The 144,179-nt window shown below is 38.6% G+C and overlaps 4 protein-coding genes across 5 annotated transcripts in view; 3 read left to right on the top strand and 1 right to left on the bottom strand.

The window, feature by feature from the left end:
* s100b (S100 calcium binding protein, beta (neural)) overlaps window positions 1–723 on the bottom strand; it is a 2,040-nt gene extending 1,317 nt beyond the window's left edge. The window contains exons 1-2 of one of the 2 annotated variants that reach the window (XM_052124184.1): window positions 576–723; window positions 162–351 (exon numbers count right to left, since the gene is read on the bottom strand). In XM_052124184.1, coding sequence (XP_051980144.1) covers window positions 162–299 — 138 coding nt within the window. In that variant the 5' untranslated portion in view covers window positions 300–351; window positions 576–723. The remainder of the gene's footprint in view (window positions 1–161; window positions 352–575) is intronic. The other variant, XM_052124185.1, reaches the window with a different exon arrangement.
* A 29,477-nt stretch (window positions 724–30,200) lies between these two features.
* sh3bp4a (SH3-domain binding protein 4a) lies at window positions 30,201–85,713 on the top strand. The gene is made up of 5 exons (XM_052123808.1): window positions 30,201–30,315; window positions 62,904–63,094; window positions 63,238–65,621; window positions 80,853–81,041; window positions 81,843–85,713. The coding sequence occupies exons 2-5, from the start codon at window positions 62,974–62,976 to the stop codon at window positions 82,065–82,067; spliced, it is 2,919 nt and encodes a 972-aa protein (XP_051979768.1). The 5' UTR covers window positions 30,201–30,315; window positions 62,904–62,973; the 3' UTR covers window positions 82,068–85,713.
* Window positions 85,714–107,792: 22,079 nt separating this feature from the next.
* Window positions 107,793–111,841, top strand: arl4ca (ADP-ribosylation factor-like 4Ca). The gene is made up of 2 exons (XM_052123821.1): window positions 107,793–108,037; window positions 108,137–111,841. The coding sequence occupies exon 2, from the start codon at window positions 108,417–108,419 to the stop codon at window positions 108,993–108,995; it is 579 nt and encodes a 192-aa protein (XP_051979781.1). The 5' UTR covers window positions 107,793–108,037; window positions 108,137–108,416; the 3' UTR covers window positions 108,996–111,841.
* A 29,734-nt stretch (window positions 111,842–141,575) lies between these two features.
* Window positions 141,576–144,179, top strand: part of aox6 (aldehyde oxidase 6) — a 17,849-nt gene continuing 15,245 nt past the window's right edge. The window contains exons 1-6 of the mRNA XM_052123807.1: window positions 141,576–141,734; window positions 141,999–142,056; window positions 142,628–142,724; window positions 142,866–142,974; window positions 143,903–144,029; window positions 144,130–144,179. The exon at window positions 144,130–144,179 is cut by the window's right edge and continues 12 nt beyond it. Coding sequence (XP_051979767.1) covers window positions 141,681–141,734; window positions 141,999–142,056; window positions 142,628–142,724; window positions 142,866–142,974; window positions 143,903–144,029; window positions 144,130–144,179 — 495 coding nt within the window. The 5' untranslated portion in view covers window positions 141,576–141,680. The remainder of the gene's footprint in view (window positions 141,735–141,998; window positions 142,057–142,627; window positions 142,725–142,865; window positions 142,975–143,902; window positions 144,030–144,129) is intronic.

The following is a 144,179-nucleotide window of genomic DNA, read 5'->3' as shown; positions in this document are numbered from 1 at the left end:
AGCTTAAAAATCTTAATCAAGTACGTTTCTCATTGACAAATTCAAGTCTATCATAAAAATTCATTCCGACATAAAGCTTTGATTGTAAATCCAAGATTTTCGAACTTTCAAGGGATAGTTTAGTGTGAAAAAGTGTGCATACAGTACTACAGTAATCTTACCTCCATAAGAGTTGGAAATTCATTAGTGAGCAGATCCTTGAGTTCGCTCTTTTTTAATTTGTACTTGTCGCCTTCTTTCGAAGAGTATTTATGGAAGACCTCAATAAAAGTTCCCAGGCAGTCCTCCAAATTTGACATCTTTATGTGGCGTTTGGCGTTTTCTGGAATGATTACAGTTGATATTACAGACCTGTGTAGACGTTGAGGCAATAAATATATATGAAAATGTCTGAAACCAGTTTCAGGGAAAGTCTGAATGCTTATCAAAGGTTTTAGATTTGGACTAACTTTATGGACTGTTAATTACCTAGTTTTTATCCTTGTAATTTTCGACTCATTACTCTGCAATAGTTCAGAAAGCTCAGAGCAAAGGTAGCTGCAAAAACATTGTAATGATAATGATAATAGACTTACCAGCAGAGAGAGTGTTGGAATGGGGCGATTCAGAGCAAAGGGAGATGGATGTCTATTTATAGGTCTGTAACAGAGGGGCTTGTAGCTTTGAGAATCTGACCTGTCAATCACCACAACTGTCCAATGAGCTTCTGTGCCTGTTCTCACTCCACTACAAACACACATAAATGCATTCAGAGTGAGATACAAAGAGATTAATATTGGCACACACACAATTTTCCATCAACTTGTATTGTTTATAGCTAATGACATTTTCTAAATTTCTATTTACCAAACACTTTTATTTAACCATTATTTAGGATGTTTATTTAGCTATTCACTTTTATTGCAAGTGCGTCACTGTAACCTAAATTTTTGCTTTTTTTAAAGAAAAGTCGATGAGGTAATCAACATAAAGAGACAAATACTGTCGATTGAGCAAGTTTGTCTGACCTTTTTGATCTTTCCTTGGACATGTACAATCATGTCAGTCTTTTACGAATAAATCAGACATGCCAGATCGTCTTCTTTTCCATACGTTTACCCTTTTTTATCTTTACTGGACGTTCTGCTGTCCATAAGCTCACACAAGTGTTTTGTTGTCAGGAATCTCGGTGGAGGACAATGGTGTGTTTGAGAGGAAGCGAGTGGTGTGGCATGTTAATTAGCCGATCCTTTTCTGTTATAGAATTGGCCAGACGTGTGGCCAAAACACTAGTGGACTATAAAACAGATATGACACCCAGACACACACACTGATTTCTGGCAGTCTGAACATTACATTTTCAGGGACTGTGACCTGATAAGGGGAAAAAAAAAGCATTTTACAGAATAATAATTTGTGTGTTTTACCTTAGGCAAGATCAATTTATGAATACATATGAGCTTTAATACGAAACATTTAATATATTGCATCTAAAGGATGAATAGACAGTCTAGGTTATAATCCATATAAACTTTTCATTGTGTGTGAAATTTGAGAAGAAATGTAGTAACACCTTACTTGAAACCTGTACTATATAATATAATATAATATAATATTAAATATAATAATTGTTGGAACGGGGGGATATGTCCCACTAATGCTGTGAAGGGGGTGATTTCCATCTCCCCCACCAATCATGCATCTGACCTTGTTTTTAGATTTTTTATTATCAACGCTGAAAATAATTTAGGATAGTACCTTGCCGTTGCATGACTGTGAGTCTGTCATAATCAGATAAATAACTGAAGTGAAGTCCCCCTCTCAATTGTACGAGTTGGCATCGCCCAACTATTGCTACATGATGACTGTATCGTGTAGTACCTGTCACTTTCTCAGCGCTGGCCAGGATGGGCCAATCACAATCATTAATTATTACTGGATGAGACCAGATTTTTTTTAAATGCTTTTAGAAGATTCGATTATCAGAGCGTCAAGCGCCCCCTGCAGGAATAAAATGCTGTGTCTCACAAGACACTGTCAGTGGCTGACAACATGTGCAGTTTCATTCTGTAGGTCTGTTACCCACACAAAACTTTCAAATTAATTTAGAAAATATTCAATATATCACATGGCCCATATGTAGAGTCAGTGAAGATGTTGAAGGCTTCCATAAAATTATCAGTTGTTTTTCAGGGTGAGTGAAGCTGACAATTGTAATTTTCTGAAATTTCTAATGTTTTTTCTGAATGTTTGTGTATAAATGCACAGTGTATAAATATTTAATGTATGCAACGTAAATCATTTTCTATTTATCTGCATATTAATTTGAACTGTTATTAGGTGAACCCCCCCCCCGCGCACAATTTTCAAACAAAATCTACGCTATTGTATCATAACATATTATATTATAAACAAAGTTAAAATACATTATAATACATGTGGTGGTTTCCATTGACCACTGATCAGGGTCACGGGGGCAGCAGTCTGAGCAGGGATACACAGACCTCTTTCCAGCCAATTCAGCCAGCTCTCCCAGGAGGATACCAAGGCGTTCCCAGGCCAGACTAGAGATACAATCTCTCCAGATTGTCCTGGGTCAGCTCCGGGGTCACCTCCCGGATGGACATGCCTGGAATACCTCTACAGGGAGGCGTCTGGGGGGCATCCTTGAAAGATGTCCAAACCACCTCAAATGGCTCCTTTCGATGTGGAGGAGCAGCAGCTCTACTTTGAACCCTTCCCGAATGTCTGAGCTCCTTACCCTATCTCTAAGGCTGAGGACAGACACCCTACGAAGGAAACTAATTTCTGCCGCTTGTATCCACGATCTCATCCTTTCCGTCACTACCCAGTGACCATAGGTGAGGGTAGGAATGTAGATTGACTGGTAAATCGATATCCTTGCCTTCAGGCTCAGCTCTTTCTTCACCACGACTGACCGGTACATAGCCCATATAACTGCTGACGCTGCACCGATCCGTCTGTTGATCTCACGCTCCATTCTCCCATCACTCGTGAATAAGACCCTGAGATACTTAAACTGCTCCACCTGGGGCAGCCACTCAACTCCAACCTGAAGACACATTTAAATAAAATACATGATAAAAACACATGAAATTTGGTGTTAAAATGTGTTTTAATGCAACATACTTTCAACTATTTATTGTTAGCTTTAAACTCTCATGACTATATACAAATATGAATGAGTTGGCTATTATGTATATCTTTTTTATTAATTGTTATCATTCATAGAACTAACAATGAGGTTTATTTTAAGGTATTATAATGCATTAAATACACATGTATAATGCATTTCATATTGAGGATCCAAGTTAAGTCATACACTGTATAAAAAGGTTGAGGTGCAGAAGAATGTAGTCAGGTGCTATGTTCCTACAATTTCTTTATTCTACTGTTCTCTAGCTTTGACCAGCAGGCCAGATGGTTCACGACTGTCGGACGTGATTTTCTTCTGCCTTGATAAATGTGTCTTTGTGGCCTCAAATACGCATCACAAGCAAACTGTTGTTGACAGCAAACACTGTATCTTGTGTGCGGCTCGCTGTCCTGACGGCCTTTCTCTGGGGTCAGTGGGATGTAACACCCAGCGAACAAATCAATAATCCATCTCTTTCCCTATTATCACATGTTGATCATATTGCGATCTGAGAGTGTTTTTTGCAGCGGACTGCCTCAGATGACCGTTCAATCATGAGCGCCATTATTATGCCATGATGAATCAATGATCTTCTTGATTCAATCTGTGACTGTGTTTTTGAGGGGACCAAATGTCCCTACAAGGCAGTAAAACCTGAAAACCTTATATTATGGAGATCCGTAGAAGACATAAGGAGACCATTTTGAAAAAGCATCATAAAAGTGGTCAAAATAACTGTTTTTCCAAGTCTTCTGAAGGCATGCGATTATACTCAGGCCTAAATTTAAGCAAAGTTATCGCTGTTTCTATTACTGAACAAACTTAAATAATTTAATACATGAACAATTCACTATTTCGAATTAATCTTTAAAGTGAACTATTCGTTCTAATTCACGTCCACGACTGTAAATGAATCAGTTGATTCAATGATTCACTGAAAGTGCATAAAAGATGCTACTTTGTCGTCACCTTCTGGCGCAACTATGTAATCTCCAGAAATGGTGTCTGAATGAATCTTTTTGGTGTACGGATTCAAAAGACTCAATTTACAAGGATGAACCAAAATCCCAACAACTAAAACAAACATCTACTATACCTAAGTAGGCTAATGGTATGAATGATTCCTCAAATCATTGTTGAGGAAAGTTGCGCTATTAGTTTTCTTGGCAATCAGACTTGCGATTTCCATCTGGCAGCTGATATACTGGGTGAAAAAAAATCCCACTTGCATTGACGGAGGGAGCTGACTCATATATTGGCACCAGAATATCACTGAAACTTGACGGTAGACAGTTTGACGTGGGCCAGTAAGCAACCACCCAGAACCCCCTAGAAACTCTAAGCAACACACTGAACACCACTCAAAATGCACTTAACACATTTTTCAATGCCAAAGGGGTTAGGGTCTGTCAACAGAAATCAATGGCACATTGCCACAATTATAAAAAAACTAAAAAAAGTCTGCCTGCAAAGTGTTGCCTTTGTACAAAAAACTGAATAAATGGTCTATTGTTGCCCACTGGCTTAAAGAACCTGTTTTCTCTCTGCTATTGTATCAGCCATATGATTGGCTGCACAGTGCAATCTGGGATACTGGTAGTGCCCTGACAGAAGACCTATTTTGAGGTCCAGCCACACTGTAGATCACATGCTCTCATTGACTACTTTTTCCTTACTACTGTGTGCCAGGGTATATATTTTCATTTTTGTTATGTAATACATGTTTGCATATGTAAAAATGTGATTAAAAAAAAAATGATTTTTTTTTTTTTTATTGCTGCCAATTATAGAGGAAATAGAGGTTAGGTAACTCTCTTTAAATTCAGTGTAAATGTTTTTCTTAGCCCCATAGCACAAAATTGGTCTTGAATAGGCATATTATTGATCCAAAAGTATCTGTGATTAAAATGTTTTATCTTTGAATTGAAATCAGTCAAAAAGAATACCTAAAAACAGCCTGATTTTAGCATTGTGAACTTCATGGAAGGTCATGTAAGGTCACCATCTTTCCTTGCCTGCTTTTAACTGAAATTATTTCTTGGGCTTTTAAATATAGTAAACAGTACATATAAAGTATATTTTTATGAAATAAAGTATACTTCATTGACCTTGAAGGGAAAATGGTTTTGGACTAAATTATAATACTACACTGAAATATATATATTTTTTGAGGTAAATTAAACATTAATGGGGACTTATTATGCAAAATTCACTTTTACATGGTGTTTGTACATAAATGTGAGCTGGCAGTGTGTGTGTGTGTGTACACAACCTCCCCACAATGTTAAAAGTCCACCCACTCCTCTTTCTTATATTTCTATTAATCGAAATCAGTGTGTCAAAATGAATGGTTTTCGTTTCTGCTCTAAAGTGACATCACGTTAGAGCAGGTCTCGCCCATGACTGGTGATGGACTCCAACCAATTATCATAGATCCTCCCCTGAGTGATCTACACACAGGCCACCATTTTTTCCCACGCTGGAGCAGATACAGTGAGAAGAATAATGTCTCAGCTTCGTAAGCATCATATGTGTTCTGTTCTTGGCTGTAAAATTTAGCATAAGAGTCTTCATGTTCTCCCGGCATCAGAGCCACTGAAGACGCAGTGGACAAGATGGACTGGTAATTTGGCATAACGGGCATTTCCAGGTGGGCCGACACACTTTGGGGCTGATCAGGGGCGGGCTGGCCATCAGGAGAACCAAGCAGGCTGGTGGGTCGGCCGCGATAAGCTAAAATGAGCCTCCACGTTATGCAGAACGGACCAAAAAACAGCGCCTCGATATGCAGAAAAGGACAGCGAACAATAAAAATCATCATAATCCAATGAAAATACCATGTAAAATTTCATAAAACAATATTATAAAGTAAAAATAAAATAGTAAAAAAAAAAAATCATACATTATTTAAATTGTAACAATTTCTAACATTGGTTATTGAGAAATACAAAGCAACATTCAGCTGTGCTCAAATAGATTACTGTGAAGTAGTAGAAGTTAATACAGCAAATTCTTGGTGCACATATATGAAGATACAGAGATTAATAAAGCAATTTGCAGGAATGCTTTCAGAGTTGGCTAGTATTTTGGCAAGTTTTGTCAGGTAAGCTAAAAATTCTGCAGGTTTCAGTCACAAAATATAGCTATATCAACATTAATTGCTTTTAATCAAGTCAAAGTATTATTTAATATGACTAAATTAATCTGAATATATAAGGTTACACCAACAAAGTAAATTTTTAGGGTTGTATCAAGTACAAGCACGTAAAAAAGCAAATGAAAAGCACCTTAAGAAAACAATTGTGTTCAAAACGAAAAAAGGATTTACAAAGACAATTACAACATAATCTTTCATCACATGACCTTTTGAGCATTCAAGAAGTGAAATATGTGTGTGTTCTGTTTGTGGGTGATAGATCAGAGAGAAAATTTAGTATGCTTGGCCACTTTCACTTCTGTCCGAGTATGTGTGTACCACTGAAAGAACGTTGGGAGTTTGTCTCAGGTAAACTTTTCTTTGCATACAAATCACCCAGCTAGATTCAGTGGCCTTCCTGTTGCTTTTGGCTGTTGCCATGGGGATGACCTGCAACCATGCTGCTGTGGCGGTTTATTCCCAGTGCTCGCTGTGCCAGAAAGGTTTGCCAAAACGCTGAGTCATCGCCTGGCAACTGGCCATGGCAACCAACGGACGAGGGCAGCACTCCAAGTGCTAAGAGTCCCAAATCACTTATGGTACTTTGAAATGGTCTCCACAAGAGAGGATTCCCAAAAATATCACAACTTGTCAGCACAAAATGGCAGAAATAGATATGCTTAATGACACATGCCACGACAGAGATATATCCATTCATTTTTAACCACCTTATGAGCAAATTTGACTGAAAAATGACATTTCATTCATAGGTAGGAAGCTAAATCTAAGCTAAGTGTTTTAAGGGCTCATACTGAACCTCATAAATATTTACTTTTTGAGATTAGAAGCTTTGATATTCAGAAAGTTCTCCAAAAATTGCCTTGCACTTGCTAGAGCCACAACCATATTTGCTAGTTGTAAAGTTAGATGCTAGTCAGTTATCAAGACTAGCCTAAATGTCATGCAGCTAGCCATGACGGTGGCCATGAAGTTGACAGTATTTTAAAAACCAGTTGTGGTGGGAATATGCTGCTATAAAAATAAAATGAGAAAACTATTTCAGCACGTTATGTGCTAATTTTACAGACAAATTACATTTCACAGAGAGGAAGCTAAGTCTAAGCGGTTCAGGCCTAACAGTTCTTAATTGTACATAAATGTCCTTTTTGAGAATAAAAGCTTTGATTTTGATAGAATCTCACTTAATATCATGAGAAAAGGTTCTGGGGTTCTCAAAAAAAAAAAAAAAAAAAAAACTTTTATATAGATCCAAAAATCTTAATTACATACTCAGTTTTGCTTAGCTGCAAAATTGGGTGCTAGTCAGTTAGCAAGACAAGCCTAAATGTCATGTAGCTAGCTGTGGCATTGGCAATGGTGTTGACAATACAAAAAAAAATATTACAAAAATAAAAACAAACAGGTAAAAAAAAGACATTTGACGAAGCTAATCTTTTAGTTAAAAATGTCGTTTTAAATGTGACCACACGGGGCACTGACACTAAATCAATAGTGCTATGAAAACATGTAGGCATATCCCCAAATCCTCCCTGAAGACATTTGCGGGCGTTGTACACACATATAAAGAGCCTTACAATGTAAGTATCTGTGGCATTAATGATCCATTAATTGATGTACATTTATTTACTGTACATTTATGTAATTGCAGTACATTTAGTATCAAGACGTAGGCCTACATTCCCTGGAAATATTTGTGATAGCGGTATGTCAATGAAATAGCAACTGTTTTGTACCTGTGTAGTTCATTCAAGCAAATCTTTGTTTACCTCTATATGCATTTGTCTCAACTGCAAAGTTGTTCTTAACCACTAGATGGGAGGCTTGTGTTTGTTTTGTGGTTTGCCCAGTCAGAGTGATAAGCTCAGTTGAATGGTTTTGTTGGGTTATCAAAAGACGGTAATTCTCCACTTCTTCTAATCTTCTAATCTAGTCACGTAATTGCAATCTTCAGTGTTCTAGCTGGTCTGTTTCCACAGATAAGTGATCCGGCGGCAAGCAACTTAAAGCCACTTATAACCTAGTAAACCCGTAAGGCAGTCGTATCCATTACACTTCTGAGGTAATATAGCTGACCTAATAAGGAACAACAACAGTACGGGCAATTTAACGTTTTTCTACACCATTCCCCAATGTAGGACATATAACATAAGTAAGGACCACCTACATTGGCTCCAAGATAAATATATGTTAACTTAAAGTTCTTATAGTACCAAAGTGAGTAGGCTATGTGGAAGACATGTTGGGAAAAAAAAAATTCACATACACTAATGTTATGTATTGTATTGTAATCACAATCAAATACGTTAAAATGAATAGCACTAATGCAATAGTCGCTTTCAAAATGGGCTTTTCTCTTTTCAGTTGACTGATAATAGTATGCCTCGATTCTGATTCACTGTCTCTGCCGTTTTTAATCACATTGCTGCTTAATTTAAACATTTCTTAATGGCACATCACAGCAAATCATATAATTCATATCACTTATATTTAACAACGTTATGAGCCAATTTTACTGAAAAATGAAATGTAATTCACAGATAGGAAGCTAAATCTAAGCTAAGTGTTTTAAGGGTTCATATTTTAACTAATATTTACCCTTACGAAAATCGAGAGTTCATGGAAAATTTATGATTTTCACATGCAAATTAGCTTTACGGCAAATTGTCAATTGTTGCCAAAGGTTTGCCGGAGGTTCAGTACTGCTGGCGAAGAGCTCCAAACTTCTGGCAAACATTTGCACTGAATCAAAAGCTCATTTGCATGTGAAAATAAAGAGTGGCAAATTTGTAACGTACTTTGAGACTAAAGATAAAAATATTGATAAAATATTACTCAATGCCATGACAAGTAATTTCAAGTTATCCTAAAAATTCAGACTTTAGGGTAAATGCAATGCAGCAAAAGAACCCAAACTGATAAACAACAGGACACAAAAAGGTAGTCAAGACACACTTATCATCAACCTACTAAGCACACGGTTGAGGGTGATTTTATTGGCTTAGATCTGGTTCAAGATGTCTGTTGCATTTGGCAACATTAAATAGGCCCACATCTGTGTGAACAAGTTCAGAATTCCCCTCCTTTTATATGATGAATGCACATTCCTTCTCTAATTGCAAATGTGGAGACTGTTCAAGAATGTTGGCTTTAATAAGTCATTACTAAATTTAAACTAAAGGCCCTATATTTATAATAATCAAAACAAAACCATAATTTATTATTAAACAGCGGAAAATGTTGAGACAGCTTTTTTTTTTTTTCTATTAGCAGTAAAGATTGCTCCCGAAGGGAGGCTGTAATGAAATTTTAAAAATAAAACCCCAGCTTTAAATGTTTTAAAATTAGTTTTTAAAGAAATCACCCTATTTTAATACTTTTGTGGAGAGCATTTGTGGTAACAAACTTTAGTGGTTAATGAAATGGTGTTTGAAACACTTTTGAACATTCCTTATGAAATATACTGTATAGTATTAAAGCTATTGTCCCTTACAAAAATCGAGATTTCATGGCAAATTTGCCGCAAACTTGCCACAAATTCGGCACTGATCATTTTCACATGCAAATGAGCTTTGCGGTAAACTTGCGGTAAATTGTCCATTGCTGCCAAAGGTTTGCTGGAGGTTCACCACTAGTGGTGAAAAGCTGCAAACCTCTGGCAAACGTTTGCTGCGAATCACAAGCTCATTTGCATGTGAAAAGATGGCGGCAAACTCGTTTTTTGTAAGGGGTGTGCCATTTATCTGCCTCTACTGTGACCAAATGAAATTGCAATTGCAAAGAAAGCTTTGCAAATAATTAGCAAATGGTTGCACTGTGTTTTAAAACACATGCCTTGGTAATTCATTTGTTTGTAAGAGAATGTTTCTTAAAACCATTTCTCTCATCACAAAAGACTAAAAGATATAGATTTCCTAGAAAATAGAAGAAAGCTTCCTAATCTTCCTGTCTTGGCCATATGTGCTCCTGATGCCTCTTATATTCGTGCTCTGGGTGAATAATAGTAAAATTGTACAGATGTGTGTGTGTGAGTGTGTGTTTGTGTGTGTGTGTGTGTTTGTGTGTTAATATAGGTCTTTCTATCACAGTTTAAATGCAATTTTGTAAAGCTGCTTGTTGAAGTTTTATCGTCTGTCCTGTAATAGCACTAAGACTGGAATAATAGTCAGTTGCCATTTTACGATTCCATTTTATAGAATGATTATGGTGGACAGAGGGTAATGTCAATAGAGCCAAACCGACAGGGTAATTATACTTTAAAGTTGCTCTATTTTTTAACAAAATTAGCTGTCCATTTATCTTATAAATTGTATACAGCACATTTCACCATTAAACATAACCTCGATCACCTTTCATATTTCAAGGACTAACCATTTCTGTTTTTCTCAACCAATCAAAGCAGTTTGATAAAAAGCCAAATAGACTTCCTGTTCATGAGTCTTGATAATGCAAGGTAAATTGGGTGTTTAGCCAAGATGTGAGCCAAGGATTTATCCTTATCACCTGCTCGTTCTCATTTGGCTTCCCTTAGCTTAATTCCACAAGTGCTGTGGTAATTTGGCCGTTACATTTGTTTAATGGTCCGTCGTAAAGATGAAGAGTGCTATGCATTCACATTTACGGTAACAGTATGAAGGAAATTTGCCTTACGAGACAAAATGAGAAGACGTAAGCACATAGCTGACTTCATCATTATATTTATAATGTATATACTGTATATTACTGTACACATTTTTTTATTGAAAGTGACTTGAAAACATTGAAAGTTAGTTTGTGATTTAAAATGATGTCCAAAGTATTGATTGGCCATGTTATGTTCCCCCACAATACCTTTTTAGTTCCCTCACAATACATTTTCTCGTTCCCTCACAATACATTTTCTCGTTCCCTCACAATTCGTTTTTTATTTCTTCAATGCAATCGTTTTGCATTCCCTTGCTATTATTTTGGGTTCCCTTGCAATAGCTTTATCCATACCGTATGCAAATTAATAACTGTTGTACTACAGTAACCGTATTTAAACCATGATATCCACAGTAAAGCCATAGTAATAATACAGTAAAAAGCAAATCTATGTAATAAAAATTACAATCATTCCATAAAAAATAAGGGAGCTAGGGTACACAAAATAACCATGAGGGAACACAAAACTTATTACGAGGGGTTTGTGGGAATTATTTCAGAAAATAAAATTATGGCGCTGAGTAATGTTTATATTTATTTTTTATGTTCTAAGGATGTTTAAATATTTTCACAGGAAAACAAGACAAAAATACTGATTTCTTTTTTTCACAGTGTACAAAAATATCTAAACAAAAATGTCCGTGGTAAATTACAGTTTGGGTTTTCACTGCCAAATTTTTAAAGGGATTTTTGTGATTGTTAAAGGAACATAACTTTTTATCTCTCAGGCTCCACAGTGTTTGAATCAAATAATGTGAAATGATCACATAGTAAACACACCAGCTATCATAAATAAAAGCAGTGTTACAGGGGTGATTCAAACATAACCCTTCTGTACTGTGAGTCATGTCAGCGTGTCACTTCCTGTCTGTGTTTCAAACCAGTGGAAAAATAATGCACTACAACATCAGATGATTAGCCTTTAATCCAGCCCCGGACACACACACACACACACACACACACACACACACACACACATATACACACACATATACACACACATATACACACACATATACACACATACTTCTATTTTTTTTTAGAATGAGTGTGATGTAACAGTTCCAGATGGCTGGATTCTCATTGTATGATAGGAAACTGCTCCGCTTGCAGTTGCAGACAGAGGCCGAAATAAACCAAAGAAAAGACTGCAAGGAATAGTTGCCATTTTTTTTTCATTCTGGATGCGTATGTTAGTAAATAATGACTGAATTGTAATTTCTGGATGAACTATTCCTTGAAGTCCAGTTCTCTTAGAGATACAGTAATATTATCTTACACTCTGTCTCCCATACAGACCTGTCAGAAAGACCTGTTTGTAATGATTATAGATGTTGCTGTGGCAACCTGACAGGATAGGACACTTTGCCTCTATGTCACTATCTCTCTCTCTCTCTCTCTCTCTCTCTCTCTCTCTCTCTCTCTCTCTCTCTCTCTTCCTGCATACAAGGAATGAGCAGTAATTTTTTTTGAAGGGTCCTTCTAAGCACTTGGCCGTGCTTTCATGCCGCTTTACTCCATCAAACAGCTGATAAAATGGTCCAGAGAGAGAGAGAGCGCGAGAGAGAGCATTGACTTATTTTGGCATGAAATGGACCAGACAAACTCAGTAAGTGTAAGTTTATCTTGCTGCAAATAAATGCTATTCTTTTACCATTAAAAGACCAATTTAAATACGCTACTAAATGCTTAAACGATTCTTTGATGAGTGGATCGAGTTTATTGTCTCCTCTGCATGTTGCAATTGATATAATGGAACAGACGATTAATAAATAATGTCTAAAATGCATTCCATAAACAAAATTGTCAGCTTTATTAAATGGCTCACTGTTTTCCAATACCAAAAATTGCACACCAGGGGCATTTTAACATTAATCTCAACATGGAATTGCATTTAAAACCATTTCATTTTCGTAATGTGACCTTTAGTTTATATACCGCGAATTGGTTGAATCTTAAAAATAATCTTTCTATAACAGGTGCAAAGCATGTTATGACACTTTCATAAAAGGTTACAAAGACATTTTCTTCCTTTAAAAATGGATGAATTGTTCATGGCAAGACTAGGAAGGTGTGTCACGAAAGTAAATAGGGCCCATTTTGATTTCATGTTGCAATAGGTTCCAAAAATAGGATCCAGACTTGACTTCTGCTCGTCACCGTTTGAACTCTTACCAGTGACTCATGCCACTTGTGACAAAACTGTGATGGCAACTTTGCAATTTTTGCACTTTGCATCTCAATTTGATGGTGATTTTTCATGTTTAAATCTCTTCTTTGGAATGTAATTTACATTTCCTTCTTGGCCTGAAGTAATATTTCATTTTCTGATATATTTGACTATTTATTTATTGTTTGAAGTGATGAACTCTAGCTACTTCACTCTCTAACGACCAGCAGATGGACTCATGTGGAGAGCGTCTGGGCCACACACACAATGCACTGATTGAAAGAGCTTTTGTTGTTCATTAATTGTTGCCATCTTTACCCATTCGAGTCTCTAATCGGGATTATTCGGCCGACTGACCTGAGAGCAGTTTTACTGTCTTGTTTAAAGGTTGTTGTAAGAACTAAATAAAAAGAGATTGTCCTTGATTATTTTGTGTTAATGTGAGAGGAGGTGAGAATTAGGCAACCTGGTCTTATATAATCACATTACTGTACATACATCTTTGCAAAATTATTTTTAACTGACTCTTTGTATCACAGCAGTTTCCAGGTGAAATGAGCACTAGAAGTGCTACTACAACGACTTTTATTCCCTTACACACAAATCACAGGTAAACAGTAGAATATCAGTTTTAAACTCTTACTTTTCACCCTGTTCCTCACACAATGCTTTCTTATGACATCTAAACACTTAGCGCATGACTGGTAAGGTTATACATTTTAACATTTGCATTACATAACCAACTACATTTAGAAGCTGGTTCTAGCATGATCAAATTGTGCTGTAAATGCGGAAAACATGGACTGAATCGCAGAATCCTGTCATGAAAACAGAATCAACTACACAAAGTATAATGTCACGGAGTTGGACTTATTTAGGATGAAATAAGGGACAATTAATCAAATTATAATTGTGGTATGTCCTAGTGTGATGATTAAAGCACACAAAGCTGAGATTTCATTAAATAAATCTAAAGTCTACATGTTCTGTTCACTCAAAAAAAAAAAACGTTTGAAGTCGACTAAAAACACCTCATCATAGCATCACACTCACTGTGTGTGTAAATGACAGATCAGAACACTCATTTACTTTGAAGTGTGCAGTACATGCAAACTAAAAATATATTTAATTACATCACAATTTTAACCAGATTAACAAGCACTTTAGGCCAATTAGTGAACTGCTTATCCGGTTCACTAATTGTTCAGCAGTCGTCAAAAACATACATAATGAATGCACTTCACTGGGATTTCTGCCAAAATAAAAGCTCAATTTAACTAGATGCGGGAAATGAAATCAATTGTGACAGGAATATATTCCTACTGTATAGTAAAATGTAATACTCAATTTAATAATGTAATAATAATATTAAAAATAGTAATAAAAATTGTCCATTGTTGCCAAAGGTTTGCTGCATTACTGGCGAAGAGCTGCAAAATTCTGGCAAAAATTTGAATCAAAAGCTCATTTGCATGTGACAATAACGAGTTGCAAAGTTGTTGAAAATTTGCACTAGTTTAGATTTTTTGTAAGGGATGTGAAACTAGAGGAAACAGCGTGAGATTACTGTGGTCTTTCTGCTTATCACCCGTACGAAAATCGAGAGTTCGTGGCAAATGTGCCGCAAATTGTCCATTGTTTCCAAAGGTTTGCCAAATTTGTACGGTAGAGGTTTACCACTACCGGCAAAGAGCTGCTAACTTCTGGCAGACATTTGCGGCAAATCAAAGGCTCATTTGCATATGAAAATAACAAATTTGTGGCAAGTTTGTGAATAGTTTAGTTTTTTGTAAGGGCATAATCCTCACAAATAAATGAAGATTTATGGATTATGCACAACAACTGGAACAGTGTTCATAGCATGCAATTTGAAGTCCGACAGTAATTGTCTTGAAATTAATTGTTAAAGGTGGTGCATTTATTACAGAAGAGCTGCTCTGATTGCTGTAGTAGTGGTGCTTCAAAGAGGATGTATTTAGTGTGGCAACTTCTCATCAGAGAGGGTTTAAGCATGCCACCAGTCTTGCATTATAATAAACAATGCTGCCCTTTAATATACTGTAGCTACACTTGCAGTTTAGACAGCATTGTTGATTATAATGGGAGCAATCTAATTTTGTTGCCTCGCAATGCTCCCTTCAAGTGTAGAAACGGTGTCATTGTTAAACTGCCAGCATGCTAAAACACTATTTGCAAAGTTCCACCTTTAAATGTCCCCCGTTCAAGCATCGCTGCTTTAAAATATTAAAAGTAAAGTTTGTCAAGAGAAACTTTGATGTTGTTTTGACAAAGCCTTGTCAGGTAGGTCGATAGATACTGTAGATAGATAGACAGACAGACAAAAGAAATAGATAGATAGATAGAGAGAGAGAGAGAGAAAGAGTAACAAAGCAGATTAAAGGCCTCCCTTATGGAAATCGAGAGTGCATGGCAAACTTGCCTCAAATTCACCACAGAAAATGTTCACATGCAAATCAGCTTTGCAGCATATTGTCCATTGTTGCCAAAGGTTTGCCAGAGGTTAGCCACTACTGTCGAAAAGCTGCAAACCTTTGGCAAACATTTGCGGTAAATCAAAAGATAATTTGCATGTGAAAATAACGAGCAGCAAATTTACTGCAAATTGAAATTTATTTTGTAAGGGCTTGTTTATATTTGAAATTTTTGACAGTTGGAATTTGAATAGTCTTGGCCCGTTTGAACATGTTCCGTCTGTGTGGTTTATGATTGTCTGCTACGGGAAAAAACGTTTTTAGTATGATCAATAAGAAAAGACAAAGCAATCTGAGTAAGAACAAACTGAAGGTCTGTACCGAGTTTGGTGGAAGTAGCTTGAAAACTTGAAGAGTTACATTCAGACATTTCGGTCTTGGATTAGGGATTTAAAAGAAAATCCAAAACCATGTACTGTTACAGTATGTACTGTATTTAATGAAAAGCGCACATCTCGACTGGTAAAACAGTATGTTATTTTTTTGGTATTCATACGAGCAAGGCTGTAGCAGCTGTGGGGGACGTGGAGCACTGTTTATTCATTGACTAATTAATACACTCATTTGTCACCACCTTCTGGCATCACCAGAAATAGTCACTGAATTATTCAATTTATCTGAACTAATTTTGGTGAACGTATTCAAAACACTCGAGCCACAAGACATTTAAATCCCACAAACAAGCGCAGAGCTTGTGCGAAGTCTTTCATGTGTGAAACAGAAGCAAGTGCTCCACAAGGTGCCCTTTATTTTTGCAGCTAATTTAGCTAAATTATGCAATTATTTTGCAATACACGAATCTTTAAAATACTACAAATATTAAAAGTAAATTTTATGTATATATTAATATAATACTTATATCATAATTATATATTAGTATATACTGTAATATATGAATACTGCACTGTAAGTGTTGGTCAGTGTGAGCCACCTACTGACACATATGTTTTGAACATGACGTCTCATCAGCTCCTGAGGGATTATGGGAACATTAAGTGTCTAGTCGATCCACACATCAAAATCTCGCCGGAAATAGCAGCAATTGCCATGCGGGTCTAGGCTGATTTGTGCCCATAGTTATAGCCATGTTGTTCACCTACAAAACATGGTCAACCAATGTTTTTTTCTGGTAATTCTAGTTAACCAAGGATGTATTGATGGTTAGTTAGCCTAAAAGCCTTGTTGGAACACCAGCACACTAGCATCTCATGGTGAAGACCAGCATAAAAAAACACAACATATGCTGTTAACCAGCAATGCCGAGTAGTAGAGTAGAGTAGCAGAGTAGTCAACTGTACTGACTAGTTGGTTGTTGCACTTCTGACTAATCTAGCATCCTCCAGACGGATCCCACTGTGAATTCTGCAAAAGTTGGTAGAAAGTTTTGCTGCTAAAAATCACTTTGTGCTTATCGAAATTGGAAACACTGCCCCTAGTGGCCGAAGCTGGAAGTATTGCTGAACGTTTGGACAATTGTAAGCTTTAAGTTTCAACAGAAATGTCCACAGAGTGGCACCAAAAGCGAGTTGTATTTTTGGTTGTAAACTTTAGTTTTAAAACAGGAATGCATATTTTATTAGCTCAACCCCATAACACTAAGCCTAACCGTCAGTGTAGTAAAAAATTTAATTTTAGAGCAAAAATGCAATTTATGAATCATGCTCACCATCGTTCGTATGAACTCTAATACTTCCTCTCTGAGAAATGTGTTCAAGTGCGAATTGATCAAAATATGTCTGATGATGGCGCTGTTAGTACTTCAGATAAATGGGGTTGGTTTCAGGGTACATGAACTTTCGGAAGCAACATGTCGAGTTCCTGTGTGATCATGTCGCATCCTCAACCATCCCTATCCCTGGCTTAGCAAAAGATTGCAAAAGTACATTTGATTTGTTCTTGCAGGATTTCTTGCATTATCTTTGACCTCCAAGGACATAAGTTTGCATTCTGCCCTGATGGTCCATCTATAACAATACAATGACAGGGTTATTTGTATGTTTGTGTATGCCTTGAAAGAGAATGAGTATTGCAGGAAGGCAATTCATTTCGCTTCACTGTAACCTTGCTCATGCTGTGAGTTCCCAGTTCCCAGGAAGCTTTCAAAATGCCACCACATATCACTGAAGCAAAAGGATGACACTAAGCCATCAATATTTTCACACAGCTTCCAAGATTGGGACCCATGGAGGCAAGATAAAAAATCTTATAACATTGCTGAGTCTTTTGTCAAGTCTAGCGATAGATCTCATGGAAATCAAAGCATGATATTCGGGTGCAACTCAAAATGCATGACTGATTTTTAAACATATCAGAAATGTCTTGAATCAGATTTTATTGCAGGGATAGTTAATTCAGAAATGACCATTTCAATGACAAATGACAACATATACTCACCTGAATGTCTTTCCAAATCCCACATGGCTGAAACGTAAATTACATTTTGAAGAAACACTACGAAAACAAATATTTTTTCTTTGGAATTATGTGCACCAATAAGTAGTTCAGAACACGACCAGGAACGTGTAAGAAGAAAGCCAATTTTGATTTCTTGTTTAATTTAAAATGCTGTCTTGGAACTAAGCTATTTTATTCTTTTTGTAATATAAATCTCCTCTTTTCTCTTTTTAATAAAGGCAGGAAACAACACTTTATTCTCCAAGCATATGTGCTATGCAACACATGTCTCACTTTAAACACACACCCTTACAAAGCAGCACTGGTTCTGATTAAACTGTTAATTACAATGTTTTGCATCAATGTGTGTGCGCGCACAAGTCCATTTTCTTCTTTCACATTCACTGGGTTTTAATGTTAACAGAACTTTGGAAACAGCCCAAACCCTGACTGACAAAAGCTTCCTGCAGTAACATGTTTTACAGATTATACTGGCTGTGGAAAAATATTTCCAGCTCGACACTCATGCATAAAAATCCTCAAAGAGTTGTTAGCTAGCACTCGTTTAGCCTCGCGTTAACAGCTCTTTCTTAGTCAACAAACACCACCGCATGGCTCGCATTTAAAAAATAAAAAAAACAATGAAATAAAATGTTTTGTTTTATGGCTTGTATGTTAACACGTTGGCCATCTTTATGCTGAGCCTTGACTGTGGCGACATTTTTGCAAAATTATATTACTTGGCTATTTAAAGGTATCGCGACACCCTTACAGAAAATCTAAACTAGCCACAAATTTGCAGCTCGTTATTTTCACATGCAAATTAGCTGCAAATGTTTGCCAGAAGTTTGCAGCTCTTCTCCGGTAGTGGCTAACCTCCGGCAAACCTTTGGCAACAATGGACAATTTGCCGCAAATTTGCCATGAACTCTCGATTTTTGTAAGGGTGTGTCTGTAGATAGTTATAGTATTTTAGGAGAACTTGAAATTACTTCGATTTTCATAAGGGCAGTTTTGAGGTAAAATGTCCAATGTCTGGCGCTAAAAGCTAGTTACATTTTCTCCCAAAAATAATTTTAATGTTCTTAAGAGTAATGTTAATAAAAGTTGTAAATCAACTAAACTTAACTCCCTATCCTATACCCTAAACCTAACTGATAGTATCATAAAAAAACAATGTGACATGAAAAACACAATTTCTGAAGAAACCACATGATTTTGTGTTGTTTCTATGACATTTATGACATTAACCTATATTCAGTTACATATTTAAAAGTCTTGTAAGTGATTACAGTTACTGACTTTTAATGAAAGTAATAACTTTTAAGTGGATTACTTGCGCTAAAGCAAAAGTAGTGTTCAAAACAATATATGAGAGGTGAACAAAACAGACAGACTTACCCTAAACCAACACCTAAACCTATCGATAGTATCCAAAAAACAAAATGAGAAATGAAAACGTCTAGGTTACGTATGTAACCTCCGTTCCCCGATGGAGGGAACGAGACGTTTTGTCAGAGAAGCGACACTAGGGGTCTCTCTTGAGCGCCGATATCCACCTCTGATCTATGAAAAAAGGCCAATGAGAGTTGGCAACCAGTATTTGCATGTCCCGCCCCCGGACATACGGGTATTTAAGCGGTGCAAATATGGGAGTTCATTCAGGATTTTTCTGAGGAGCCGGAAATGGTCCGGCCACAACAGGGGCTCGGCTCAGCAACGTGGCAGGGGAGACACAACGTCTCGTTCCCTCCATCGGGGAACGGAGGTTACATGCGTAACCTAGATGTTCCCCTTCTGTCGCTCTCTCCACGTTGTGTCAGAGAAGCGACACTAGGGGTCCACTTAAAAAGAGCCATGCGCTGAGCCGTGTACGTGATCTGCTGATACAGGAGCAAGCAGGTATTCCTACGTGCAGAACGACCAACTGTATCAGGCTGCACGCACTCTTCCCCAATGCCCCATTTAAGCCATCAGGATTCCTTATCGCTACCCTGGAGGGGGAACAAGGTGACGGCCGCCAACATGGGAACGGGCCAGCCTGGCTGGGCCTCTTTTCTCTCTATGTTTCTCGCGATAGAGCAACCACGGCCGGGGCCCTTACACGCATTGAAGGAAGGGGGTCTTAGCCCTTAGTAGGGCGGAGAAGACCCTGCGGAGGCCACACCTACCCGGGAGGGAGGCAAATTTTGAGTGGCAAATACATCGCATGGCCTATACTTAGGTCTTATGTGGAACAGTAGTGCGGTGGTAGATCCAGCCTCGCAGAGGGGGGAAGCATACAGCACGGCACCCGAGGCAGCTGTAACTGCCTAAGGAAAACACGGAGTCAACTCTCGTGAGGGGACAGAACCGTGGTTTTACACACAGGGGGAGTCCGAACAGGAGGCCTTACCTGTGGGGCACCTATACCAGTACAGGGTAGCTAGTGGTACCGCGAGTGGTTTGGGTCGGCGAAGTTCCTCCACGAGAACTGCGACCCACGAGGGCTAGGGAGGAGACAACCAGTGTCCCAAACCTGGGATCTCCTGGGAAAGGAGGCACACTGTTTCCCCTGGCTAGGGGGAAGGGCGCTGGGTGCAAGCGATTCACCCGGTCAGATCGTGGACGTGCCACCGAGTTCTATTGGCTCGGTACCTGAGAGAACACGGGACGATACTGACTCAACTCGGAGATTGTAGAATCTCGCAAAAGTGTTAGGTGTTGCCCAGCCCGCTGCTCTACAAATGTCTGCTAGGGCAGTGCCCCTAGCCAGTGCCCACGAGGACGCAACACTCCTGGTGGAGTGGGCTCGGACCCGCAAAGGGGGGGGCACGGCCTGGGTGTGATAAGCCAGGGAAATGGCGTCGACAACCCAGTGGGCGAGTCTCTGCTTGGAGACAGCATTTCCTTTCTGCTGTCCCCCAAAGCAGACGAAGAGCTGCTCAGAGCGCCTGGTGCTCTGTGTGCGGTCCAGGTAAATACGTAAGGCACGTACTGGACACAGCAGTGAAAGGGCTGGGTCTGCCTCCTCCCGGGCAGCGCTTGCAGGTTCACCACCTGATCCCTGAAGGGTGTGGTAGGAACCTTGGGCACGTAGTCCGGTCAGCGGTCTTAGGATCACGAAGTGTCTGCCGGACCGAACTCCAGGCAAGCGTCGCTAACAGAGAACGCATGCAGGTCCCCGACCCTCTTGATGGAAGCGAGCGCGATCAGCAGGGCGGTCTTGAGAGAGAGGGCCCTGAGTCCAACTGAGTCAAGCGGCTCGAAGGGGGGTCTCCGGAGTCCCATAAGGACGACCGAGAGATCCCAGGAGGGAAACAGGTTAGGCCGGGAAGGAGTCATCCTCCGGGCACCTTCAATCGTAGGAACCTGACGATTAAGTCGTGCTTACAAGAGACTTCCCGTCTACCGTGTCGTGGTGGGCCGCGATAGCGGCAACATACACCTTGAGGGTGGAGGGGGACAGCCTCCTCTCCAGCCTCTCCTGTAGAAACACGAGCACTGACCTAACTGCGCACTTCTGCGGGTCTTCGGCTCGGGAAGAACACCAGTCCGCGAACAGACGCCACTTCAGGGCGTAAAGATGCCTGGTCAAAGGGGCTCTGGCTTGGTTAATAGTGTCTACGACGGCCGAAGGTAGGCCGGCTAGATCCTCCGCGTCCCGTCCAGGGACCAGACGTGGAGATTCCAGAGGTCTGGATGCGGATGCCAGAGTGTGCCCCGTCCCTGAGAAAGAAGGTCCTTCCTCAGGGAATTCAGCCAGGGAGGGGCTGTCATGAGGAGCGTGAGATCCGAAAACCACGTCCGGTTGGGCCAGTAGGGGGCCACCAGAGTGACTTGCTCCTTGTCCTCCCTGACCTTGCATAGCACCTGTGCAAGAAGGCTCACTGGGGAAAAGCGTGCTCAGCAGCAGCCCCGCGGGCCAGCTGTGCCCCAGAGCATCTGTCCCAAGGGGAGCCTCTGTGAGGGCATACCAGAGCGGACAGTGGGAGGTTTCCTGGGAGGCAGACAGGTCTACCTGGGCCTTGCCGAACTTGTCCCAAATCAGCTGGACCGATTGGGGGTGGAGCCTCCACTCTCCGCTGGGCAAGGTTTGTCTTGACAACGCGTCCGCTATCACATTGAGGTTGCCGGGGATGTGAGTGGCGCGCAGTGACTCCAGTCGCTGCTGACTCCAAAGGAGGAGACGACGGGCGAGCTGTGACATGTGGAGGGAGTGTACTCCGCCTTGGCGGTTTATGTAGGCCACCACTGTGGTGCTGTCTGTCCTGACTAGGACATGCTTGCCACGAATCAACGGAAGAAATTTCTTCAGGGCAAGAAAAACGGCCAGCAGCTCTAGGCAGTTGATGTGCCAGCGCAGCGGGCCTCGGTTCCACCAGCCTGCGGCTGCGCGCCCATTGCACACGGCGCCCCAACCCAACTTGGAGGCGTCAGTTGTAACCAGAACGCGACGGGACACCTGCTGCAAGGGTACTCCTGCCCGTAGAAAGCAGAGGTCTGTCCAGGGTTTGAAGGTTTGGAGGCAGGCAGTGGTAACTTCCACGCCGTGCGTGCCGTGGCGCCATGCTCGTCCCGGACTCGAAGTCTGGAGCCAATGCTGAAGTGGTCTCATATGCATCAACCCCAGTGGCGCCGCCGCGGAGGATGCCATATGCCCCAGGAGCCGTTGGAAACATTTCAGAGGGACCACGGTGCCTGGTTGGAAGAAGCGAGGCATTCCAGCACTGACTGAGCACGCTCGTTGGAGAGACGTGCTGTCATTGAGACTGAGTCTAACTCCAAACCGAGAAAAGAGATGCTCTGGACCGGGTGAGCTTGCTCTTTCCCAGTTGACCTGAAACCCTAAACGGCCGAGGTGCTCGAGCACCTGGTCTCTGTGTGCGCGTAGTAATTCCTGCGAGGAGGCCAGAATGAGCCAATCGTCGAGGTAATTGAGTATGCGTATGCCCACTCCTCATGGCGGGGCAAGAGCCGCCTCTGCGACCTTCGTAAAGACGCCGAGGGACAGAGACAGGCGAAGGGGAGGACCTTGTACTGATATGCCTGGCCGTCGAACGCGAACCGTAGAAAGGGTCGATGTCGAGGGCGAATTGAGACGTGGAAGTACGCGTTCTTCAGGTCTACCGCTGCGAACCAATCTAGATGCCGGACGCCAGACAGAATTTGTTTCTGGGTAAGCATTTTGAACGGGAGTTTGGACAAGGTCCGATTGAAAACTCGCAGGTCCAAGATCGGTCGTATGCCGCCGCCTTTCTTGGGTACAACGAAGTAAGGGCTGTAGAAACCCTTCTTCGTTTCGGTCGGAGGGACAGGCTCTATCGCGTCCTTGATTAGAAGGGAGGTGATTTCCTTGCGCAGGGAGTGGGCATGTTCGCCGTGCACTGCGGAGGAACGAACGCCCACAAAGGGGGGCAGAGACCTGGCAAACTGAATTGCGTAACCGAGTCGGATGGTCCGGTGCAGCCACCGTGACGAGCTGGGCAGTGAAAGCCATGCCTCTAAGCTCCGTGCTAGGGGCACCAAGGGGACGAGTATTTTGGACGTACTCGGCGGGCTTCGCAGCGGTGCGGAACAGGTAACGCAGGCGTCGGAGGCGCTGTGGCGTCCCGAGGCTCTGGTGCTGAGAATAAACTCAAAGCACTTGTTCAGCGCGACCCGGCAGGGGCGGGTTCGTGACTGAGGAGGAGGTCTGATGCTGGCGTCCTCTGGACTCGTCTGAACCGGCCGGCCGGGAACAGTCGTGGGGCTGAGGGTGGAAGCACCGCATCCTGGGCGCCGAGACTGTTGAGGCCTGAAAGCAAGGTGCCGTGAGAACGGCATTTGCGGGCCATGTGACCCAGAGGTAAAGGAAATAGCTCTTTTATTGAGAATTTGGGTACCGCAGCCCCGTCAGGGGTGCGGCAAATGAAAAACAAAAGATTCTCCTCCCGGCCCTCCACCGGGGGACGGAGCGGTCTTACCATCTCCGGAGCTAACTTCTCGTCCTCTGGGTCCGCTGTCTCAGGGACGCCTGGGAGCCTTCCGGGTCCTCGACGGGGTCCGTGAGGCAGGGGGCTTACGCTTCCTGCGGTTTGCTCGACACCGGGGCTGAGAGCTGGGCCCAGGTTGGGGCGGAGCAGAAGGTCGTCTGGCCACGGGAGGATGCCCTCGGCGAGCAGGTGGGGCCTGGGCCGCGGCGGCAAGCTTGCGGCGCGGCATGATGTGCGAAATGGCCTCCGTCTGCTTCTTCACCAGGGAGAACTGCTGGGCAAAGTCCTCAACGGTGTCGCCGAAGAGGCCGAACTGGGAGACAGGGGCGTTGAGGAAGCGAGTCTTGTCGGCTTCACGCATCTCAACCAAGTTCAGCCATTGCTGACGTTCCTGGACCACCAGGGTGGCCATCGCCTGCCCGAGAGCCTGCGCTGTGACCTTCGTCGCTCTCAGGGCGAGGTCGGTCGCTGAGCGCAGTTCCTGCAGCGTGTCGGGATCAGGGCCACCCCCATGCATGTTGCGAAGTGCCTTGGCTTGGTGGACCTGCAGGAGAGCCATGGCATGCAGGGCGGAAGCGGCGCGTCCGGTAGCGCTGTAGGCCTTCGCGGTGAGCGAGGATGTTGCTCTACAGGACCGGGAAGGGAGTACAGGGTGGCCCCGCCAGGTGGTAGTGCTTCCGGGACATAAGTGGAGCGCAACAGCTCTATCCACCTGGTGGATCTCCGTGTACCCGTGGCACGCTCCGCTGTCGGGGGTGGCGAGGGCAGATGAGCAGGTGGCGGTGCGACGAGTGGAGAGGGGTGCTCTCCACGAAGACGTCAGCTCATCATGCACCTCCGGGAAGAAAGGAACCGGGGGGGGCGAGGCTGTGAGCGGCACCCCACGCCCAAGAACCAATCGTCCAACCGTGATGGCTGTGGGGAGGATGGAGGGCTCCAATCCAGGCCCACGCTGTTGGCTGCCCGGGAAAGCATATCGGACATCTGCGCGTCGGTCTCCTCCTGGGCGTGCAAGCCCGGGCGGCAGCCCAGAGGAGCCCTCAGCGTCAGAGCCCACGCCCTCCGATGTCCCGCGAACTCATCTGCTTCCATCGCAAGAGGGTAGGCAGACTGGCTGTGAGGCGAGTCGCCGCCACCTCGACGGGGACGGAGTCAACGAGCGTGCCGGGCGCTGGTGGTCCGAGGGGCGTACCGGCGAGCTGCACCCGCTGCCATCCCCGAATCGTCTCCATTGCCAGCCGCATCATCCTCAATCCCGTGGGAAGAAGGAGCGACGCAGGGGGCGGCTGGAGTGGCTTGCTTACGGTCGTAAGCAAGCCGCGACCGCAACGTTGTCATGGTCATGTTCTCGCAATGAGAACATGAACCATCCACAAACGCAGCCTCGGTGTGATCGCTGCCCAGACACACGAGACAACGCCTGTGGCCGTCGGAAACGGAGAGTACTCTACCACATCCAGAAACAACACAGGGGCGGAAAGGCATCTTTAAAAAGACGCGTCCTTAAAAGGACGTTCAACGCCGCTGTGTTTTTGCTCTTTTAGAGGAAATTACTCTTTTAAATAAAATCACTCTTTTGAATGAAAGACCTGTGAGAGATCTTTCTTATCTGCAACTGTCGATGCACTCAGGGGCAGGAAGTGCACAGCCGTGCAAACAGGAGAAAGCTGCTGTTGTGCGCCGTAGAATCCAACAGCATGCAGCAGAGGATAGCAGGAACTCGGTGTGTAATACGCAGCAGTCTGCAAACACGACCATCGGCTCCGAAGAAATTTTCTGAATGAACTCCCGTATTTGCGCTGCTTAAATACCCGTATGTCCGGGGGCGGGACATGCAAATACTGGTTGCCAACTCTCATTGGCCTTTTTTCATAGATCAGAGGTGGATATCGGCGCTCAAGAGAGACCCCTAGTGTCGCTTCTCTGACACAACGTGGAGAGAGCGACAGAAGGGGAAGCACATTTTCTGAAGCAACCACATCATCTCCTGTCACTTCTATGACACTGGTGCTTGACTGGTCTCGAGCAGTGATCTTCCGAGTTCAAAATCCAACACTAAATCAGGTTTGCAACCATGGAAGCTAATCACATTGGAATAAGTGTAAATGTAAGTGAGTCTGTAATACAAGTGTTAAAATGTATTGTTTTTCAAATGATGGGTTAGAGTAAAAGTGTTTTGATATCATATCATAACATGTGAGTAATAGTGCGAAAATAATTTGTTATTAATTAATGCGCAGAATAATTCAGAGCACATTTTTCCAGTCCTCATGTCTTTACACTGGCTTCCATTTACATTTAGACTTGATTTTAAAGTACTATTACTTGTTATAAATCACCCAATGCCATAGGACCTAAATACACTGTAGATGAGGTTGTTGAAAATAAACCGACCTCTCAGATCAATAGGATCACATCAGTTAGAAATACTAAGGGTTCACTCAAAACAAGGTGAGACTGCGTTTACCATTATGCCATCCGCAGCTGGAACCAGATTCCAGAAAAGGTCATATGTGCTCCAACAGTAGCCACATTCAAATCCAGACTGATAACACACATCTGTTTAGCTGTGCATTTACTCACTGTGCACTGTGCTGCACTTACCGGTACTTATTTGGATTCTTTTTCTTTTTTATTCATTTTAATACTTGTAAATCTTTTTTACAATTCATTTGATTCTTTCTTCATGTCCTTAATTTGTTTAAAAATAAAATTTATATCTTCATCATATTTATGTAAAGCACTATGCATAAAACTCCATTGTGTATGAAAAGTGCTATGTAAATAAACTTGCCTTTAAAAAGAAAAAAGGATGAGCCCTTCAGTATGTTCTACCCAAACTTCCTGTTAAAGTAAAATTATGTCAACACACATGTCTAGCCTTTTCACTGGGTCTTAAAATCAGATTATATTCGAATACTCCCAAAAATATCTTCCTTTCAAAATTGTCCCGAATTTGTATTTATTTTTCAGCAAGGTTCGGGAACGTGCTATCCCACATCACTGCATGACCTCAGAGCTCATACAGAACTCCAGATAAGAATGTGACTGCTTGAATACCCCTGTGTGTTTCCCATAGATCAGTTCCCAGACAGAAAAACCTCTGAGTCAAAGCCGGAGAATGCAGCCTAGGCACTGAAAACTACTGCAGTCTGCACAAATGCCCTCTGTATGAGGACACAGCCAGATGAAAGAACAGAAACAATTCGGACTGTTCTTGCTGGTTTACAGAGATACTGTTCTTATGGGAAGGCATGTTCAGTATAACTTGTGACATGCTGTCGATCACCACAGAAAATGATTTCAGCTTGTTCCTCAGTTTGGGAAAACAAACAAAAATCAAACAAAAAAGTTTACAGTAATTCACTTAGAATGAAATCAATGGGGCATATGTACCAGAGGGTTTAAAAGCCAACATGTATAGCTTGTATATTCGTTAAAGCACTTATATCAGTTCTTCTATATGAAGTGTGGGTTATTTGAGCTTCAAAGTTGTTTAAAACATCCTTTTAGCGGTGGGACTACTTTTCTAGGCAGATGAACTTGAACATTCTCCATGTAAACAGTCCCTTTATGGAATCCCAACACAGTCTCAATTCATAATAGTCGTACACGATGGCGAAATCGTAAGATTTATTATGACACTGTGTTGGACTAAAAGGTTGCACTAAATATTTATTAATCGTCTGCTATATGGATTCAACACAAGCCTTATGTGGAATTAAAGTCATTATACAAACATATTTGACATGCCACATTTTTCATTTCATCAATAAAAATTTAGTTGAATAAGTGTAAACATGGCCTGTGCTGACAGCTCAACAAAAGGACACACAACACAAAACTTCTCAAATAATGAGATGTTTGCTAGCACGGCTGTATGCTAATTTAGTGTAACCTTTAGAGGCCGTTTAACACTAACGTGTTTTTGCGTTAAAAATAAGTCGATGCAACGCATAGAAGAGAATGCAGGTGTCTGAAAAAATCTAGATGCATTTTTTTAAAGTCAACGTTCTCTTTTACTTGAAACACATCTAAAAACATGATGCTTCTGCAGGAGACCAAAAGCAAAAATGGCGATACACAACAACGTGGCGCAACGGTCAAAAAACGTCCGTCTAGTGCATGTTAACATTTGAAAAACAATTGGAAAGACACTAGAGACGGATCCAAAAAATGCATTAATTGTGAACAGCCCCTTAGACCAGAAATATCGAGACTTGTGTCGCTGCAGAACAAAAATGACAGTTTCCCAGTCAGTGAGCTTTTTCAAACCGGGATGAACATTTTTCAACTGCTTTACAAGATTTGCCTACTACAGTACATGAGAAGGATATGGCTGCAGCGCTCCAAAAAATGGGTGGGAGCTACAAACCGCATACAAAGATACAGGGAGCCCCTAACCAAAACCTTTCCCTAACCCTAACCATTAGTGGAAGTGACACCCCCCTTTGAAGTTGGTGCAACCCCCTTTTGGAGGAACCACGCCCCATTCTATAGTAACCCCGCCCTCTTTTGGAGATTCCGCATCCATCATGCAGGTATACCTACTTGGACTACATTGAGATTCCCTAATTTCATTGATTAGTTGAGAAACACCTATCCTGGTTTGAAAAAGCCCACAGATTGGGAAATGCCCATTCTTGTTCCTCAGAGACCATACTTCAAATTATTTATAGTGTGCTTTTTTGTGTGCCTTTGGTTTTATACTTTGAGAAAAAAATCCCTCTCGTCTAAATTTGTCACCATGTCACAGGGCTTTAATGAACTGTGTAGTTTCTGTTCTCGAGAACGATGGCTGTCTTTCAAGACAACGTGCATATCAATTGTTTCATCTTCCCTTTTCCCTCTTGTAAACAAACTAAATTTCTCCAGAAAAAGCATCATGCCTTGCTGGATGCTGTCACAGCTTGTCGTCTAATGATTTTATTTTGTTTATCTGCTGCTTGGTGATTCTTTGCGAGATAAAGACCTGTGCTTTTTAGGACGGTACTCTGTGGAAGCACATGAGGCTTTTCATGCTTTTCTCATCTCTCTCTTTCTCATTCTGCCGGTCAATACATTTTTCTCATCTCTCATACAAAACAGACAACAACCCTGACCACCCCCAGAGAACGCAGGCCATGGTGCTCCTGGTGAAGTGGAGTGTCTTTGTTGCAGTCTGAAAGATAGCAGCGGTTCTCGCTTCCTCCCCGAGACTGTTATCAAATTATTCCACTGGCCCCTCGAGCATCTCTCCTCAAGCCCACATTTTTTGTGGATATACATAATAGCACTCTGGAACTTCAAACGGTTTCTCTGTTCCTCTATGCAGGGTTTTAACTCTCTTGCTCACTCCACATAAAGACACACACATATATAAACACAGCATTATACAGTTAAAGAAATGTTCAAGGTTCAATTCAATTTAAGCTCAAACGACAGCATTTGTGGCATAATGTTGATTTCCACAAAAAATAAATTTGACTTGCCCTCCTTTTCTTGCAAAATTTGAGGATACAGTGATAATGGAAGTGAATGGGGCCAATTTTTGGAGGGTTTAAAGGCATAAATGTGAAGTTTATAATTTTATTAAAGCACTTGCATTAATTCTTCTGTTAAAACTCATATTATTTGAGCTGTAAAGTTGTTTAAATCATCGTTTTACAGATGTTTTAGGGTTTTTGACTACATCGTCATGGTCACAAAGTTGTAAAATTGTTTATAACTTTACACAGAAAATGTTAGTAAGCAATTTTATCACACTTAAATCATGTTAAAGTATTGTAGCTATACTTTTGAAAAGTATTTTAATGTTTACGGATTGGCCCCATTCACTTCCATTGTAAGTGCCTCTCTGTAACACAGATTTTTGCTTTTTTGAAGAAAATAAGGTGCAAGTAAAAAAATATTTTTTCTGGTTATCAATATTATGTCACAAATGCTGTCGATTAAGCTTAACTTTTACTGAACCTGGTAGATAGACAGACAGATAGATACATAATTATTTAAGTACTACAATACATCTGAGAAACTGACAGGAAAGAAGTATGGAAGCTTGCGATGCAGAGGCGGATGGATGAATATCAGCCGCATCATCACTCAGCGAAATTAATAATTGATTAGGCAAACTGTAGACGCCAGTAGTATAGTGGATTTTCTTCCGGACCACCGGATTCCAGTCTCCGCCCACCAGCCGCCTAACCCCCGCCCCTTGTGTGACATCACATGCGCTCCGGCCCCGCCCCGATGCGATGCGAGAGAGCCAAAGAGGCATAAAGGAGCACAAAGTGAAGTCGCCAACTCAACACTTCAACTGCGCGCTGCTTGGGATAAATATATGGAATGCAAAGGTAAGTTTATAATAACGACGGTACGCTTTTGTTTCTTTTAATCCTCTTTGATGCATTTGAAAGGATTTTGGCAGATATTTTTAAACCTCAGAAATGTTCTTGGAACGTTACGGTACCATCGCTGACGCTCAATGTGAATTAACACACGTTTCGTACGTTACACGCGTATGCATGTAATTAAGAGCCTTTAACTTTAAGATACGCACATTCTGTCTGTTCACAGTCTGTATTGGTAAACACACATTAGATGTGTTTAAATAAAACGGCATAAACTTGTATGGTAAAAAATAGAGTGAGTTTTCATATTTGGGTAAACCATCCCTTTATACATGATGATGCCCTTCTACGGTGAGTTTGTGTCTGTCTTACTACACTGACACTACAGAAAATATCAATATTTACATTTCTCTTAAAATACTTATTTTAATGTGGTGAAAAATGGCCAGTAACATTAAAAAACAATTTTAAACCAGTGTACCAAAGTTTTAGCCAAAATACCACTGTGATTATTAGTTCTGTAACGTTGTTATAAACGGGGGCGGGGCCATAAGGGTGGCATGGGGTGGAATCTGCCAGGGGCGTAGCTAGGATTTTTGCCAGGGGTGGCAAAGGGTTGGCAATAGTCGAGTAAGGGGTGGTATCCAGTAAGTTCGGGTGGAGGATGGGGGTAGTTTTGTGTGGCGTTGTCTTGCGGGGTATTCCTTCTGACCGGGGGTGGGGGGTTGTCTGCTGAGGCGGAACGCTGTGTCCAGCCAGACATGGGCGGAATGTTGTTGAACGTTGGACCATGCACGACACAGACGTGTTAAGTCATTGCGCACCATCTCCAGGACACGAGCAGGACCCCCAGAGTTTGGGTGGCAAAGCTAATTTTTAGGGTGGCAGCTGCCACTCCATGCCTCTTCTAGCCCCCCCACAACTGCCACCCTAAAAATTGGCTTTATCACCCCACTTGCCACTCCAACTCGGACCCCGCTCGCATCCTGGAGATGGTGTACAACAGCTTAATGCACGTGTGTAATGGAGTGGTGGTGGCGTAGTGGGCTAAAGCACATAACTGTTAATCAGAAAGTCGCTGGTTCGATCCCCACAGCCACCACCATTGTGTCCTTGAGCAAGGCACTTAACTCCAGGTTGCTCCGGGGGGATTGTCCCTGTAATAAGTGCACTGTAAATCGCTTTGGATAAAAGTGTCTGCCAAATGCATAAATGTAAATGTAACTGTGTGTCACGCATGTTCCATAACAACGTTCCACCCATGTCTGGCAGGACACAGCATTCCGCATCAGCCGCCCCTTACTCGACACTTGCCACCCCTGTTAATGAAATCCTGGACATGCCCCTGGTTATAAATGAATATGGGATTGCCTTCAAACAAATTAAGCATTTTTAAATCTTTTAAAAACTCAATTTATTTTTAAGTTACCACAGTTTTACTGTAGCAAATAAAACTGTAGTAGTAGGCTGCCAGTGGTATTGTGGTGTATCCTATGGTTACCATGGTAAATTTTCATTTGGGAATAACCGTTCTCACTTGGTAGTTTTGTTATTTGTTGCCGCGGTTATCAGGAATTGATAGTCAGGACCACCCTGTTGGTGAGGACATCCTATACATTTCCCCCCTCCCTATCTGCTCCCATTCCCAGGCATCTACCCTCTCTCTCCTCATTCTCCCTCCCCTAACCACATTCCTTTCGGACTTGAATGGAATAGGATTGACCTGTGGCATAACTCAGTCTTGTTTGTCTATGAGACCTCAGCTTTCCCTGGTTGTATTAACAATTTATTTTCAATGGGATGTTAAAAATTAATGACTTTGTGAACAAATGGCCGCTGTTACTTTAGATGGGTAAGGCTGTGTGTGTAAGTGTGTCTTATAGAGGCATCTTTTGTATAACCCAGCTTTGTTAGATCCCTTTTACAAGTTGGCCATCGTAAAATGTACTAGTAAATACTGTTATAAGCTTGTTTACACAGCCTAAAATCGTTTGTTGCATCAAAAAACATAAAAGCTACTCATTCAATTTCAGCTAGTCCCTTGGTTTGTAAAAACAAACCAAAAGAATGTGCACAGTAATGCACTTTGACTGGAAGTCAAAATGCATTGCATCGGAATAAACATTAAAATGCACATTGTTTCGAAAGTACAGCCACAAGACCTAAATGTATAGTTCACCCAAAAATGAGAATTAATACAAGCATTTAAAAAAAATATGAGCTGTACATTTCAGCCCATTAGTCTTCCATTGGAGGAGCTTTACTGTAAACTCAACATGATTGTTTTTACAAACTGAGACAGGAGTTTAAATGCTTTCCAGTGGTAATCGTCATCATGTCCGAGATGCTTACTATAGAGCTTAACTTGTATAGAACCCAGAACATTCTCCCATCAGCAAGTAATCACGCTTTATATTATTTGTGTCTTGTCCAGTTTATAGAAACCCATGTTAGTTCAGCTCTGAACAGCAGTGTCAAAATTCCCTCGAGTAAGATGGCAGTAGACTGTGAAAAAAAGAATCAGAACATAAAATTCCAGATCGTTTTACGAGAATTTAATGTTTCAGAGATGTGGCCATCAGCGAAGATTACATTGTAAATAAAGGGAGGCTGTTTGTCCTAAAGCCTTAAATGCCTTAAAGTGGTAGTTCACTCAAAAAAGAAATTGTCATCTTTTACACACCCTCATTTTCGGTCGCTAAAGTAACAATAGTGTCTGGTGAAATGTATCAGAGTAAAATATATATGTTTCTTCAAAATGTAGAGAAGTGAAAGTGAAATTCAACAGAAATATTTAGGGATGCCCCCTAATAGTCGACCAAACGTTAGTGGATGAGAAGAGTCTTGGTCGTCCAAGTTTTGATTGGCCGGTTGGTCACACAAAAAGAAAAAACTCCACAGGAATCTATGGTACTATGAGGTAATTGTCATTAAGCAGGGTTGGGTTAAGCCTACACAGTAAAGCAAGACACCTTGATTTAAAACATTGATCTTAATTTTTTATTTATTTAAAATAAAAATTCAAATTAAAGTGGAAAAGTATTACGGTTTAGTATTTCTTTGTAATGTAGAACAGTGTTAGCAATGTTACTTATAACATTCTTTCTCAACCCTGGAACTCAAACCATTTTCTGATGCCCCCGAACATATAGCCTATATATTTAAGTAATTAAATTAATATCATAAACATCGGCAACTAATGGCTTAAACTAATGCCTAGTAGTCGACTAGGAAAATCTTTGGTCGGGGGCATCCCTAGAAATATTTATACTTGAGAAAATTCGAAATATTCAAAAACCGTACTTGGGTACAGTAATAAAGTATTTGTACTTTGTTACTGTAGACCTCTGGATATGACCCTAGAAAGATCATGAATCAAAGCCAAGGCAGTTATTTTTTATGTCAGACTATACACTCACTCACGTTTATTAGGAACACCTGTACACCTACTTATTCATGTGAATATATAATCAGCCAATCGTGTGGCAGCTGTGCAATACATAAAATCATTCAGATATGGGTCAGGAGCTTCAGTTAATGTTCACATCAACCATCAGAATGGGGGAAAACATTTGATCTCAGTAATTTTGAACGTAACATGATTGTTGGTGCTAAACGAGCTGGCCTGGATCTCCTGGGAATTTCATGTACAACATCTCTAGAGTTTACTATGGTAACAAAAAACATCCAGTGAGTGGCAGTTCTGCAGATGGAAACATCTTGTTGATGAGACAGGTCAACAGAAAGGCTACATTAACTCTGTACAGATAACCACTCTGTACAATTGTAGTGAGCAGAATAGCATTTCAGAATGCACAACACGTCCAACCTTGAAGCAGATGGGTTACAACAGCAGAAGTTGCCGGCTATTTTATGCCGGCTATTTTATTAGGACCGTAGTGTGCCTAATAATGTGCTTACTGAGTGTATATCTTAGGACTTTGGGCGATCATTCTTGTTACGTTCTGTCATTGTCATATGAAATTGCAACAGTACCCTACACGCCCAAGCAAGTTGAAGTTCTAGATTTGATCTCTGCTTTTTTTTATAGTACAAACATAACATGAAGGAAATGCTATATAACGATATATTTATGTTGCATATCATATAGATAAGCTAGTATCACTTAACAGAACATCTCTCTCATCTTGTTAGTCAGACATCGTAGGAACTGTCACTCTAACGGACTGCATCCCAGAGTTTTGAACATTGTCATAACTAAGACTAAGTATACTTTGGTTTTCCACATGCAGATACATGTCGCGCACAGTCTGCGTGGACTGTCCTCGTGCAGCCCAGCTTTTCTAGACACGTTGACGGTCTTCATCTGTGGATGACGTCGGCATGTTGACTGTACAAGAGAGTATCGTAAAGCAGTCATGGTGCGCAAAGCAGTCATAGAACGTATCCGTATATAAGATCTTGCGCGAGAGAGCGGCTTGCAGAAAAACGAAGTTTAACTGAGCACTTTAAGGCCAAATATACTTACGTTTTCCATATTCCACTACGTCTCGCCTATAGTACCCGTGACGCGAATTTCGTCATTAGCATAGATTGAGAGTACCTTCTGAGTGTAGCCCAGTTTTTCTTGACACGCGGACAGTTCGCATCTTTGCGCATGGTCTTCAAATGTTCTTGACGTTGACTGTAGTTGAATAGTACACATGCATTGAGCGATTAAGGTTATACTTTGAAAAAGCAGAGTGCTTTACACTGTGCAAAACAGAACAGCACATGAAAAAAAAACTTAAGTATACCCTAGCCTAGATTCTTTGCAAATGAAATCAGTCGTGTCACACTAAGCAATCAAAGACTATGAATTTTGGTGTAGTACACCCGTAGTGCACTGGGCTTTATATTCAATCTCTGCAAACATCACCAAATTCTCCAAGTCTTCCCATTGGCTACTCTTCCGTAAAAAGAAAACACACGGTTGTGTGTTTGGAAGGCAATATGAATGCTCCAGTATGACTATTATAGACAGCCTGTGTTATGATATTCTGTATTAAACCATCGAGCTTCAGCTCATGGTAAGTATTACTGAGAATTACCTAGAATTATATACTCTTTAGCTTTGCCTGTGTGTCAGATACAGGGAGTGTATTGTTGATGGTATCTGTGGGTGTTTTTAGCTGGGATCAGGGCCAAGACATAGGCGGTTTGTTTTTAGGACTCAAACATGAGACGTACGTCAGTCTAGGGCTCAAATTTATGCCTATTGTCTCATATTTTAATTCATCAGCCACAGATGTGTTTATATATATAAACTACCCATTAAGATTTTTTTGGTAAAAACAAATCTCCCATTTACATGTACACTTTGAGAATTGTTTTACTTAGCATATATAAATCTTCACTAAAGATTCACTTATTGATTCTGCTGACATGACATGAGCATACCATGTGTAGTTTGCATTCTTTATTGTCTGTTTCCTGTATCTTCCCTAAAGTTTTGAGTGGATTCTTGTGTACCATCTACTATAGATATACTATTCTTGTGTAAAGTCCAGTGTGTGGCATCTGATTTACAGCTGGAGAGTTTAGATGCACATAACAACAGCAGAAGGAGAAGGGAAGGCGCAGAAGGAGAAGGGAAGGCGCAGGAGCTACTCATCAGCCAAGCATTTCCTCTCTTTCTTTCCTCTTTTTTTCTTCTCTCACCGTCTCTCTATTTCGTCGTTGGCTCTCTTAGTCTCTCCAGTGCACTTCCTTTCATGGTGTTGTTACATCCTGTCTCTGACTCTTCCCAAATGGCAGCCAAATATTTTTCTTTTTCAAACTTACTTACTTTCAAACTTTCTTTTGAACTTTTAAACCTTTTCAAACTTTATTTTAGTGCTGAAACTATTCGAAGAAAATGTCATTGTCGAATAGTCGTCTGACTACTACATACTACATACTCCTTTAACACAACATGAGATCTTTTGAAATGCTAATGATGATGCGGAAGAGCAGCACTTCAGCTCGCATTTGATTGAGGAGTGGAAGAAAGAACAGTTCACAGTCCAGACGCACTCCAAACTTTCCAAACAGATTAAGTTGATGTAGATCGCAGAGTATTATAATACAAAAATGCTAAATAAGTAAATACAGAAGCAGTGTCGTTGTGAAATTAAGCGGAGCCATTCCTGGTGTTCCGCTTGAGCAAAACTGGCCTTTCAGAGTGTCTAAAAAAGAAACACTGAGCCGTTATATACTGTATTTAATGCATCCTTTATTAAAGTCCAAATAATAATGAAGCGGGCTTTATAAATAAGCACAAACTCCAAAAATGTCATTTGTAGCTGCTTATATGAGTCACGTGAAAAACAGCACGAGAGTGTTTGAAACTTCTCCTGGCTGATACACTGTCTTGCGTGGAGACGCTCATCACTGGCGCACGCTTGCTGCTGCTAGATTTTGTTTATAGCGATTGCTCGCGACATTGTGAATGATAATATGAATGTCACGTGTGTATCTTATGGTGAAGAAAATTGGCAATACGCAGCTTTATAAAGAAGAAAGAGTTTGTTTTTTGTGAGTTACAGATGGATCGAAATCAAGTGAACAAAACGATGAGAGGGTGTAGACTTTAGCCCATTATACAATGCAAATTTTTATTTTTATTTTATTTGTATTTTTTGGTTTGTTTTCTAATATAAATATCTAAAACTCCTTATTTACATTAGCAGCTATACTGCAGAATAACAAAATTGTTATCAGAGAATTTTGAATATAATGTTTAATTAATTTTAATATTTAAATATTTTTAAATATATAAAAAAAAATCCTTAAAACATGATACATTTACCTGAGAAGCAACATATAAGATATTTAGACTTGCTTTTAGAGCATTTATGTTGAATAGGAGTATATTTTTTTTTCTTCACTGCACTGGCATAAGTATGAACAAGTGAAAAAATATGTTGCTTCTCAAGTAAATGTATCTTGTTTTAAGGATGTTTAGATAATGTTAAATGGAAAACAAAAACACTTGATAACAATAGGATTTGTTGTGAAAAGTTTTAGTTAATTAAACAATAAAAATCCAAGTTCTTCCCCTTTAATTCTGTGAATGTCATTTAGAGGCATTTTTAAAAGATGATTTTGTCCTCTTTATTGTTAGTAAGCACATTTAATACATCCTTTTAAGTCAGGGCACAAGCTCAATATTCAGTTAAGAGCTAATGATTAATCGTTGCAATAATCGTCCGAATAGTCGAATAATCGTTCTAATAATCGTTAGATTGGTCGATTTATAAAAATAATCGTTAGTTGCAGCCCTACTTTATTTTGAACTTTCTATTATACTTTTTCTAACTTTCTTCCTATCAAGCTAACTTTCTAACTTCTGAACATTATTTCTTACTATCAAATTAACTTTTTAATTTTTCTTTCAAACGTTCTTATGAACTTTATTTAGAACTTTCTATCAAATTAACTTTCAAATGAAAAATATTTACTTTCAGACTTTCTATGAAACTAACTAACTAGCTGATAACCGATTAATCGGGCGATAGTTGTAAAAATTGATACTGAATGAAAAAACGACATTTAAATTAGGGATGCACTGATACCACTTTTTCTCTTCCGATACCGGAAATCTCAGTATCGGCAAATATTGATCCTGAGCCGATACCAGTGTTGTTTTTTGCGTAATCAGTTTAGAATATCGTTACATTATTGTGTGGAACTAATTGGGAGTACTCTTTAATATGTTAAGAAACAAAAACCTCTAACTACACATTATTTTAATATAAATGTATAGCTTATTAAGAAACACTTTATTATTAACTAGTTTATTCAACATTTATTTTTTTTATAATGTTTCAACTTGCATCTGGACCTTAAAGAATTCAGATCTCTTTTTTTTGTTCAGTTTAGTTGTAAGACATCAGTCCAATTTTCATTCACAGATATTTTTTGCAACCCATTAAACTTAAATATTGTTATAAATTGTAAACAAATAATAATGATGACAATAATAATAATAAATAGTTATTAATATTATTATTATTATAATAGACTTTTTATTTACAACAGTAATATATTTAAATCGTGCAATTTTCAAACCCTCTCGCTTATTTTGACATTCTGAACTCTCCAGGACGTCCTGTATGTGTCTGTTTGTTGGCAAGTTCACAGTAGTTTAATTCACTTCTTATTCAAATTCTGGTCAAATGCACCTCCAGTGCGTTCTAAACACATATTATAAGTAAAACTAACTATTGAGCATCTACATCTGAGATGTTATTCATTCAAAAGATATACAAATCTATATTTTTGTCTGTGACTTTTGAACCTTATGTCCTAAAATCATGGGTTTGGTGTCTGGATTCCCTAGGTCATGCGGATTTCAACTATATCATATGTTTATCATGTCAGTCATACTGTTCCTCTGCCACATTTAATTAAAAAAAAAATTATATCTTTTAAAAGCATTTTTCAGATTTAAAAGATAATTTTTATGCCTCATAAATATTATGTCCTTAGGATATCTGAGCAGTTTTGAGACCGTGTCACCTAAAGTTCAAAAGATAATCCACACTTGTGTGCTGACTCTAACCTTGTGATGTCTCTTAGCCATCAGCCTGACCCTGACATGTCAACTGAGTGGCTCAGTGTTATAGCACTGGTTTATAGTTTCAACACTCGTGGTTTTGAATTTCCACCTCGAAAAATCAGTTGCAGTGCTTTTCTCGAATCAAATGTTCATTTTGTTTTATAGTTGCATGAATACAAAGTTGATTATGGTGACTACGATGATTGGCTGTGATTGCTCTATGTTTGGTATGTCCCTTTGGTGACTGTCAATGTGGTGCAGTGGACTGTGCAGTGATCTGTTCAATGGAAAGTCATAGTTTCAAATCCATCCATACTTCAATTAAGATTTTGGTGTCCATTGATTATGAAAACAAGATAATTGAGATAAAAAGTCTATTGTGCCACATTGCGTTTCACAATGAAACACCCCAGCATTAAATCTTTTAAGCATCTTTTATTATTATAATCCGGCAATTCTCTATGCAATCAATGCCACATCTATGAGTTGCATGAAGATACTGGGGAAGAAATTGAATCTTCTCCCAGCTGATGCTCACTATGGCACGGTATGCTTGTCGCTGCAGCTAGATTATAGCATGATGGCTTGGGACGTAGTGAATCATAATATATGTGTCATATCTTATCATGAAGAAAATCGGTGATACTTAAGTGGAGAAAGTTCGTTTTTTGTGAGTTAAAGATGGATCAAAGTGAACATGAAGGTGAGAGAGTGTAGTCTTAGCCCATTATACACTGGAACAAAACTTTGGCTTGTTTTCCAAAATAATACCTAAAACTCTATGTACTACGTACATTTACTTTAGGAGCTATACTGCAGAAGAAAAAAAATCAGAGAATGTTGAATACAATATTTAATCAGGGTGTGACATTAACACTTGTCCAGGACAAATGGATTTTTGAAATGGCAAGTGAAAGAGAATTTTATTTAATCGAGCAGACAAGCAGATTGATTAAAACGTCATTAACGAAAAAATAACTGCCTACAGTATATTTGTGAATGTCCAGAGCATGTAATTGTATAATTCACAAGCGATCTAGTAACAGCTGTGCCCTGTTTGATTGACAGGCGATGTATATGTGTGTGCTGTAAATGCTCGTGCTAATGAGCACTTGTACGGTCAAATAAATTTAAATATTCTGGCAAAATGCCTCTATTCATGTAATCACAGAGTGATGTCTAAAGTAAATGTAAAAAAAAAAAAAAAACAGATTTGTAATTAAAATGTCGGACTTGTAAGTATAAATTTAAGGTAATAGACCTGCTGCCGTCTAGTGCAGTGTGTCATTATAATAATCAAACAACCATAACAAGAAAATGAGAATGCACTCACTGCTCATAGCCTATTGCTGTTAAAAACTTAATTTGTATTTTTTGTTCTACTATTTTTATGTTTCATATAATGTTTTTATCTATTTCTATTCATTCTATTCTGTTTTTTATTGTTATTTTATTACTGACTGTTTACTAGTCTTGAATAATTACTTAAGAACTTGAAATTATTCTTCCATAATAAACATATTAGTTATTATTTGTTGTGGTTTTGAAGCTGGTATTAAGAATCATACAATTTTACTACGACTACTGGAATTTTGGTATTGTGATAATGTATAGCCTTTATTGTACATGGTAGATCTTGCTGTAGTAACATGATGAAAAAGTAGATCTCATTCCATAGAAGTGTGAGCTCCCCTGCAGTTAATGTTGGCGATGGAGGCTTTCCTTTATTTGAATACCATACTAAACATACAATAATTATCATATGACAATAGCCTCCTCCTGTACTCAGTACAGTTTACATTTCAAGTTCAAGGAACTTTTTTTTTTTTTTAAAGTTCAATAAATGCATGATGATTATAATCAAGATGATAATTGAGCAGCCCTTATGTCATAAGTGATCTTTGGGTTGTGGTTTAATGCTGTGAAATGCTTGCCATTTTTGTGCTTGGCACTGTAATTGCTGCTTGCAGCTGTAATTTGAGTTTTGCTTATTTTTATATATTTAAATCAGCATAAATTCCGGGTACGGCTCGGGACCCAAAGGACGACTCTTTTGCCGTGAGTTGTGACCCGTGTCGGTGGAGGAAGAAATCCTGGTCTCTGAGAAATGTGGTTTACACATTTCCCTTACTTTTGGGCTCAAAGATGGGTGGGCAGCAGAGATGATGAAACTAAAAACCCAAAACATGACTACAAAACACACCTAAAAAAAACAATTTCTTGGACCTGGATACCGACAATACCTCAGAAAATAGACGTGCTCTTTTGCTGAGTAATGATGACTGGCCAAAATTCATCATCATTGAAGCTGCAGATCCAGATTCTCCTATCAAGCTTTCCCTGTTCACTATACAAAAAGGTATTGCAGGAATAGCAGGAACAGTAAAGGAAGTGAAAAAAACTACGATCTGGACAGATTCTCGTGGAATGCGTTAAAAAGGCCAATGCTGAAAATGTACTACATGCCAGCATGTTAGCTGGAGTTCAAATAAAGACATCTCCTCATCCAACTTTGAACTACAGTAAAGGAGTAATCCAAACTAGAGAGTTGGATGATGTGGATGAAGAAGAAATAACGCATGAGCTCAATACCGAAGGAGTAATGAATGTCAAAATAATAATAATCAACAGAGAACAGCGAATTATTAAAACTGGTACTTATTTCCTCACCTTTAAAGGGGTCATGACATGGTTTTTTTTATTGTATTATTATGTTCCCTTAGGTGCAATTATAGTATTAATATATTTTTTTTTAAGAAAAACTTCTAAAATCTAGTGATTTATGACCTTTTCCCACCCTGTTTCTCATCCTCTGATTCAAACAGTCTGTTTTGGGGGCGTTTTCCATTTAAGACTTAAGTGTTAACGCCCACTGTTATGATTGGCTAACGTCAGTGCCTATGTATCAATTATTGACGCCCCCAGCCAGAACAATATGCAAGTAAACTAAGTAAAAACACTGTGATTATTCATAATGAATGAAATTGCGCTTTAAAAAGTAGTTTAAAGTTTAAAATAGATTACTTACAGTTTGCGTCGTCGTTGTTCCCAGAATAGTCGGCACGGACTTATCTTTGAGCAACAGTTTTCTGGCAAAGCCAGCATCATATTGAGATTTGTTCTCAAAACAGTCATCCTTAAAATGTTCAGAACAAATGCTTAAGTTAACACTGCCGTGACTGGAACGTCCGCAAAAAATAAACTGCATCCATTTTTCCCTGACGTCTGGATCTTTCGGCAGCTTATTCAGAGGTTTTGTTTGACCACAGCCAGGAACAGCACATCTGTGTGGCATCGTAATTTTCCTGTGCACAAGTAGTCTCTGTCAGAGCTCGCTGTCCATCGACTGAACACTTGTGAGGCGACGGCGATACTGAAATGAGCGTAGTTGTCTTGCGCTTAAATCGTAGTTATCTTGTGCTGGAGGCGGTCATATGCAAACGCTGTTACGTCACTTCTAACCGACACGTCACTTCTAACCATGAATCCAGAACGAGCTGTATTTTGAGCTTGATTAAATAAATGATTCGTTTAGAATGGGGAGGACGTCTTAAAATATTAAACTTGCAGGACGTTGTAATGATACAAAGACCTCTTATATACCAAAAGATCAAGGCAAATTTGGTTTCTCATGTCATGACCCCTTTAATAAACCACTAATCCCAGATAAAATTCTAATTGGATACATAAGTGTTCCTGTGGACATATTTTTACCCAACCCTCTGCAGTGTTACAACTGTCAAAAGTACGACCATGGATCTACTAACTTCAACAACAAACATGCCTGTTATAACTGTGGGGAGGTAGGCCATGACAAAGGGAGCTGTGAAAAACCATCAAAATGTTGTAGTTGCTCAGGTGACCATTCAGCTACATCAAAACAGTGTCCCATGTGGATCAAAGAAAAGGAAATACTGAAGATCAGGTGTACTAAGAGAATCAGTTACCTTAAAGCAAAGAAAACATTGGATGTCATCCCTGTTTTTACACTGAATAAAAAATTCACCTCCGTTGCAAAAAAAGCTGTGAGAACAATAGATATCACCTGGATGCATAAAGACAAACCACAAACCATTAACCATAATAAAATCCCCCCAAAGATAAAGAACCCAGAGCGAAACTCATCTAAATTACATTCACTCCAGTCAGAGCTCAATAACAGGAAACCAAAAGGCAAATAAAAACAACGGTAAGGCGAGTTATTCACAATCAAAAGTATCCCAAGATGAAGCATCAAAGACCAAACAAACAAAAGATGTGGAAATGAAAGAGAATGAACACTAGAAGTTCATCCCCTAAAGGCAGAACCAAGAAAACTGTCCCCATTCTCCCTAATAGGTAATGGAAAATTCTATCATCCAAAGGAACTGTCGTGGTGTCAGGGCAAATTTTACGAAGCTGCAGCATCTAACTGCAATTATTAACCCTCTAGCCATATGTCTTCAAGAAACACAATTACCACCAGACGGTACTCTCTCTTTTAAAAATGTTACAAGTTTTAACAATTTCGGTCCCAGTGACAAGCAGGCTTCCGGTTGTAGAACCATTTTAATAAGAAACAGATAGCAACCTACAGGCAATAGCAGTATGCCTGACTTTGCAGAAAATCATTACAGTCATCTATCTAGATTCCTCCAAATTTAAACTTGACACACATGGGCCTAGATCACCTTATCGTTCCCATCTCCTTTTATAATAATCTTTTTAATAGTCATTATACATTGTGGGGCAGTAATCACTGTAACACGAAAGAAAAGAAGATTTGAAGATTTTCTAGATAACCACACCTTATGTCTTTTAAATAATTGATTGAATACCTATTTACATCCAGGGCATGGGACGTACTCTGCAATCAACCTAACAATTTGTCAGCCTGAATTATTTTTAAACCCATCATGGAAAGTTTGGCATGACCTCTGTGGAAGTGAGCATTTCCTAATCATTGTAACCATCAAAGGCAGAGAGGAAGAAAAAAATTTACAAAAATGGCAAATTAAAAAATCAATTTCAAACCCTCTTTTATGAGAAACTGACATGGTTTCCAGAAGACAGCCTATGCAGAATTTCACTGAAACGCTCATATCTACATCAATTTGGACTTGACTCATCAGAAGAAAGGGGTGACCCATCCAAATGTATATAGACAGCAATATTTGGAAATAAGAAACCAATTCCCCTCCCATGTACCTATATTCACAGATGGCTCGAAGATGAAAAACAGTGTAACGGCAGCAATGGTGACTGGAAATCAATCAATGCTATGGAATTCGTATTCCAAAACAGTGCTCAATTTTCTCTGCTGAGGCTCGTGCTTTACTTTTAGCTTTGGAGCACATTGAAAATTTTCTGCAAAAATTTTTTATAATTTTTACTGACTCTAAATCCTGCCTTCAAGCAATGGACACTTTAAAAATTGACCATCCTTTAGTGGACTGCATCTTAACCAAAGTGGATTATCTACTAAATCAGTTCTTCAGCATTACTTTTGCTGGGTTCCAGGATATGTTGGTCTTGCAGGAAATGAACAAGCTGATGCAGCTGCTAAGGAAGCTCTTAATCAGGAAGTTAATGAATGTCAAATCCCTCCCTCAGATATCAGACCGATTATTAACCGATATATTTTAAATAAGTGGCAAGAAGAGTGGAATATGTGCAAGAACAACAAGTTGTATGTAATTCATCCGGAAATTTCAAACAGACTTTTTATCAATTTTAAAACAAGATTTGATCAAGTGGTCTACACCAGATGCCGTATAGGTCACGCAAATCTGACCCATGCCTTTTGCTTAAAGGTGAAGACCCAACCCTATGTGTGTTCTGTAATATTCCCTTATCTGTCAAACATATTTTACTAGATTGTCCTGGTCTTAACACAAGTAGAATGCTCTTTTATGAAGTTACCTCGTTAAAGGACTTATTTAATGAGATTGTGCCTGAAAAGGTTTTGGATTTCTTATCATATATTAATCTTAAAAAAAAATATTGTATAATATGACTTGCTATTTATATTTGTTTTGTTTTTATTGTATTTATATGATATTTGTTTTTTGTAATTGAATTCTTGCCATGAAAATAGCTTTGATCGCTGACATGGCATTAAATAAAACATACTACTACTCATATCTACAGCTAATGAGACAGTCCCAAGAACATCTTTAAATATAAAACATAGACGATTTCCATGGTTTGATGATATATGTAAGGAAGCTATAAAAGAGAGGAAAAAACTGAAAGACTGTTCTTTAGATATCCATCCATCAACTGAACATCTTATCAAACTCGAGATGAGTAGAGCACGAGCAAGAAGAATTATAAATGAAGTAAAAAAGGAAAGCTGGAGAAGATTCATTTCCAGCATGACAAGTACTCATCATACAAAATATGGAACCTGATACGGAAAATGAAGGGGGCAAACAGCTGTCCTCAAATATAACACATCAAAAAGCACGGCACACTCTTGACTTCAAAACATGAAATTGCAAACATTCTAACAAAAACTTTAAAAAACAATTCATCTATTGAGAACTGCCTTCCTGCTTTTCAAACTTTTCTTGCTCAACAAGAAAAATAAAAGATTCACTTCGGCTCCAGTAACACAGAGCCATACAACCAACCTTTTTCTATGGAAGAACTACAGCGAGCCATTAAAATAATCCCATGATGTTGGACAGGATCAAATCCACTGTCAATCTTTAAAGAATCTACCCCACCTTTCCCTGAAAATGGGAAAAATCCCATCTGCCTGGCATGAAGCTGGAATAATACCTATTCCAAAGCCAGTAGAAAATCATAACGACCTCATAAACTACCACCCTATAGCTTTAACCAGTTGTTTATGCAAAACAATGGAGAGGATGGTCAATGATCGCCTGGTCTGGATACTGGAATCTAAGCACCAAATAAGTTATGTCCAATGTGATTTCAGGAAAGGTCAAAGCACTACAGATCACCTGATTTGTCTTGAAAGCTATATTCGTGATGCCTGTACCAGAAAAGAACACCTTGTAGCTGTCTTCTTTGATTTGGAGAAAGCCTATGACACAACATAGAAACATGGCATTTTAAACGATCTGTACCAAATGAATTTTAGAGGTCAACTGCCAGTCTTCATTGAACGTTTTTTATTGAACAGACTTTTTAGAGTCTGGATAATTACCTTATCTAACCTTCATAAACAAGAACCTGGAGTACCTCAAGGAAGTATCCTATCAGCAACCCTCTTCTGTATTAAATTTATAATAATATCGTTGCAAAAGTCACTGGTTCTGATGTCCTCTGTAGTTTATAAGTGGATGAAATCTGCATTTAGTATCGAGCGAAAAATCCAATTAAAGATAAACAAAATGCACTCCTGGTCAACGCAACGGTTTCAGGTTCTCACAAACCAAAAACATCTGTATGCATTTCTGTCGGATTCGTTCACTACACAACGAACCAGAGCTGTTTATGGATAGAGTCCCCATTAAAGTTGTTAAGAGAACCGGTTTCTTGGTATCACTTTTGTCAACAAACTTTGTTTTATTCCTCACATTAAATCACAAAAAATATATTTTAAAGCTATGAATGTTTTAAAGGTTTTATCCAAAACCAAATGAGGAGCAGACAGCTCAACTCTCATGAACTTGTACAGAACCATGGTATGCTCAAATCTGGACTATGGAAGTATCATTTATGGATCAGCTAGGAAGTCATACATACGACATTGTTCACCACCAAGGTATACGACTAGCTTTGGGAGCCTACAGAACATCAGCAATCCAAAGTCTCTACGCGGAAGCCAATGAACCTTCCTTGAAAATCAGACACCTAAAGTTGGCCATACAATATGCAACCAAACTTAAAACAAACAAATAAAGAAAACCCAGCCTATTCAGCAGTTTTCCCACTTCAGCATTCAACAATATATGAAGAAAAACATATTTTTTTTAATTTGTCCATTTGGCCTATGTATAAAAACCCATCTGGAGAATCTGAAAGTGGATCTAAACAGTTTGGAACAGACACATTTCTGCAAAAGTCCTCCATGGGATGTCAGTAAGCTTAAAATCCATCTGGATTTGACAAGGAACCAAAAATCCAAAATGCATCCAATTGATTTCCATCAACAATTTCTGGAAATAAGAGCAGTATACCCACAACACATCCCAAAATACACAGATGGATCTAAATCTAGAAATAAAGTGGCAGCAGCTTTTGCAACAAACGAACTGTGTCAGGGTATCCGCATCCCTTACCAAAGTTCAGTTTTTACTGCAGAGGCAAATGCTCTACTACTGGCACTGAAGTATATTGAGACATATATCATGTCTTGAAGCATTGGAAGCTACTAAAACAGATCACCCAACAATCGTGAAGATTTTGATCAAACTCATCTCTTGAAGCAAAGAGTTTTAATATTGTTTTCTGCTGGGTACCTGGACACTCCGTAATCTCCGGTAATGAACAACCAGCTGCCAGAGAAGCACTATCTTTCTACTGAACCAGTAAAATGCCCTTTTACCTTCCACAGATCTGAAACCAACTCTGACTGTATATATCAAAAACAAATGGCAGTCGGAGTGGAATCAATGTTTAAACAACAAATTACGGGAAATAAATCTTGTTGTTGGAACAAGATATGTGTTCCCTTTTAATAATCACTGGGATCAAGTCATTTATACACCATGCCGGAAAGGACATACAAGACTCACACACAAATATTTACTATCAGGAGAAAATTCACCGAAGTGCTCATATTGATAGAACCCACTATCCATTAAACATATTTTAGCCATAGAAAAAATGAAAGAAACAAATCAAATAAGCATACATTAAAGGCACTACAACAAGATGGTGCCAGATGGGATGGTTTGAATATTTCTGTAACTGCTAGGGATGGGCGGATGGATACTAAAGTATCAATACTTCTAATACTGATGTGGTATCAAGAATATCAATCCTCACATAAAAATATCGATTCTGAATGTTTCGTTTTTACTAGTGATCTTAATTTAGATTACATGAATATTAATGCATCTCATAATCTTTGAAGTGGAAAAAAGAATTATATTAGCGAATTGTTGCATGGCGCTGGAACGATTTTTTTTCTTCCACTCATCTTGATGTGCAGAAATGCTGAAATACACTAGCAGTCACACAGCGCTCACCCTTTCAGTCATAGTGCTCGTTCAAATAGGGAGCAGTGTTTTCCTGAGGTAATGACAGAAAAACAGCATCTGGAGTTATTCACACTAAGTAATGACAAATCTAGATAATGTTTGACCATTTTTACAGGCTTGTTTAAATTCAGAGTTGTTAAAACTTTGATAATCTGTAATCCTCATTAATAAATGATACCCTTATGAAAACTACGTATGGATTTACTGTAGTAATATTGTATTAACCATGACTAGTAACCATTACTGTAGTACTCTTGTTTTTTTTTTTTGCTTTTTGGCAGTAACCAAGGTTTTGATACAATTATCTATGGTTTTACTACAGCATTACTGTAGTATCCATATTGTAACTGGGTTTTAGTTATAGTACCCATATAACAGTATCTATGGTTATTTTTGTGGCTTATACTTACACATTTTTAATGGGTAAACAAAGCAGCCTAATCATTTTGTAATTTCTGCTTAGGCCTATAAATATATAAAATTATAAAAAGTAATTATCTAAGTTACTAATTTTATGCAAAGAATTCTTAAAAATTCTATTCATTAGAGGTTTCGTTATCTGTGATACTGGCCTAAAAGTACTTGGTATCAGATCGAAAAAAAAATAAGTGGTATCACCCATCCCTAGTTACTGCTGATTTCCTGGGATTTTCATGCACAATAGTCACTAGAATTTACTCTGAATGGTGCCAAAAACAAAAAACATCCAGTGAGCAGCAGTTCTGTGGACTGAAATGCCTTGTTGATGAGAGAGGTCACCAGAGAATGGCCAGACTGGTTCGAACTGACAAATTAAAGTAGAAAGCGTGTGAATGCGGCTGCATGACTGAAATTCAGAATCTTCGTAAAACACATGCATTTGAGATAGCAGGTTGTGTGATATCTTAAATGAGATGGGGAGAAATCTGATTGGTCCTTGCTGAACTGGAAGTTTGCCAATCAGGTGGAAGATTCCTTTCAATTGACGGGGATAAATGTGTCAAAGCTACTTTGGCTTCATTAAAGCTAGACTGCAAGGACAAACAATGTGTTTTTGACTTTGCTTGCTTAAACACTACGGACCCTAGTACCAGAAATGTTTGGATATTCCAATAATGCTCAATCTCTCTTCTTTAATTGTTCTTGACTAGAGATGGCAATAGTACAAAATTAAATATTCTGGTTTTGATTCAGATTCCACTTTAGTTCCTTAAAAGTTAAATATCACATATTCAATATATCTTATTCTGGTTGCACAATTAAGTGGCATGAAATGTATCTCAATGTTTGCATGTTGCGAGACGTGCGACTGGGAGACGACACCACCCAGTAACTAAATAGATACATACACACTGACACACAAATAGACCCACACATCCCGCCCTTCAGGTTTTATTCAATTTCAGGCCACATTTGGTGTGTAATGTAATATATGACTCTAAGGCAGCCTGAACATGTTAAATGATAAATTGGAAGAGATGCTGGCTTCCTGTCAGCACTGGTCTCCAGGGAAGTGTATGTGTGTGTTCTCTATAATAATTAGGCTTGACTCTATGGTTTTTGACTGGTTAGTCTCTGCAGGATTTCTCCTCGTACCAAGGACTTAACTCATAAAACACACACACACCACATATATATACACTAGAGAAAAATAGAAAATAAATGATGAACTTGCTGGAGCATAGGAACTTGCATCTGTAGGGGGCCATAATATCTACTTATACATATCAAAAGTTTAAATAACTTTAACTGACTTGTTTTGTTAGAGTATCTTCAAACTGCTGATCATCACAGTAGTTAACCTGAAAGAGAAGAGTAGCTGTAGATAAAGACAGTTTATGCTACGCCTGCTATAGCACCCCTTGTGGCTAGGCTGAGTATGCAATGCAAGTGTTGCATTGTGAATCGCAGTCAAACACATTTCAGAATGCAACAATGCATTAAATTGAGTTTACATAGCTTAAAGCATTGGGACTCACATAATTGCGTAGATTGCAAAGATTATGTTCCTAACATGCATAATGCAATTAACATGATATATGCAAATGTTTTAACAGACTATTGTAGACATTTATACAGTCCCACTTTATATCAGGTGTCTTTTACTACTGTGTACTAACTTTAAAATACATACAATGGAATGTACCTACTTTGAAAACTACATGTTTTTCTGCAGAATTATCCCAAGATTCACATTTGATGCTACTGAGGATGAGATAGATGTAGGATTAGGGTTTAGGGTATGGGTTGGAGTATGGTTAGGTTTAGGATTAGTGATGCGTTTAATGTGTAACTACAGATGTAATTAAATACAGTTACTTTAAATGTAAGTACAATGCAACAACATGTATGTAGATAATAAGTACATAATATCAAATGCTTAAGTACAGTTGAAGTCAGAAGTTTACATACACTTAGGTTGAAGTCATTAAAACTCATTTTATTAACCCCTCCACAGATTTCATATTAGCAAGCTATAGTTTTGGCAAGTCGTTTAGGACATCTACTTTGTGCATGACATGAGTAAGTTTTCCAACAATTGTTTACAGACAGAAGGTTTTACTTTTAATTGACTTCCAGTGGCTCAGAAGTTTACATACACTAAGTTAACTGTGCCTTTAAGCAGCTTGGAAAATTCCAGAAAAGGATGTCAAGCCTTTAGACAATTAGCAAATTAGCTTCTGATAGGACGTGTACTGAATTTGAGGTTTACCTGTGGATGTATTTTAAGGCCTACCTTCATACTCATTGTCTCTTTGCTTGAAAAGTCTGGTTCATCCTTGGCAGCGATTTCCAAGTGCCTGAAGGTACCACGTTCATCTGTATAAACAATAGTACACATGTATAAGCACCATGGGACCACGCAGGCATCATACCACTCAGGAAGGTGATGATTCTGTCTCCTAGAGATGAATGTAGTTTGATATGAAAAGTGCAAATCAATCCCAGAACAAGAGCAAAGGACCTTGTGTATATGCTGGAGGAAACACTTAGACAAGTATCTATATCTACATTAAAACGAGTCCTATATCAACATAACCTGAAAGGCTGCTCAGCAGGGAAGGAAGCCACTGCTCCAAAACCACCATGAAAATGCAAGAATGCAGTTTGCAAGTGCACATGGGGACAAAGATCTTGCTTTTTAGAGAAATGCCCTCTGGTCTAATGAAACAAAAATTTTATTGTTTGGCCATAATGACCATTGTTATGTTTGGAGGAAAATGGGTGAGGCTTGCAAGCTGAAGAACACCATCCCAACCGTGAAGCATGGGGGTGGCAGCACCATGTTGTGGGGGAGCTTTGCTGCAAGAAGGCCTGGTGCACTTCACAAAATAGATGGCATCATGAGGAAGGAAAATTTGAAACATCAGCCAGGAAGTTAAAGCTGGTTGCAATGGGTGTTCCAAATGGACAATGACCCCAAGCATACCCCCAAAGTTGTGGCAAAATGGCTTAAGGACATCAAGGTAAAGTCATGGTATTTGAGTGGCCATCACAAAGCCCTGACCTCAATCTGATAGAAAATCTTTGGGCAGAACTAAAAACTAAAATAAAAGCTGAAATAATTAATTCTGTCTACTGTTATTCTGACATTTCACATTCATAAAAAAAGTTGTGATCCTATCTGACCCAAGTCAGGGAATGTTTTCTATGATAAAATTGAATGAATTGTGAAAAACTGAGTTTAAATTTATTTGGCTAAGGTTTATGTAAACTTCTGACTTCAAATGTACATAGTAGTTAAAGACTTTGTATACTGACACCTATGCAATAATACTTAGCAAAACCTCCTGAATCTGAATTTTAGTAGAAAAAGACATGACTTCAGCAGCGTTGCGCTTTGTATATCTTGCAACTTTAGCTGAAAAATACTTTTTGTACTCCTTTCTCCCTAAGGAACAAAGCAAACCTTAAAAACACAATCGTAATCAGTTTCCAAAAGCACAACAGTGTTTCATTCTTCACAATTAATGGGGACTCAGCACAAATTCAGTCCTCATAATCCCCCCTAATGCCACTGAATCCCTTGTTGTTGGTGGACTTGCCTCCTGAGGAAAATCTTCTAAAGCTCTTGTTTAACAGTCTTCAGTTTAAATATCTTTCAAAGCGTTTGGTAGTGTTTTTGAAGATGGACTGGGGTTAGCCACGTTAGGAAACGTCTTAATTGTTATGTACAGCATTTCTTGAGAGCAGTCCCAACTCGACTTAAAAACACCTCTGTTCATTTACCAAGGACTTTGTTTAATGCCTTTGCTAATCCAGACCTCCCAACAGGACTGAAATTTGGCATCACTTACATTTGCCTTTTGTACATCAGGGGTTTTAAGAACACAATTCACTGGCCTCAAACTCATTCTATTTGTGTATGCATGTATGCAAACTAAATTCAGTGCATAATTGAAACAACATGATGTCTTCTTCAACTCACTGTAGACCAGAAATAAACTTTAAAAAACAATCGCTGTTTAAAACACATAGCCCTGTTGGGGCCGTGGCCTGAAGGTTAGTGCACATATTCCAGCACATTGAGCTTTGGTGCTCTTATGACTGATTCAAGGTTCTTTCTGGCCCATAACATTACCATATAAGTGTCTGCCAAATGACAAATGTAAATTGAAATAAATCATAAAATAAAGCACAAGAAAGACAAAATGTGTTACCCAAAACTAGCTTGAGAAAGAGTCTAAGAAACCAGCCTTGTCTGAGAAATACATTTGATAAAGGGGCTTGTTGATTCAGACTCATTTGCATTAGCTCTACCTTGTAAGGTAAAATGACCAATTTACATCAAGATGATAAATGAAGCCAGACATTTAATGGACTTCTATGAAATTAGCCTCTTATTGCCACTTTGAAATATTAGCTTCAGCCCAGAGGTCCATGCATTTCACCTCTATAAACCTTTTGTTTTAGAGACAATACTTGAGTACTAACAGGGGCAGTGGAGGGAGAAATTACTTTGGCTTCTGTAGAAAGAGGATATAAAAGGTGGTCATTTTTACTAGGGATGCACCGATCCGATACCTGGATTGGTTTCGGCTCCGATACTGAAGCTTTTAGATGGATTTGGTATTGGTCCAATGATCCCGATCCAAATCTGATACAGTGTGTTAGTCATGTTCGTTACTGTCAAGCTCCAAAAATGACATAAAAGAATCATAAAAACACCATTAAAGCAGTTATTATGACTCGAGCATTTTATTCAAAGCCACGCGATACCTCTGTGAATCACAAAAGGCTGTGTTTAATAAGTAAATATATAGTATGCTCAGCTCCAGCACGTAAGTCAATGGTGCTGCTCTGTTGACGCAAAATCACGCACAGGCTGGTGATACACTCGCGGCTATTTTTAGCGTTCACAGTGGTGCGCAATATTTGAGCGCTACTCAAGAGCAGCATCTCAGATTTAGATGTTCAATAGTTTGGTTCACTTTAATATGAATTTAGAATGGCACCAGAGGTGCATTTGACCAGAATTTGAATAAGAAGTGAATTAAAATACTGTGAACTTGCCTACAAACAAACACATACAGGACGTCCTGGAGAGTTCAGAATGTCAAAATAAAAGCGAGAGGGTTTAAAGAGTGCACAGTTTAAATATATTACTGTTGTAAATAAAAAGTCTATAATAATAATATTAATAACTATTTATTATTGTCATCATTATTATTTGTTTACACTTTATAACAATATTTAAGTTTAATGGGTTCCAAAAAATAACCGTGTGAATGAAAATTGGACTGATGTCTTACAACTAAATTGAAGAGATCTGAATTCTTTAAAATCCAGGTGCACTTTGAAACATTTTTGGAGAAAAAAAAAAAGAAAAAATAAGGCAAGAATAAAACACTGGTTTATTTTCTACTGAAGACTTGAGGACTGAAATTACTGTTCATTTTGCTGCTACATTATCCAGTATACTTGTAAATAATAAAGTGTTTCTTAATAAGCTATACATTTATATTGAAATAATGTGTAGTTAGAGGTTTGTGTTTCTTTACATATTAAAGAGTACTCCCAATTAGTTCCACACAATAATGTAAAGATATTCTAAACTGTTTATGTAAAAAACAACACTGTATCGGCTTGGGATCGTTATCGGCTGATACTGAGATTTCCGATATCGGAATCTGATCGGAAGAGAAAAAGTGGTAACGGTGCATCCCTAATATTTACCAAGTAATGGGATGCTACCACAAATCAGACTAGCCTTATTCAACCAATTAGCATGTCAAAGTAATATAAAACTCCTCAAAAAACAGCTTAAACCAGCCAAAGCTGGTATGCTGATCTCCCAGCCTAGTAAGACTTAACTGTTGTCTGGTTTTTGAGGAGTCTAGTGCATTTGTTACCTTAGCCAGACTGGAACACCAGCTAAGACTACCTCAAACTAGTTAAGTTTAAACCAACTTAGGCTGCTTTAAGCAGTTTTTGTTTTCACTTATAATGAACTAATAATAATATTTTATTTCCAAAGGCCATAATATGCTACATTATCTAAATGATTGCCCCAATGACCACATTTTGAAACTGTAATTATAATTCAGTTGAGATGACAGGTGTTTTAATGGAGGGTGTAAGGATCGTTTTGATCTGGATGTGCATGGAGCGTAGCAGTACTGCTCTTTTTGTATTAATGAATTCAGCCAAACAGTGTTTTCTGTTTGAAGCTGTCTGAAGGACGATGATTAAGAAATAGTGCTCGCATGTGAAGCTAACAATGTATCTAAGATAATCTAAATTCCCTGGCTTCTGGCTTGAAGTACCTTCAACTCATCTTCTATGAGCTGCGTGGCACAAACGAGATAAGAGATTTAATGTCTTATGGGACAACTGAGAGTCGTGGATTACCAGTGTTTCATGTCGTAGAGGTGAAGGTTTAAGCTTTTCTGTGAAAGTTGTATTCTTGAATACACATTACGCAAGTATGTGCACTCAACGCAAACTCGTTATGATGCGTTTTTGCATTCCAAAAGACCACTATTCAAAATGCTACACAAGTACGTGTTGCATTCTCAAGGTTGTCACAAGGGGCACTACTGTGATCAAGTATGGTAACGTAAACGTTTCTAGCTATGAAAGATCAATTTCACGTGTTTCAAAATGTGTTCAGACCGCAATTCATAATGCAGTGAAAGAGTGTTTTGCATTCTCATCATTGCCACAAGTGGAGCTATAGTGTGCATTATTGAAAACGGTCTTCTTTACGAACAGTTTTCTCTTTCAGGTCAACTACTGTCATGGAGTAGCAACAGTTTGAGGAAAAATTTGCCACAATTGACATGTTTATAGCTAGCTATCTGAATAATAAGAATCAGAGGTAGGTAGTAACGAGGGATGTCATAAAATATAAATATATCCATTATTGATCGTCATGATATTTTATCTATATGTTTTTGAGGCATCGATATTTGCTGACATTTAAGTTAGAAGCCCAATTGGTGTGCTTTCCAATTTACTCTGTTGGCCTTTGTTAACAGTCTGGTGTAATAGTGTTGGGAGACCACTAGAGGGCGATATACCATTTATTGAAGCTGTTCAAACACACACACACACTGGACGAGCTGAAGCGGCACAGATGGTAGTCCAAAGTTTCAAAGGTTGATCTGAGTGGTGGTGGCGTAGTGGCTAAAGCACAGGGCTGTTAATCAGAAGGTCACAGGTTCTAACCCCACGGCCACCACCATTGTGTCCTTGAGCAAGGCACTTAACTCCAGGTTGTTCTGGGGGGATTGTCCCTGTTATAATTGCACTGTAAGTCGCTTTGGATAAAAGCGTCTGCCAAATGCATAAATGTAAATGTAAATGATCTGGTTTGCAGGTTAGTGAAACTGGTGTAACTGGGTGACGTTTTTTATGCAATTTCTCTGTATATAACCACAAATAGGTCTTTCATTCAAGCTGTCAAACCACGAAAAGACATACTTGTTACTGAAAATACATTGTGTAGGCTCTATAAAAGATACTTATACACAATATGCCATCCTGTTATAATCTTTGTCCTTTGATAATGATTTTGGGTTGAAATTAATTAAATGCATTGGTGGTGTGTCTGTGTGTGTGTGTGTGTGTGTGTATACGTACCTTTTAGTAGAAAATATATATTGGTTAATTTTAGAACGTGCCATATCACCCTCTTTCGACCCCCTTTCATTAAACCTGCCACTCAGAGTTTACCAAAGTAGTGTTATGAAATATGTCTCAAGAGACAGACTCAGTGAGCAGCCCTTTTTTTTCCCGATTTGAAAAAATCTTTTGATTATCGATGCATGATAAAGGCATCGATCCCAAGCCTAGAAGTAGCGTGTTACAATTACTCCGTTACATTTACTTAAGTAACTTTTTAAAAAAATGGTAACCCTTACTTTTAAGAGTAGTTTTCTTTTTCATTCTTACATTTAATAAGGAAAAAGCATTGTCACAGATGTGAGTTTTGATTAAGATTAAAAATCACAGTATGGTATTGCGTGATTTCAGAAGCTCGGAAGGCTGCATTTGAAAAGGTATTTTCCATTTTCTAGTACACCACGATAGGGTGTGTTTCTTTGGTAACTTTTTATTTTACCATGATGTTTTTGACATTTCTGTGGAATTGCCCAACATATGCATAATATGAATTTGTGATCTATTATATACATTACAAACATGTCAAATGTGAGTGGTACTTCGTTTTTTTAATTATCTGTTTATTTTCTATTTATCTTTCACTGTGGCTCTCTTTAAATGTTTGGCCTGTCATGTGTTCAACAGATCTAATCCATTTTCTATGGAAATTATTTATTGTTAGAACAAATGATTTTGTACATTTTTAAAACCAAATTCCTGAGCAAAACAGTGAACTGATTTCAAAATAAGTTAAGTGGAAAAATGATACTGATGGAAACTTATAAAAATCCAAATGGTATTGCTGACCTACTTCACACCATCTATTAGTAGATAAAAAGAAATGGACATTCAAAGGGGGTTTAGATGGGAATGAATCTTATGGCAAGTCTTTTGTGTGAAAGGTTCTTAAAAATACATGCCAAAGATGCTTACCTCCTTTGAAGGTTTCATTAAGCCCTTTAATAACACAGATGAAAAGACTTCCCTCCAAGACTCTTATCCCTTCATGGATATTTTATTTGTAATATCTTTCAACCTCCACAGAGCCAAAGAACTACGGTAGTCAATGTTTAATGTAATAGTCAAGAGTTTGTTCTAAAGTGACCGAGTACTTTTCAGTGTGAACTAAATTTAAACCACAAAGCTTTTTCCATTTCATTCACATGACTAGAAGTTACTTTTGTATAAAACAACAATATACGTTTAAAAAGAGAGTTCGCCCAAAAATGGAAATTCTGTCATGATTTACTTGCATGTTCCAAACCTGTTTTACTTTATTCTGTTCTGTGGAACACAAATTTCATTCATAATTTCAATTTCTGAGGTAATTTGTGCCACAGGAATACAATTATTATTAGCTAACCTACTCAGAGTAACGTTGCCCCTTTTGGCCTTGTTTTATATTAATTTCATACTTGCTTGATTATTTAGTTAATTATAGCTTGTTTTTCATCTCTGTGTTGTAATGCATGTCTGTTATGTCAAGTGCAGGCTATTAGCTCTCATCGTCTCAGACAGAAGTTGAAGCTATCATGCGTGGAAAGTTCAGTTTCCTCCCCCTCAAGGCAAACTGTTGGTCACCTTAAGATTCCATAAATCATCAGAAAAAAATAAATATCACCTCTAATCCACAACAAGGTGCAAACATTTATAATTGTGCATATAGCACAGCAGGAATTCCCGAATGAGAAATGTTTTTGTTCATTGATGTTGTTAAACTGGAACCATGCTGTCACAAAAAATAAAATGTTCACTTAAGGATGGTATTTATTAATTTTCTTCACTCAGCAGGTGTTTTTAGTTTGTTTAATTGATGGAACCCCTGCTGCAGCATATATGCATGTGATTTCTAGTTCAAGGTGTCCTTTTTTGTTTTTCAGAACCTAGGAAATCAAATGCACTAGCAGTAATTTAAGACATTTTTCACTCTGAAATCAGCTTTATAAATTCACTGTGTATTACCCAGTGGAGTGTAATTCCCAGTATAGCTACCATTTATATTCTTTGTTGTATTTGACTTTTGCATAAGAATCTTTTTATCCATTTCTTTCCAGTAATGGAACTCGCCATAAAAATGGAATGTGCATACTATGTTATTTTGCTACATACAGTATGTCTTCATTATGAGTATTTAAACCTACGTGACTTTTTATGCTGAATTAAATTATTGTAGTTTCTCCTGAAAAGTTACTGACCATGTAATCCTACTTTCACCATATAAAATTATTAAATTAAGATTAAGTATTAAAGGTGTTTAAATTGACTAAGCAGTTTGATCACTATGTGGCACTGTCTCAAAACCTCTTACGTACCCTCAGGACATGATGTTGAAGACCCCTTCCAATTTTCATTTAAATCAGACAAATTGTTTTAACCCTCCTATGGTATACATTTTTAAGATGTAATAAAAATGGTTCACTTACGACTCAGTACACTCGACATGTAAAGTAACACATATGGGAGTGCCTTTTTACATGACCTAGTTGAAACCTCTCTACAATAACTGCAATATTCTAATGTTGGCTATGGTGTTTCAGCCCCGCCTGTTTTGGCGTGAAACTGTCCGCTAGAAAAACGGGTGCACTAACACCATTTACTCAGAACTTCTTACTTTAAGACCGAGATCATCTCTTGTCTAGAAGCTCTCTACCTTCGACGTCAATATACACGAGTCAGTTGGTGGAATCTTCACAGGAAGACTTTCTGCTCCCCCGCAGTGCTCCGGCGAATATCACACCGCCTCGCCATGTGACGCTTTTCTAGTGAAGGCGCCTCGGCATCCTGATTCCCCCATAGGACTTCGGCAGGGTTTGTGTATCCTTACAAAGCAATTGTATATTGTGTGATGTATTAATTTATAGATCAAAAGAGTCATTTACGTGTTCGCATCTTTTTAAAGATGTCGTTCCGTAAGTGTTCTTTGTGCGAGAGGCACATCCCACGTCAGATCAGCATGAGAGCTGCATTTACTGTCTGACCCGCACCCATGCAGAGTCAGCTCTCATGGAGACAGACTGTCCTCACTGTGAGGACATGAGTCTCAAGATGCTTTGCTCACATAATCAGGAAGCACAGCGGGGCCGTGAGGTCCTCATAGCAGCACGTGCCCGTGAGCCTCTCGATCTCTACGAAGCGCATGTTTTCTGAAACACTATGTGCAAGACTGGCACAAACTCTCTGAAAGAGCAGGCAGCCTTGTCTTGTACAGCAATTCTGAGGCTGGAGATGATAATGATGAAGTCATGTTTCTCGCTGCATCAGGAGAGTGGTCAGTGGATGATGCTGCTGCCTCTCCCCCCAGCGAGGGAGAGGAACATGCACTCGCCACTGACAGGGAGATGCTCGGCGTCCTTACAAGAGTGGTCGAAGAGCTTCACTTTAAGTGGTCTCCCTCAGAGGAACCTGAACAGTCTCACCTAGATGAATGGTTCCTGCAGTCCGGATGCAGTGAAATGGCAGCATCCCACAAATCTGCCCCATTCTTCCCAGAAGTTCATAACGAACTATCGAAGTCCTGATTCGTGCCCTTTTCACCATCCTCTTTAATGTGGATCACGGGGGGGATGTATGCCCAATTAGTAGGCGGTAGCGGCACTCCTCTGGCCAGTGAGTAACAGGCCATGGAAATCACGCCCCATACATACTTCCAAACCGTGCTGACCAACGTCCACACTGGTAGGAAAAGCTTACTCGGCAGCAGGAGAAGCTGAATCAGTACTCCAGGCAATGGCGGTGCTCCAGGTATTTCAAGCCAAGCTCTTCAAGCAAATGGACGAGCATGGCTTCAATCCAGAGACATTCAAAGAGCTCCGCACCACTAAAGATTTATCGCTCACCGTGCTGGCTATTGGCAAGTCCGTGGCCAACCTGACAGTTCTGGATTGTCATATATGGCTGACCCTCACAGAAATGAGTGATAAGGAAAAAGCCGCTCCAGTGTCTTCAGCCGGCCTCTTTGGCAGCTCTGTGAATAAGTTTGTTGAGTTACATCGCAACTCAGCAGCAGTCACAGGCTATGAGACACTTTATGCCCAAAAGGAGTATATCACAGCCTTTTGGCCCTCGCTCTGATTTGAGACAGCACTCGACTAAAAGCCCCATACTTGCTGCCTCACTGGCACCTGCATGTCAGCACATGCAGCAAAAGTGCTCCTGATGGGCACAACCCTTCGAAGCGGAAAGCAGAGCCCTGCGGTTCCCTCTAGGTCAGCTCCAAAAAAATAAATAAATAAATGGCTCAATTGGAGACCACAAAACACTGTTCCTCATCTCCCCACTACTGTTGGGAAGGGAATGTTGTTTTTCACAATATTGTTCATAATGCTGTTTCTGTTTCTTGCACTCAAATAAATTCAATAAAAAATGTAATAAGTGCAAAAAAGAATACAGCGCTCATTGCAAATGCACGAAAATTTGACACACATTCTGAAAAAAAGAGCCCCTTTCCTCTTCAAAGCACACACACGTTATGCGAAACCACTTCCTTATATTGAGCGTTGCAACATATCATACAGTGAGCAAACCAAATTGCCCTCTGTACCATTACGCAGACGCGTGGTGAGCCCTAATAGGTATTTGAGAATGGGTGAATAAAACGATTGAACATGGTTATACGATCCAAACCATGTATAATCATTATATATTGATATAAATATGTATAATCATTATATATTGAGTTATTGTTATATAAGGGGCTTTCTCAGCAAATATTTGTATATGCGATTTAAATGCGAATCATGATTAATTAATCGGGACACCATGTAATTCATTCGATTGAAAATTGTAATCGAGTGACAGCCCTAATTTTTAACACATTGCTTTTGTTTTATATTTGTAAAATAAAACCATAAATCAGTCACAATGCTAAACACACACTCTCATAAATGAAGGGTTGAGACGATAACACACTCACAATGCAGAACTCAAACAGACAAACAGAATATGTGGAGCTATACAGCTATCTTTTGGTCATTGTTTGCATTACAAGTAATTTGTTGTTTTCCAGCTCATGACAGCAATTTGACACACTCACACACATACACACGTGTTTGTAAAATACATTTTTACTACAGGAAGTTTGAAATTGCTAAATGTTTACTCTTATGCATTTACTTTGAGTTAATACATTTTAATGTTTTACATATATTTGTAGTAAAACATAAAATAATATATCATTTATATAATGGTATATTATTGGTAGAAAAATGCTTATTCTGTGTCTTTGATGACAAGCATAATCACATAAACTACACTTCAAATCCATTTTAAATAATCCAAATAATTGTTTGATATTGTCTAAATATATATATACAAATGCATATCTTGTGATAAAATATAAACCATAGGTGGCTACAGCAATCTACTGGCATGACATGATTTTCAAGTCATGTTATTTATATTTTGTTAGCCTGATGGCAGAAATCTGCCTTTTAATTTATGTCAGATTCTCATATTTCAAATAAGTTTCAATTTACAGCATGTAGGTACTGAATTTGTAATTTGATAAAAAAATCGAATTGCTTAATAGTATATGCAAATTAATGGTAACATTTAGAAATGTACATGTAATTAAGATAAAAATAGCATGAAATCCCAAAAGAAATGCATACTATTATTTATTTTTTACTTCAGGTGAAAATTGTTATTATTATCATCATCAAAAAAGGGTTATGCATCTAAACCTTCCAGTCAAAATGACAGAGAATATCAAAGGAGGTGCCAAATTTGAATACCATAGGAGGGTTAAGTCAAAGTCAAAGATAAGCACAGATGACCATTTTAGGAGATGGCATTACATTCTTATGGGTGTTTATATAATATTGATTTCCTATCTGAAGTAACTTCCTTTACTGTCCTCTTCTTAGTTATATATGTTCCCTTAGTGAAACCTTGCAAAATGACAGTATTTATTGATATTTACAAAGAGCAACATTGATACCAAGGCATAAAATATGTTTCAAACAGAATTCACCAATATTTAATAATAGCATTTGTTTGACTCCTAAACTAGCAGTTTCTAACTCCTACAAGCAAACACCAGTGCATATGTGCCTTCAAGTGTATTCGGAAATATCGTAATTAGGGGTTTCCGAGCACATGAATGACCAAGCAAAGTCATATTAACAAGTGGGAAAGACAGAATTCTAGATGATACACGTAGTTTCGATTGGACGTTGGAAGGGACAACATGAAAGATGATGGGAAGCAATCATTTTGCTAAATTATTTAAACTTCTGTACTTTCATTTAATAATAATAGTAATTTGTTGTATTTGACAGTTAACTAATAACTCACCCTTCAAGGTTTTTTTTAAAGAAAATTCTTACATTTTTTTCTTAGATACCATGCATATTGTGTATCAGTGATGCAGGATTATTCACTCATGTTTTTTCACTGTTACAACAGAAAAATAGTTTTTGATACCATTCATTGACTATTTGTGTAAGTTTGGCTTCTTCCATAGTTTGATCCAAACTTGAATATGTGACATGTAGGAACTTATGCCTAAATCTGAGGATTGAGCTTCCCAGGTGCACTTGAAGGCAGCAATAAACATCTGCCAAGATTAAATGTAATCAACTCAAGCTCTTTTTAATCACCTGCAATACATTTGGAATTACATCTTGCCCCAGTTTTTCACTTAGATATACCCCTCTAATCTCTTGCTGCTATCTCTCTGAAGAGTTTTGTCTTAGTGATCCAATTTATCTAATTGCAGCTTGTCTCATACTCAATGCATCAGGCTTTTGTTGATAATCGCAATGCTAATCAAGATTGTGCCTGTTCTTTTTTGTTTCCTCCACAAGAAAACAATGGAAAAATGTCTAATACTTCTTGGAGCCATGGTTAAATAGGGTAACCAGTGCAAGGGACAAGATGGCCGCCCACAGGATAAGAGTAACAAACAACAACAATGTGCTCCCGAGATGTAAATCAGAGGGCACCCTCATCGACATTGATGAGGGCGTGACCGAGGCGAGTCTTGTAGATGTCAAAGGTCAGTTTATTGCACTGCTTTCTTCTTGTTCGGAAGGCAGAATTTTTATTTTTGGGTGAACTATCCCTATAAGAGAACATTTTATTTGGCATGTATATGACGAATCAGTAATTCTTAACTTCCGTTATGGTCTTTCCTTGCAGTGCCTTCTCCCAGTGCCTTGCGTTTGGCTCCCTCGAATACTTTCGGGACTGCACGGGAAGTAGTTGCCATAAAGGATTACTGTCCATCCAGTTTTACCACTCTAAAGTTCTGCAAAGGTGATCATCTGTATGTGCTGGACACGTCTGGTGGGGAATGGTGGTACGCCCACGACAACAGAGAGATGGGATACATTCCCTCCACATACGTTCAGCCAATCAACTACAGAAACTCTTCTCTTAGTGACAGTGGAATGATTGACAATCTTGGGGACTGCTCCGAGGAGGGAGCAAAAGAGTTGGAGCTTCTGGGAGAGTGGACTGGTTTGTCCCTCAAGCCGTCCCTGCCTTATGACAAAAACAACCCCTTCTCCATGCTGTCTTCAACCAACCCATTCCTAAATGGATCCATGGTTGACATTCTTGATCAGAACAGCAACGAGAAGGCAAACCAATGCAACAGTTTGGATTTACTTTTCTTTGACTCATTTGCGCCTTCTTCCCCCATCTCCAACAACACAACAAGCAGCTACAGCATCTCAAAAGGGTACAGCAAAAGTGCCTTTGATGGCACATCCACCAGCCCTGATCTTGAAGCCTTGCAGATGTTTCACAAGGACAATGCCTTTTTTCGGAGCAAGAGGTCTTATAGTTTGTCAGAGTTGTCAATCTTACAAGCTCAGTCAAATCCTCAGTTGCCTTCATCAGGGTTTTTCACTGGACTTAAGGCTCCCTCACCTGAGCAGTTTCAAAACAGAGAGGACTTCAGGACGGCGTGGCTAAACCACCGGAAGTTGGCTCGTTCTTGTCATGACCTGGAGTCCCTGGGGCAGAACCCAGGTTGGGGTCAAACACAACCAGTAGAGGCCAACATTGTCTGCAATTTGGACAATTGTGGAGGAGCAGTCCAACTTCCAGATACTAATATCAGTATTCATGTTCCCGAAGGCCATGTTGCAGTTGGTGACACTCAGCAAATCTCCATGAAAGCTTTGCTAGATCCTCCCTTGGAGCTTAACAATGACAGATGTTCCACTGTCAGTCCTGTCATTGAAATCAAACTAAGTAACATGGAGATAAAATCATTCATAACCTTAGAGATGAAGGTGTCGGTGGCGATTAGGACAGATAGTCAAATTGCTGTGGTTTTGTGTGTGAGAAGTGATTGTAAAGAGGGTCCTTATTCTCCAGTTCCACAAGCATACACTTACGGTGATACGATTCAGGTTCAGCTGGACAATCTGGAGCCATGCATGTATGTAGCAGTTGTCGTCCAGACTCAGCATGTGTCCTTCAATTCAACAGTTTGGGATCAGATGGTAAAGAAAGTTACATTGGGGCTCTATGGGCCCAAGCACATTCATCCGTCTTTTAAGACTGTGGTTGCAATTTTTGGGCATGACTGTGCCCCCAAGACTCTACTTGTCAGTGAGGCTGGGAAACAAGCTAAGTCTGCCCCTCCTGTTGCCCTACAACTGTGGGGGAAGCACCAGTTTGTACTTGGCAGACCTCAGGACTTGCAGATAGGCATGTACTCCAACATGTCAAACTATGAGGTCAAGGCAAATGAGCAGGCTAGGATTTTCCGTGGGTTTCAGGTAAAATTGGGCAAGGTGAGCAGGCTCATTTACATGATTACGTCTCGGAATGCAGATGAGATTTCTGACTTCACTTTACGTGTCCAGGTAAAAGACGATCAGGACTGCATCCTTGCGCAATTTTGCGTTCAGACACCACAGCCGCCCCCTAAAACAGGGATGCGGAACAATTGCCAGAGGAGGTTCCTGAAGAAGAAGGAAGTCGATAAAATCATTTTGTCTCCTTTGGCCATCACCACCAAATACCCGCAGTTTCAGGAGCGCTGCATCACTAACCTGAAATTTGGCAAACTGATAAAAACCGTAATCAGGCAAACCAAGAATCAGTACTTGCTGGAATATAAGAAAGGGGATATTATTGCCTTACTCAGCGAGGAGAAGATCAAACTTAAAGGACAACTATGGACCAAAGAGTGGTACATTGGATATTATCAGGGAAAGACTGGGCTTGTACATGTCAAAAATGTGCTGGTCTTGGGAAAGGTTAAACCCATATACTTCTGTGGGCCAGATCTTACAACCACAATGCTAATGGAGCAAATCCTAAAGCCCTGCAAATTCCTCACATACATTTACGCCTCTGTGAGGATAATACTTATGGAAAATCTGGGTAACTGGCGAGCATTTGCTGATTCTTTGGGCTATGGGAATCTTCCTTTGACGTATTTCTGCCGGGCAGAACTGGACAGTGAACCAGAAAGAGTTGCCTCTGTGCTTGAGAAACTGAAAGAAGATTGCCTTAACATGGAGACTAAGGACAAAAAATCTTTCCAGAAGGAACTAATGATGGTAAGCTCTCTGTCTGTGGGTTTGTTCAAATTGCATATTTTGTGAACTTACTATATTTGCGATAGTAGTGGAATCAGTAGGGACCTGGGGCCTTATGTATAACACTCTGCTTAGATTTCTTCCTAAAAGTGTGTGTAAGCACAAAAGTCAGATTTTGTGTAAGCACAAAAAAAAAAAAAACTTGCGTACGCCAGAACCTGCGCATAGTTCCCTTAATAAATACCAGCTAGAGGAAGATTGTGCGTACATGCACGTGATTCGTTCTCCACCCCATCTTTTCCCCAAAATAACCATATATGGAGTGTACAAGGCCTGTTTTTACAATGCATATCCTCATCTGCAAACAATTACCATATGCATTTCACCATCCAGACAGGTGATTACTGCGTTTAACGGTACGAGAAACCGTATTATAAGAGATAAGACTGTAAATGTCACATGAGCCCAAAGGTTAGATGCTGCACCATGACGAAACATTATTTCAAGAATATATCTTGAATATCCCATGGCAAAATGTTTTATCTCTGCAGACATAAATCTAACCTAAGCAATTTTGCTTCTCAGGAAACCTTTTAAATCGTTTTAATGGTTTTGAGATGTTAAAAATGTAGTACTGGAATCAGCTTCAAGAGACATGTCTCTCCAATGATCTGTTCGACTACTGAATGTGTCCAGCAATGTCAGTCTTTTAGCTACTATCCATTTAACTGAGCCATTTCACATCAAAGTCAAGTGTGCATATCACATTACAGATAATCTTTATTCAAATGCTGTATTTATCTCACTATATGATTGCAATAGAACAGAAAATACAGATAATAACAGATAATACTAAGAAATCTTTGCTGTCATTTTGAGTTACTGTATGTCCCTTCTAGTATATGAGGACATGGAAATGTTCTCCAAATGTAGCACATCCCAAACCAATATTTCCCTTTTACAGCTTATATTTGAATGCCTTTTCAATGAGTTACATACAAATTATTTAGCCTACTATTGGCTTAATTATGATTACATCTGTTTCAAGTGCTTAACTACATACTTTTTTTATTCTTACTGTGAATTAAATGAAAATCTGAGTTTATAATCAACTCTAATTAAAGTCTGTTCAGTTAATTATTTGTCCAGCTGGAGTCGTCAGTTCACACACACACACACACACACACCAGTAAAAAGTGCGTACGCACAATCAAGAGTGTCCGTACGGTGCGCACATATTTACATATTTAGTTGTTTTTTTGTAAAATCCTTATATGTGCATGGAAAATTGCGTACGCACAAAATTGCCATTGAAAGGTGCATACACAATTTTCCACACACATATCTCGACGTTTATACATCAGGCCCCTGGTAATATGATATTTTGTTGTTATCTAGGTTGTGATATAATATTGTGATTCTGCTGGGATACTATTGGGATTCAAAACTGGGATATATTGTGATGTTTTACACTCTTATTTCTCATTTAACTTCACTGGACATTGAAGAAGCATATAAATAATATATAGTGCATAGATACGTATGTGTCAATGAAAAATGACATGAGGAATTAGCGTTGCTTTATTCCAGTGCGTTTATCATTTCACAAAGCAGTCTAACTGTACGAAGCAGCTGTAAAGACATACCATTCTTGTAGTTATTGTAAGTGTGGCCACATAACGCTTGATTTAAACCTATTTTATGCAGTCCACCTTATCTGCCTTTCTCTTTTTAATGCTAAGGGCTAATTCTGATGAGGGTGCACTTGGCTACTCTGTGCTGCCTTTCTTATCTATACTGCTGTGAAAAACAGCAGCTGAAACCCTGCTATGCTAGCTCACATTCTGAGTGAAAGTAAGATTGTGCCTGTATTTTATTTATTTTTTTATCACTGGGCACAGGATGTCCAATGTTGCTAATGCACTAGCTGTCTTTTCAATCTACACAGTTTAAACACAATATTGGACAAGAACAGAGTTCAAACTAGTGGTAAAATGAAGGGAATGTTTGGAACTTAGCCTTAGCCTGAACATTTCTAACTTCTGTATTCATTCCTCTAGCATTGACCGATATATCCCATTCAAAACCGGTTGTCAGCTCAGCTCAGAGCTTGCAGATCTAAGGAGACAGTGAATGGAGACATATATGTGTTATCAGATACTCAGGATGTGGAGCGCGAGAGAGGGAAAATACTAATTTCAGGCTTATCTATGAGAAAAGTGTTAGCTTTAGCTTCTTATCTTGGAGAGACGATACTGATGCATGGTTTTCTGAATAGTTTCCCTGTTGTAAAACAAACTGCTTAAACCAGTCAGATTTCCTGGCGGTTTAAAGAGATTTTAGCTGGTTTAAGAAGGTCTCCCATCCTGGGCAAGCTAGTATGGTTGAAGTTTCAGTTTCTCCTGTGGAGAATTGCCCAAAATCCCCTAAAACCAGCCAGTGGACCAGGCTGAAAGACCAGCTAAAACCATCTTACCAGCTTAGGCGGTATTATTTTCAGCCAGATAGCTACTTTTGGAAATGCTGCCTTTATCGATTTAGATATTTCCTGTTCTTCTAAATGTAAATGTGATATATTCCTGGCAGGAATCTTTGTTTTATCTTCCCCTCCACAACAGACAGAGCTTTTGTTCAAAGCTAAATTATTCAAGACTTGTGGGCGGTAAGTATCTGTTACAGGGCACAATACCTCAGCAATCATTCGCATCTCTTGGAGAGTGTATCTGGATATTGCTGTTGGCTCAAAGGAAGCTTCATCATTGTTTCCCAATCGTGCTTCAAGAGCCAAGACATTTATCAAATGGAGATGTGGCTATTATTCCCAAGCCCTGATGTCAGAGGATAGCTGGTTGTCTTCTGTAGTAGTTAATCGATTTTGAAATTACAGCCTTTGGTCCCTGATGGACGCATACCCTTTCCTTGCCTCTCTTATGCCATTTATTTAGCCATTTGTCTCTGTGTGTTTGGTAATTATGCCTAATGCTTCTCAGCCTGGTGACATTTTGAGATGTTCAGACAATAAGATTGAAGAATTATAGAAGTATTTTAAGCTAATATGCCTCAGAATTGTGATTTAAGCAATTTTGTGTGCTGTCTCAGTATGTTTTCTTACAGTTAGCTTTCTATGCACATACAAATGGGCATAGTCTACAGACTGATTTCTCAGTGAAATCGGAAACAGTTGGTTGACTTTTTTTTTTTTTTCTTTTTTTTGCTAAAATTGTCTGCTTATTGAAATAACACTCCCCCCAGTGGCCAAAGCTAAAAGTGCTGTTTGACGTACGGGCATGTGTGTGGTAAATTTTCCAGGCTGTTATACAGTAAAGAGGCATGCATATTTTATAAACTGCACCCTCCAACCCAAACCACAAACCTAAATCTAACCATCAAAATGTAATGTTAAAAGGGAAAATGCAACCTTGAATCGTGCAAGGCACTGATTATCCTAATGCAGTTACTTCCTGGTTTCAACTCGTGATCCGAACCTGGAACTTCCATGTTGCTGACTGATAATGTGGCCGATCCTAGGGTACTGGAACTCTAGGAAAAAACATGCCAACTTCCAGTGTGATCATGTTGTAGCTTAAATACACACTTTAAAAATTATCTTCATAATCTGCAATTGTCTTGTTTCCCAGTATAACTATACAAACATCCTTAAAATATGATACATTTACATGAGATGGAAAAGAATGCAAGATAATATGACTTGTTTTTAGATCATTTATATTTCAATTAAGCTTGTCCATTTTTGTATTCATAAATATTTATTTTCCATTAGGAAATTTCTTAAATTGTAAATGGGGCATGATAAATTTACTATGATAATATTTAATTCAATATATATAGTCATGCAATTTTGTTTTAAGGATGTTTAGATATTAAAAAACTGATTTAAGATTTTATTTTTATTTTTTTTAACTATAAATATATGACTTTTCCTTTAAAGGAACTTTGTCAAGTCACAAATGGCAGTTTGCCAACATTATTCAGCAAGCTGAATGTTTCAAAAGCTTGTATGCTAGATACTTGGCTAGACCTTCTGGAAGCATCTGAAGACTGTAAGAGCTTGGCAACCATATCTAAACACTCCTAAAATAAAGCCATAAAGCCTGGAGGGCACTTTGAGACCACCAGGCTGGTGTAAAAACTAAGCCATTTTAATTTCTAAATAAATAAGATAAATAATCCTGACCTGATATAAAGATTGACTTAAAGAAGAAAACAGAAAAACACTGTGAGAATAGAAAGTTTAAACTCACCATTCAAGTGATGTCCAACAGTTTGCACATGAAGGACTAACTGAGGCCTGACATTTCAGTCAAATTGCCAATGTGTGGTTGGAAACGTTTTACAGTTGAAGTCAGAAGTTTACATACACTTAGGTTGAAGTCATTAAAACTAATTTTGTAACCACTCCACAGATTTAGCAAACTATAGTTTTGCCAAGTTGTTTAGGACATCTAATTTGCATGACAAGAGTAAGTTTTCCAACAATTGTTTACAGACAGAATGTTTAACTTTTAATTGACTTCCAGTGGCTCAGAATTTACATACACTAAGTTAACTGTGCCTTTAAGCAGCTTGGAAAATTCCAGAAAATTAGGTCAAGCCTTTAGATAATTAGCCAATTAGCTTCTGATAGGTGTACTGAATTTGAGGTTTACCTGATGATGTATTTTAAGGCCTACCTTCAAACTCTGTGCCTCTTTATTTGACATCATGGGAAAATCGCATTCTGCATTTGTGGTCCATTCTGCATAATGCGGTGGCTCATTTTAGCTTAGCACGGCCCATTTGGCATGTTTTGCGGCCAGCCCACCAGCCCGCTCAGTTCTCCCGATGGCCAGTCCGCCATGACCGGCCCCAAAGTGCATCAGCCCACTGGGAAAATGCCGGGGTATGCCAGATTACCAGTCCAGCCCTGCATACCCCCAAAGTTGTGGCAAAATGGCTTAAGGTCAACAAAGTCAAGGCATTGGAGTGGCCATCACAAAGCCCTAAACTCAATCCGCTAGAAAATTTGTTGGCATAACTGAAAAAGCACAGTGCAAGCAAGAAGGCCTACAAACCTGACTCATATACACCAGTTCTGTCAGGAGGAATGGGCCAAAATTCCAGCAACTTATTGTGAGAAGCTTGTGGAAGGTCATCCAAAACGTTTGACCCAAGTTAAACAATTTAAAGGCAATGCTACCCAATACTAACAAAGTGTATGTAAACTTCTGTCCCACTGGGAATGTGATGAAAGAAATAAAAGCTGAAATATATAATTCTCTCTACTATTATTCTGACATTTCACATTCTTAAAATAAAGTTGTGATCCTATCTGAATTAAGACCGGGAATGTTTTCTACGATTAAATGTCAGGAATTGTGGAGTTTAAATGTATTTCACTAATGTGTTTGTCATTAACATTTCTGAGTTCAACATGATTCTGTAGAAAATCAATATGAAACATGATCTTCACCTTTCCCCGCCCTCCGGCGACATTTCTAAAAATAGACAACTTTTCTATATCGGTTTGACCATAATGGGACCACTTTGACCCATTTTGCAGTCATTTATACTTTGTTGAAGTCGTATATTCTTTGGCTGCTACTGTATTTGCCATAGTTTATTTCCTTTTGAGTTTCCTTGTTTCAAATGGGGAAAAAGCACGATCTTCACTCATGCTGCATTCTAATATGCATACTATCTGTCGTAAATATTATGTGAGATTAGAATAAATGTATCCCAATAAATAACAATAAAAACCACTTGACTTGACTCTCAAAATCATAGTAGGCTGAAAATAGTTCTCCAAAGGTTAAAATTTCTCTAAAATTTGGCAATACCATTTTTCACAATAGCCACATTACACAATCTAGCTTTAAGTAATAATGAATATTCCAGGTTATATCCACCTTATTTTTAAAGAAACTTGGTGCGGCCATTTTCAGGTTTGAATGTGCACCACTTGAATGAATGAGAGAGCAAGGTGCTGTAATGGACAGTCCTCAAGCAGCTGAAAAATAAGACAAGAAGCTTGCCTCGGCACACACAGACTAACTTTTATTGCTTTAACTTTAGACACACCAAAGGTGCATCTTGTTTTATCATGCAAAACAATAAACACACCGTTCGTTCCTTTAAGTTAGAATTATTAATCAGACTATCAAGACCTTCCCCAAATAATTAACCCTACTACTAACATTAAGTTGATCTTGCCAACCGAAAACATTCCATAAACGATTTTCCCAAACCTTCCGATGAGGAAACACCTTTAGCTCAATACTCTTAGTCAAGGCTGTCTGATCTGGGTGTTTTGCACAGCCAATGGTGTATCTTGACAGGTGTAATCTATCTGAAAACCAGGTAATGGGAGGATACCAAGGAAATCCTGGCTATATCCAGCAGCCTTGACTCGTTTTTATGGCATGTTGGATGGCGTGATGGATTGCTTGGTAAACACATGAGATGTGATAACATCATTCCCTGAAATGGAAGTTAATGGGACAGAGTTAGCTAGAATAAAATGCAAACATGTAATGATTAAACTCTGGAATGTTAAAAGGAATATTTTGGGTTAAATACAAGTTAATGGAGTAGTTATCATTTACTCACCCTCACGTTAGCATCTTGTGGCGAAACTTTTGAAACTTTGTGTATTTTCATGTTTATGGATTGGCACTAATCATTCCATTGTAAGTGCCTCACTGTAACTGTAATTTTTGCAAAGTGATGAGTTCAAATATTTATTTTGTGATAATCAACATTATGCCACAAATGCTGCCGATTGAGCTTAACTTGATTTGAACCTGGAACATTATTAAAATGAACAGAACTTCTAATCAGAGTTAATAAAAATAGAACATTATTTAGTATGCCAGCCAAAATGCAGAACAAATCGGATATTATGCATTCCATCTAAGAGGTATAAGCCTCCCACTCTCACTATTCAGCTCTCCTTCACCCCTGCTGTTTTTTTTTTTTTCTCTGTCTCTCTTTCTCCTCATCCCTTTCTAAACTAGTCTAATGCAGGAAGGCATAGCATGTAGCTAAACTGTAGAAAAAGATAAGTGCTGCCACAGTTCTGAAGCTCACGGGTCAATTTCAGCTGTCCATCATTGCTGTCAGGTTGTCTCTTGATAAAGTGGACGATATTGTGCCGAGGGCGAATGACACACCAATCCCATTTGAGAGACATACATTCAGTCACCATTTCGACACCCTTCATGGACTTTATAGTGATTGGAATGGTTTCTGTTAAACCGGGAATTGGTTTCTGTGCTGCTTCTGGGTCTAAAGTAGGAGACCCTAAGGATGCGAATATAGTGTTATAGCAAGTTCTGTTCAAAAATCGATGGCTGTTTCCCTAGCAAACACAGAACGTTCCACTAACGTTAGAATATGGTTCCCATTTGGTTTCTAGAAATGTTCCATGTAGGGTTTTTTTTTCTCCATTCTCCTTTACCGCATACTTTGAAAAACGTTGACCATAGGAACTGAAAAAAGAGATTCCAAACTAAAATGGATTAGTGTGTATGCAGCTGCAGTATCTTAAACTACATCCCAGAATGTTGCTAGCATCATAACAACGGTCACATTCCGAACATGGCCTCTGGAATGTTCCATGTTCTAATTCCGGAGCATTCCATTGTGGCGGCCTTCCTGATTGATAGGCCGATTAGTATTATCCAACATTCATCCTTTTTCCTTTATTAACAAGGTGACTCGTGAGGTTTTCTTTCCCAATTTGATGTGGTTGAAATGTTCAGATTACATTCCGATCACCACTCCAATAAGGGAGTTTACATTCCAATTACTTTGGAATCTGGGTAAGGATTCTGAATGTCAGATGTGGCTATGTTGTCATTCAGCTCAACAAGGCAGGTTTTCAAGTCAGATTGTAATCAGAAAGACAAATAGGAGGCAATTTTCCACTGATACTTAATTGACTTTGCTTGTTTATTTTTACCAAGTCTTCTTACCAAAACATCCAATTAATTATGCTTTCATTATATTTTTCCTAATATTTTTGGACTGACCATTTTGTATGATCCTGCCTGTAAAGCAAACACTACTTTAAGTTATAACAGTCCCCGTTGTTTATGGAGTTCAGCCGCCTTCTATCTTTCAGGTCTGAGGCCGCTAAGATGAAGAGGCTCATATTACAAGTCTATTCAGGGAGAGCCACCAAACCAACTCTGCAAATAGACTGCTGACCCTGGACCGACTATTCACGTTCAAACACAAAATAATCATCCATTTTAGAGCCAATTCTGTTTTCTTGACTTTAGAGGAAAGAACCATTGCAGACTGATTTATGGAGGGAATTGCTATCAAGCTTTCTTCCCTCTCTTTGACAAGGCTAAAGTAATGGATGGTAAATACAGTGTTTCTTAATACCATTCAGGTCCAGAAATGTCCATGCATGGTCCGACTCTCTCAGTTCTTTTTCAAAAAACCCAACATGGCATTGTGTCGACAAAGCAAACCTTGGGTTTTTTGAGATGGAACAGAATGGAACTTGTCCTCAGCTGGTTTTGCTTCAGGACCAAGATTTTGTATGTCATTGGATGTCAATTGGTAACACAGTACCAAAATTGCTTATACCCTTACATTTTTATGGTTTCATGCTTGCGGCAGTGAATAACTGAACACACAAAACGTATTGTTGCAGATGAACCTTGATGGTTCATGGTTTTCAATGATATGTGCATGTCACAAAACTGGTCCATGCTTGCATCTGCCTAGTTTGGCTAGCTTCTGCCAAGTTACAGATGAATTTGTGGCAAAATATTGTAGTTTCATTGGACGCATAGCCTTTGAATTCAACAACAATAGATATGGGAAGCATGTTCTCCTCCATTTCAAAAGTTTATAAGCCTATTAATTTAGCTTTCCTAACTATGCACACTTATATGGTTAGTTGCATTTATATTACTTGCATTTAGCGTTGTGTTTTTTTTACGTATTGTGCATTATAGATGGGAATCGGAAGGAATTTAATGATTCAAAGGTACTGAAGATGGTAAAGGTTAGTTAGAGGCTTTGTTAGAAACAATAATGCAGTTCTGTACCTTTCTTGTGAATGTTCATACGAGGCGAGTCTTACAAGAATAATAAATTACAAGGCCATTTGGCAAGGAAGAATATTACCCAGGGCTGTTTGGCTGTGCTCATTTTTCCAGCTAATGACTATGACATTTTGCCATCTCATCCCAAATGTCAGGAATCAGCAGACCTCTTGGGTGCTTTCAACAGCCCCAACAAGAATCTTCTCTCTGGCCCAGAACAAGGCGGAGGGCATTTGCCCGGATTATCAGGCAGCAATCAAATTAGAGCATGCAAAAATAAAGGGCAAAAGAAATGTGAGGGAATCTGGGGAAAAACAGAAAAGGTAGAAATTTGTATTTATTTTTTCAGAACAAAACATACTGTATGCATGCAAAAGGTCATCTACACCCTGTGAAATGAGATATAATCACAGCCTGCCACCTGAAAAATAATATATGAGTATAAACACTGTATTTACAAGTATTTTCACATTGCACCTCATAATCAGTGTATTGTTTGTGTGGAATCGCATAGAAACAGATGTGTCCCTAGAACCTAAGGGGCAGTTCAGACCAAACTCGTTGTGCGCTAAACAAAGAAAGATGCAGCGCTAATAATAGAACAGAACTCAAGTATTTTGAGACATGTTTTTAAAAGCTTAAGTTCTTTTAACTTGACATGGCATCTAAAAAATGCAGCACTCCTGCATTGAATTATTCAAAAATACATTAGAAATACAATTCACACAAAACAACCTTTTCTATGAACATGTTTTCAATTAATAATTTGTTATTTTTATATTTTTACTAGGGCTTAAAATAATAAATGTCATATGGTGTTATTGTACAGAGTGTAATTAAAAGCTGAAATTCTTGAAAAAAGTAATGGTTGCATGAATAGTGCAGGAGAATCTTTTATTTATAATTTAATTATTATTTCTTAAGAATAAGCAGTGAATCAATTTTATAAAAAAAAAGATTGATATTTGAAAAACTTTTGTCCACCAAATCAAAGTCATGTGGTGTTACCAACAATTGTAGTCATTTTGTTGGCATGTGACAAATTGTGTCATTTGACATCTGTTATGTGTCGTTGAACAGTTTTATGAAAAGGCACTTTTTGTTCAAGTCATTAGGTGTAACCCTGACAAAACTTGAAACAAATACACACATTTTCACCTAGAAGAAATGTGTTTGAATTTTTTTTTTTTTTTTGTATTAATGATTACGTTAAGTAAAGGTTTTTAATACCTTTTACTTGATGGTTACACCACGACATTTTTAAATGTCATGAAGTAAATTTTTTGTAGATGATGCTATAGGCCTAAATGTTTTCAAAATTTGTGAAACTAACATGGACTTAAATATTACATTTTCTACAAAGATTTCTCTTTTTTATCATCTCGGACAACTTTATTCATCAGTGACCCAAATAGTGAAACATATTTCAATTGTCAAAAACCTCTATCTAGCACATGTTAACTTGTTAAATTGTTAGAAAAACAATTAAAAACAGTGCAGATTGATGTTAAAAACCTGTTTTGGTGTGAACGCCCCTAAAGGTGTCAAATTCTACTTTTTTTTTTAAAGTCCACTTATAATGGTTACTTACACCAAAAACAAAGGTTAGAACCTTTAAAAAGAGTCATAACTGAATCAAGTCATGTAGTTTTAAATTTACAAATGCTTTCTGAGACTGTAAATTTGCTCTACAGCGTTCTCAATACTGCAGAGGAATATACTATATTAAAGGAATAATCAAGGTTACGCGTTAAGCTCAATTGACAGCATTTGAGGCATAATGTTGATTACCACATAAAATTATTTCGACTAGTTTTCTTTAAAAAAAAAAAAAAAAAAGGTTACAGTCAGGCACTTACAATGGAAGTGAATTGGGCCAATTTCGGGAGACTTTATAGGCAGAAATGTAAAGCTGGCAACGAAGTTGTAAAATTGGCTATATCTTTAAACAAAAAATGTTAGTAAGCGATTTATCACACTTAATCTTAACGCACATATTGTTTCTGTATTGTAGCTATACTTTTGAAAAGGTGAGTATTTTAATGTTTATGGATTGGCCCCATTCACTTCCATTGTAACTTACAATGGAAGTGAATGGGGCCAAACCATAAACATTAAAATACTCACCTTTTCAAAAGTGCCTTTTTTTTTGGGAAAGAAAAAGAGGGGCATGTCAACATGTATTTATGTGGTAATCAACATTATGCCACAAATACTGTCGATTGAGCCAAACTTGTATTGAATTCCTTTTAGTCTCCTCATACTTTAACAATGATTTATGAGGCACTCTCAACTTCAGTTAAAGCGATTCTTCCTTGTTCCGGATGTTTCCACCTCCTTCACACCGAAACACTCATACACAGATGATGGCTCCCCATACAGCAATGAAACATAAGTCAATGACTTTATGTACCCAACAGGGAGATGTGATATGTCTGACATTCTCATAATTGTATCTCGTCTTGCTAAGATTCTCCCCCGGCTCTAGTTGCTCTTTTCTTTCCATCTTTCCTCAACAAGCATGAAGGAGAGAGGGGATTACCACTCCATTCTCTTGGAACTCTGAAGTCCCTTTTCATTCCAAACATGGCTGTGTTTGTATGTGTGGCAGGAAACGAGGTCGGTCGGTCCCTTTGATGGATTCAGTCATTGGCCTGTGGTGGCCGCAGAGAGAAGATTATATGAGAAAAAGAGACAGAGAACTAAAGTGAAGGGGAAAAACAAATTCCTGACCTTGCAATTCTCTCTTGTCATATCCATTTTTTCTTTATGGCAATGTGAGTGAGAGGTGGGTTACTTAGCTGCTGATTCATGACAGATTTATCCTAGAAGTGAGCTAAATCTGACAAAACCTTCATTTGGCGACATTCTAGGGTGTACTTGATTGGAAAACAGATTCATAAAGAAAGCATTAATTGAGACTAAATTGCAGCAGTCTGATTGCACTGTGAATTCGGCAACAGTAGGTTGAAAGTTTTGCTGCTAAATTCGGTTTGTGCTTACCGAAATTAAACCACTGGCCCCAGTGGCCAAAGCTGGAAGTGTTGTTGAACGATTAGGCACAGACGAGCCCCAGTTTCCATGTAAAATGTCCACAGAGTGGCACCAAAAGCAAGTTGTGTTTTTAGTTGTAAATAACGTAAAATAGTCAACAGGAATGCGTAGTTTATGAACTCTACCCCAAACCCCAACAGTAAACCTAACCATCAGTGGAGTAAAAATGTTAATTAAGATGCAACCTCCGAATCACACTCACCGTTATTTATTTGAATGTGATTACTTCCTGGTTTCAGTGGGACTAGAACCCGTGTCTTGGAGGTTGCTGGCGCAATGCGGTATCAGTAGCACTAGATGTAAATGTGTTTTATGTTTGATTTGATTTCAGAGTACATGAACTTTCGGAAGCACTGTCGATTTTCTGTGTGATCAGGTTGTCATGGTTTGGATTAGTCTGCAGTTTATAATTTCTTTATATGAAAACAATATAAGTCTATGGTATGTTCTTATTTCGATTTGATTAAGCTTTTCTGTTTTGTATGTGTGTACATTTCATACAATAAATTCCTTCTAAAAACCTTTTACAGTGAATCTTTACCATGACAGAATGTCATTTTAAGTGTAAACTGATACAGTTGTACTAGAAAGATCTCCAATCAAGTTGTTTGCATGCCTTAAAGAGCCCCACACATTTTATATCATTTTATAGAAACTACCAAATTACAGTTATAATGTAATCCTCTAATGGCTCACATTAGAATGTCATTATAATATAAGATGAACATTTTATGCAGAGCCAGGAGGGAGCAAGAGTGTTAATATTGTTGCCTGGGAAACGTGTATTTTAATGATACAAAAATTTAAAAGACACATACATTTAAGGCCTATTCACACCAAGTGTACTATACACTCATTTTTGCACACACACACACTTGTTTATTTTTAGTCTGACACTCTAAGTTTACTTGCGAAGTTATAATCGAGCTACAGCTGGTTTTTGCATAGTCGAGATATGGTCTTTATCTGTTTGTCAAAGTATACATGACACAATGCTTACTTTTATGGTAGGACGATAAATTAAGCAGGTTATATTAAGGATTGGGACATGGCCAAAAATGTTATCCCAAATTGTTTTCATACCGTTTATCGATATTTATCACATTATGCATTTTAGACCATTAATAGAGAAGAAAATACAGTTCACATGTTTGTTAGACCTCATGAATGAATGTAAACTTAACTTATTATTGTGTGACCTCTTTTCGATCTTCAGCTGATGCTTGTCTCCAATGAAAGACTTCCTTGTGATGCCCGCACTCTAGCTCGGTAGGTGGTGGTAATGCACCATGAGCTGGATTGCTAACTGACAATTAACATCACAAGAAAAGAAACATCTTCTTGCCTGTGACAGTGCTATAGATCATGAAATTTTTTTAACCATATAGTACATAAATAAATATCAATGGTGTTGATGTCAGAGTTGTGGTTGTTTTCAGTCGATAGCTGTATTGCATTGTCAGTGCTGTCTTGTTCTGTACACAAGATATCATATTCGCCGGATAGCTAGCTAGCAGCTACCGAGCCACATTACTGGTTTTCATGACAGCAGGACTATGTAGCCACTAGCTAGCTAATACTCCCTAAAACCAGTGTTGAGTGTAATGCATTACTAAGTTATTAATTACTGTAATTACATTACATTTTTGTTGAAAATGTAAAGTAAGGGATTACTCTTAATTTTTCAGTAATTTAATTACAGTTACTTCTGAAGTAATTGTGTTAAATACTGTATAGACTATAGAACAATTCTATATAAAACCATAGTGAATTTAAAATGTACATTTTATGTCTTAAGATAAAAATGTATATTTTCTTATTAAATGCAGCCCCCTTAAATTCTTTGGCCCATTCATGAATAATTTATTTGATTTTGGTAAATGCAATTAAAGTAATGCAATTACTTTTCAGACAGAGTAATTAGTACAGTTATCTAATTACACTGTAGAAGATGTAATTAGTAGTAATTAATAAATTTTTCAGAGTAACTTGCCCAACACTGCCTATAACAGGCTAATTTCATGACTGATTCAGTTAGCTTATTGTGCGTATAATTGTGCATAACTCTGAACAGCTTGCGTTTTTAGCAAAACGTACCGGATCCAATCATCTAGATGCAGAACATAGGCTAAATATTGAAAATTACTCAAAAGTTTGTCATCGATATCGGAAATGTATTTTTTCAGATAAATATCAGTATTGTTTTATTGCCAAGTTAAATGCACATTGCACGTCACCTAGGTCTTTTGAAGCAGCACACAACGGTGAAGCCAATTATGGTCTGATTAATGTCTATGCATGCTGGACGAAGCCGAGATACAATCGGGTTATCTACGTCTGTTTGTCCGACTCGGCAAAAATCGAACTGCTATGATTTCAGTCTGTCTAAAGCATTTACATTTTAAGTAGACAAATTATTGTTTTAGACCGATTGAAACCGAACATTAAAGTGCATATAAACGTAATGACTGTGTCCTTACAAAAAACAGCAATGGATAAAGGCTATCTCTTCCATGTAAATGAGCCCATCTGCAATCACGACAACAACAGGACATTATGTTGATTGCATGGTTTCTATTTAGCTGTATCAAGCTGGTTAGCTCCGTCCACTGTGAAATGTCTTTGGTCCAAAATCCCATGGCACATAAATGTAACATTAAATATTGCCTGTGATTGCGTGATCAGTATGGACAAATTGCTTTTCACTGGAAACTTTTCGTGATTCTCGATTGAATTTTTTGGCATCTGTCCAATAAAAAAAATTGACAGAGCCTTTAATAAACCGATCATTGCAGTTTAATATTTTAGTTTGTAGAAATTATTAGTTTGGTTTAGTAGGTACCATTTTTCTCTTGTAAATACTAATTCTAGGCTTTCATATAATCAATATTTGTCATTAGGAGCATTCAAAACACACTTAAACATGCTTAAACCAGCCTAAGGTGGTTAGAAGGTCTCAAGGCCTGGCCAAACTGGTTATTCTGGTCTGTTTTTATGGTTTTCGAGGGATTTTGGGCACTTTTTAGGCAGTTTAAAGACTTTTTTTTTTTTCCAGCATGAAGTGCAGTTTTATGGGTTTTCATGGATACTAAACTAATATCATGTTTCTCTCTCTGTCTCACGCTTTCTCACCCAGGCTCTGTTGAAAATGGATTGTCAGGGTTTGGTGGCACGGCTCATTATGGACTTTGTGTTGCTGACGACGGCAGTGGAGGTGGCCCCTCGCTGGAGGGAGCTTGCCGAAAAACTCGCCCATGTATCCAAGCAACAAATGGAGGCTTATGAAGCTCCACACAGGGACAAAACTGGGGTGGTGGACAGTGAGGTGAGGACGCACTTTTACAAAACATCCCTTTCAATATATATATATATATATATATATATATATATGAAATAAGCTAGGCTAAAGTCGGTTAATCTCTTCTTATCACAAAAACATGAAGGTTGTGATTTTCATTTTGGAGATGTAATGTGAGGAATATCCCTAAAATTCCTAAAATTCTAATTACATCTGAATGAAAATTCATTGAAATATACTTTGTTGTACCCAAGAGAAATTTGATGCTCAAGTAATTTTAGTAGGTAGTTTAATAAGTGGTTTGTCTTTGATTTGATTTGCTCACGTCACTTACATCAGCGAGGATTCAGGCTGTCACTCTTACAATTCGACTTTAACCATTTAATGTTAAAATTACTAAATAGTAACATGTTTGTTTACATTTGAATTATTTGACTGTTAGAGTTTGCACAAACAGTTATTTCAATCACTTCGAAAAGATATAGCAATGCGAGTCAGAACAGTCTGAAGGTATGTGCCAAATTTGGTTGATGTAACTTGAAAGCTCTAGGAGGAGTTACAATTGATCATTTTGGTCTTGGTTTTGGGATTTTGAAAAAATTAAAACCTAAACAAAGTATTTAGAATAAAAGTATGTTGTCTTTGTCAAGCCAACATAATAACTTACTGTTCAACAGGTTTTATTTATTTGCCAAAGCTAGTTTTTACTTGCATTTGGTGCTTTTGTACAAATTTTAGACTATGTTACCCCTCAATCATTTTTGACTATTTGTCAGACTTGTAACTTGTTAATGATCCCCTTAACCATAGTTTATCTCATTGTTTCAGGCTATGTGGAAACCAGCCTATGACTTCCTGTTGACGTGGGCCGCTCAGATCGGGGACAGTTACCGTGACGTCATCCACGAACTTCACATGGGTCTGGACCGAATGAAGAACCCCCTCACCAAACGCTGGAAACACCTTACAGGCACTCTTATCCTTGTCAATTGCCTCGATATGCTTAGAAGCTCCGCATTCAGTCCTGCCCCTCAGGATGACTTTGCCATCTAGCCCCACCCCCTTAGAACTGTGACTCCACCCCTTAGCCCACTTTCTGTATTCAACATCACCTCAAAAGACTTTGCTGAACTTTGATTTCAAAAGATATACTCTTTTCTAAGGGTACGTTGACACGACAACTATGTACTGAAAACGGAAAAGTTTTTCTTTTGCGTTTTTGAATAGTTTCGTGTATAGACGTCAACGTTGTCATAACAATCCCCGTACACATGGATTCGCAAAAATAACTAAAAACACTGTATTACGCATGCCAAGCCAGTAGTTGGCGATGTCACTTAAAGAAACACTACGTGCCTGCGCACATAAGCATTCTTCCACATAGCGCTGTATACAAACAATGAAGATGGCAAAAGCATCGAGCAGTTTGGTCTGGACTGGAGAAGCATCAATAAACTAAAAATTTTGAGCAGCACAAACACAGTCCTGTAGTCCGCCAATGTAGTTTTGAATGTCTCGCACGTTGTTTTAAGTACTCGCGCATGCCTATAGACTGAACACATAATACGCGTGCGCATGACATCATCGTTTTCAAAATTTCACTTTTTTGTATGTTTACACGGAGACGATAAATGCATCTTTTTCAAAAACTTGCACTTTGAAACCCATTTACAAAAGTTTGCTTTTTCAGGCCCCAAAACGCTGTTGTCGTTTAAACAAACAGCCAAAACGCATAAAAAGTTTTCCATTTTTAGTTGAAAACGTTGTCGTGTAAACGGCCCCTAAGTTACTTCCAGCTGTGAGTTGATCTCAGTTCAATAGCCGCGAGGACTTCCTGCACCCGCGCACGTCCATATAAGGACATATGCTAAGACAAGCAATCCAAAACACAGTGTTTTTTTTAATTCCTTAAAAGCATTTTTATCAGTCTTGTTCTTTGTGATATCTATATTTTTTATATCGGATGGCTTAATGGAAATTTTTTCAAGAATAATTTTTTCAGAAAAGATTATGACTTTGTTCATCACTAAAGATTGTGTATTTTGTCAAGTCACATTTACCCATTCTTGTCGTTGTCATCCTGTCCGACCATCCTGAATTTTGTTGCCAAACGATAAACACAAGCCTTCCACATCTATGTTTTTTTTATTCAACTGATATTTTGCTTTCGTAGAGTGTCAGATTTAATTGGTTTAATTAACACAGATTTGTCTTAGAAACACCACAAACTGGTTTTGGGGCATGATTATCTGTTTGGCCAATGACAGGAGTGTTCAGGAAACCTGTTTAAAAGCAGTCTTTTATGTCTTTAACATATATACAACTTTTTTTGGTGTCACTAGTGGCACATAAATTACACTTCAAAACGTTAGCAAATATTGCGAAGTTTGCATTACCATATACTTTAGGTGTTAAATTGCAGTGTTTTGTTTGATGAGTTTTAAGTTGTGCGTCATTTTAATTCAGTGTTATTGTTAAATATACGAGAAATGAATGCAGTCAGATAAATAAATATACCATAATGTGATTTTATTTATAATTACAAAGATTTGTCGATGGTTTTGTGTGCGTGTGTGTGTGTTTGTTCTACATTTATATTTTTTGTACTTCAACTGATATACAATTTTTCGATTTTATGTTCTTGTAAAGATTTTTCTTTGTCTATTTGTTTAGAATATTAATCATATATTTTTCTTCTTGAGTACATTTAAAGTCCTGTACATGTCATGGATTCTTTTGTGCTGTTTTTAACAGCATTAACATGTAGGGAAAAAAGGAATGTATATATTATATATATATATTCTGTGATTTAGAGTTATGTCTGATGGATGACCTGTTTTGGTGTTAGATCTTCGAGATGTGTGACTGTAACTGTTCGAAAAGTCTGCATAGCCATAATTCGCACACTGTCTTAGTTGCCGCCAAATGTTTAGAAAGAAAATGAGTTAAACGTGCTGTCCCATGTTGTTCCCATGGTTTCAATAAAGCAGCTGTAAATGTATAGAATTTAGTTGCATTGGAATTTATGCCTGTATGTTTTAAGAGATTACAAGTTATTATGACAACTTAAAGAATTTTCATTTTTGGGTGAACTATTCCTTTCCGTTTTCATGCATTTAAAGAGTTATCTGTGCACCAGTTATCCATGCAACAGACTTTATTTTACTTCAATCTGACCTCCGCAGGCAGCTTTTTACATCCCTAAGCACTTCAATAGAGCTGACTGTGAAAAATCAATTTATGCTATATTTAAATTGCTTAATTAATTACAAGCTTGCAGAAAGAATTCAAGCGGGTTCTATAAAATCAAGCCATTTTATTACGTTTTATTGTCAAGGAAGAAAAGCACAATTGCTAAAATCAATTAAGACATAAAAGCAATAGATAACTGGGAGATGCATCAAATTCACTGCAGCAAATGCTGGAACCTGTGATAAATAATCAAACTGACAGGCAATTAGGAGTTGTGACTCAAAAATCATTGTTAAAAAGATTGTAAAACACAGTACCGTATATTTGCTAGCATCATTGAAGCAAGTATTTACGTCCTTTCACAGGTGTAGAGATGAGTGCAGGTGGCTCTGATGTGTTTGGCTGATTGTTTGCGATGTCTGCAGTGCACATATTGTTATGACTAGAAACATAGAAAATTGACAAATACGGTACTGTGCAACAGTTTTAGGCACTTGTGAAAAATGCTGCATAGTGAGGATGTCTTCTGTTGCAGGGCTCCCTGTTCATCTATTCTAATCTTTTCTATTTGCAAAAGTAATATTTGGGAGTCTAACATTTATATTTCCTATTGACACACTAAAGCTGAAGATATTAATAACCATCTTAAGGCAAATGCTTTTGTGAAACATGTGCCTAAAACCTTTGCACAGTACTATCCTGAGCTCTACTATCAATTTTCTTTCATCTTGGTCTAACATTATATGAGATTAACCAGCAACATGTTACTAAAGGGAATAAGACATTTATTTTGCTTAATAAACCAAAATACAGGCGAATCTCACAAAACCTGTCAAGAATATGACCGGGTCATTTTTCACTACAAAATCGAAAAGAAAGCCACTTAAAAAAGAAAAGAAAGTGTTGGCAAAGACAGTTCGAAAGAATGTAAGAAAGAAAAATTTGAAAGTTTAAAAGAAATTTTGAAAGTTTGAAAACTAGAAAGTGGTTTGAAAAAAGTTCAACAGAATGTTAGAAAGCTTCAAAGAAAGTTTGAAAGAGTTCTAAATGTTTTAAAGTTAAAAAAGAAAGTTTAGCAGAAAGAGAGTTCAAAAGAACATTAGAAAAAAAAGATATTTTGCCAAATATATATATTTTTTTGCATTGATATTAATTTCATCACAATTAAGTATGTTTAAACACCAAATTCACATTACCATAACGCCAAAGAATCTCATTATCATTACTGTAACGTGAAGAAAATATTTTTAATGATATTTATTGTGTGATTAATACCACATTGTGCTTAATTGTCAGGAAAATTTTACAAACAAATTAATAAATAATCTTAATAGCCCTAAAAGTGGCTTTATTTATGCAAAAATTGTATTTCTTATTTTGAGGAATCTGACCTGTGTGTTTTCTAAGATTCCAGCGTACAATTAATTGCTAACCTTCAATGAGAAAGGATGATGTGATACTTTAATGTATAAATGAACTGAGTGAATTGAAGGTGTCTTATATTGAAATAAAAGGCAAAAGTTTAAAAAAATGTTTGATCTTCTTTTCATGTTGGTGGCTTCAAAGAGCCAGAGAATATATGGAGTAAAACTTAAGACTTGATGCCGTGCGAGATGAATTTTTAAAGCACTTCAACATTTATCTGTTTATTACACGCCCTTTCATTTCTGATAGTCCATAGATCATGACTGCATTTCAAACACAGATGCAGCATAAGAGTGAGATCATTTGCATTGACATTATTTTTTTAAATGCATATTTTCTCCCTAAATTCTCATTACCATTACATTATCTGAACGAATGTATTGTTTTTTAGTTATTTTATCATTCACATTATTTTTATTAGATTCTTTATACATTTTTGTACTGTAAAAATGATGGTAAAACAATTATTTAAATCAGTATAATTTAAACGCAGTACAACAAATACTATCATGATGTATAAATACTTTACCATTTGAATATCTTTTTTTTTATTTTTTTTTTTACATAACATATTCTTTGTATTGCAGTAATTACATTTTATGTAATGGACATAAAATAAGCCTCCTTTTCTGTAAGCAAAATATAATATCTTATTTCTTTCTTTGGGTTTTGAGGTGAAATTTTCATGACAAGTTTTATGAGGTTAAACCAAAAGCAAACAGAAACTCCCCTCTCTAAAACTGAACAAACACCTGAAAATTATTTTCTTTCACCTTTATTTGAATAAAACAAAAGTACCATCACCATTGTAACACAAGATCTTTGAGCTATTCCTGCCATGCCACTCCCCTCTTTCAATCCCACTAATAAATAATTCTGATGACATAATTGTCTGTCACTGGCATACATTGCAAAATGAGCTTAATTAAACGTTTGCCAATGCATTATGCATCACAATGGGCAGCTGACACTGAGGATCAACGTATCCATGGAAATGAGGCAAAGCCACACAGCAGTGATAAAGAGGAACATTCCAGGTGGTTGCCAGGATACGGATGAATACTTAAGGCTGATTGGCTAATCAGGTCAGTGTGATTTTTTGAAAAGTGCCTTATCTGAAAGTAAATATCCATTATTTACTTTGTCTGAAAGTAAACAATATATGGGTGGATGGATAGAAAAGACAGATAGATAGATAGATAGATAGATAGATAGATAGATAGATAGATAGATAGATAGATAGATAGATAGATAGATAGATAGATAGATAGATAGATAGAAAAGACAGTGGATGGATGGATGGATGGATGGATAGAAAAGACAGTGGATGGATGGATGGATAGAAAAGACAGTGGATGGATGGATAGATGGATGGAAAAGACAGTGGATGGATGGATAGATAGAATGTAAGTTGCTAACAAGTCTCAACATAAGGACTACAACTTCCACAAGGATGTGAGTTTGCGAACTTGAAGTCTCTTCAAGTAATGTTACCTCATAAACCAAAAAGTGCTAATATAAAATCCAGAGGAAACCCTAATTCACAGTAGCGCTGACGATAATGACAATGAGGCTGTGAAGGAGAGACTTAGTTGTCTGTACAGTTGTTTAAAACAGTTTGGATCATTCTGCTGACAAAAGATTAAAATAAAAAGTTACATTTCCAAGAAATTTTAGTAGAATAAAAATACTCTAAGTGGTCTAAGAGCTTTTCATTCACGTCAAAAATTAAAACATGGTGCTACTGTTAATAAGATCTATAGCGAGATGGATGGATGGACGGACGGACGGACGGACGGACAAACGGACAGACAGACAGACAGACAGACAGATAGACAGATAGATAGATAGATAAATGAAAGAGGTATTTTGTGTAGAATAAAACGTTAAAGTCTCTTCAAGTAATGTTACCTCATAAACCGCAAAGTGCTAATCTAAAATCCCTGAGGGAACCCAAATTCACAGTAGCGCCATCTTTATTATTTTAATATATTTTTGATGATAATGACAATGAGTCTGTGAGGGAGAGATGGATTTTTCCGCTGACAAAACAATAAAAGAAAACATTTACGCCTACAAAGAAATTTCAGTAGGCAAAAAAAGAAAACCTCCAAGGAAATGTGAGTTGTGGAAAATTTCATCTAGCTTTTCATTTGTGTCAAAAATCAAACATGACGCTACTATAACAAACTAAGATCTATAACGTATGTCTCAACAGCTTTATTCTGTCACACTCTGTCTAGCTGTTTTAAAACACAAAAAACACGTCCAGTGTAAATGGCCCTTTAGTGCCAAATAAATATTGCAGTTAAACACCAGAAACGGCTTCCTGAGGGAGCAGCTAATGTGAGCTGTATCTGTCTCCACATTCATATTCCTGTTTAGAGGCTTAATCCCTGAAGATGAATGACGCTGTGAGGGGGAAAGAAACAGCATTGGAATGGAAAGTTAAAATGATAACGAGAGACTGCAAGAGTGTATTGCTCAGCTTGCTCTTGCACTTCAAGTAAGCCCTTTAATTAACATCTCTCCATCCTGCGGAGTGCTGCAGATGGGTAACAGTTAGAAGAATAAATCAATATCTCTCTCTTCTCCTAGGAATTGTCTAACCTCAGCTAAAGATGCAAATGTTGAAGACAACCAAACTGGTCAATTAAGTAGAAGTTTTTATATTATAGACAGCATTCACAACACATTAAACATATGTAATGTGATGAATATTTACAAGTAAAACATGTTTTTTTTTTATACATATTTCATGTTAATATAATGGTTTTTTGGGGACATGTACCATATTAGACACATACCACAATATTTTTTATTTCTTGAAAAAAATATATATATATATATATTATTTGAATAAATCTTGAGAAGAGCATACCATGGATTCAACTGTGTCAGCACTCATTCCCAAATTAACATGTATAACATCAGCATGGACACCTACATTAGATGAACAATCCCTTTAAACGAATCTTGTCATTGTATTCAAGTAACTTCTGGTTATATGAATGAAATTAAAAAGCTTTGTGGTTTGAATTTCATTCACACTGAAAAGTACTCAGTCACTTACGAAGAAATTCTGACTATTACTTTGAACATTAGGATAACTGTAGATCTTCGGCTCTGTGGAGGTTGAAAGATTTTTTTTTGAAAATCCATGAAGGGATGAAGGTGTTGGATGGAAGTCTTTTGATCTGTTTTATTAAAGGGCTTAATGAAATCTTCAAAGGAGGATAGGAACACCACAGTCCTAATAAAGTACCTGATGAGGTCTTCCGATGTTGTAGCCCATTCGTCTCAAGGTTCGACCTGCTATGCATTCTGAGATGCTATTCTGCTCACTATAATAGTACAGAGGGGTTATCTGAGTTACCATAGCCTTTCTGTCAGCTCAAACCAGTTTGGCCATTCTCTGTTGACCTGTCTCAGTAAAAAGCTGTTTCTGTCCACAGAACTGCCGCTCACTGGATGTTTTTTGTATTTGGCACCATTCTAAGTAAACTCTAGAGACTGTTGTGCGTGAAAATCCCAGGAGATCAGCAGTTACAGAAATACTCAAACCAGCCGATCTTGCACCAACAATCATGCCACGATTTTCCCCATTCTGATCATTGATGTGAACGGTAACTGAAACTCCTGTCCCGTATTTGCATGATTTTATGCACTGCACTGATGCCACGTAACTGGCTGATTAGATAATCGCATGAATAAGTAGGTGTACAGGTGTTGATAATAAAGTGCTCAGTGAGTGTATTTTTTACAAGATTTGCCAAAGCTTGCAATGTTTATTGCTTTCAACATTTAAAATAAATTATACATTTTGGATAAGATTATACGGCATTTATGAACATGGCAATCGCACTCAGATCTCGGTAGTCTCGGTCTGACTGCAAACAAACTCTCGTTCGCTTATGGTGAGAATGGTCCATTGGGCCGATTGCAATCAACCAAAGAATATCCCTATATCCCTTGAGCACACCTGACTATAAAACATCTAGAGTTCTGGCAAACCAGCTACTCATTATTTTCCCATGCAAATGAGCTTGTGATTCACTGCAAACGTTTTCGCAAAGCTCATTTGTATTTGAAAACGATCATTGGCGAATTTTTGGCAAGTTTGCAGCATGAACTCTCAATTTTTGTTAGGGTGGATCTGCAGAGAAAAAATCTGTAGGTCAGCACATCACTGTAATTCATAATCAAAACATGAATATAGCTTTTGCCGACTATATTAAATATAATTCCACATTTAAAACATGAGTTTAATTATTCCTGAGGTAAATTTAGTATGGTCACTTCTATTTTCGATAGCAGAAAACAGACACAGGTAGGATGGTATTAGCAACTTTTTGACAGCTTTATGTGACTTAATTTTTTCGGGTGTTTGTGTGGGTGTTTGTATGGGTGATTGTGTGTGCATGTGTGAGAGAGAGAGAGAGAGAGAGAGAGCACTGTTGGTCCAACATAAATTTTGCCTAGGGCCTCTTAATGTCTAGAACCGGCCCTGTTGAGCTCTCTCGTGTCCGCAGTTTGTCACAAGGACAATCCTTTAGGCCACTCGCATATCAGCTGATTAAAGATGTATTCCATGCGGAATCTTTCCCGATGGGGATTTTGGCTAATGTATCTTGCCTTTATCTGTCATGGATGCTGAAGGGAGAGGCACAGTTTAGTTTCTTGCGCTTTAGGGGTTGCAGTTTGCGACTCTGCATGAGAGTGTGTGTATTGTACATGAAGAGATGTCACACAAAAGTTTGAAGCCTGTGTAATTGTGTATCTTGTGAGCATGCCAAACAGAGACTATAATATCATTTTTTTATGTCTTTGATCACACTCAAAAAAGGTTTTTGCTGCTTGTTCAATTTACTTAAAATGAACTAAAGCAACATAATTCTAGAACATTATGACACAACTTGATTTCATTGCATTCTATCCATTTAAATTTGTAAAGCAGAAGTTTACTTTATCCATTTGAGTTGGGACTACATTCATTATTTTTGTGGTGTTTAATGTAGCATTGATGAAACTGGGCAGCGAATTTCAATTTCCCAGCATACTCTGCATGGGACTTGATAGGGAGCATGTTTTTTATGTGTTTTTGTGCGAGATGAATATAAAGGGGATACATGTTAGTGTTTAATGTTTTCACTTCGTTGAGCAATTGCTGTGCTAACTGTAGCATAGATACTAAACTACACTCTGTAGTGCTTACAACCAGCTTGTATTTAGCATGCTAACATTCACTCTTACTACTTAGTACATAAAGAAATCAAAGAGATCTGTTAGAGTTACATTGACGCGTATCGTTTGGTTTTACTCAATCCAGCTAGGTTCTTTCTACACAAGTGTTTGCGTTAAGATTTTTAAATGCATGAAGTGCAAAAGTGTATGAAGACTCTAGTAATCTCACATGCATCTTTCAGAAGAGATCTCAACAATGTCTGAAACAATGCTCAGGTTTGGCAAGATACAAACGTCTTCAATTAAAGACTTCAAGATTTCAATATGAACTCAAAAATGTCTTTCCAATTTAAACAATCCATAAACGTTAAAATACTAATTCTTTCAAAACTATACCAACAATACATAAATCCCCGATCCAATTCTTTATTTTCTTGTATACTGTACAATCCTTTTCTTTGTTTCCAAATTAATATCTTTCTTTTTCACACTCATGCACTATTTCCTTTTACTCTTTCTTTCACTTATCCTCTCTGTGACACTCTCTCTCTCTCTCTCTCTCTCTCTCTCTATCTGCACTCACTCAGGTGTAACACAGTCCGCCTGTTATTTGAGAAGCTCCGTTAAGCAAGAAACTCATGTTTTTCACAGAAGATGCAAGTGCACGCTACAGATGCCGGCTACCCCTCACTGCTCTAAAACTCATTATTTTGGCTTTGAAACAGATGGAATCATGTTTGTTTGTGACATGCAGAAAAATCTAAAGTGCTTCATACGTGACTCAGCATAGAACTGTATTGGACAACACAGAACTGCAGTCTGGTGTGGTGTCTTGGGACTCGGCATGCTAATGGTATCCGTTTCATTTCATTAATTGGCTGCATGCACAGAGCTCATTGTCTTGGCACCCATGTCTAAGACTGAACAAGAGTTGGGTTTAAATGAAATATTTGCGTAATTAGAGATGCCAAATTGTAACGAATCAGCCAAAAAATTTCGTCTTAACTAGAATGAGACATTATCAATAATTGCTTATTTTTCCAACGATGCAGCACAAATCCGTGGCTACCAAGTTTAAAGTTCTCTTACGAGAGGTTCTCTCATATTGCGTAAGCTAGCTTATGCTACGGGAAAGATTCATCTTTTCTGAGATATTGAAGCCAAAAAATTATCCTTAATTTTGTATCATTTGTCAACGCAGTGCAGCAACTGCAGACCTTGAGCCGGGCTAGCTAGCGAGCTCATTGGTTGCTCTCGCGGCAACTGCTGCAGCCTATAGACGAACTTGCGTGAACTCGCGCCCAATGAGAGGCGCCAGCGCTCACTGTCCCAAAGCCCGCCAGAATGGGCGTGGCTAGGGTGCATATAAGCGCAGTTCGTAGGCTGGAACCCTGATTTTCATCTCTTCAGCGAAGCTCTTCGCATCTCTGAAACTGCAAGAAGCCGCGTCGCCGTTCGAGGGGCATCAAGCAAGCTTGGACAGCGCTCGAAGAAGCCGGCCGCCGCCACCTTCAGCCATCCTGCGAGCTACACCATCCGGCGACGTATCCTTTTTAAAGCAAACTAGTTCCTCAGTGAACTTCACAAAAGCATGAGCGTCTTTTTAAAGATGCCTCGCACCTGCGGTTCATGCCGCACCCCTCTCAGCGCCGGAGACCGCCACATCATCTGCGCTCTCTGCCTGGGACTGGGGCATGCAGAGCTCGCCCGCTGACGGCGGATGCGACCTCTGCGAGGAGCTTCGATGTCGACCCTCGCGGGATCGACTCGAGCGCTCAGGACCGAGCCGCCGCGCGCCTTCTGTTCGCCGCGCCGGAAGAAGCGCCCGCTCCCAAAGGCTGCGGAACCGGGTTTAGAAGCGACTGTCTCGCCGGAGCCTCTCCCTCGAGCATCGCGTTCACCCTCCCTGCCCCCGGGGCCGCGCAGTTGCCGCCCGAGCAGCCGCACTGCTGCCACCTCGAGAGCGAGGCGGAGGGCAAGGACTGCTGTTCCATCATGGCTTCGGACAGCAGGAGTGGTCACAAGCCTCCTCATCGGCCCAGGAATCCAGCAGGACCCGCGCCGGGTCGAAGGGGAACTGATACGCCTCCTCACACAGGCCGTCGACCGCCTCGGGCTCGAGTGGTCACCGCCCCTGAGCAGGCTCCCAACAGACTCGGCGGCTGCTTTCTTCAAAGCCGTCACCGCGGTGCCCGCGGCCTGGCCGCTCCCTTCCTGCCGGAACTCCACGCCGAGCTCTCTAAATCGTGGAGCAGCGCCTCTCTCGGCCAGGATTCGATCCCACGTCTCCACCTCTCTCGCTTCAGTGGGCGGCGCGCCGAGAAGGGCTACTCTTCCATCCCCCAGTCGAGGATTCGGTAGCAGCACACCTTTGCCCGCCCTCCGCGAGATGGCGGTCTAAGCCAGTGCTCCCGTCTAAGGCCTGCAGAACTACTTCCGCCTGTGTTGGCGCGCCTATTCCGCCGCCCGGCCAAGCCGCATCTGCTCTGCATTCCATGGCCGTCTTGCAGATCCTCCAAGCGGACCTTCTTCGGGAATGGGATGAGAAAGGCAGGCACCCAGAGGCTGTTACAGATCTAAGGAGCGCGACGGACCTTGCCCTTCGCGCCACCAAAGATGCAGCTCAAGCCCTATGGAAGTGCATGGCCTCGCTGACTGTAACCGAGAGACACCTGTGGCTAACGCTAGCTGACATGGGAGAAGCTGAGTGCTCCACGTTCCAAAACGCGCCGCTCTCTCCGTCCGGTCTCTTCGGTTCCACGGTAAGTTGCATTGATGACCGTTTTTCGGAAGTCCAGAAACCCACCCAAGCCATGAATCTCTTCCTGCCTCGCCGCGCTAGCTCCTCTGCAGGCCGCCCACGTAACCAGCCTCCTGCACGAGCGTCTTCACAGCGCCCAGCTCAACAAAGCCAGACTTCCCAGCGTCGACAGGGCGGCCGCCCCAGATCGCGCTCAGACAGCCGCCGCAGACCGCCGCCCCCCCGCGGGCCTCGGCCTAAGATTGCGCTGAAACCTGAACAACCGAAGTCCTCCTAGCTTTGTTGAAAAAACGACGGCTCAGTCCCGCCGTGGCTGGACCACCGTCAAAGCTTCGCCCCCTGTCAGTCCCCTTCTCTCAGGCTACTACAGTGGTGAATTCAACAGCCAACAAGCCGGTGTTACTACCCGCTTGCCTGCACTCAAACGCCGTTTTCACGGTGACACAAAAAGATCTTGTAAAGAGCAAACATGTCTTATGTGTAGAAAATGTGCCCACAATCCAGTGTTCACCCCTACACACAAGCATTACACTTCCGTGTCCCTATCAGAGAGCAAACATGTCTTATGTGTAGAAAATGTGCCCACAATCCAGTGTTCACCCCTACACACAAGCATTACACTTCCCATGTTCCTATCAGAGCACACTCACATAAAGCGGGCCCAGCCCGCTCGAGTGTTAGAGTCAATAAACGGAGAGTCCCCTCTCTGCCCGCTCTGTCACACGGCCAGCAAACACCTCTCTATGTGTAAGTCCCGTGCCCGTGACTATGCTCACGCATCACTTAACAGATGTGACTCTTTCCCCATTCATCTCAATCGGGAAGTCACTCACAGAACAGCATGTCCCTGCTGTCTGCGAGCAGTCATGCATAAGCACAATAAGCACGCTCACACATTCTGTTCAGCCCGCTGTGTACGGCAATCAGGGCGACTTGGCCATTCACCCTCTAGCGTTACACTTCAAAGCGTGGGAAGCTATCCCAGGGATATGCAAATGGGTGTTAAGCACAATAAAACAGGGCTATTTGCTACAGTTCGATTGCCGCCCTCCCCGCTTCAGGGCGCGGCTCGAAACTACTGTGAACACGGAATAGCAAACCTTCTGTGCAAAAGGGCCATAGAGAGAGTGCCGCCGAGAGTGAGCGAGTCGGGGTTTTACAGCTGTTATTTTCTTGTCCCCAAGAAAGACGGCGGCCTCAGACCAATATTAGATCTCAGGGTTTTGAACAAGGTGCTTGCAAAAAGACTGTTCAAAATGCTTACAATCAGGAAACTCCTCGCACATGTGTGCCAGGGGACTGGTTTATTTCTCTCGATCTGAAAGATGCCTATTTTCAGATTCAGATAAATCCCCGTCACAGGCCATTCTTGAGATTAGCCTCGACGGTCAGGTTTATCAATACACCGTCCTTCCGTTCGGCCTGTCCTTAGCACCCGTACTTTCACGAAGTGCATGGATGTGGCGCTTCGCACCCCTGCGGAGTCAGGGCTTGCGAATTCTGAACTATTTGGACGATTGGCTGATTTTGGCACAGTCACATACGGAGCTTCTGTCTCACAGGACAGTTCTCCTCAGTCATCTGAACAGTCTGGGTCTTGCAGTCAATTGGACCAAGAGCTCACTACAGCCCAGTCAGGCAATTTCCTTCCTTGGAATAGAACTAGACTCTGTGGCAATGGCGGCTCGCTTATCTACACGGCGCCAGCGTCTTTTCAGATGAACAGCCTCACGCCTCTGAAAAAATTTCAGAGAGTGTTAGGTTACATGGCCTCAGCCGCAGCAGTACTTCAGCTGGGTTTACTGTGCATCGCCCGCTTCAGCATTGGCTAAACACCAGCGTCTCGCCGGGCGTGGGCCATGAGCCGCCAGCCGATCAGAGTGACTCAGACCTGTATATCAGCTCTGCAGCGGGCGGTGGCGAATGGTATCAGCGGGGAGTGACGATGGGAGCTGTATCTCGCCTGAAAAGTCATCTCGACAGGCAGCGTCCAACACGGGTTGGGGCTGCAGGGCTCGCCGGTTTTCGGCCTATGGTCAGTTCAGGAAAAGCTCCTTCACATAAATTGTCTGGAAATGATAGCGGTCGAGTGCGCGCTGCGTGCGCTTCCTCCCGGTCATTCAGGGTCACCACGTCCTGGTCCGTTCGGACAACAGATCTGTGGTATCCTATCTAAACCGTCAGGGCGGTGTCAGATCCAGGAACCTCTTCCATCTGACAAAACGCATACTAAGTTGGTCCCAGGGCCACCTGCGCTCGCTGAGGGCGACGCGCGTGCCAGGCCACCTGAGCGGCGGCCCAGACAGACTGTCCAGAGACAATGTTCCCCAGGGGAATGGTCCTGCACGCTCAAACAGTCCAGAAATTATGGCAAATATTCGGCAGAGCAGAGATAGACCTCTTGGCGTCAGAAGAGAACTCTCACTGCCCAGTATTTTTCTCAGCGAGGCGCAGCTGGCCCAGGACTGGCCCAACCGCCCGCTTTACGCCTTCCCTCCCGTCTCGCTATTGCCACAGGTAATGCAGAGGATCAGGAAGCAGCGTCACTCGGTGCTCCTCATAGCCCTGCGCTGGGAGAATCAGACATGGTTCCCGGAGCTTACGCAGCTGTCACTGACAGCCCGTGGCCCATCCCAGTGAGAGCAGATCTCCTCTCTCAAGCTCGCGGCACGATCTGGCATCCCCACCCAGAGCTGGGCGCTGCAGCGTGGGTGATCAGCGACTACCCGTCGCTTTGCCAGAAGGAGTAATGAACACTATCATACACGCTAGAGCCCCTTCCACGAGAAGACTCTATGCGTCCAAATGGTCGGTGTTTTCAAAATGGTGCACCGACAGAGGCCTGGACCCACGGACATGTGGGGTGTCGTCACTGCTCGTGTTTTTACAAGAGCTGTTGGATAAGGGTAGATCCCCATCCATGCTCAAAGTGTACGTGGTGGCCGTCGCGGCTTTCGCCGAACCCCTGCACGGCCAGTCACGGGGAAAAAACGAGCTGGTCATCCGCTTCCTCAGGGGAGCTAGAAGGATGAACCCCGCGCCCCCATCGGTTCCTATCTGGGATCTTTCTGTAGTTCTCGAAGCTATGAAAGCCCCCTTTCGAACCGCTTGAATCCGTGGATTTGAAATACCTTTCACTCAAATCCGTTTTCTGACTGCCCTGTCATCAGTTAAGCGTGTGGGAGACCTTCCGCAGCTGTCTGTCAGCGCTGCGTGTATGGAGTTTGGACCAAGTGACTCCAAGGTCATTTTAAAGCCTAGACACGGCTATGTCCCCAAGGTGATCGGTACTCCTTTCAGAGCACAGATTATTTCCCTATCGGCTCTGCCAGCATCCGATAGTGAGCGACACAAATCTCCTTTGCCCGGTCAGAGCACTGAGATTGTATACTGCGCGCTCCGCCTCTTTCAGGCAGCTGAGCAGCTTTTCGTTTCGTTCGGAGGCGCACCAAGGGACTCGCCACCTCGAAACAGACACTGTCTAGATGGATAGTGGGCGCTATTGCTGCAGCGTGCGGCGTCGAAAGACCTGCCATGCCCGTTAGGCATTAGGGCTCACTCCACCAGAGGCATGGCCTCCTCGTGGGCATGGTCCAGCGGGATTTCCATTCACGACATATGTGTGGCAGCGGGCTGGGCTTCCCCCTCCACCTTTGTCAGATTTTACAATCTGGAAGTGCCTGCTCTGCAGGCAAAACTACTAGCGGTTTAATACGCTACAGCTCCCCTGGTGAGCTGCACTAATGGGACACATTCCACACAGACCGGCACCGCCGCTCTGTTTCCCTTCCCACTATGTGCTTATGTATCACACACACACTGACCCGCACTCTTGCCGGCCAAATATTATTTCCCCACTCACAAGGGCTCCCCGGGTCCCCCACCCCCTGGGGCTCATGCAGTGGATGCTTGGCGCTACGGCGTTGACAATGGGTTCCGTGGCGTAAGCTAGCTTACATATCTGAGAGAACCTCTCGTAAGAGAACGTCTCGGTTACCTCACGTAACCTCGGTTCTCTCTATATGAGGGAGCAGTATTGCGTAGCTGGCCGTGCTTTCGCGCCACGGCGATTTTCAGCTTCATTCAATGAAAACCAGGGTTCCAGCCTACGAACTGCGCTTATATGCACCCTAGCCACGGCCGTTCTGGCGGGCTTTGGGACAGTGAGCTGGCGCCTCTCATTGGAGCGAGTTCACGCTAAGTTCGTCTATAGGCTGCAGCAGTTGCCGCAGAGCAACCAATGAGCTCGCTAGCTAGCCCGCTCAAGGTCTGCAGTTGCTGCACTGCGTTGACAAATGATACAAAATTAAGGATAATTTTTTGGCTTCAATATCTCAGAAAAGATTAATCTTTCCCGTAGCGTAAGCTAGCTTACGCAATACTCGTTCCCTCATCTCGAGAGAACCGAGGTTACGTAGGTAACCGAGACGTTTTATTGCTCAGAAGTTCCTCTTTCAGCGCTCTAGAGGTTTAATGGAGTTCTCATTATGTTTCTTTGAAGTATCAACTTTTTTCTCAGATGTTTCTGCTAAAATTCCTTAGTATAAAAAAATAAACACAAATGAGACAATGTTTGACATACAGTAAGAATGCATGGTTATGCAATGAATGTGGACAGCATCTAGCTCAGATAACTTAATCTTGGAAGAATTTGATGACAATCTAATTAGGTAAAGTTTGTCTAGACGAACTTTGATGATGGGTTGACAAAGCATTGTGTAAAATAGTTTTAAAGTTTGGAAGTTTAAAGCAGACAGACACAGACAAAACGTCCAACAGACAGACATTGCAGTGGTTTCCAGGCTGTTCTGGCTAGTTGCTCGGAGTTTCTAATCTGTCAACAATTTAGCTGAATGTTAGGGTGTTTTGGTTTGTTGTTAGGTGTTGTTATGGTGTTTTGGCTGGTTGCTAGGCATTGCCAGGCTGTTCGTGGTATTTGCTATGTTGTTGTGAAAGGTTGCTAGGTGTTTCCAGGCTGTTCTGTCTAGTTGCTAGCTCTGATTGTTAGGGCGTTTTGGTTGCCTGTTAGGTTTTGTTTTTGCATTTTGGTTGGTTATGGTATTCTGCTTTAAACTTCAAAACATTAAAATTATTTTAAACAATGCTTTGTCAACCCAACATAAAAGTTAATCTAGACAAACTTTACCCACCTAGTTTGTCATCAAATTCTTCCAAGATTAAATTATCTGAGCTAGATACTATCCCATTCATTTTATAGCTATGCATTCTTACTGTATGTCAAAAATTGTCTCAACAAAGGAATTTTAGAAGAAACATCTGAGACAAAGTTGATGCTTCAAAGAAACACAATGAGAACTGATTACTAGCTGAATGCTAGGGTTTTTTAGCTGTTTGCTTCTGTAGGGTGTTTTGCTAGGTGATGCCAGGTTGTTCTAGCTGTTTTGGTTGGTTGCTAGGGTGTTGTTTAAGATTGCTAGGTGTTTCCAGACAGGTCTTGCTAGTTGCTAGGTGTTGCAAGGCTGTTCTAACTTATTGCAAGAGCGTTTTGGTTGGTTGCTAGGCATTGTCAGTTTTTCAGGGTTTTTTGGCAGGTTGCTAGGCATTGCCAGGCTTTTTTAGCTGTTTGCTAGCATGTTGTGAAAGGTTGCTATGGTTCTGGCTAGTTGCTAGGTGCTGACAGGCTGTTCTAGCTGATTGCTAGGGTGTTTTGTTTGGTTGCTAGGGTGTTCTGAAAGGTTGCTAGGGGGTTTTCAGGCTGTTCTAACTTGTTACTAGATGTTTCCAGACTGTTCTAGCTGATTGCTAGGGTGTTTTGTTTGGTTGTTAGGGTGCTGTGAAAGGTTGCTAGCTGCATCTAGGCTGTTATGGCTAGTTGCTATGTGTTGCAAGGCTGTTCTAGCTGATTGCTAGGGTGTTCTGGCTTGTTGCTAGGCATAGATTTGGTGTTTGGCTTTTTGATAGTTAGAGTTTGAATAGTCATTGTCAGTTTAAACATTCTGTCAATGCAAGTGTATAGGATTTTGGGGATTTCCAATTATCCATTATGGGAAAACCATTAGTATGATCAGTTGGAAATGTCATAGCAACCTGAGTCTGAACAGAGCTTTTCGATAGTTACATTTGGTCTTTGTTTACAGAGTTTAGAAAAACCCTAAAACAAGTCTTTAGAATAAAACTATGTTGTCTTTGTCACGCTTATTATTGTGTATACGTTTGATAATTTTATTTTGTATTCTTGTCTCATCTACTTTGTTGAGAATTAGATCTCTTCTGAAACTCTAGAGGAGACCTAAGTAAGATTACTAAGGCTTTTGTCTAAGAAGATAAGTCAGAGAAGCAGTAGACTTACTGCAAGCAAGTCTCAATTTATTCTACATATAATCTCACTGGTGTCTAGGTGAGACAATTGAGATATTAACAAGATATAATTTGTGATTTTACTCTCCTACAGGGAAAAAAAAAAAAACTTGGGTCCACGGCGGTTGTCACAGAGGGCTGATCACCCAAATCTGATAAAAGAACACGATTGTCTCTTGGCTGATCTTACAGCTTCATCACATACAAAATCAATGAGCCTCACAGGAGAAGAAACCAATTAGCTGCATGTCCCATTCAGCCCTGTTGCTCGGTTACACACCCTCTCTGCATTTTAATGCAGGTCCCTCATCTACCTGTTCCTCACGCAAGAGCTCTTATGGGTGAGACAGAAGTGAGATGAGAAGATTTCGCTGACAGCAAATTCGTACGTCAAAACACATTAATGTTAGAGGCTGTTTTGCATTCACAGGATTGAGAGTGCTTTAAAAGTTGGGAAGTGTGTCTGTAAGGAGAAAAATATGAAATGGAAAGGTCTGTTCACTTGCTGTTTTTTTGGAGGAGCCTCAAAGGAACTCCCTAAAGGAGGTCCTGGTCTCCGTAGTGAGCAAATAACACTAGATGTTCTTTAGCAGTCGGAGTAAGCATAACCTTGAGGATTATGTCCCCTTGGTGTCTGTAAACCTCTCAAATATTCACAGCTTGAAGTGTTATAAGATCCAAAACCCTAATTCTCTCAGGCTACCATGCAACAGTTCTTTATTGTTTGGAAAGAAGGTATAAAGTAGTACTGCTAAAGTTATCATTCCAACTTACGAGATTAGTTATATTTAATGCCGTTAAATGTATTTATTGTAGAAAATTGAAGGAATGGCTTAATGCCTTAACTGTTCGGACCAAGAGTATGTTTATCGGTAAGTAATGGAGAAGCATCTTTTTAAGCTAATATTTATTTTGATGCCACATTTTATTTGAAGTAACTGAAAACAAGGCTGTGAGGGATATAAGTATATTTCAATAAGTTGTACTATCTTAAGGTTCTAGACTAGAATTTTTAAAAAGTAAAGTGGAATTACTTTGAGGTCAAGAGGTCAACACCAACATGCACAACAGTACAACATATTGAACAGATTGTACATCTATCCTTTACAGCTTAGTTTTCATATGTGACAAATGGCAATTTCAAGTTGACTTTTGGGTGAAACTGCATTAAAATGGAAAGTTCTACATCTTGAAAGGACGTAAATGGATATTTAGGTGCACATTTCAGGAAATACAAAGTATGAGATTAATCACTTTTTTTTTTTAATCTATTGATTAATAAAGATCTCATTGACCTATGGTCAAAACAAAGAGTAGGTCAAAAGATTTGCTGCTGAAATCGTTCTGATTACCGAAATTCAAATTAAGGCACCCTGAAGCTTGAAGTGTTGGTGAACGTATTGGCATGTGTGAGCTCCAGTTTCCGGGTGCAATGTCCACAGAGTGCCGCCAAAAGCGAGTTGTATTTTTAGTTGTGGATGGATGGATGGACGGACCGAAAAGAAAACTGTTTGACTATCCGGACTGTTTTCTTTTTATCCAGATGGTGGTTGGTTAGTTGGTTTTGGGGATTTTCTATTGGGGAAAACTGATCAGTTCCAAAATACATAGCAACCCAAATCCAAACAGAGCTTAGTGGATGTCGTTAAAAAGCTATTGAAACAGTTACAATTAATAATTATGTCATGGTCATAGAGATGTCCAGATACTGGTATCGGAATCAGGTCGGATACCACACTTATGTACTTGTACTTGTATAAAAATGCTCAGATAACCAAATGATACCATCTGACATATGAATGTCATTATGTATACATTCAGTGCACAAATTAAAATCACGTCATGTCCTAATTTGATTATTAAACTGCAAAGGCTGAAATTTAATGAGATAAATATATCATTTGCATGTGTTGCACACTTCAAATGTGAGTGCTTGTGAATGTGTGGAGTTGTGTGAGCTAAAGTGCTCATACTTTTTAGAGTTCCTTTGCTCATACATGGAAATGTCATGCCTTTTGTGGTTTAATAATCACATTGGGTCATGTAGTGACTTGCTTTTCCGGAGGAGAGAAGCTACCAGCAAAAACATAAAGAAAAAGGGTTACTATTGTAACCATTGGCTTCAAAATAAAAGATTCTGCCAAAATAAAGTGCAATTTAAATGGAAAAATATCACTACTGTATACTGTAGTTATGTGACATTCAATGTAATACTACTACTACTAAAACAATCAATAGTAATTGCATAATATTTTAGGCAGTGTCTCACATTTGTAATGCTCTGATACACAGCTCTTTATTTGACAAAATTAACTACAATGTATTTTTGATTGTGCTGTAAGGTTCTGTATAAAAGCTCTTAGAAAGTGTCCTTTATTGACAGTACTTGAAAGGCTGCTCAGCAAGTAAGAAGCCACTGCAAATGAATGAAATGAACAAAATGACTTAAATAAAGATTTGTTCATTTTGCTGAACGAGACGCAAAGATCCAAGTCAGCAAAATTATTCAATCTTCCCATCATTACCAAGAGGCGCCAAAAACAAGTTTTTTTAGTAGGGCTGTCGATTTAAAAAAATTTACGCAATTAATCGCACCATAGTAAGGAAGATTCCTGAGAATTGCAAGCTTGTAGTACCAACTGTTTACTCCAGAGGGCAGTAAGTGAAATTTCAGCTGTATGAGCAACGCACAGTTTATACAGTGAAGAAAACACTTCAGTAGGCAGAACAACACAAACATGCATTACATTCTTGCGTTCAAAACACTTGAAGGAGCGCAAATGCGAACTAAGGGATCTCAAGATGTGTTTAAAGATTGAGCATTAAACTATATTTAACTTGAAACAGTGAACTAAACATTTTATGTTTATGATGCGACGCACCCGAGACGCCGAGAATTATATATATATATATATATATAATTTTTAAATATTTAAAGATAACTAAGTATAATTATATATTGATATAAATATGAATAATCTTAATATATTGAATTATTGTTATATGAGGGGCTTTCTCAGCAAATATTTGTATATGCGATTAATCACGATTAATTAATCGAGACACCATGTAATTAATTCGATTCAAAATTGTAATCGATTGACGGCCCTAATTTTTTGTCTTTTGACTAGAACCTGTGTCTTGGTAATCAGTAACACTAAAGGGAAATGTGTTCACCTGTGATTTGATGCAAAAATGTCTGATGGTGTATGGTGCTTGTCAGTAATTTGGCTGAATGTGGTTGATTTCAAGATACACAAACATGTTGATTTCCTGTGTGAACATGTTGATGAAATCAAGTCCCTGTATACGTTAAATATTTCACTCTACAATCAGTCACATTATGGATGTGAAATAATTTGCGAGTGACATTTTCATGTCAAAATTTTATTCAAAACTTTTGAAAGGAATTGAGGCACAGGTTAATTGAGGTTAATCACATTACTGGGTGTATTATAGGACTAATATAAAGATTTAACTGTTTTTGGTCAAAACACGTCTAGTACTTGTTATTTTATATTTAAAGGTGAGATGTCATGTTAATCCCAGTTGGCATTGGCAGAAATGAGAGGACCATGGCACGTTTGTGTGTGTACTATATTTAAACTACATAGTAAAACCTGAGATCACCAATCTTGTGGGGGCCAGCCAACGGTCCTCACAAGGGAAATGTTTTATTAAACATACTAAATTATGTTTTTTGGAAAATTATTAAATGCAAAATGGTTTCTGTGAGGGTTAGGTTTAGGGGTAGGTTTGGGGATAGAAATTATTGTTAGATTTGTATAAAATCCATAAAATGCATGGAAGTCTATATGAGAGCCCCCACAATGATATACAAACGAGAGAGAGAGAGAGAGAGAGAGAGAGAGAGAGAGAGAGAGAGAGTGAGTGTGTGTGTGTGTGTGTGTGTGTGTGTGGGTGAGATATCCTAACTCCAGGTGTCTCTCCCCTGCTGTCAGAGCAGCTGCTCAAATGGACAGGAAGGACCAAAGGGGCACAAACCTATTTGAGCTCATTTATAAAATTGCAACATTGGGCAGTTAAAGTCCCTGTGTCCTCTGTCTTAATGTCTTCATGACTCATTACTTCACTTCCTGTATAAGCCACTACATTTTGAAGAAACGGACAATACATACCTGTAAAATACTGAACCACACCATGCTTTACAATAAAATACTGATCAATATCTCTCTGTACACCCTAAATGTCAGTGAGACAAAACTACATTTCAAGTTAGGGGTTTGTTAAAATCCCTAACCCTAAATATGAGCAATAATAATAGTGATATTTGCCTTGGCAGGAACCACTAATTATGGTGCACATACTGTGTTGTGTTCTTGCATGAAGGCCTCCACCTCTTTGAAGCCATTTGATTGTAAAAAGAGCTTTGAACTTGTTTTTTTTTTTTCACCACAATAAACAATTTGAGCTCCTCTGTATGACCCACACACTCTGAGCCCTTTCCTTCCTGTTGGAAGATTGTCAGAATGTCAGAAACTCTCTCTATTTTGTTTTCTCTAAATACATGCCTCCTTTTTGTATTGACATCCTTGCAAGCACTTACATGTTCTTTCTCCTCAGACTTCCTGGTTCCGTTTCAGTCCACTTAAAGCCTCTAGCAAGCTGTAAGAAACAAGAAAACAATATGTCCATCACTTTTCAAGCTGATCATGAAGGTTTCTGTCACCAGGTAATTCATCCCTGTTGTGGTAATCGATAAAAGATAGGATGAAACTAAACAAATTGGGAAAGGAAAAGATTTGTTTTATCACCAATATTGCTTTTATATGAATAGTGTTTGGTTGGTAAAATTTGGTGGAAGTGACTGAAAAGACTTTACCATGAACAACTTTCACGAAAAGAATCGTTGACGCGTTGTGGGAAGGTTCCTTTATTTGTTAACTTGCGCCGCCCTGACATCTAGTGGAAGATAGATAACATTACATTTTCTGCAGTCAAGATTCAAGAACATTGTGTAAGACACTTCTTTTATCACAAAAATATAATTTCAAAATACTATTGTGCATTTTAAATTTGCATTAATATGGTAAAATAATTTTTATTTTGCTGACAATATATAAAAAAATAAAAACAATAATGCTGAAAAATTGTTTATATCTTTTTACGTTTACGTTTTGTGGGTGTCTTTAATTTGTAATAATTTTTTTTCATCCTATATAATATTTTAATCAACTATGTTAATCCAGATTTTTAAGATGCAATCAAAATTAAGCGCTATTATGGTTATAGAATAATAGTTTTAATATAAGCTGTAATACACTCACTTTACACTAGATGTCACCAGAGTCACAAAACAAAAACTTCAAGGCTCTTCTTCTCTGTCAACTAAGTGTTACTACTTTTTAATCCTTCATTTGTTTCTCTACAATCTGTTCAACCTCTGGGGAAGAACAGCTCATTGGATAAATAGGTGTTATTTATACACGTTTTGCTATTTATACAATATATTACAATACTAGAATGTATAACAGTAAAGACTTACATGTCACATTGTTCTGCCTTCGAATTAAATAAAAAAAACAACTATTAAATATCTGTTAAGTCATAGGTTGTTCTGAAGATCCATATCAATTAAACCGTTACATTATAAGACACGGCAAACATTGTTTTGTTTATTTAAAGTGGACATCCTTGAGTTTTCTGTTATACCAAATAATTGTTACTAATACATCGAGTTGCCACAGTATGCAATAGACTGGCATGTCTTAAGGTAAATATTAAGTCAAAAATGGCAAAAAAGATTCGTCTTTCTCTAGAAACTCGTCAGTTAATCATCATTTTGAGGAATGAAGGCTATACAATGCTTGAAATGGCCAAAACACTGAAGATTTCATACAAAGGGGTACACTACAATCTTCAAAGACAAAGGATAACTGTCTCTAACAAGGACAGAAAGAGATGTGGAAGACCAGATGTACAACTAATCAAGAGGATAAGTACATCAGAGTCTCTAGTTTGAGAAATAGACGCCTCACATGTCCTCAGCTGACGGCTTCATTGAATTCTACCCGCTCAACACCAGTTTCATGTACAACAGTAAAGAGAAGACTCAGGGGTTCAGGTCTTATGGGAAAAAGCCACTTTTGAAACAGAAAAACAAAAAAGAAAAGGTTCGAGTGGGCAAAGAAACACAGACATTGGACAACAGATAATTGGAAAAGAGTGTTATGGATCTTAAACCCCATTGAGCTTTTGTGGGATCAGCTAGACTGTAATGTGCACGAGAAGTGCCCGAGAAGACAGCCACATCTATGGCAAGTGCTACAGGAAGTGTGGGGTGAAAGGTCAAGTGCTACAGGAAGTGTGGGGTGAAAGGTCACCTGAGTATCTGGACAAACTGACCGCTAGAATAACAAGAATCTGCAAAGTTGTCATTGCTGCACATGGAGGATTTTTTGATGAGAAATCTTTGAAGTAGTTCAAGAAGTTCTGAAAAAAAAAAAATAATAATTCAAATTGTGATAGTAATTTTTCACATTATTAAGGTCTAACTATACATTGTGATCAGTTGAATGCCACATTGGTGAATAAAAGTGGCATTTCTTTTCCATAAGAGCAAAATCTGTACATTATTCCAAACTTTTTGCCGCCAGTGTATAGTAGTATTATTAAAGAATACTTATATGGTAAACATAAATAAATTAATTTATATCTTTATATTTGTAGCCCAAACCTTGAACATCTAATAGTGTGTGTGTATATATATATATATAAAATAAAATATATAATACTTAATAAAATTGATTTTAAATAACATAAAATGACTAAAATGCTTTATAAAATAATCTAATAAAATAATAATACAATGTATAGAATATTACAAAATAATTTATATTATAGTTAAAATATTGTATTTTAATAAAAAAAAATATTTGTTCTTATAAATTGCGTAAACATGCTTCTTAAATCTTAAATGAATTGTTTCTTAAATGAATAGACTATATATAGATCAGGTCAGTCAGTTTTATTTGTGTTGTGCTTTTCACAACACACATCCTTTAAACAGTTTACAGAAAATGATGCTGTAATGTCTTAAAGTGCTCATTAAGCAGTTTAAATGAAACTATTGTAATAAACTAATAAATTAATTATTATAATGCAATATGAATAGAACAAGATATATTTTAGTAAAACAAATATGTTTGTTATGTTTTGTAGTCACCAAACACTATGATTATTTAATTAAAGACGTATTTATAGTATATCATGCCCACATTAATAGATGTTCATCATATGGGCTAATATATAATATAATATAATACCTAAAATAACAATACAATTCATTTTAAATAATTTAAAATCTATTATTATAAACTTAAAATATTTCTAAAGAATTTCTATTATATTGACAGAACAACATATTTTATTTTAAAACAAATTGTTATTATATGAACACGTTCTTATTGTAACAAGTTCCCCATGCACCAAACACTACAGTGATTATAAAATAGAATATAAAATATTCTTAAATAATAAATATTATGTATTAAATCAATAATAATAAATATGAATAATAAAAAAATATTATTATTATTTTATAGATTTTTTTGTATTATTATTATTTCATAAAATAAAACCTTTGTTTTTGTAACAATACATGCTTATTGTATCATGTTTTACTACAATGCAATGACAAATATATATATCATATTCTTTTTTCTGGCGATTATGATGTACATGGCCTGAGGTTGCAAATCGTGTTGTGGTGTGACTTTCTGAACTGGTGTCTCCGTGCTTCGCCTCTCCAGTGTGGGAGGAGTTCAGTCACATTTGTATTCCACACACACACACACACACACACACACACACACACACACACACACACACACACACACACACACACACACACACACACACACACACACACACACACACACACAGCAGTGCGTTTGCTTCAGTGCATGTGCTGCTGCTGATCTGGCGCGGTGCGGGAATCCTCCGTATCAGCGTCGGCTTGTGTTATCTCTACTGAGGACACGCCTCGCTCCTTGACCTTACCGTCTCGGATTTACGCGGTGTGAGGGACATATCTGATCGGGATATTCATACGTACATGGTACTGGACCGATAAACGGAGGTCTGCAGCACAACCCATCCTCTAATATTACGATCACAGGAGGTAAACCCAACGCCCTTCCCAGACCGACCGTGTATACCTGCCTCGGATGATGTGTAATGGAGATAGAAAATGCTTTTATGTGTTAATGTTTTTTTTTAGGATAAGCAGAGCTCCAGTGTTTCACTGACACATTAAGTGCGTCTACTGTGAGCGGTGTGGCCGATTGTGCGTTTTATGGATCACCTTATGGGATCATGACTTGATCTTTTTTTTCATAATTATTAAAGTTATCCCAGTTTGGAAGCATATTAACGAATGGAACTGGAGAAATTACTGCCTTAAACCATTAAGCTGGTCCTCAAATTCTCGGAGAGACATTGCCTTTCCAGATAAGAGAGGTTGCCATGTGATTTATTGATTTTCATATATTTGTCATAAGATGGGGAACGGTTTCTCCAACATTGCTGCATTCCAGTCCTTGCACATTGTGATGCTTGGCTTGGATTCGGCTGGGAAAACCACAGTACTCTACCGCTTAAAGTTTAATGAATTTGTCAACACAGTTCCCACCATTGGCTTCAACACTGAGAAGATCAAACTCAGCAATGGCAACGCCAAGGGAATCAGCTGTCATTTCTGGGATGTCGGTGGCCAGGAGAAGTTGAGACCTTTGTGGAAGTCCTACAGCCGGTGCACAGATGGTATTATTTACGTGGTGGACTCCGTAGATGTTGACAGACTTGAAGAAGCCAAAACAGAACTGCATAAAGTCACCAAATTCGCAGAGAACCAAGGAACTCCTCTCCTGGTGATTGCCAATAAGCAGGACCTTCCCAAATCTCTCACGGTTAATGAGATCGAGAAGCACCTGGCGCTCCATGAACTCAGTCCATCCACAACCTACCACGTCCAACCGGCCTGCGCCATCATAGGCGAGGGACTCCATGAAGGCATGGACAAACTATACGAGATGATCGTCAAAAGAAGAAAATCACTGAAGCAGAAGAAGAAACGATAAAAAGTTGTGGACTTGTGTTGAGAGTACAATTTGGATTTGGATTTGGATTGTTAACTCTCAAAATGTTGAAATGAAAGATATGACGGGTGTTGCCTTGGTGTGCAAGAATTGCTAACACATTATGATAGCTTTCACCATTGATTTTAATGAATATATCACTCAAAAGATCATTAGTTGATGTGCATTCGTATTGTTGGAAATGTCATTAAACTTTGATTTAATATGTTTTGATAAATAGTCACATTTGAACGCGCATGAACGCCAATTTGAACAGCGATTTGTTTAAAATTTCGTAGGTTGATTTCTGCGAAAAGTGTGAACACAGTACGTTTACATGCACTTTAAAAGTCTGATTTCAGTCGAACTAAATCTATAATCATTTTAAAATGTCAAATATATGCCAAGTCCAATTTCTTCGCAATTTTCTGGATGTTAAAATACTTTCTCTTATCCCAGTTTAATTAGCAGAGAACAATATAAGTACATTTTTAGTAGGTTGATTTCCACCGCAAGTGTGAACACGCAGTACGTTTACATTAGCTTTAAAAGTTCGATTTCATTCGCACTAAAACAATCATTTGTCTTTTTAAAATTTAAATGCTTTAGTCCAACTGAAATCGTACCAGTCCAGTTTTTATGAAGTCGAACTAACTGACTTCGATAACGAGATTGTAGCTTGGCTTCGTCCAGCATGTATACATGGAAATTTTTACGAAGTCGGACTAACTGACTTTGATAACGAGATTGTAGCTTGGCTTCATCCAGCATGTATACATGGAAATTTTTGCGAAGTCATACTAACAGACTTCGATAACGAGATTGTTGCTCGGCTTCGTCCAGCATGTATACACGTACATTTTTGCGAAGTCATACTAACAGACTTCGATAACAGGATTGTAGCTTGGCTTCATCCAGCATGTATACACATTAATCAGAACTCAATTGGACTCGGCGTTGTGCACATGCTTCAAAATACACATATTTAACCTGCCGCATTATGTCATGCATACTTTGACAGACAGCTGAAGAATATTGTTCAACTACAGAAAAAATGGCTATATCTCGATTTTAAACACGCATGAAGACGTACTGACTGTGGCTTTATGGCGCTATCAAAATATTGCTGTTTGTTTGTGCATTCTGACCAACCCAACACAAAAACATTGCCTCAACCAATGGCGTGAGTTTGGCACGTGAGATACCCGTTTATCCGACCAATAGAAGATGGATGGTCTGTTCGGGAAACCTGTTTAAAACATTCATTATAATAAATTTGGTGGCGCAGAAATGACACATTTCACCCTTATGCGTTATATGTTTGTTAATGACTTATTAGTGAAAGTTATTATAAAGTGTTAGCCAAGATGAATAATACGCATATATAAAATGAACCAAAAACAAATTAAATAAATAAACAAAATATAAAGAAAACATAGAACTTGCCAATCATTTAAAACATTAAAATAAGAGAAAAAAAATGGGCCGGACCCATATTGCTGCTTGATATTAACCCCATAATTATTGCTTCAAATTTAATTGCTTGCCTGTAATCGCTTTGAAGAGACCTAATATGAAAAATACTTTTGTTACAAAGTCATTCCTTAAATAAACTGAATGCGATGTTGATGTTTAACACTTACATGCACCTATACATAAAATGAAACATTGTATGTTTCGGTTGCCATTATATTATTAATTCCTTTTGTTTTTCCTGCATAACTAGCAGTGCATTGAACCATGCCTACAGTTCCTGTTGCACCAGAGTGGTTTATACACACTATGTTTTCTTTTTATTTTTGTCTTCCTGGCTTTCTTTTTATAAAGTGGTTGAAGTACCTACACAGGCCTGAAACGTGAAAGGATACATTTGTTTTAATGAAATGCTACTATTTACTTTACAATCAGAGGTTGTGTATTATGAAACCATGTTGTGAAATGAAGACTGTTTATGCATATGATGCCAAAACTATTCCAACTAAATTATACCGAAATATTATCAGAATACTTTTGTTTTGCATTTTATTTGAAATACATTTATGAGAAAGAAAAAATGAAGGAAAAATCCTTTATCGTTGTGTGTAATTTTTACAGTTAAATGCTTTCTGTTATCACAGTTTAATCTGGAGAGACAACTATAAGTAACCATTTGTAGGGGGACTTTCTGTATTTGTGCAATGGAAGATGGGCGGAGTGTTTGGGAAACCTTTTTGAAAGCAGTTATTATTTTTGCAATTTCATTTGGTACCACTAGTGGCACACTTTAGCTTTAATTTAAAACTTGTTTATGTCACCAAATTGCTTTTGAAATGTAGTTAGAGTACAATATTCTGGGCTTTCCCTCAATAGTCAGCATTATTTTGGGCAGTGAGCCTGTTTTCTGTAATTAAAGTGGCAGTCTGGTACAACAGCCATCACCCATAATTCCCTGTGCTGTCAGATCTACATGATTTCACTTTGTGCTGGGCGACTATAATCCTTTTTATTTAGTTCCAGGCTGTCAGGGGCCCACACGTGCATGCGTTTGAGTATGACACACTCACGGGACCGGGATAATGACCCTTTAGCACTCAGCTTGATTGGAAATGGATATTAATAGTAGAGCTCGCCCATTGTGTAATTAGTAAAAAGCCACAGAAATCCCTCTGATGGGAGTATGAAGGGCCCAGAAACCCACAACGCAACACCTGGTGGGTGGGAATGCACTGACATACACTGTCAATAAATGACACAAACGTCAATATACTGGCTTGTATTGAGTGTGATTTAAAATTAAATTGACTTTTTACCAGGCTGTGCTGCGGTTTGTAAATTATAGTTATTTTTAAACATTAAATGGGGAAACTTTTGCATGCAAGTTCAGCATCACGCTACACTGCAATTTAGAAAACAAAACACTTTTATTCTGGAAGAGGCCTGCTTTTTCATTTGAGAAGACACTTATGATTGTGTCAAGGTATTTTGACCTTTGACCTCAAGAAAACTTTGATTAAAAAATGCATGATATTTGTGAAAAAGAAAACATTCTTGAAAATCATGTATGTGCCAAATAAGGAAAATTTTTGATTACTAAGATTACATTACATTTCTATGAACATACCTTACAATCTTCCTAAACGATTCCAAGCATAAACTCTAGGCCACAATAAAAGAAAAAGTTTCTGAATAATACCGAAACTCACAGTGGAAAAATGAAATGGACAGTTCATCTGAACATTAACCTTTTTTTAAACCTACCCCATGGTGAGGGACAGAAAGTGCTGTTTCTGGAGCAGCAGGTAATGGACTCCTATAAATAAACCATAATAATTAATGCGGCACCCAATGGAAATTTTACGAGATTCCAGAAACAGGGATGCTGAGCGTTGATTGAGCTGTTTGTGCTTATAAATGTTTTATAAGATTGAAATAGATTACTGTTCATCATTGTTTTGATGTTAATCTAATATGAGGTCAGTATCTGGACAGGTTAAGCAATTAATCAGAACATGTGATTTAATATGTTCAGAAACACTTTCTATTTACAGTGAATAAGTCTTATTTTGTTCTCTTATCATACTTGTTGACGGATTACTCATGTTGTTATTTATGGAAATGTGGCCATATCTGATCTTATCAGTAAACAAAACTTAAACAAGACTTGTGCGAAGATTGTTAACTACAACTAACAGAGAAATACTGCAATAAAAAAACAACAACAGGTGTATAACAAAAAAAAAAACAGTAATTAACATTAAAGTTAACATTAACTGCCGTAATTATGGTACTTTGGTAGAAACTGTGGATACCATGGTACATTTTATCATTAGACTACTAACGTTAGCAAAAATAAATCAGTGCTGAATAAGTTTGTGGCTTTTAGTCATTTCAATAATGAGTCAATGGCAAGACCAGTTTACACTAATGATACACTAATGATTTTATTTAAAATTATGCATATTGCAATTTTTTTTTTAATGACGATTATATATTTGCGTTCTTGCGCTAAAAAAAGCTAGACGCCACGCCATGAAAACAGCAGAACAGAGGTGTTTCGAAATGCATTTTTGAATAGTTAAAGTACTTTTTAACTTGACATGGCATCTAAATATTGCGCACTCCTGCACGAGACACTAAAAAACACAGCAAGACGGTCAACGGTCAAAGATGTCCGGCCAAAAATCATCCTTAAGTGACTTTACAGCAGAATATTCAAATGCTTAAGTTTCAGGTGTAATCTGATTACAAAGTAATTAGTTAACCTTAATGTAGTTCATTTGTAAGTAAAAAGGTAGTCTAATGCATTACATTTAAAATTCTCATAATTACAATAAAGTAACTCACTTTCAATTACTAGGGCTGGGAAATGTAATCTGCGATTAAGAGTTGAATGTTTAACGCGTAAAAATAAAATAAATGCAATTACTGCAGTATCTGTTTTTCTTGTTTTTTTACTTCCTGAAACTTCGCAAATGTTTTTCCCCATTTCCTGTGGCTAAAATTGGCATATTTAATGATGACTAACACATTTCTTGCAAGTTCTTTGGGACAAAGTATACATTTATTTTTTAATTATATTTTAAAGTATATTTTAATGTACCGTGTAACATGATTAATCGCGATTAATCACAGAAAACTGTGCGATTAGTTCAAAAAAATGTAGTCGATTCACAGCCTAAGTAATTAATTATTACTTGGATTACACATGTTTTTAAAAATATTATTTAAGTATAATGCATTAAAAATGTGAATTGATATGTTTAATGTTCGTCTGTTTGCTTTTCTGTGAGAGCTGAAGGGTGTGCTACAATGAACGAGGAAATGTAGACATGACATTGTTGAGTGTAAAAACAAAGTATTTAATAAGTATATTATAGTAAGTAACTTTAAAGTACAATCATTTTAATGTGATTACCTTTTGATTAAGAATCAAGTAATTTGCAGTGGATTACTTTTTAGTAATTTACCCAGCACTGCCTCTAAGTATGAGCAAAAGTGATTGCGTTAGCAAACACTGCTAACAACCCAGTACAACAATAAGCACATTTCTTTCCTGCTTTCAGTGTTCCCTCTTTCTTTAAGTACACACTATGTGTGTTAAACACATGCCCGCAACCATTGTCGATTGAAAAGATGTATCACCTTTTGATCTTTCTCCTCAGCAAAACATGAAAACAAGCTATTAAACTGTCATTTGTTACTCTTAGCATGCAGCCAATGTTATGATTTGGCACCTGTAATTACTTGTTTGGATCTGCAAATGTGTAATTGCATGCAAATTGTACGTTTTCGTGGACCAATGTTTGGGTAAAGAATTAATAAATTAGACTCAAAGACAGGGCTATTTCACAATTCACAGTATTCCCTACTGTGTCCAAGACTAAGACACAAAATGGCAGAGGAAGAAATGGCCAAATAGGAACAGACGAAAAGGTTTCTGTGCTTTAAATAAAAATAAAAAATCTATTTTGGTCATATCGAAGGCTCTGTCTATTAATAAAACCCCTTCCTTGTGCGACTCCATGCCGGTTTTCCGTGAAGTGATTTCATTAGGCTTTCAAAACACCAGGTGAAATAGCTTGGCTTTCTGTGTTATTGAAGTATTTAGGAGTTCCCTGTTCTCTCTCGCATTTTCCTTGGCAATTCTCTTTACCCGTCATGACATGCCTGGCTGTGTTTCCTGTGTTTATGTATGACACCTGTTTACCTATCTTTACCATCCCCCTTAGTAGCTTGTTCTTTCTCTTCTCCAAGTGATCTCTCTCTCTCTCTCTCTCTCTCTCTCTCTCTCTCTCTTTGCTTTGCTGCTGGCTCACTCATCCCTTAGAATCATCTTTCAGCAGCTAACCAGATTGAAATGAGTGGAGATGTCTATAATAGCTGAAACAGGGGTTAAAGCCCTCGAGAGACAGAGAAAGTGAAGGAAATGTATTTACGTTCAAGGATGAAATAGTCTTTCCGGACTCTCTCTAGAACTAATGGTTCGCTGGGCAAAGAATGAATCAAATATGGATTACTAAAAGAAAAGCCTTCAGCATAGAGTGTTGTTAGTTCTAAGGTTTCTCAGAAACAAATGCAAAAAACAGCTGGTCTCCTTGCCTGGCTAATTTTAATGGGGTTTTGGACAGTTGTCAGCTGGTCAGGCTGCGTGATCATCCTAGACCAGCTTAAACCAGCTTAGACCACAAAACCACTTTAGGCTGGTGTTTTTTATATAAGCAGGATATTAAGGTGTTTCAGTATTGTTTAAGACATCAAATTGTGGAGAAAGAAGCAAAGAAAGAGATAAATACTAAAGATGAACGCTAAAACCTTAATTGGCAAAGGTGTGACCTAGAGTAAACTTCCTGTGAGCATGAATATCTCGATCACAGTAGAAGTCCATCTTTCTATCTTTTATGGTAGTCTATAAGACTATTTTTAAATTCAGACACAAAACCACAGGTGACTCACACTATGTATTCTGGATGGAAAAACAACAATCAGACTTCTGGAAAACTTGCCGCAAATTCGGCACTCATTATTTTCACTTGCAAATGAGCTTTGCAGCAAACTCTTCATTGTCGGCAAAGGTTTGCTGCAGGTTCATCACTACCGGTGAAGAGATACAAACGTCTGGCAAACATCTGCAGCAAATCACAAGCTCATTTGCATGTGAAAATAATGAGTGGGAAATTTGCAGCAAGTTTGTCAGAACTCTAGTTTTTCCGTAAGGGTCATGTATAAAATAAAAGGACAACATGGTATCAAAACTGACCAATTTTTATTAAAAATTCTGTCATCATTTACTCCCTCTAATATGTCTTTTCAATCTTGGCTTGTCTTGAGCATTTGGTGTTGTTGAGTGCATTTACATGCGCATCAATATGCAGATAACTATCAAAAATTGTCTTATTCAAATAATCCGACAACGCAAGAAAATTGCAATTACGTGAGATTTCAAATAATTGGATTATTCTCTGCTTTTGGCGTCAAAGCGATAACATTCATGCACAAAACACTTGCGCACATTGTATAGGCCAGTAACAAGACCTGTAGAGGTGTTTAATTGCAAAACGAAATTGGTGAAATGGGAAAAACATTTTCCCATTTCGAGATTTGAATTTTGGTAAGCACAGACCGATTTCAGCTGAAGAACTTTTAACTTACTGTTGCTGAATTCACAGTGAAATCAGTCTATTTACTCTGGAAATATGGTGAAAAATTCGTTCTGACTGTTCTCAGATGCCATCACTGCAGTAAATAGGCAGAAAGCATCCACCATAATGGATTATTATAATTTTTTTCTATTTGTCTCTATCCTTCTGTACTCCTCCTTATGCCTTTATTTCTCTCTTTCCTTCTTTATCTGTCTTCTCTTCCACCCACTTTTGTTGTGCTCAGACATCTTCCGCTTAAGCAGAAAAACGTCTTTCTCCCTCCTTTTTTTGTGCCCTACTTTTTCACAGCTACTTCAGCCACCCACCCCCTCTCACTTTCCTGTCATCACTTTTTCTGTCTCCCTATTTCATGCAATGCATCATTTAATTTCTCCGCTCTTGGATATGGAAGATGTTGCTTTGCCGACGAGTTTACCACATATTGTTGATAACTGATTAATCCTGCTTAGTAGTTCAATCAGTTCTCTCTCTCTCTCTCTCTCTCTCTCTCTTTATGTTCATCTTCTCATCCTGTGTGGGCGTTTTTGCATTCAGTCCATTTAAATCACACTGTCTGGATTAAGTCAATGGGACTATGAAGTATATACTAACATCCGTGCTGTCTTGAATATACAATGGTGCTTTCATGTTTTGTTGTGTATGCTGAGCTTCCAGGGGATTTGTGTTTTGTTTATGGCAAACTGTGCTATGCCTCTGGTCTTTGTGCTGAAAAAGTCAAATCAAAGGTCTTTGATTGCCGCTGAAGTCATGTGACACAAGCCTCAGTCACAAACCAATTGAATTTCCAATCCAGTAGACAGATATATAGATACAGACAGACGGACAGACAAATAGATAGATAGATAGACAGACAGACAGACAGACAGACACTACTATATGCAAAACAATAAACAGGCATGGTGTCCATGGCAGGACACCACAAAAGATGCAGCTGCTTTCTAACAATAACATTGCTGCGCACCTCAAGTGTGCCAAAGACAGGGTCATTTTAGGGTGGCTGTGAAGTTGGGTGATGCGGCAGGACAATGACCCTAAACATCGAAGTAAATCCACTACAGAATGGCTTAAAAAATAAGAATACACATAGTATGGCATGTTTATGGCAGTTTTGGAGCAGTGGCTTCCTCCTACCTGAGCAGCCTTTCAGGTTATGTTGATACAGGACTCGTTTTACTGTGGATATAGATACTTGTCTACCGGTTTCCTCCAGCATATTCACAAGGTCCTTTGCTGTTGTTCTGGGATTGATTTGCACTTTTCATTCCAAACTACATTCATCTCTAGGAGACAGAATGCATCACCTTCCTGAGCGGTATGATGGCTGCGTGGTCCCATGGTGCTTATACATGTGTACTATTGTTTATACAGATGAACCTTCAAGCATTTGGAAATTGCTGCCAAGGATGAACCAGACTTTTCAAGCAAAGAGACAATGAGTATGAAGGTAGGCCTTAAAATACATCCACAGGTAAACCTCATGTCCTATCAGAAGCTAATTTGCTAATTGTCTAAATGCTTGACATAATTTTCTGGAATTTTCCAAGCTGCTTAAAAGCACAGTTAACTTAGTGTATGTAAACTTCTGAACCACTGGAATTGTGATAGTCAATTAAAAGTGAAACAATCTGTCTGTAAACAATTGTTGGAAAACTTGCTCTTGTCATGCAAATTAGATGTCCTAAAAAAACTTTAGTTTGCTAATATTAAAGCTGTGGAGTGGTTAAAAAAAAAATAGTTTATGACTTAACCTAATTGTATGTAAACTTTTGACTTCAACTGCAAATCCAAGGGTTCACTTACTTTGTCCACAGCACTGTGAAGGTTTAATAAGGTGTGTTCAATAAAGATATGAAAGATTATAATTGTTTGTGTGTTGTAAGCTTAAGTGCATTGTGTTTGTCTATACTTGTGACTATGAGATCACATTTTATGACCAATTAATGCAGAAAACCAGCTACTTCCAAAGGATTCACATACTTTTTCTTGCCACTGTAGATAGATAGATAGACAGTTTTGTTTGATCTTAAGCAATTGTGTCTTGTAGATCTATAATTCCTCCTATGTTCTGCTTTAGAACATGATGACTCAAGTCATAGATTTTATCAATCAGGGGTTTAACACTGTGACTTTTGCCCTGTAATACATGCCCTCAACAGAACCAAAAGACCCTGACTAGACAGGAGGCATAGGGATTAACTGCTAACACCAGTTTTACATCAGATTCATTTTAGCTGTTTGCCAAGGCTTAAAGAATCTCTGAACTCTGAAGGGTAAAAGGAGAAACGATTCTACATGGGCGAAACATATATTCACATAGTGTGAGAGAGATGTGCGGTTGTCTTGCCACCTATTAAGTGAGGAACAGACCGAAAAGTCGTTATTTGCAGAAAATCTTCCTCTACACCATACTGTAGATCGTTTAATTGCATTCAATTTAAACCAAGCACACGTCGCATCGCAAGTCACCATAACCATTGATGTTTGACATCATAGATGTTGAACATAGCGCAACACATCCTGTGGTAACAATGTGCTCAAACGTGAAAATTATTTTCGAGCTGCGATGGGAAGATTTTCAGTTAATTATGAAAAAATATCCAAGTTTAATTGATAACTGTAACAGGTTCAGGATGGGCAAGGAGGAGGCGGGAACCAGCAGAAGAGTTAACAGCTTTAATGACATAAAGAAACTGAAACATAACATAAATCAAACAGACACGTGACACACAGCGGCTGCGTGTGTCTCTCACTTTCTCAAACTGGTGCCCCCGGCTCATCTTTATCCCCCTCCCGGCTGATTAGGTGACGTAGAACCGGCCGTGCAACCTCACAGACCGACCATGCCCTCCTCCTTTTCACACCACCCGATTCAGGCCTGGGAAACCTCCCGCATGACGTACTCCCTTCCCTTCCTGTAGAGGTGTTGCTCTTCCGCCTTTCCTTCTGCTGGCAGGTTTTCCCCACCTCTCTGGAGCCCTGGGAGAGATGAGAGGAGGGAGAGGGGAGAAGGAAAGAGTGAGTGGGAGAGACAGAGTGAGAGAGAGGAGAGAGAGAGAGAAAAACTAGCTCGCTGGTCTCCAGACACGCTGTCGCCTGGTCCTCAGCCACTCCTCCGCCCTCTAACGGACAACAGCCGCTCTTCCCCTGGCAGATGGCAGCGAGTCCTCCAAACCCTGGCAGATGGCCACGGCTCCTCCCCTTCTTGGTGGATGGCAGCCTCGAGGACTCCACGACAGCGCATCCCTCCTCCTTCTCGGGTTTTGGGACCAGTGTAACGGTTTCAGAATGGGCAAGGAGGAGGCAGGAACCGGTAGAACAGTCAACATATCTCTAATGACATAACTGAACTTAAACATAACATAAAACACACACAGCAGCCACGTGTGACTCTCTCTCGAATTGGCACCCCGGCACATCTTTATCCCCTTCCTGGCTGATTAGGTGACTCAGCACCGGCCGTGCTCCCTCACGGTCCGGTCATGCCCTCCTCCTCGTCACAATGACATTATTTTCATTTTTGCTATTCTGTCCTTTTAACATATCACAAAATGAACAAGACTCTTTGTGTTCCTGTCAGTGAAAGGTCACTGTTTTTATGATGCCCCGAAGGGCCCTCATCATTAAGACAGTAACGGCCATTAAACTGAGAGTTCTTTGTTACGTAAAATTTTTGTGACAGGCTGCAGTTCACTGTTGTCCGACAAGGTAATTGAAAGTTTGTTCTTGATGCTGCTGTGTGAAAGAATTTGTACAATTTAAAGAGAAGAAAAATGTCAGTATTATCTCTGTAAATGCTAACAATCCCAAATTGACTTAGTGAGACGGTAAGTATTGCTGTCATGTTTTTCAGTAAAAATATTTGTCTTGTTTTGAGAGAAATCTAATAAAATTTAGTTAACTTTAGAAAAAAAAAAAAATCTGCCAATGGGGTAAGCAAAATAAACTTGTTTTCCCTTAGAATTAAGTTTATATTGATTCACCATTGGCAGATTGATCTTTCTTGTTTTAAAGTCTAAAGTTCCGAAATTTTGTCAGATTTATCTTAAAACAAGACTTAATATCTTATACCATTTTGCTTGTAAAATAGATACATTTGTAGAAAAATTTACTATGATAACTAGGGTTGCCAACTGTCCCCTATTGGCTGGGACGTCCCATATTTCAGCCGAAAGAAGACTGTCCTGGTCAGATGATGAAATGTCCTGTATTGAAGCTGCAAAATGTTCAAGGGGAACTACTGAACATTGCTTGCTAACACTTAAGGTTAATAAGCGATTTCATCACACTGAAATCAAATTAACACAAATAATTTATACGCCTTGTGTCTATACCTTTCATACAGTGAATGTTTTAATGTTTATGGACTGGCCCTATTCACTTCCATTGTAATTTTTTACTGTAATGATGATTTTTGCTATTCTTTAAATAAACAATGGTCGAGTCAAAATTAATTTTTCTGATAATCAGCATTACGCTTCAAATGCTGTTGCTTGAGCTTAACTTGTATTGAACCCGGAACATTCCTTTTAAGACTTCGGATAATATTTCTTAACCCATCGGCAAATCGTTTTTGCTTTTTGTGAGAATTTTGCTTCTCAAGTAAATGTATCTTGTTTTAAGGATCTTTTGCTATTTTTAATGGGAAAACAAGACATAAACACTGATTACAATTTATTTTGATTTTTTTTTTTTTTCAGTTTTAGTGTGGCGTTGGGGTGTCCAGATGCTTTTGGTCATCCCTTAGGAAAATTAACCCTGATTTTACTACAGTAACTATAGTTTAACCATGGTATTTGTAGTAAAACCATAGTAACCACAAAATTAACCATGTTTACTACAGTCAAAAATATTCCAGTAGTAAAATTATGGTTAATTTATGATGCTATGAAATTAAACATATCCTCCAAAATATTTACAGTATTTCATATTACCGTTCACACATGTTTCGATCTATACTTCCTAGTTTTTCTCTTCCTGTAGTAGTCCCCTAATTCTTTACGCAAGTGCCACAAGAGTGTGTTCAGACAGCTCAGAGAGTTCAGAGACGGGTTACTCCCTCCTTCCCAGGTGTGAGCAGCACATGCACGCACGTGTCTTCCCATTTCACTGTCCTCACTCGGTAGCTGCCTGTGCGTGTTTCTGCAGAAAAAACCTTACTTTTATGTCAAAGCTAGACTTCATCTGAATACCCGAAAGCCTGAATACCTCTAGTTTTAAGGATGACGATTAGCTTGAGAACACATCTTTAAAGCAGTATTCTGGATTCAATACTAGTTAAGCTCAATCAACATTACTGGCATAATGTTGATTACCACAAAAATGTATTTCGACCTGTTCCTCCTTTTCTTTAGAACAAAAGCTCAAATCTGGGTTACAGCGAGACACTTACACTGGAAGTGAATGGGGCCAATCTGTAAACATTACAATACTCACTTTATTAAAAGTATAGCCACAAGATGTAAATGACGAATCTCTTAACACAATAATTTGTGCGGAAAGTTCTTATATGGAGAAAGATTGTCCGTTTTTTTTATGCAAATTACTAACTGTGCGGACATGCATTTTCATTAAGAAAACTCTGGATTCATCAACATTAGAATGAAGGTAATGCTGGCTTTAAGTGCACCTGGAAAACTCTTGCATCCGAGTCGGGCATTTGGTTACGACATGTAAAGCATTCAAGTTGGAAACAACGCAAGAAAGAGGCCAAACTCAAACAAATACACAGTGAAGGACAGCACAAGTTCTCTTTCATGTTAACAAGAGTTTCCCATTGGTAAATATGACTTTGCTCCATCATTCATGTCCTTGTCATTTGTGCACTTTTTTTCCTCATTTCGCAAGGTCATGGCCTTTGAAACGAAATTGTGGCGTAAAACAGCACATTACTTTTACTACACTTCCCGTCAAACAAATATCACAGCTCATATCAGGCTTTAGGTCAATATTAGCCTATTGAATGACGCTTGGCTTCCTGGAAGTTGTGAATCGAAGCTCTACTTTTAAGAAGAAAAGGATTTCTGTTCAACATTTATGGAGGAGAGTCTGGAAATGTGCCATTTCCTTCATCAAAAGACTCCAGGAGACCCTGACAACACAGATAATTCTTGCCGGCTAGCAAAACTTTCTCTCTGTTGGAGATGGAGGGCTTAACTGCTATCCATAAATATCTATGTTTTGCTTTCTTTGGGGCATCTCGCTTTCTGATTAATGTAAGCATTCACACTAGTGGTCTCACATAGCCAGACTTTTGCCTGTCAGCATAAAGTCCGGGGCAGCTTATTCTGGCCAAGAACTGCCCACTTAGACATGAAGAGGCTGTCTGGACAAAATGTAAAGTTCATGAAATTCAACATAAAGCAATCCAGTTGGACTTGCAGAAGTAAACCGCCATTGATTGTGTGAAAATGATGGAGAAAGGACCTCTTAGTGCTATTTGATGTACAAAAAAATCTTCTCTTTCAGCCTTTAATCCCGCCAACAAAATTACCTGCTGACTAAAATATGACAAGAAATAACTAATATCGGCATATATTAAGAATGCAATGACATTTTTTTCTAAACAAAACACTGTAATGTTTTTGGATCAAAAGATGAGGAATGACACCCTCTTGATGAAGAAGGGGAGGATGGACTGTTCGAATGAGGAATGACTGAAATTGTTCCCTGCTTGCCTTTATTAAAGCGAGGCCAAGCCAAACAGGGATTTATGGCATCCCTTGAAGGGAAAAAGATGACTCAGCCTGAACAAAACAGCTAATCTTGCTTTTTTCAGATCATGGGAAATAAATAGACCACAGATCCAAAGGAAGGACACTTAGCGAGGAAGATCTAAACCAGTACTCCAAACTTCAGGTGTCCATATATTAACTGTCAACATGACGTAATGTACTGTTTCATGAGGTACGGACAGCGCCAGGTGGATCACACATTTACAAGGATTTGAGCTGATAAAATTTACAATACATCTTTCACAAGCAAGGGGAGTGACGGAACAGTTGATCATTTGTCTGTAATGTTTGCGTGAGTGTGTGCTTAACTGTGTCAATATGTTATAGGCAATCAAAGTCAAGAGAAAGACTAGTGTATCATTGTATGGAATGTAGAAGGACAGGACGGTGGTAAGATTAACAAGAAAAATCAAATGTAAACAAATATAATCTCTCAAAGACAAAAAATATTATGCAAATATTGACAGTGAGATTGTAACTATTACTACAAGTTGAAACATGATAAACATACAGAATGTCCCTAACTTCCAGTCTTAACTAGTGCAATAAGGAAAGTAGACCACAAATGCTTTCTTGCCATCTGATTATTTTTAAGTAATGTAATTCTGACATACCACAATTTTGCTAAAACCGCCTTTCTGTAACTCAAGACACATGATAATGGTTATCTGTATGCAGTGTTATGACAGTCATCTTTATTTACAGTGTGTGTATACAGCATGCGGTATAAGCTTTGTATTGTGTAGAGTACGTTTACAGTGTTGGGGAAAGCTACTTTTAAAGTAACTTATTATTGCATTCCTCTTCCAGAATGGTTTTGTGCTATGCCTGGCTTGCAATTGCAAGTACAATTTTTGCTGTGGACAAGTGATATCTTGCATGCCATCTAATGTCTACAAGTTGTCATTAAAAGATTACGAATCTGGGACGCCAAGGTTCTCCGCTGTACAGCTACTACCCATTTCTCCTGGCTTCTGTTCCTTCCTTTTGGCATGTTCACAGATGCTTCTGTATCTCCCACCATGACAAATCACACTGAATGGAAACAACTGCCAGATCGCAGCGCTTAGATATGTTAGTTCCCACAGTACCTTGTTTTTGCGTTGTTTATCGCTCTCTTTTTCTTGCTATCTCTGTCCTCTCCATCCTTGTCAATTATTTCTGACACGAGACCAGAGGAAAGAGGCCAGTGACAACAACTAGAAGAGATATTGCGTGCTGATGCATGAAATCAGTAGGACTCTGAAGAAGTGATCTGTACTCTGAGCTGACTGAACAAAAAAAAAAGCAAGACAGCTTTAACTGAGATGAACTCTGAAATGATTGAGAGTTACTCCGACAAGTAGTAAGATCTCGCTAGATTACTTTGAAAGAATGCTTTGAAAGCACTCTTGAAACAATTATGAGTTTTAAAGTTGCAATACCTCTGATCTTGCACCATAATAAAGTAAAACTGTAATGGCTGGATCAAGGCTTGCCTTAGCAAATCACTCTCTACCTGCTAGCATCAAAGCATATCTTTTCAAGCAAACTTACCGATTATTAAGATGATGTGCGAAGAGTTAGATCACATTGCCAATCAGTATGGCCCAACCAACCAGATACATTTCTGACCGCCAATTAGCTAAATAGAGGAGACGGGATTGTGGCACCCTACTGGAGTTCCCTTTGAATCTCAGAAGGGCCAATTAGAGTGCAGATTCCTCATTGGCAGAGATTCCATCTTTGGTAGAGCAAATATTAAAAAGGACATGCAGTCCAGCAGAGATCAGAAAGGCGAAAAGGGAGGTTGGTCTTTTGCTCCGTGAGTGGTCGGGTTTAATCCTACAGATGGTCTAATTTCTTCAAAATGGATTCGTTCCAAAAATCAAAAAAGTGCCTTTGTCTCAAAGGGTTTTTTCTTTCCAAGAATTCGATGTCATTATTTTGTCATTGTGCCTTACGAGATGACAATTTTAAAGTCACGTCATGAAAAGAACATTTGGTTGAAAACGTGAAAACTGAAAAAAATGCACAAGGGCGAAGGCTATCCAGTCTGGTCCAAACCGACAGAAGGTCTACTGTGGCACAAGTCACAGAATATTTTTATGATGGTTACGGGAGGAATACATCACAATTCACAACACACAGAGCATCACAACCTGCTGCATATGGGGCTGCGTAGCCTCAGACGGTCAGTGTGCCCATGATGACCCCTGTCCACCATCGAAAACACCTACAATGGGCATGCGAGCGTCGGGACTGGACCTCGGACCAGTGGAAGAAGGTCATCTGGTCTGATGAGTCCTGTTTTCTTTTACATCACGCGGAAGGCTGTGCATATTTGTGCCATTTCCCTGGGGAAGTGATGGCACCAGGATGCACTGTGGGACGATGACAAGCTGGTGGATGGAGTGGGATGCTTTGGGCAATGTTCTGCTGGGAAATCCTGGATCCGGCCATTCATGTGGATGTCAATTTGACAAGTGCCACCTACCTAAACATCATTGCAGACCAGGTACACCCCTTCATGCCAATGATATTCCCTAATAGCAGTAGCCTCTTTCAACAGGATAATGTGCTCAGTGACACTGCACACATTGTTCAGGAATGGTTTTAGGAACATGATGAAGAGTTCAAGGTGTTGCCCTGGCCTCCAAATTCCCGAGATCTCAATCTGATTGAGCATCTGTTGGATGTGCTGAAGTAACAAATCTGATCCACTGCAGTTCCACCTCACAACTTACAGGACTTGGAAGGATCTGCTGCTAATGTCTTGGTGCCAGACACCACAGGACACCTTTAGGCATCTTGTAGAGTCCATGCCTCAGTGGGTCGGCACTGTTTTGGTAGCACGCCGAGGACCAACAGCATATTAACAGCAATTATTATTAACTTTTGCACTCTTTGCACCTATTGGGCCTGCACATATTCCAGTGTTTACAGTTAGGATCTGCACTTTACTTACATACCAACTAGGCATACATGCCATACATACTAATATATTCTGCACATTTTGAATTTGTCCTCCACTCTTTATCTTCTGTTTTTTTATTTTATTATTATTATAATTTATTGCACAGCTGTAGTGTACAATTGTCACTGATATTTTGTGCACATGACCAATAAACTTAAACATGAAGGGGTTCGCGTGATATGAGCATGAAGCGATAGTCTGTGTTCCACAACTGCTTTCGGGTCCTTGAGTAGCATATAACATGCGAGGGCAGCCGGTGGACTTTCTGGTGCCCCCCTAGGGAGCTGGTGCCCTATGCAGACTGCGTATTATGCATGTAGGGAGCAGTGGTACTGCAAAGCAATGCTCACAACTTAACATTAAATTGACCCATTTGCCAAAAGCAAATAAAGAATAAAAAAAAAATGATTTTTTTACAAAATTGGACTAAAAAGACCCGTCTTTTGAGAGACCCTTCTAGTTCTACACAACAGCAGTAACTCAACCACTGGCGTGGCTTGGGGGCGAGACTATCTGTTCGATCAATGGAAGATGGGAGAGTATTCCGAAAGCTGTTTTGAAAATATTGTATATTTTTGCAGTTCTATTCAGTGGTGATAGTGCACAGAAATTACACACTTCAGCTTTTACTTCCAGAGAAATGGCTGAATAATTAGTTTCTTTAAAATTAGCTTGTATGTGTGTGGTTGTTGAGGTCTGTCTAGTTAGGTGTATTCAATGTAAGGTTGCTAATCCAGAACTAATTTACTAATCAGAATATGCTGGCATTTCTCCATAATGAAGCACTCAGGTTAGTCTGCATGTGACTAGAGGGACGAGTTAATTCCTCAGTCTGCATGTGATACATAAATCCAGACATCCAGTCATGTAGAATGTAATTCCTGAATTGCAATCTGTAATGCTAAAAGCTGGAAAATAGAACAGTACAACTACTGATTTTTTTAAGCATGCTAAGAGCATAATCTACTCTGTACATCCATTCTGTCCATTCAGCTATACATTGGAAGTTTTGCATATTGATATGTTGTAATTGAAGAATTTATCTATTACTTAGAAAACTCAGTGTAACTCTTTGCTTGGCCAACTCATTTCAAGCATGCATAATAACATGTGTTTACGTGCATTTTTGCGTTACTTTTGTAACAAATCTCAAGAGGGCGATAGAGTTCCCTTCAAATATCTGTGCCGTTAAACACAATGTGATATAATTCAGGTAGCTAGCTATGCATGTCAACAGTTCAATGTGTTTCGTAAGATTCTCTTCAAACTATTGTTTTGCCATGATAGTAGTTTACCTAAAATATAAACATTATAATGTTTTACGCTAATGTCAGCTAATATGCTAATACTAATTATGTTAAATTGAGTTTGAATACCTAGAGGAATGTGAAACCAATTAAAAAATTATGTTTTTGCCTCTCATCCACAGTAGAATGTAATTTTACTCAGCCGAAAACAGAGCATTTTGAAAATGTACTTCATTGTCAAAAACTTTGAAAAACGATGGCTTTGGGAAACTGAAATCCAAGTTTTCAAAGAAAATGGATTAGTGTGGACGTGGCCTAAAATAGCCAATTTGTGAGAGATGCAAATGAGGTGAAAAGCTCTTAGCCATGGTGAAATAACTGTAATGCATAGCTTCTTATATCTTATTCATTTTATAAAATTGCAACAACAGTAATGTGATAAAGACACTAATGTTCAATAATATAAATTACATTTATTCATAAAAATCATAATAAACAACTGTTCCACCAAACAACATACTGTAGTTCTGTAACTTGGCAAATGAATTAGGCTAATTAATGTTTGGGTAAGTCAGACATATAACTGGTGTTCTACCACCAGAAATTTGTCAGTCATTTCACCAACAACAGATTGTGTAAAGGCATGCTATTATTTAGCCTAACAATGTTCGTCACTTTGTATATACGATTAGTTGGCTTTAAAAGAGGCAATCGCAAACAACAGGCACCTGTGATGGGTCCCATCCTGATTAGAAGAGCTTGACACTTTCTCAAGTGGCACTGAATAGATTAGAAGGTAAGATACCTTAGAAAGGGGCCGTTCACACCAAAAGTGTAGGCACTAAAAAAAGCTAGATTGTAAGTATCCCGAGAGACATTTTTAACAATTGTTTTTGAGTCCTTTTTAGCTAGGCGCTGCTTCTAAAATCTACGTTGCTCCTGCGAGAGACACTTGAAATCAAAAATTAGCAGGCAAAATGGTCAAAGACTGTAAAAAAACAGTGTGGACATATGCAAAAAATCATGTCTGCTTTGAAAGGATCCTTACATGCCCAGCACTGACATCACAGGCATTGCTAATGCTGCTAAACACATTCAGTGTTAAATTCAGCCAAATATATTAACCTGTTTAGGCATGCAGTTTAGTTAGACATAATATTAAGTCCACAAAGCATCTCTGCAGGCTATCACCATCGGGTTAAATCTCTGTTGGGAGCGGTGTAGGAACATCTACAGTAAACAAGTCCTACCCTGCCCTGTTCTTGTACTTCGTGAAGAATGTATGGTGCTTAATGACAGACATCAGGACAAGCTGTTGATCTAGCCGTTAAGCCAAGCATATCATTTGGTTGCCTGGGGGGGCGTGTGCTGCCAGAGTTCCCTGGCGTTAAGTCCTACCAGGGTGAAGCTGGTACTCAGATCTTTAGGCCTCCTGGGGGAGGAGAACTGGGATAGAATAGCAGACGCTACAGAAAGACTACACTTGGCGGGGTGTAAATTAAGAGGGATTCCTTTGAAACAGGAATGGTGGATACTTTGTTCAGACGTACAGTAGAAAGAACGAAGCAATACGAGACATAGGGAAAGAGAATCCAGCTCTTCTTTTTAAGTTGAAAAGAGGCGAAAAAGATCTCCCTTACAAAAATGTGCCATGGCAAAGTACTTTATATAACACTACCAGTTAGGTTTAACGTTTTGGTAGAGAGGTCAGTTTGGTTCATTTAAAACTCGATAGTGTTAACTTTAAAAACATCGATCTGTTTGGGAGAAATTTTAATGGCTTTTAGCACCACACAGTGGACATTTCACCTCAGAACTGCTGCGATACGTGTAAGAAATCACCTTATATCATTCTGCAGAAATGTCGCCACAGTTAAATAATATTAATAAGACTGGGATTGTTTCAAAAAGGGAAGTTTTTGCATTTCCGGTGCTGTAAGTGGCGCAGAAATTACACACTTCACCTTTAAGATAAAAAATGTGATATTACCATTACAAAGTGTTGTACTAAAACAAAAATACTGTGGAAACACCAGGTAATACCATGCTTTTTTTTGCACACTACTGCAGTGGTAATTCCGATTATTTCACAAACCTTGCAGTTGCCATTAAATACCATATTATTTCAAAATGGAAGTCAAATCAAAACAGTTCCATGTTATTTATCAAAGTACCGTGATTTCCATAGTACTGCCACAGCACTTTTTATAATAACTGAACACTGCTTCTGAATTCAAAGGCCAACATGCTAGAGTACATGCAGTCTGTGGATTAGGAAAAGATTTGCTGAGCACATCGTTTGTATAAACGTGGACTTGTTAATTGGTTGTCGTCAAATGAAGAGCCCTGATTGGTAGGAAAGATGTCAAATGTAAAGCATGTTAGGGGAGAGTGCTAGATGTGTACTCGGATGATACAGACACTCACAGCCGATTCTGCCATCTCTCATTCAATGAGCCACCTGGTTGCCAGGCAACTGAGTTCAGAGAGGCACCAGTGCCAAGAACTCCCAAATCCGCCACAAGCTTGTGTGTTCATGGCTTCCTATAAATCCATGAGCATAGTCGAACGTTCAATGATCAAATATTTAGCAGTACTGTCCTGGATCCATCTTTTGCCAGTTGTACAAGAGTTGTCTATGTGCAAACACACACACCCACAGACATTTAAAGTGTGTTCGAAAACATGAGTGGTTTGTGAATATCGGCAAGTGTCACAGCCTTAGGCCGTTTTCACGCTTCAGTACTCTGTGTAGGAAAGTTTCTCCTCTCTGACACTAATGGGTTCAGTAACTGTCGTTTCATGTCATTCGAACGCTAAAATAGGCCAGAGTTAATTGGTGTTTAATGAACGATCTAAAACAAACTCGGCACATTTTGAAAATATAGCACAGTTTAATAGTTACAGAATTAACTAAAGTAACTATTTAATTACAAAGCTATTTAACCTTCCTTATTGTTGTTTGTAACCCTAATATAAAATAATGTTAGATCTAACTGATGGTGGTGGTGTAGTGGTCTAAACCACATAACTGGTAAACTGTTAAGAAGGTCGCTGGTTCAATCCCCACAGCCACCACCATTGTGTCCTTGAGCAAGGACTTAACTCCAGGTTGCTCCGGGGGGATTGTCCCTGTAATAAGGGCTCTGTAAGTTGCTTTGGATAAAAGCATCTGCCAAATGCATAAATGTAAAATATAACCATTAAAGTTAAAAACTACTTTAAACATTCAGACAAGACTTTGTCAAGCCAACATCAAAGTTTGTCTTGACCATCTTTCCCCATTTATTTTTTCAGTTTTTTTTTGTTTCAAGGTATGAGCAAGGAGGTGGGAACCAGCTGAACATTCAAATGTTAAGTTTAATGATATAAATGAACTTAAAACAACATAAAACATAAAGACATACAGACACACTCAATGTGGTCACACTTGTCTCTCTCACTCTAGAACTGGCACCTCCGGCTCATCTTTATCCCTCTCTCGGCTGATTACCCAGTTTCAGGACTGGCTGTGGGTCCTTATGGCCCGGCCTGGCCCCACCCTCCTCCTCATCACACTAAGCTAGACAGACATCCTAAGTTACGCTTAGGGTTGTCAACCATCCTGTAAAAAGTGGGGTTGTCCTATATTTAAAGATGAAAATATGTCCTGTATTTCTAAGACGGGCACAGACAGACCCCTGTCAGACAGCAAATTCGTTCCAAGGGGTGTCCCGTATTTTTCAACTTTGCTCTGCATCTCCATTTTCTGTCATGTTAAAAAAATATATAAACTTTTAAAAAATACGCTTGTTGCATTGCATCAAGAGTAAAACACATTTGATGTGATTGGTTCCTTCCACTGTATCCTAACCAAGCATGATGCAACAAGTTTCCAGTAGCAAACAATCCAAAATGAATGCAAAATTGCTGCAATACAATCTCAAGATTTTTCATGTACAGTTATGTGGAGCTGGATTGTGCACCAATTAGATTTCACTATGGACAGGCTTCCCAGCACAACACAGCAGAAATAGAAACCAAATGATCGAAAAAGTGATTGACTTCTCTTTGCTAAGAATAAAAATCCTAATTTAAATGGAAGAGATGTCTTTTATCGCTTGTTGCTTTAAAGTGTTACATCAGAATTATCTAGCCTAATGTAATCCTTAGAGCTAAAATTTCCATACAAAGCCAAACACTATTTGCCTTATTTTCCTGCATGTTTGTTTATCAATCAGCCAAATTTAAGGTACTGCAGTTCTTGTTATAACTAATAAAAGTTGGTCGACAAACAAGTAGTTCCAGCATCAACTCAATATTGCTCATTGAGTCAATATTGCTCATTGTCAGACTCCACACTTAACTTAACTATTTTTGAAAGGATAAGATCTTATTCCTGAAAGCCCCAAAATGTGGAATCTTTGAAAACAAACTCCACGTGGACAGGTTATGTGTTCTCCATACCAACTATCTTTTTCTTTTAAACGCCTTGGTGATAAAACCCGGCAAATCTCCATAAACAGTTTGCCTTGGCTGTGGATGTTTCGTAGATGGGAGACCTCTGCTCTCACACCTTCCAACAAAGGACTCACCCTCTTTAGCTTTGCAAACACCATGAACACCAGGAACTCTGGATCAAATGCTTACATTGGTGGGTGGAGGAAAACCCAAATATCTTGGACGTAAAGATGGACTGGCCCGTTCTGAATGGATTACCACGGAAGGTGTTTGAGGTCAAACAAATGTATCATATGGCCAACAGAGACTTCTGGTACAAACATCTTACCACAAGCTAACAGCTGCAAAATAGCATCAAAATGTAGTGCATAAAAAGAGGCTAACTTTATGTAGGTATAACCATACAAATGATCTGAAGATTTGAAGTACAGCTGCAAAAGAGCTATTAGAAATATATTGTACAGCATTAAACATGAAGGAATTTTTTTTTAAAGTATTTTTATTTAGCATAAAAAGATTCTAACTTTGATTAGGTTGTACCCAGATACTCAGATTTTGATTACTATCTGCACTATTGAATTAGGGTGCAAGATTCTGTGTTTGTTTCAGGTTAGTTAACGCTCAAGGTTAGTAGGTTGTTAGGTTAATAGTTAAATATTGACAGAGTTGTCTGCGGCGTGTGGCAATCCTGCCCCTAAGACTGAGACTAAATTTATTTGAGTTAAGCGTTGTTGTGGGAACCGTGGGAATGGGCAGGTTTATTTGAGTGGATAAGACAAAAGTTGTATAATCCTTGTTCTGATGTTATGCTAAAAACCATGAAGCCTTTTTGTTGGAGACCACAGATTATGGACTTTAGGTCAAGCTATGATAGCTGATTTTGACACATTCCATAGCTTTATGAAAACATTTTGTCCATCAGCGTCTAGTTTGAGATTAAGCCAATGAAGTACTGTGAAAATATTGTGTCTTCGTCAAATAATAAAATAGTAGCTTTCACTTTACCAAGGACTTTATCAAATCACAGAAGAATTCCTAGAGTATTTTATTTCCATACGATACTCCTTGCAAATCATATCCATCTCCTTCGTTCCTTCCTTGTTAAAATAAATCCCAAAATTCCATAGGTTTGATTTAAACATGGACAGCGCTTTTCTGATTTCTTTCTCCGATGCCTCCATCTTTGTTTAACCAGCTTCCTCCTACATGCTGCGATTTATATAATAAAATATTGATACTTGGCATCTGTGTATTGATACAATATTACCATGTAAAATATCATGATACTATGCACTTATTACAGGGACAATCCCTGAGTTAAGTGTCTTGCTCAAGGACACAATGGTGGTGGCCATGGGGTTCAAACCAACGATCTTCTGATTAACAGCTCTAGCCACTACGCCACCACCACTCTGTGCTGTATTGATTTTCCCCCCACCCCTACTGCTTAAATGGTTTTCCTTTATCGTTGACTGGATATAAATGGTTAAAGATAAAAATTATCGGTACACTTCGAACACAGGTTTCTTATGTTTATGTAGATGTATTTAATAGTTAGCAGTATTGCTGTGGAAGTAAACATGCTCAATATTTATGCTTTTAGGTGGAATGAACCTACGAATGGCTTAGTTGTGAACACTTGTCTCTGCATAATAGTTAGGATAGAAAAAAGTAGACCTTCACACATAAGCTTTAAAGGAATTTAAGTTTGAGTTAAACTCAATCAACAGCTTTTGTGGCATATTGTTGATTACCACAAAAAAATTATTTCAACTTGTCTCCTTTTTCCTTGAAAAAAGCAAAAATCAAGGTAACAGTGAGGCACTTACAATGGAAGCGAATAGGGTACATTTTTGGAGGGTTTAAAGGCAAAAATGTGAATCTTAAAATTTTATAAAAGCATTACATTAATTCTTCTGTTAAATCTTGTGTATTATTTGAGCTGTAAAGTGGTTTAAATCATAACAACGAATGCAAGATAACATGGTTTACATTGTTGCGTGAGTTTATCACACAAAAATCATGTTAACGCATATTTTTGTGTCTATACTTTGGAACCGTGAGTATTTTAACGTTTACAGATTGGCCCCATTTACTTCCATTGTAATTTGCTTACTGTAACCCAGATTTTTGCCCCCTTTTTTTTTTTAAGTCGAAATACATTTTTGTGGCAATCGACATTATGCCTCAAATGCTGTCGATTGATCTTAACTTGTATTGAACTCTGAGTATTCCTTTAAATTACATCGAACTGGGAACAGGATTTAAACTGTCTTTCAACGATCTGTTGTAACCGCCGCAAATCTGAAAGAGTCTGTAACATTTCAGAGTGAGAACAAATTAATTATCTATCAAAGCATTTGCAAATATTTAATCTGTGAAGTGTTTTATCACAACCACAAAATCCAGAGTATCTCAGTATGAATAAGTGCCTTAGACATTGAAGTAGTGTGCCTGCTTATGTCAGAGCATGTGTGTGTGTGTTTACGATGTCAGCTGGTGTGTGCTGTGCTTTGATCGTGGACTATCGAGCGATGTGTTTGCTTATAGCGTTTGATCTTTAAAAAGTGTAGAGTCAACAAACGTCTGGCCTCTCAGACATACTTAAACACAGATACACACAGTATATTTTACAGACAGTATATTTTGGAAACATACAGTGTGAATTATAAAATGACTCCCTTTTTTCCCCCCTCTTTCTTCAATGGTTATAACTAAGGCAAACATCGCTATTATTATTGCTCATACTTTGGATTAGGGATTTGAACAAACCCTAACCCTAAGTATCATAGTATTCTTTGTGTAATTCGTCTCAAAATGTTTGTGTTACGAACATGAGGGATATTTAAAATCATGCATCTTTTTGAGTTAGTTCAAGCCATGAGAATCCTATCATAAGGACAACCACCGTGCAGACACAATGCAGCTATCAGGGATAGTTTTGCGTTCCCTCGCAATAAGTGTTGCTATCTACATACAAAGACCAACTAGTTCATTCATTCACTAGCATAACAAGGCACCATAATAGCTGACCCACAAGTCTTATCAGCCCTGCTGCACTAAAACGAAAATGGGTTTCCCTTCCCATGCTATAAAACCATCCATCAGAAGAATTTCGTCCTCTTAGAAAAAGGACACAGATTACTCTTCAACCCATTTCTTGGTAAGAGTGACGTGTGATACCTTGAAGCCGTTTATGAAATGTTGCATTAAGCTTTCTCACGAAAGTATTGAAACCTAAGTGGCTTAGTGTCTTTCATTAGCTAGAGTGAAACCTCCACGGGACTGTTCAAAGGCTGCTGCAAATGTTGGCTCCCTTGGGACGGTCCTGAGCTTGCTGTCTGCTACACTGCTAACAATGGCCAGGAGTCCTTATTTGCTTATTGTAGTAAACAAGCGCAGTTTGGTAGACATCGTGAAGGTTCTTGAAGAGGTTTGCGATCACTTTTTAAAAGCGATAAAACTATCAAAAAAATACCATAGTCTATCACAGAGGCTAAGGATTGGGCTCTTTTAACTTGGTCCAATTAGCAACCACCCAGAATACCCTAGCAACACCCTAACAACTACGCAGAATTCCACAGCAACTGCAAAGCATCATGCTAAGAACCAGGGGCATTTTTAGAGACTCTGGGGGCCCCATGCAGAAGGGACCTGGTGACCCCCCCAGAACCCTTTTAATATGCCCGGACAGGTAATTCCGCTTCATGGTCCATCATTTAATTGCCGCTCTGAAACTACGAAACTTTCGACAACAAGCTTGTAGCATGGGGCACCTTTAGTGGGGAAGTGTCATTGCAGTGTCTTGTAACATCAAAGAATTTAAGGGGGTTCTGTGGTCCAATGTAATCAGCCATCCTTGAGGGGGCCCCCTTCCTGCTCGGGCCCCAGGCAATTGCCTGGTTTGCCTACCCCATTGCAACGTCTGTTAAGAACCACTCACAACAATCTAGCCAAAAAACCTAGCACCGTAGTTTTGCAAGGGCATTCACCACTCACATTTTCTCCAGAACATGTACAGTATAGCTGTTTATTTGTTTCACTGACTGATACAACAAATTGTGCTGACAACTAGAAGCAAAATCAACTTTTTCGGTAACAAATACCATTGTAAATATACTCTGATTGCAGACATATTTGTCACCCACGATTAATTTATCCCAAAAGTGTGCTATTAAACTATTATGCTGATCATGTGACCAGCCACCCTTATTTAGAATAAAACAGCTTTTTTTAGGTCATTGATAATGACTTGAGGCTTCATCTCAAGTAAGTGTATGTAATTTTCAAAATATCTTTCCAAAAATCTCCTCTACTATTACTGTTTCTTTTTGTTTAAAAACACTGGGTGCACCTTTAAACGTGTCAAAAGTATTATTTAATTTTTTTGCTCTATTCACAAAAGACTGTAGATTAGTCAAGAACAAATATGATTGCCATAAACTTCACTTAAATGTCTAATCTATTTCAAATAATGTACATTTTAAGGTTTAAAATGAGAATTTGTCAGTCTAAATCATTTTCTATAGGCAATCATTTACATTGAATTAGCTTGCATGACCGTAACGTTCTCTATTTTAAATTCGATTTGTTGGGTGTTTTGGTGGAGTTAATCGTCTGCATGTTAAATTGCTCGGCCTATAAACAGAATGTTCTTTGTTTCTCTGCATCATGAGTAAAAGTCAGCCTTATTTTGCACAATAACTCACTGAAGCATGTGTTTTTAAATGAGGTGAAAATACTCATTCTAAAAAACGCAAAACTGTTTCCTTAAAGGAATAGGGTTAGGTTTAGTTTGTACTCTGTAGTAATTATAATTAGCTTAGTATATAAAACCCAACAAAACTATAGTTTATATTCTATTGTTTATGGTGTGTCCTCATTTAGATAGCTAAGTAAACATGTGTGTGTTCAATCTGCCTCTGTCAGCATTTGCACAACTTCAGTCTGTGATTAAAATACCTGAGTCAACACACACTTAAACAGACTACGGTTTCAAAGCTGTAATTCCATGTTACATGGTTGGCAGAAAACATTACAGAGAAAGAGAGCACTGAAAATATGATGAACAACAAAGAGCGAAAGGTAAAGACACTTCAACGAAAAAGATAGGGAGTGAACAAACTAGAATGAGATGAAAGAAATGAGAGACAAAAAGTTCAGAGGAGAATGAAAGAGAGGGAGTCACGGCTGTAAAGGTGTGATGGAAAGCAGATGTGTCTTTCTTTTCATGAAAGAGGGGGATGGGATGGAGACAAACAAAAGAGAGGAGAAATAATACAAGAACACGGTTAACACCATATCCAACTGCACCTACATATATCTTGGCGGTGACCAAATATGGACATTAACTTGGTGGGAACCAGGAGAAATTATACAGAGTCTTTTCAGAGGTGTCCAACCAGTAACGTATTGCTCTTGCCTGGTTTTCAAAAGTTAGGTAAAATTGGGTAAGACTGCAGATCTATGCTAACGGATGCACAACCAAGAGCAAAATCTCATTTGGTTAATTGTGTCCTTGCTCAAGGACACAATGGTGGTGGCCGTGGGGATCGAACCAGCAACCTTCTGATTACCAGTTATGTGCTTTAGTTCACTACACCACCACCACTCCATAAAAACTCCAGTAAAAAACTTCACCCTTATAATTCACTCTTAAGCCTAAAATAACGAGTCTGTGGTATGGTAGAGGAAACTTAAAGTGGATAAGATGCGTTAACGTAGCAAAATCAAAGCGCTTTCAAACAAAAACTGATTTCGAAACTGTTTAGTTTCGAAATCTTCCATTTTCAGTTTCCTTGTGTAACCGGGCCCTGCTCTCCCCACTCCAAATGGTACTTGAACCTGCGTCTCCGGCATGGGAGGTGGGTATGCTAACAAGGAGGCTAAAGGCTACATCCTCAAGCATCAATCGAAAGTGCACCTCTTGAGGTCAGGAGAATGAGGTTTACACTCTACATAGCTATCTACCAGCTGGCCGCCATTACACTCACCCCCCTAAACCTCACTCCCATCCGGGTCACGGCACCATTGTAACCGGCCCTGGACACTTTGAAAAGGCTTAAATGATGCCTTCGCAGGGCTTTTCGATGGAGAAATATTAATGGTAGCCAAGCTTTAGGGTCATTCCAAACTGAATTTTGCAAAAAATTGCCAAATGACCACTATTTTTGAGCCCAACACTTTTCAGACCTTCAAAGCTCTCACAATGGAAGGTAAAGTCTTTGAAGGAAATAGGGTGTAGGGATGATCACTTCTGAATGAAATCATTCAGATGAGGTGAAAAGATATAGCAGCTCAAGCCAGAACTGCCTGAACTCTTTGTCTAATTTCAACATACCCTTGCATAGAAACTGTAGGAGCCTACAGCTTTTGTTAAATTCATCAATATTTAGTGTTTGATGTTAAAATATTTCATAAATCATTATGATCCCTTTAAATATACGCATTTTGTATGCATCATTTGTAGTATTTACATTTGAGTACATGATGTATAACAAATGTTAAAATGGTACTGTCTCTTTAAGAACTGTGTATGTTCAGCAAACATGTTTTGGTTGAGCGGTTTCTTTACCACATCTGTGGGTTTGAATTAATCTGACTGTAAATAACAGAACAGGTATTAAAAGAGATTTAAATGAATGAAAATAGATTGTGTAGACCTCAACTTTAAAAGAAAATTGGCCCTAGGGCCCGTGCTAGTCAAAATATATCCCCTGAGTTTTCCCAGTTCATGAGGATTATTGTGCTCAACTCAAGTCCGAAGAGAGACAGTCGGTTGATATTGCTTCTGTAAATATAAGTTTTGTGTGTGTGTGTGTGTGTGTGTGTCTGTGTGTGAGTGAGACTTGTTCTTATGCTCCTTAATGTGTAAAGGTACTCTTGTCTAAACTAATAAAAAAAACGTTCTTATACTCTGTGAAGTGTTTCCTGCTCACATACGTCCTGTTTAAAATAATGAAACAACATGACACCATTTTTCTTTACTTCTTAATCCCTAAGTAATGATTGTACGGTGAGGTAGGTCTGTTAAGATTAAGTATTTTACATGAATTGTACATAAAGTAGGACATAATAATTTCACGCTGTGGGCACTGTCATTGAAACAAACAGCAGCAGAACTTGTTTTACGCTATTAAGTGAAGCTTCCGCTCTGTTAACGCGGATGTGTGATAAAGGCCTATATATAAAAGTATAACAACACTTCAGACAGGAGCGCAAAACACAACTGTTCAAACAAAATACACACATTATGAATTAAATGAATGGGCCTTAGCCAGAGTTACTCAAATTTAGAAGCCAAAGGGCCACATTCAATCCACAACACATACATCAAGTAATTATGTTCCATTTTCTGTAAAAATGTTGAGTTTTACACATTTTTTGATTTACATAACTATTAAAAAAAATACATAGAGTACACTACAATTAATTAAATGATGCTTACATATACACAATTTTGAGTAGATTTATGGCGAGATAAAGAGGGGGTGTGGTCGTGGACGTCACTCAATGGAGACAATAACATCAGCAGTACCCTCTTGTGGTCAAACGGCAAACTGCAGGTGTCTGTGATTGCAGCAATTTTAAATTTAACACGTGTGTGTGTGTGTGTGTGTGTGTGTGTGTGTGTGTGTGTGTGTGTGTGTGTGTGTGTGTGTGTGTGTGTGTGTGTGTGTGTGTGGCTAATCCATCCTAAACATGTCTTTGGGGAGAGATTACTGACTGTGTATGGCATCAACTGTAATCTCTGTTGGGGGTCTCTGATCACACTTCACAGGGGGCCGCAGCAGGGTGTGTGTATAGGTTTCCAATTTTAACAGCTTTAGAGGATGCAATCTGCTTTACATAATGTGCAGACACTGGTCAGATTCGCAATTTATTGAAATGTTTTTATTTTATTTGGTCTATTTACCATAGAGTCAGAGAAAACAGGCCAATATTACAATATAACTGTTTTAGCTGAGGAGTTTTTCTTGTTATCAATGTTTATTATAGTTTTTGAAGCCATCTACTCTATATGCCATATAATGTCAGAATTACTTTTACTTGTATTTTATCGTTCAGAAAAGCCAGTAAAATAATATAAATACTATAAATAACAAACATCAATATTTCATATATATATATATATATATATATATATATATATATATATATATATATATATATATATATATATATAAATAAGAATATATGTATTCAGAAGAGATATGATAGGTGTGGGTGAGAAACAGATCAATATGTAAGTCCTTTTTTACTATAAATCTCAACTTTCACAAGTCAGATGTGAAAGTGAAAGTGGAGATTTATAGTAAAAAAGGACTTAAATATTGATCTGTTTCTCACCCACTATCATTTAGCTTTTGAAGACATTGATGTAACCCCTGGAGTTTTATGGATTATGTTTATACTGCATTTCTATACCTTTTGGACCTTCAGATTTCTGGTCACCATTCATTTGCATAGTGAGGACCAACAGAGCTGAAATATTCATCTAAAACTCTTTGTTTGTGTTCTGCAGAAGAATGAAAGACATACACATCTGGGATGACATGAGGGTGAGTAAATGATGAGAAAACTTTCATTTTTGGGTGAGCTATCCCTTTAAGACTACAAGGGAAAAATGTGGCGGTTTTAGGACTTTATGGTCTCTCTTTCTCTCTCTCTTCCTGTCTTTCTCACCCCAGAAATCTTCCTGGTTTCACTGCTATGCCAGGCATGTCAACAGCAATAATTGCATCTCTGATGAAAGCAAGCAGGCAGGGTGGCCCAATAAAATTTCACAGATGCTTAGAGAAAAAATGGTTAGTGTTGCTTTTCTAGTTAAAGTAAAATTGCAAGGTCTTTTGACCTCATTTATCCTCTTGGTTTGAGAGGACTTGCAGGACTAGTGGCAAAATCTCCATGGAAACTTACCTGATTAGTGCCTTTCATTGCATTAGATGCCAAAGGTTGATTCTGGAGGAGATAAATTGATGTCCTCTGTAGAGCCTTATTTGAAAATTCCGTTGAGTCGTCTGTCGCCATCTGGTGGTCAAATTATTATTATTATTATTTATTTCTTTTTTTAAATAAGGCCTCTGTCGCCATCAGGTGGTTAGATTGTGTAACACATCTTCGCACCCCTTTGACTTAGATTTTCATATCATGTTTCATTATTAATTACGCTAATTTATACAAATAATTCACCTGCAGAAAAATAAAATTAGCCATAATGCACTTTTAAAATCCAGACACAAGGCGACGTGAAACAACAGAGAAACAAATATGGAATAAAATTGGTATAAAAATGTTGAAAAGGTTTTTTTTATGAGATATAATAAGGTCTTTGTCTTTCATCTAATGCTCGTATGATCTCTTAAGTCCTTGGTGTTAGTTTATGTTTTACGCTCCGCCCAAGTAAAAGAAAAACAGAGATTTTACAAAACCAATAACTATTTCAAATGGGACAGTAAGTTTTTATTCTGGTAGGTGGCGCTCGGTGGCTCAGAAAGCCCAATCCTCCATTTGGGCCACATAAAAAAAAAAAATTGTCTTATTTAACACATATCTACTCTGAATTATCGTTAAAATTCACTTATTAATTTAAGATTTGACACATAAATTCAATATGCCTCAGTCATCTCTATGCAATAATTAAAAAATAATAATAATCTGTATAACAAATGACTGCAGTTGATTCATTAATTTGTGGTTGTTGTTGATGTCACCGAAACATTAACCACTTTATGAATTTATTAAACTAAATTAATGAATATATTAATCTTTTAACATAACAAATATTTATACGTTCTTGCATAATGCATGACAAAACAAATCTTTGCTAGATTCTTCTTGCATGACGTCACGATTGTCACGAGCGTTCATCAAATCCTGAGTTTTTGACTTTTAATTACGAGTTCTACGGACGTGGGTTTAACAAGTAATCCCAATGAGCTGTGACCAGACCCATCATGTTTAACCAATTAGTGACACGTCCCGTTCTACTAAGCCCCGCCTATGTCTTTACATGTTTGATATAAATGCAATTCTGCCTACTCTTTTACTTCTAGTAGTTCCTACTCCGTAGAAGACCCCGCATTGTTTTCACAAACATTTCCTATTAGGATCTCAGAAGGTGCTCCAGTCTGCAAATTTCAGATAGTTTGTGTTGGACGTAAACTTTTAACAAGATGACTGAACATACCAGGAACGATGGCTTGATTTTCTATGTCAACGGGAAAAAGGTGCTTATTTCTCATGCTCTTGCAACAAGTTTGGGGAAACAGATACAAGTGTAATTTGGTCAGCTGTTTAGAGTAAATGCTGTTAAACTGTTACATGCATTGTAAAGTTTTATTGTTATGAAACCGTTGTAAAATGTAAAACATTGAAAATAATCTGTAGATTGGCGTTGAATATAATCTGCATTGATAATTATTATAATCTGCATGCAAGATATTAAGATGTTGAAGATAATTTGCATATGTTTATTTTCTTATTATTGACAGATAATGGAGAAGAACCCTGACCCAGAGGCAATGTTGCTGTCCTATGTCAGGCAGAAATGTATTTTTCACCTTTTTAATATTCATGCACTTAATTATTAATGATCATAATAGTATTTAAATATTCTATTAATTAGGAACATTGCTTTACAGTACAAAGTTAAGGGACCAGTTTCAGGGCAGTAGATTTGGTTACATTAATAACGTTAAACCATTAACAAACTTTAGAGACTGCATAACATTATGCATTATACTGTAAAAACATTGCAAACATAATTAATTATAATGAACACTATTATAAAGTGTTACCATGGATTATGGAGGAGAAGATTATGTCATTTTAAATATTACTGGGTTCATTTCTATTATTTTTCACCAATTGAAACATTCCAAGGAATGCATAATTTGTAAATGTCTGCTTAAATCAATACATAATATAGTATTATATAAAAAATTATCATAACTGTTTCGAACTTAAAATGGCCTACTTCTGGTCTACTTTCATCTAGGCACTAAAAAGCCCTTTATTTTGAATCATGAGGTTATGAATTAGAGTGAATGGTGTTTACCCGTTGTAAATCAATATTTAAAGTCATGCTTACATTTTTTTGAATTTGTGTATATGTGAACAGTACGGTTAACAGGCACCAAGAATGGCTGTGGTGGAGGGGGGTGTGGAGCCTGTACAGTCATGGTGTCCAGATACGACCCTGAAAGCAAAACCATCAAGTATCCTTTCACCAAATCTATCTCTGTCCCCTTTATCTTGCCATGCATAATGCACAAAAAGACACAATGCAGTTTATCTTCATAAAACAAATCTATCTGTGTTAATGCATGTATGATGCTAGTTTTTCCTTCACTGGCAAGTCATTTCTCCGTCAATGCCTGCTTGCTTCCTGTATGCCAACTTCACGGAGCAGCGGTGACAACGGTTGAAGGCATTGGAAGCACAAAAAACAAAATACACCCAGTCCAGGTAACAGATGTTAATCTAGATTATACATAGTCTAGATTATTAGATCCATTTTATGTGATTGGAGCCAGTTCAGGAATCATATTATAATATATACCACACCCAATCCAGACTATGAGATCCAGATTATGAGATTAGATTGGAGCCAGTTCAGGAATCAGATGATAATATGGATCTCATAATCTGGATTGGGTGTGATCTAGATTATAATTAGATTACTGATTGGCTCTAATCTGATCACATAATATGGATCTCATAATCTGGACTATGTCTAATCTAAATTATGTAATCAGATTACAAATTATGTAATCAGATTAGAGACAATCAGGAACACCCAATCCAGATTTTAAGATCCATATTATGTGATTATATTAGAACCAGTTCATGAATCAGATTATAATCTAGATCACACCCAATCCAGACTGAGATCCATATTATGAGATTAGATTAGAGCCAGTTCATGAATCAGATTATAATCTAGATTATGCACAGTCCAGATTAAGATCCATATTATGTGATTTATATTAGAGCCAATTCAGGAATCTGATTATAATCTATATCGCACCCAATCCAGACTGAGATCCATATTATGTGATTATATTAGAACCAGTTCATGAATCAGATTATAATCTAGATTATGCACAGTCCAGATTAAGATCCATATTATGTGATTTATATTAGAGCCAGTTCATGAATCTGATTATAATGTATATTGCACCCAATCCAGACTGAGATCCATATTATGTGATTAGATAAAAACTAGTTGAGGCATTGGATTATAATCTATATTTCACCCAATCAAAAGCCTTGGTGTATAATCTAGATTATGCCCATTATACAGATTATGAGATTGTGATGACCAGATTGCAAAATTAGATTAAAGCTACTTTAGTTATCAGATTTCCTCATTGGTTATGCATTTGTTCATCAGGAACGTATTGCAAAGGCTCATGGTACTCAGTGTGGATTCTGTACCCCTGGCATGGTGATGTCTATGTACACATTACTGAGAAATAATCCACAGCCAACCTTAGAAGAGATAACCGATGGTCTTGCTGGTGAAGATCCCATCCACCCACAAACCCAATCTCAAATATGCTAAAATTGTAATGACACTTTAACCAATCTTGAAAGTTTATTATACTTCTCCCTTTACAGGTAATTTATGCAGGTGCACAGGGTATCGTCCTATCGTTGATGGCTTCAAA

The sequence above is a fragment of the Xyrauchen texanus genome, chromosome 50 (genome assembly GCF_025860055.1).
Source record: "Xyrauchen texanus isolate HMW12.3.18 chromosome 50, RBS_HiC_50CHRs, whole genome shotgun sequence".
NCBI classification, from domain to species: Eukaryota; Metazoa; Chordata; class Actinopteri; order Cypriniformes; family Catostomidae; genus Xyrauchen; species Xyrauchen texanus.
Note: the sequence above shows the minus strand (reverse complement) of the source record. Positions and strands in the feature narration are given on the sequence as shown.

What these genes read in the sequence shown, in the direction of transcription:
- sh3bp4a (XM_052123808.1), top strand. Translation starts at nt 62,974, where the DNA reads ATGGCCGCCCACAGGATAAGAGTAACAAACAACAACAATGTGCTCCCG. An exon ending in GAGTCTTGTAGATGTCAAAG is followed by an intron (nt 63,095 to 63,237) that starts GTCAGTTTATTG and finishes CTTTCCTTGCAG; the next exon opens with TGCCTTCTCCCAGTGCCTTG. An exon ending in CTGGGGTGGTGGACAGTGAG is followed by an intron (nt 81,042 to 81,842) that starts GTGAGGACGCAC and finishes TCATTGTTTCAG; the next exon opens with GCTATGTGGAAACCAGCCTA.
- arl4ca (XM_052123821.1), top strand. Translation starts at nt 108,417, where the DNA reads ATGGGGAACGGTTTCTCCAACATTGCTGCATTCCAGTCCTTGCACATT.